The sequence below is a fragment of the Leptosomus discolor genome, chromosome 2 (assembly GCF_034619465.1).
Source record: "Leptosomus discolor isolate bLepDis1 chromosome 2, bLepDis1.hap2, whole genome shotgun sequence".
NCBI classification, from domain to species: Eukaryota; Metazoa; Chordata; class Aves; order Leptosomiformes; family Leptosomidae; genus Leptosomus; species Leptosomus discolor.
In genome coordinates this window covers 34,754,701-34,897,895 of record NC_141392.1, presented here as the reverse complement: position 1 = coordinate 34,897,895, position 143,195 = coordinate 34,754,701, and the positions used below count along the sequence as shown (strand labels likewise).

General features: G+C 44.2%; 3 protein-coding genes and 1 long non-coding RNA gene across 10 annotated transcripts in view; 2 read left to right on the top strand and 2 right to left on the bottom strand.

Annotated features, from left to right (window-relative positions):
* The first annotated feature begins 26,137 nt into the window (after nt 1-26,137).
* LGALSL (galectin like) lies at nt 26,138-30,190 on the top strand. The gene is made up of 5 exons (XM_086460865.1): nt 26,138-26,170; nt 26,337-26,408; nt 26,597-26,685; nt 27,171-27,348; nt 30,036-30,190. Exons 1-5 carry the CDS (start codon nt 26,138-26,140, stop codon nt 30,177-30,179), a joined length of 516 nt encoding a protein of 171 aa, XP_086316991.1. The 3' UTR covers nt 30,180-30,190.
* Nucleotides 30,191-30,300: 110 nt separating this feature from the next.
* On the bottom strand, nt 30,301-54,294 carry LOC147415953 (uncharacterized). 2 transcript variants are annotated; one of them, XR_015183373.1, is made up of 6 exons: nt 54,045-54,294; nt 53,286-53,457; nt 52,358-52,433; nt 43,631-43,788; nt 42,159-42,255; nt 30,301-30,338 (listed from the first exon to the last, which is right to left on the bottom strand). It is a non-coding gene; the product is annotated as an uncharacterized LOC147415953 (long non-coding RNA). The 2 variants fall into 2 exon arrangements; XR_015183372.1 differs by lacking the exon at nt 54,045-54,294 and having other exon boundaries at nt 53,286-53,790.
* A 243-nt stretch (nt 54,295-54,537) lies between these two features.
* Nucleotides 54,538-102,150, top strand: AFTPH (aftiphilin). Of its 6 annotated transcripts, none has more exons than XM_086482304.1 (10): nt 54,538-54,569; nt 66,288-68,073; nt 79,015-79,166; nt 79,695-79,821; nt 80,137-80,193; nt 82,563-82,685; nt 89,366-89,426; nt 91,070-91,153; nt 94,974-95,097; nt 100,928-102,150. In XM_086482304.1, the coding sequence occupies exons 2-10, from the start codon at nt 66,319-66,321 to the stop codon at nt 101,070-101,072; spliced, it is 2,628 nt and encodes an 875-aa protein (XP_086338430.1). In that variant the 5' UTR covers nt 54,538-54,569; nt 66,288-66,318; the 3' UTR covers nt 101,073-102,150. The 6 variants fall into 6 exon arrangements, 5 of the variants coding, with proteins under 5 accessions (XP_086338430.1, XP_086338426.1, XP_086338429.1 ...); XR_015184266.1 differs by lacking the exon at nt 54,538-54,569 and adding an exon at nt 99,718-99,818 and having other exon boundaries at nt 66,301-68,073; nt 100,928-100,963; XM_086482300.1 differs by lacking the exons at nt 54,538-54,569; nt 91,070-91,153 and having other exon boundaries at nt 66,301-68,073.
* Nucleotides 102,151-126,305: 24,155 nt separating this feature from the next.
* SERTAD2 (SERTA domain containing 2) overlaps nt 126,306-143,195 on the bottom strand; it is a 17,557-nt gene continuing 667 nt past the window's right edge. Inside the window, exon 2 of the mRNA XM_086461027.1 lies at nt 126,306-127,254. Coding sequence (XP_086317153.1) covers nt 126,306-127,250 — 945 coding nt within the window. The 5' untranslated portion in view covers nt 127,251-127,254. The remainder of the gene's footprint in view (nt 127,255-143,195) is intronic.

The following is a 143,195-nucleotide window of genomic DNA, read 5'->3' as shown; positions in this document are numbered from 1 at the left end:
CAAGGTTACGTTTTGACCCAAACAGGAAAGGGATGTTGCTTGTATAGTGATGAGTTCTCCTTCAGTGAGACAACTTCTACCACAACCGCAGGGAAAAAGAAGGTAAGTCAGACAGGTGGAGAGACCTCGAGAGAGCCTGTGGAGATGCCACGAGCACCTTGGCTTCCAGAGCTGTTATGATAGCTGGTGGTGCATAAGGAGGACACAGCTCAGCGTAGCTCTGTGCTCAGGCTGTGTAGGCATTAAGGAAACAGAGAGTTTGAATATAGCTGGCCTGGAGTCAGCAAGAGGGGTGAGAGAGAGAGAGCTCTTCCTCTGCTTTGCCACTCTTTATTCAGAATAGAACATTTTAAGGCTATCCTTCTCTGTCATCAGCCTTTTGGGAGAACAATGGCTAAATGCTGCCTTTGAGGAATCAGTGCCTGGCTTATCTCATCTCTGTGCCTCTTAGTACAGCCTCTTCTTCCAGGCACGTGGCTTGGCTTTGGGGAACAAGGAGTCGCCCAGCGCAGGTCTTGGTGGCTTCAGGTCTCAGCTGAGCCTGCATGGATGGTGAGGGGCAGGTCTGAACAAAAGCGATACAGGTTGGAAAGCAAGAAGCCTAAGTGGATGGAGTAGGGTGTGTATTGCTGGGGCTTCATCCTAGACCACCGACTTTCCTGACTGGGATAAAGGCAGAAGTCCCAGGTTAGCACAGCTGCAGTGGTGGAGAGGCAGAGAGCAGCTGGGTGGGCAATGCCACAGCAGGAGCTCTTTCCCACAAGCAAACTTTAGGATTATTACAAGGACAAAACTATGAGGAACAAACTGGTCTCACACATATAATGTGCAGGTTCCTGACACCAGTCCAGGTTCACTAAATGCCAGACCACGGTGTCCTGGTTTCGGCTGGAATAAAGTTAATTTTCTTCCTAGTAGCTGGCATAGTGCTGTGTTTTGGGTTTAGGATAAGAATAATGTTGATAACACAAGGATGTTTTAGTTGTTGCTAAGCAGTGTTTATACCACGTCAAAGACTTTTCAGCTTCTCGTACTGCCCTGCCAGTGGATGCTGGGGGTGCACAAGAAGCTGTGAGGGGACACAGCCAGGACAGCTGACCCAAACGAGACAAAGGGCTATCCTGTACCATATGACATATATAAACCGGGGGGAGCTGGTCGGGACACACAGTGGCTTGGGGATTGTCTGGGTATCAGTCAGCAGGTGGTGAGCAATTGTATTGTGCATCACTTGTTTTGTATATTCTATTATTATTATTATTGTTGTGGTGGTGTTGTTGTTGTTGTTATTACTTCCCCTTCCTTTTCTGTCCTATTAAACTGTCTTTATCTCAACCCATTAATTTCACTTTTTTTTTCTGATTCTTTACGCCATCCTACTGGAGCAGGAGGTGAGCGAGTGGCTGTGTGGTGCTTAATTGCTAGCTGTGGTTAAATGACAACACATAGGCAATATGTGTATCCCAGAGCCACTTCAGCTGGCCATGGGGCTGTCTGGGGACTCCTTGGGCCCCCCTCACCTTTGCCCCATTGGGACTTTTTGTCTTGTTTATCCCACTGTGGTTGCTATCTGATAGAGATGGCACCGGGATCCAGCAACCAGGGCACAAATGGGAGTCAGGAAAACTGGTTTCTGTTCCCATCTCTGCTACTGATTTGCTGTATATCCATGAGCAGTTAATTAAGCCTCAGCTTCCACCACTTTAGAACTGTGATAATTACATTTATCTCTCTTTGTGAAGAGCAAGAGCTTGGAGACATTTGGATAAAAGCCCTCAAAGAGCCAAGTGTTGTTATAGTTAGTTATAGCAATCTTGGTCCTCCCTGAATTTATGAAAGTTATCCTGTTCCAGTGGCTCTCTTTCATAGACAAGGCAGAAAAAACAGGAACATAATTACAGAGTGACTCCATATTCTGCTGCGGGCTCCATACATTGCATTTATTTGGCTAAACCCAGCTCACCCACAGCCTGCTAGTTACCTTGCGCAGGTCCCACAGGAGCCGTCAGTATTGCAATGATATGACCATCACTGCAAAGCAACTAGGTTTTTTGTCATGCTGTGCTGGTGATTAAAAAGCACTATAATAGCTTTTAACTTCTGAAATAACAGTGCAAAGCACTAAGCTATAGGGATTCTGGCATTGCATAAATGACCTTTTTCAGAACGAGGGAAAAAAATAAGATATTGCTCTTCAAAGTTGTTTAGCAGCTTGATTTCTCTTTTGGTGGCTAAATTTCAAGTGAAACTGCAAGCTCTACAAAGCAAATAGTTAAAGTATTACTGATGCTTACAGTGATGAGCCACTCCAAGTTTCATGAGAGACTTCATGTACAGGGCCAGTGGGAAAATCTTACCCCTTATGCTCTGTATGAGCTTGTTTCACAAACTGCAAGGCCCAGGCTTAATTTTCTACATAAGTAATAATCCTGAGGGCTTACAAAGTCTGAGGCAGAACTCACTGCTTTTGCTGCTAATAGATATTACAATGTGAGCAAGCTATAACCTCTATATCAACAACAATATTTAATAAATTAAACAACGCTGGGGAGCAATCCTGGGCCTGGGAGCAGATCTGTGCTGCTTAATTCCTTAGAAAAATGCCTGGTTTGACCCAGGCTACCCAGCAGTCTCTCAGATTGAGCCTGAACAACTGCAGGAGTTAGCACAGAGCACAGACCTTTCTTAAAGTGCAGTTTGTATGGGCCTGCTCTACTCTGGAAGCTTGGTGGTGTTTATGGTATGGATAAAACCCTATGGGAAGGGTCCCACCAACCTCAAAATCTTGGTCCGGCTTTTGGACACAAATAAAGGAGATACATAGCAGAAAGGGTTAATTGTACAGGTCAGATGTGCGGCTCCAGAACTTAAAAGCTCCACAAGAACAGGGAAGTGTCTGCGTTTGCAAATGTGTGTGAGTCTGTGTGGGTGTGAGTGTAAACATGCACATTGAGGGGGAAAAACCTTCCAAGAAAATCACAGAATATCCACCACCAGATTACAAGGAAGAGATGCCAAGATCTTTGAATTAATTATTCTCAGTGAATCATTCTTACAGTTAAAAGCCATACCAGCATTTCCAGAAAAACTTTCAGTTCAGTATATGTAAACAAATGTAAAGAAAACAAACAAACAGCCAAGAAAATGTGAAGATAAAAGGCTTGAGATAATAAGATTAAAGATTTTAATTGGAAACTGCGCTTCTACAGACTTTGACATTGGTAGCTGAGTTTCTGCAAAATACTCCAGCTCTGACCTGCTGGCCTCAGTCAGTGTAAGCCTATAGCCCAGAAACCGTCTTGTCACAATCCACCTCACTGTGCAGGCTTTGACTCAGCAAAGCGCAGAGGCACATGTTTAGGTGACACAAGTTTTATGTTTGTGAAGGTATTTAACTGCTTTAGGTCTGGGTTTAAATATGTAATTACAGGAAAGTATCTATATAAGTGCTTTGAACTCAGGCAGTGATCCCCAAACTATGCATCTCTCCCGCCAGACCCCACCAGCTCACTACTCTCTTGCTTTGTTCCTCACCAAGGATGCCAACATCTTGCCTTTCCCACCCCTGCTCCATACCAAGACCTCAGTCTCCTCCATGTGCATGTCCTACTTGCTCCTCACATGTAGTTCATTATTTTAAAGTCTTGAACTAATAAAGTTTCCAAAATAGATGAATAGTCTAAAGAATAGATGGGAAGAAAGAGGGCAGAGGTTTTATGGTGTATTTATTTTTCTTTACACCCTAGATTTACAGCTGATGAACTCATGGGTAGTCATCTATTGTCCTTATCCTGGTTGAGTGTGATTCTTCCCACTGAAAACAATCATGGTTTGCATGCACCATGCTATGTATCGCTGCACTATTGCTATTGTAATACTGCATCTGCAAGAAATTGTGAGAGCCAGCATAATAAGCAAAACACAGTCTTTTCCACTAAGTTTTCCCTAACAAGTGTTTATTCTTGGCCTCTCCAAATGTTGAAAAAGATTGAAGATTCTTTGAAAAGAGTTCATACCCTCTGATATGGCCAAAAAAGATGAGCGGAAAAGGAAAAGCTTGTGCAATAATAGAGATGGGCTAATGCATCGCAAAAAACCATTTCAGCCTGAGAAGCTGCTACTGCGATCGTTGGCTGCCAGCGGGGCAATGTGCCAAAATGCTTCTGAAATGCAACTGCGGTTGTAGATGAGCAATAAAAAAATGTCTCACATGCCAGTGCAAATCTCTGCTACTCCAACACAAAACAAAGAGGAAATGCAAATGAAAGCCTCATGTAGTTAGCTGGAAGACGAGCCCTCGTTCCCTTAGATGCATGCCACCTAACACAGTGTGAGACAGAAGGAGACAGAAGTACGCTGGTTGTCCAGTTTATAAATAGTGACAAATCCTGCATATGTAGTTCTTCTGAAACTGTTGCTTCAAAAATGAAAAATCTGGCCTGGTTACGTAAGGCTTCTGCTGTGTCAGACCAATTCTGCTTCAGACGAAGCAGGACATGACCGTGCCTCTGGCTGGAATGCCAGGGGTTTAATTATTGCCTCTGCCACCGACATCCCCGCCAACCTCATACAAGTCATGACGTCAGCTGGTGAAATCTGTTTTGAGACTGTAAAATTAAGCCAAGTACGTGCAGTTCCCCACCCCTTCTCCTGCCTGTGTGGGTGCTGCACCTCCCTGGGCAGAGCTGCTGTCCTGCATGGTGTATACGTACAGTGCTAAGCACAGAGGGAGAGGGACGGACTGAAATAAAATCCCCAGTGGTGAATATTAATTGACTGGGTCTTTCTCCCTTGCAGGCTTTCCACACTGCTTTAGCCATGAAGACCTCTTCTGTAACCGGAGCTAACGTCAGCCAGCAGTGATGCTACGTCTGAAGGGGAAAGGAATCACAAACCTTCCAAGGCAGAGCTTTTCTGGCATATTTTCTGCTTTGCCATGTGTTCACAGGGAAACATCCTCAGGGCAGGAGCCTTCTGTGTTGTGGGTTATATTCTGTCGCTACCTATCAGATAATAAAGCTGCTTTTAATTAAGACAGGCTGGGCAGGGACTAGTGCCATATACCTGCAGTGGGCACTGTGCCCGGGTGAGTGGGAGGTGAGACTGACAGTCTGGAGACCTACTGAGGATCTCAGGGGTCAAACACGGGATTTATCTAGCTGATACTGGATATTTACACTGTAAGCAGCAGATCTGTGCTCCTTTATAACCCAGCAGATAGAAACAGATTATTCTAGAGCAGTGTTCATCCCATCCTAAAATCCTTTATACAGAGAGTCTCCAGTATCAAGTTATTGGTGCTGGAGTTGGACAACTGAAGGAGGTGAGATGAATCTGACTCCAACTCACTTGGCCCCTCAGTTGCCCTTGCCAATGTGGTGATAGTGAGGATATATTTCAATTGGGTGGCCTGTCAATGAAAAATAGCACCAGGCTTATTTTATTTAGAGTTATATTCAATTACACTACTGGCTTTCCTGATGTATAAACAAAAAACCTGTTCTTGCTGGCATAGTTTATACTGATTCCCAGAACCATGCAAACACATGTATTTTCATGCTAGAATGACCACATGCACCTCTGCTATGCAAAGGCTCTAACATTGGAATGGCATAAAACTGTCATGAAAAAATAACTCTTTCCCCAAGTAAAGCTCTTCCACAAAATGCATTTCTAAAGGAGCTGTACCCTCGGCAAAGAGGATCAGACACACATCCCTGTCAGAACACATGGAAGAAACAAGCACCAATATCTCACTGGCACTCTTGTGCTGTAAAACCTGCCAGGTTAAGAAGTTCATTTACACATAAAAAAGCTGCCCAGCTATTTTCTGGCACAAATCAATGGGATAGAGTGGCTCTGATGGAATAAAAGCTTCGTACAGCACTGCCGTTATTGTATTGACCCGGAGTGTCCGCAGGGTCTGTCTATTTAACTAGTATACTACTTTCAAAACAGGATTTGGTGTCCCATCATGCTGTGTTTCTGCTTTTAGAAAGACACGATGGCTTGTCTGAATTGTTTTTCATAAGGATGCTGAAATCATTGCAGTTACTGAAACAAGGGGCAGGAAACATGGGCACCTCAGGACCAGCCACCCTAGCAGGACACTAACTCGCTAATCAGGTCACAGGTTCTGGGAAAATATGGCAACCTTGGCTTTGAAGGGCAAGTAGAAAGATCAACTCTTCTGCAGATGGTTTGGTCAGTAAATGTCCTTGCCCTCCAGCACTGCTCATTTAAAAGGCATAGTGCTTCTTTATGAACAGGAGTGGCTGGTGACCTTGATATTTAACTAACAATTAAATATGATCATTGCAACACAAGGCAAAAACATCACTTTTTGACACAGATGATTTTGGGAAGAGGGTTGTACAGGCAACCATTCGGGATATTCAGGTTGCCCTTGCAAAGCCCTCTTCAGTTGGGAAGACCATACCACCCTGGGAGTTGCCTGACAGAGCTGAAACTGCAGGAGGAAGCCACAGAGAAAAGGTGGGGAGATTAGGAAAAGGGAACAATGTGGGGAAGTTGGAAGGAGCTGGGAGAGACTTGGAGGAAGGAACAGCTGGAAAATATGCTTTATTTATTCAGTGAACAAACAAGGCAGTTCCTCCATCAATAACAATTACTCACCTTTAGTGCTCTGGCCCCAGACTGACAAAGGGTTTAGGTGTGGTGACAGCAACTCCCCATCTCCCTTTCCAGGTGCTTGGCTCCAGCAGTGAAATGCCCAAACCCCAGCTACTCACCTACACCTCCAATATGAGGTGCCATAATTGCTGGGTAATTGCAGTTAACACCTAAAATGGCCAACAAGAAAAGGTAAGGAAATGTGTCCCCTGCCTCCTTGAGGTGGATTTTGAATCCCACTGGTATGGGGGCACAAAAGAGGTTTGTCCCTTGCTTTACCTCTCACATTGCCACACCAAGTTTTGATGCATCAAACAAGGGGACCAGGACACTCACCAAAGGGAAGGTGGACATGGACAGCAAGGAATGTTAGGTTCATGAAACAGAAAAGATGGAGGGCCACAGCCACGTAGCCCAGTAATAAGGATATTCTTCGGGTAAGGTGTGAAGAAGAGGAATCTTCAGGTATCCCTTTCCCACCACCATTTCTGTATGTTGTCCAAATGACTCTTTTTGAACAGCCTGTAAAGCCTTGCTAGTCTGAGGCACATATTGGTTATAAGCTAAAAGCCTCGGTATTAAGAGAAGAATATTAGTGAAGCACCCGGGGATGTAAAATGTTCAATATCCAACCAGTAGAACACAAGTCATTGCTAATGGGGGATCCCATAATACACATGAGGATCCCACCTGCTGCAGCTCCCAGTGGAAGTGTCTCTCATAGTACACAGAGGGAAAAAAAATTCTGTTTAGCAAACTTACTTTCACTTGCAAACTCCATGTTGAGGTCCTGTAATTTATAGTCATTGGTGCTTTTGAAAGCACAGTTTCTCAGTGCTTGGAGAGAAAGCATGTGAGGAGACTCAGTTTCTACAGCACTGGCTTGGAGTTTTTGATTGGAAAATGGGCCTCAGTTTTCCTATCTGGAAAACTGAAGTACTACTAGCTCTTTGAGGTCTGCCCATAAACAATGTCTCTGGGACCTGTAACAACAAAAGTATGAAGAGGTGCTCTAATAACAGAGATGCTAAACAGTATCATGGGTTGCACGATACAATGCACTATAATATTTAAAAAAAAGAACAAAAGTCTGTTCAGTTGATGTATTACATCTGAGATTAGTAATCTAAGCAGCAAATGTATTCAGGTCTGCTGGCAGACATCACAGAAGAGACACACAAGGCAAAGAACCTGCAGGCTTTCTAGTAACATTAACCTGCATTTATATAGCATATTTCATTTGATGATCTAGAAGAGTTTATTATTAAAACTTTCACAACCCTTCTATGAGCTAAGAACAATGCTGTGCCTTTTTAATTGATTGGTAACATGGACATCATCAAGAAAAAAGAGTTGAAGGTCAAAGAAGGTGAATGTCAAAGCTAGACAACTTACGCCTACTACTTACCTTTTGTAACTCTCATCTGAAGAAGCAGAAAGCAGATGGGGATGCACTGTTAAACAGAAGGTGACACTGCAAGCTATTGCAAAGCGGTTATCACAAATAGTAACTACCAGTTAGCATGGCTTGGAAGAAAGGTGGACAGTCTGTTCCCTGAGCCAAGAGCTGACCTCCCGAGGACAGCACATCCAACAGCTCCCCGCACACATACAGGCGCGAGGGGTGAGCTCAGACAGACGTCTTCACGCATGCACTACTAGAGCATCGATGCGATGCTCTCCTACAGATAGAGCCAGGATCTTGGGTCCCGGCTCCCATTAATTTTGCTGCTTCCAACAATAGGAGTAGAGAGGGAGAATCCCCCAAATGGTGTCTGCCTTTCAGAGGCAAATCCCTTTATGAAAACCACTCTTAAGATCTTCAATTAATTCATGGCCACATCATGCCATGAAACTATAGACTCACAGAGCATTTGTCTTCTAGTCCTCAGAGGGAAAGATGCTCTCTCCTGAGCCATGAGAAGCATTCCTGAAATACCAGCGGTGTTCTTTAGAGCAATTATTTTCAGCTTTTGGCCAGCAGGCCTGTGGCATCCATGGCCTACCTTTAATTGGTGCATTAAAGCTAAGAAAACGAACCTTTTATCAGTTACCGTCAGGGAGGCTGAACAGCCCCCCAAAGTATTTTCAGAGTCCACAAATCAAGAAAGCTTGAAAGTCACTACTTCAAAATTTCACACCAAAATTCCCATTCAACCTCTCCCTGTCTGGATAACGAGATATGACAGGACCATGACCTAAGACGGTGTGGCTGCAGGCATAAAAAAGTCTTCTCACTCAAGTTATTTGTCAAATGAATAACCTGAATGAGTCTCATTTTGTAGTGAGTCTCTCAGGGCTCAAAGAAGATGCAGCTAGAGAATTGGAAGTCCAATTTTGTGTCTCCCCTTGGGAAGTTTTCCTGTAAGATAAAACAGTAGTTGCTACTGAATCAACATCGTGAACATCCTTGCTGTACTACCCTTTATTCACCTTCAGAACCCTGTTACAGAGAAGAAAGATTCAAAACCACAGATCTACAGTATTAAAATGTTGACTGGTTGCATAGTTCCATAGGATAAGGTACCCCCTGTATTGCAATGCCAAGACAGACATGTCTGTGTGCGCATGCATGGGTGTGTGCATGCAAGGAAGTGTTGTCCGTGACTCCACCGGCTCACAGTGATCACACCTGACAGAAAGGCTCAAAAATTCTTAAGCACCCCAAAGTTTTGGGGAAACAGACAACAAAGCTGATGAGCCAGACTCCACCAGTGCTCTTAGTGAGGGAAAGGCCACAGTGGCACCCCGTGATTGCACCATCAAAGGCCAAAATCAGACAACTCCCGGACTGCCCTTCAGACACAAAACCGGAGGAAACCAGGCTTCCCTGGTTCCACAGCTTGTGGCATGATTTGCTGCTCTCCCTGCAGTGTCACTGTGTCTTCACTGCACTTGGGACCTGGGCTGTCCTGATGAGGTGACAACGGGTTTGTTCTCTGCTCTCTGATCTCCACCTGCAGTACAGGCTGAGGAGACTCTTGGCCTGCTTTGCCACTGACCTGCTAAGCCACTTTCCCTCTCAGCACCTCCATTTCCTGGTCTTTGAAATGAGGATTATGACCTCTGTGAGAGACTTTGATGTCCATGATGAAGTGTGCTGTGGCACATATGCACGTTCTCTCTACTTTAAATGCTAGGTAATATATCATTGTGATTTTTCTTTTGTTTATTCACCCATATTATTTTAAATGGAAATCAATGAACCACCCTAGGGGAAAAAAAAAAAAAAAAAGAAAACACTTTGGATCAGCCTTCTCTTTTGAAGATAATTATGGGAGAGAAAGCAATTTTGAAACAATGGATGGCAAAATACAATGCTTAGAAACTATGGGGCAGAACGTATTTGTCCACCCCTCAGTTCACTGTTGCAATATTCCTGTTCTCTTCCATTTCCTAAGTTATGTACAAAACATGCTTCCAAAATAAATTATTTAACTCTGAACTGCTGCAATGCACAGCAGGATGCCTGTCAGAGCAAAGTGTCACTAATGGAGGATACCTCATATGATCCAGATGGGAAGAGAGTTCAGATTGCAACTGAGTCCCGAGTGACCCAGAGCACTTTCCTTCTCTTCTGAGGAGTGGTCTTACTCCCTGCCTGGGCAGATGTATCCACTGAACTGAGGTCTTCTGAGGGCACTGTTGGAGGATGAAGGGCAATTGTCAGTCTTATGCTGTACCTACAGATGTTTGGGACCCAGCCAGATTCTGACTCTGCTCCTAATGAAACAAAACCAGACCACTTGAGACCAACCAATGATGTCCAGCAAATCGATGGAGGCACTGCATTAGTCATATATGATTGCGTGCAGAATTTGCTCTGCATATAACATTAAATGCTGGGGCAGGCAATTAAAATGTGAAGATGTGATACCCGTGTCCAAGGTTTCATTTGCAGAAAGCACTGTAAAAAAGAGGAATATAAAGGTCTTTTAACTTACGGATGAAGAATATTTTCTAGTGGAGTTTCTCAAAACAGTAAGCAGCCCACCCCCTGTCCTGCAGACCATGCAAACCAACAGGAAGCCTCCTCTAGACCAAGCAGTGTCATAGGCTCTTTGGATCTCTCACATTTAGGGGACACTGTATGCTATAAATTTAACAATATCTTATGAGCTCATAAGGAAAACAAACAAATAAAAACAGCAGAGGATTTGTGCAGACTAGTCAAAGTACTAAATTCACTCATTTACCACTTAATTCGTTAGGTTTGAAACTCACCAGTTCTCTCATTCATAACTGGCAATCTGTAACTTATGAGTACTTACAACTTGTACACTTAAAAGGGTTCCCTGCCAGCGGCAGGAGTGCTCATCCTTCCTCCTGCGTCAGGGTGCAGGTGCCCCCTCCATCCCAGAGGGATGCCCAAAAGCCTCAGCAGTCCGGCTGCCTTTCGAGCTGCTGCAAAAGATTTTTGGGTGAGCTGAGGCATTGAGAGCCCCCAGCGTGGGAGTAAATCTCTACTGTCGCCATGAGATAGGGGGGGTCTCAGGAAACTCCCCGACAGTCAGTGTGCAAGGAGGATGGCCGCAGGAGACAGCAAGCTGCAGGGGACGGTGGCTGCACAAGGACCTTCAGCCCTTCCTGGCCGCCGTGCCCTGCCTACATCTTGCTCCCGCTCTGATCTTGTGGCGCTGCTCCTAGGACATACCCAAAACTCACCAGGACACAGTGCTCGAGCAGATGTTGGAGCAGGTGACCTCCACGGGTTGCCTCCTGCCCTCACCCCCCTGTGGGACTCTGTGCTTTGCTTTCACTCCTGAAGCACCTCAACTCAGCCTTGATGCCCACTAGAAAGCGGGCTGGCACAAGGGTCGGTCCCAAACTCCTCCCCGAGCATTTAGCACCAAACAACAGCTCCCCGCAACAGAGCAGCCTAGGGCAGACAGAGTCAGAAGAGAGAAAAGGTCATTTTATTATGGACAGGAGCAACTGTGGGGGCCCAGCAGTCACAGCGGTCCAAGCCCATGAAAATGAAGCAGCACCTGCAATGACACAGACCCAAAGCTCTGATCAGACCATCAAGGCAGGAAGAGGCAGGATTTTGCTGCTCTTTCTTTGGGGAACACCATTTACGAGGACTTGTTGGTGGCCCAGAAGAGAGAGCTGCTTCTGGCCTCGGATACGGGATGGCTCTGCTGCCTTAGCCCCGTGGCTAATGCCCTTAGAGACAGGCAGCAGAGCCCGGTACACACCTGGGCTTCCAGACTGCTGCACCTTCCTGCATCTTTTCATTGCTCCATCCCCCACAACTTTTCTCCCCTCCTCCTCTTTGCAGCGCGGCTTTCGCTCCCCTCTCCCTAGGCCTCTTGTCTCTTTCGCTTGCTGCTCTTTTCCTTCTCCTGGGGGGAAGCCTGCAAACCTTTCCATCCCACCGTGCCGTTAGAGGGAAAGCCACGCTCCACTCAAGTCAGCTCTGACTCAAACCCAAGCCAGCTCATTTTACCTTCTGTGCTCGGCAGGGCTCGCCACTTCTCCTGGGCGTCCCAGGGAGTCTGCCATGCTCTCGGGGGGACTCGGAGGCAGAGCTGCAGCTGCCTATAATAGAAAGGTGGGAGTTGGCAGATGGCAAGAGATGGCCTGCAGTGGGAAGCACCCAGTTGCCCAATTGCTGCCTTTTCTCTCCAGAGTATATCCCGTTGACTGGCTGGCATTAGCTCCGTCTCGCACGGTGCCCCCGCCCCCCCAAAAGAGACTGGATGAACCTCTGACAAAAGAGAACCTGAGTAAAACCCCTCACAAGTTGGCAGCCGCTTCCCTCTGGCGTTTTGGAGGGCTTTGGTGGGCGCTTTCTTTGATGAAGCACATGCCGAGTGCCTTTGGGGAAACTACGTTGCCAGTTGTCTTTGACTGTGGATCACCCCAGGGGTGGGCGGGGGGAGGGAGAACCCAAACACACCAGCTCTGCTGCCAGGCAGAGGCCCAGCAGCAGCTGCTCGGCCTCCTCAGACCCTGCCCTCCTCCACCAGACACACTGTCCCCGTGTTTGGGGACAGGACATACCTCTCCCTTTTCACACTCTGCTGCCAGAGCTCCCCCCGCTTCTTCGAGGACACCAAGCAGAGAGGGGCGGGTGTGCGGCAAGGCTTCTGCCGGGTGCTCAGGGTCTGCTGGGGCTGCAGGGACGCTTTGCTCTTCCAAAGGCGGATCTAGAGAGCAAAAGCACGTGCAGCAAAGCGACTTGTTGGAAGCAAACAGCAGCTCAAGCAAAACCCACCCAAAGCCCGACCCCACGGAGGGTTTTCAGCCCTCCAGCGCCCTGTCTGCAGCCTTCGTCTCCTCTTGCACGGCAAAGCGTTCATGCCCTGAGAGGCAGCAGCCAGGGCCAGGCCACGGGACGAGCGGGGCTGAGAGCACAACACTCGATGCCCAGCCCCGCCAGCAATGACACTGAGATTTGTGCTGTGCCAAGCCCCAGGCTGGGACAACCCTCCGTCCCTCCTCTGACCTTCGCATCTCTCTGCGGGGGCTGGCGGCTGCTCGGCTGGTGGGCTGCAAAGCTCCGCTCTCTCCTCCCCAAAGAGTTCCCTGCAGTTCTCCGTCAGAAACTCCACCAGCGCGTTCACCTGCACACACCAAAGCCTTGCTCTCAAGCCTGCTGCCTGAAAACGCACCGAGCCTCTGCGCACAAGGCTGTGGCTGTGGGGCTGCTCTTGCAGGCAGCACCCCAGCAGCATGGGCTCGAGGGAGGAGGCACACAGAGAGCTCTGCCCAGCTGAGCTCTGATGGGCTGGGAAGGCTGCCGCCGGCTGCTGGATGCAGCATACCTTCTGTGTGACCTCCAGCATGGCCTCCAGCGAGAGCAGCTCCTCACTGGGTGGGCTCAGCAGGGTGGGCTTGAGGGAGATGACCAGGTTGCTGCAGCTTATCCTGCTGATGGCTGAGTTGTGGCCAATGTGCTGGAGAAGGGCCAGCAGCCGCTTGAGGAGGAGGAGGTTGCCCGCGGGCAATTTCTCAGCCACCCTGAGGGAGGAACAGGAACACAGCCCTGATCAAGCAGACGTTGCCCACGGCCATTCCCCGGGCTTGCCCGAGGCAGGTGGGAGCCAGCGGCCATGGTGCGCATCTTCCCAGGGGCTCTCTCTCGGCCAGCACTCAGGGCTCCTGCTCAGCAGGCAGGCTGCTGCCCACACTTACGCTTTCAGCTCGGAGATCTTCTCCTCCCGGCCACTCTTCTGCATCGCTGCCATCCAGTCGTCGTAGAGCTGGCTCACGAGGAGCTTGGCAGGGATGCTTTGGAGGAAGGCCTGCAATGCCAAGGCCTCCAGCCCAGCCTGTGCATGCTGCAGGCCAGCCAGGAGCCCCGCCAGCTGCAGGTCAGAAGGCTCACCTTCAAGACGACGGCCAGCAGCACCGCAGGTTGCCTTCCCAGGTCGACATACTCGCTGTGCTCCAGGGCCGCCTGCAGCTCCCGAAGCTCTGTCCCGCTGGCAGCTTGGCGGAAGATCCCCTCAGTCGACAGTCCTTCCTGTTGCAGGACAGCCAGCAGCTCCTGCAGGAGAGGCAGGAGGATGGTTGCCTGGCTGAGGAGCTGCCTTCCAACAGCGCTGGCCAGAGCACTGCCCTAGCCCTGGCTCCTCGCTAGGGGTGAAGAGCCCAGTCCCGCGTCCCGGCAGCTCCTGGGGACAGCCACCGCCCCTCTGGAGCATGTGGAGGGAGGGCTGGGGACCCCCTGCCCAGGCTGCCTTACCTGGATGGTGTGGGGTAGCGTGCCATCCTCCCTGCAGAGGGCTGCCAGGGGCTGGCCAAAGAGCACCCTGCTGCAGCCAGAGCCCGCCTGCCCTGGGGCCAGGGCAACGGCCGGGCTGCCGCTGCAGAGCCAAGAGCCAGCACAGCCCCCTCCAGCTCCTCCGGCTGCTCCCTCCTGCTGCAAAGGAAAAGAGAGCAAGAGCCCATCAATGGAGACCGCCAGGCCAGTGCTCCCAGAGCCTGGCCTGCACTGCCTCGCAGCGCGGTGCTGAGTGGTGCAGCAGGACTGGCAGGGAGCCGGCAGCTGGAAGCACGGCTCCGGCTCAGCAGCTCCGGCACACTGGCTCCTGAGAGCTGGCGGGCCACTTGCCCAGCCTGGCCCAGCCCTCATCCTGCCCTTCTTTAAGCTGTGGGCAGCAGCACATGCTTCGTGTCCCCGCAGAACCATGTCTGGCGGCTGCTGACCAACGGGCGTCCTTGCTCCTCCAGGTGACATCCTCCCTGGGGCATGTAACCTGCACGGGGAAACTCAAGGGACAAGGGAGCACAGCTCAACCACTGGCACGAGGTTGCTTTCCTTTCCAAAACTCACCTGGCGACTGGCGAAGTTCCCCTCCGTCCTTAGGTGGGACTTGCAGAGGCCCTTGCTTGCCGTCATCCTGCAAGAAGCAGGCTGCGCTTAGAGAGCAGCCCCGCAGCAGAAAGGGCCACCACTGAGCTGCCACCTGGCACCAGCAGCCTGAACACGCCAGAGCTGGGACCCTCTGCCTTGCCGGGCTCTCTGCCCCACACGGCAGGTTTCCTGCCAGCCCTGTCAGCCAGGACGTGCTGGCGTTCCTTGTGGCTCCCCAACCCTCTCTGCTCCCCGAGTGGCACTGAGGGACCCTCTTTCTCTCTCGCACCAGCTCACCACACTGGCCGCACGGCCCTGGCACCCCGGCACAGCCAGAGGTGGCCCAAAGGCAGCCGTTCTCACCTTTGCCTGGCCCTCCATCAGCCTCTCCAGGCTCCTGGTGGTGAATGGCCTCCACTGGGCAAGAGAGGAGTGCAAGAAGGTGAGCGGCAATGCCTCTGCCGCGTGGCTGGGGGAGCAGTGCTTGGGGACAGAGCCCCGACCAGGGAGACACTCACGGCGTGGCGGCGGCTCAGCTCCTTCTCCAGGAGCTTGAGCAACGGCCGGCGGGTCACCCAGGCTCTCTTGGCTCCTTCTGGTGTCCTGTGCAGCAGGAAGGGACAGGGAGAGAGCTGACTCTTCTCTCTTGCTGGGCAGCTCTGCCCGAGAGCTGCCCAAAGCCGCGGGGGCACCTCTCACCAGCTGGGGAGCTGTGTTCCCCCATGCGGCTCTGCCTGCAGCCTCCCCCCGCCTTACCCCCGCAGTGTGGCCAGCCACAGCTCCTTCAGCGCCCAGGAGCTGCAGAAAGAGAGGAGGAACTGTGTCAGGCCCCTCTGACTGTCCTGCCAGAGGAGCTGCCCAAGCCTTGCCCTTCAGGGGACTAGAAGGTGAGCAGGGGACGCAGGACATGGAAATGCCCCCAGCCCTCCCTGCCACTGTGCTCTCTGCTCCCTGCCCAGGCTCTGCAGGGAGGGCACAAACCATTGAGACGGTGGCATGGGAGTGCTTGGGCCCCTCTCCTGCCCGGCCACGGCATGTGGCAGCACGACTCACCCAAAAGTGGCAATGCAGGAGCCGCTGGGCCAGGTGAAGAGGAGGGAGGTCCTCTCCTCCTCCTCTTCTTCCTGCCCCACTGCCTCCTTGCCGCCACTCAGCACCCACAGCTGGGCCAGGGCCAGGCGGAGCTCTAGGCGCAGGGTGGTGCTGCCACGTCTGCAGAGAGGAGAGGCAGGCGGTGAGCTGGAGGTGGCCTCCTTGGGGTCCTCATGGGCAGAGCCCTGTCCCCCACATGCCCTTGGGACGTACATTGGAGTGTGGAGCACCAAGGTGCTGGGGCCTGGGGCTGGTGCCAGGGTGTCCCTGCCCTGCTCCCAGGGCCAGGGATGGGGGAAAAGGCAGCTGGGCTCAGAGGGTCTTACTGCAACTTGGCGATGACCAGCTCCTCCAGGAGGAGGAGAAGGCGCCTCTTGCTCCTCTTGCGCCCCTGGGTCAGCCGCATGTCCGCAGTCAGCACCAACTCGGCCTCGGTGAGAGCCTCCCTGTAAGCAGAGAGCAGCGGGCATGAGAAAGGCCCCTGCTGCAGGGCCCGGCTGTGCCCACGTGTCCCTGAGGCCCAGGGAGAGCCCACCTGGAGCCACAGCAGCGGCTGGCCTGGCCCATCCCGCCAGGAACAGAAGGGCCCTGGCCATGCACCGAGGACGCGGCCCAGCCGGTGACAGCAAGGCCGGGAAGCGGGGCGGTGGTGCTGGTGCCGGGGCAGTGCTGCTTGGCCAGCCCCGGCCTCCTGCCTCCTGCCGCCTGCCCGACTCAGTGCCGCTGCCGGTGGTGGCTGTGGGCTCCGCTGACCAACGGGCAGAGCCCACCGGAAAGGGGGCGGGGCCTGGCCGCGGCGGGGGCGGGGCTTCTTTCCAGCGTGGCAGCCTGTGCCAGGCCCTGGGCAGCCCCGAGCAGGACAGAGCGGAGGGCAAGGACCACCTCACTCCGCATGCCGGCAGTGCCCCTTGCCTCGGCCTTCCCTGCTGCTTCTCGGCCTCCAGCCGGGCTCGGTGCCACTGCTCAGTGCCCGCTGGGCCCGGCCCCTCGGCCGCTGTGGCCCTGCGTGGGGACCCACTGCCTTGCTCGTCAGCCCGCAGGCTGGTCGCTCTCTTCTAGCCCTCAGGGCCGCCTCCCTTCCGCAGCGGCCGCACCAGCCCACCTGCGGCTCCCGCAGCACTCAAGGCTGCACGCCATCAGGGCCCAGCAAGCCCTGGCCCATCCCTGCTTTGCTGCGGTGCTCTCTGATCTCCTCCTCTGCCACCGCATCCTGCCACATCCTCCCGCACTCAGGGTCCCCCTCCTGTGCTCCATCCTTTCCCCCAGCTCTCCAGGGCCTGGGATGGCTGAAGGCTGCTCTTGCCATGACTATTGTGCCCCAGGTGGATCGGCAGAACCCAGACCAGCCTCAGGCGCTGCCATGGCCTACTGAAGGCCAGGAGGATTTGAAGAGGGAGAGAAATAATTCACTATGAATGTTACCATATGATTAATGTTTGTGGCCATGGGGAACTGCGCATCGCAACTGGTTTCACGGCCTTGTCTTGTGCTCCATCCTGCCTTTACAGCTCTGGTCTTCCCGTCTCTGTCAGCAGTTCAGTGGGGAAGCAGTGGCCGGGGTTTCCGTCCAGCAGCAATGTAGTGCTGACACCTGCTTAGCAAGGAAGTCCCTAAGCCACTGTGCCTTGGTCCTGGGCGTGTGTTGTTTTCCCTGGATTCCCCCTGTCCATGCCCAAGGCATTCGCAGTCGGTCCCACCCTATGTCTGTGTATTGGGTCTGGCTGAGACAGAGTTAATTTTCCCCATAGCGGCCCTCATTGTGCTGTGCTGTGTAGTGGTAGCTGGAAAGGTGCTGAGAACACACCAGGGTCAAGGGACCTGCACAGCAGATTCAGTTCTTGGGAAAAAAATGGCAGGATGGATGCCACTATGTGCCTATGGATGTGGTCAATAATACAGCAACTATGACTCCACCAGCTAACAAAAAGGAATCACAAGCTTTCCAAGGCCTTGTGGGATTCTGGAGAATGCATATTCCAGGTTACAGGCAGCTTGTGAGCCCTCTTTATCGAGTAACCCAAAAGAAGAACTATTTTGATTGGGGCCTTGAGCAACAACAAACCTTTGAGCATATCAAAGAGGAAATAGCTCCTCATCCGGACAGGACCAGCTGTGCAAAATGTACTCTACACTGCAGCTGGGGGGCATGGTCTCACCTGGGGCCTCTGGCAGAAAACATCAGGAGAAACCCGAGGTTGACCATTAGGGTTTTAGAGCCAGGGGTACTGAGGATCAGAAGCCCACTACACCCTGACTGAAGAAGAGATACTGACAGCATATGAGGGGGTTTGAGCCGCTTCAGAAGCTGTTGGTACAGAAGCATCTCTCCCCTTGGCACTGTGATTGCAACCAGTGCTACATGGAGTAAGTGGGTAGCATCGATCACCCAACAAGCTCAACTCGGGAAACCCAACCGCCCAGGAATCCTGGAAGAGATCATGGACTGGCCAGAAGGCAGAGATTTTTGAGAACTGCCTGAAGAGATGGCTCATGCCCAAGAGGCACCACCATATAATGAGTTACCAGAAGGTGAAAGGCGTTGTGCTTTGTTTACTGACGGATCCTGTTGTGTGGTAGGGAACGGTCAGAAGTAGAAAGCTGCTGTGTGGAATCCCACATGACAAAAGTCATTGAGGCCACTGAAGAAGGTGAGTCAAGTCAGTCTGCAGAAGTAAAAGCTATCCAACTAGCCCTAGAGATTGCTGAACGAGGCAAGTGGCCAGTGCTCTATCTCTATACTGCCTTCTGCATGGTGGCTAATGCCCTGTGGGGTTGGCTAGAGCAGTGGAAGAAGACCAATTGGCAGCGCAAGGATAAACCCATCTGGGCTGCTGCGTCGTGGTGCGACATTGCTGCCTGGGGTAGAAAACTTGACTCTAAAGGTATGTCATGCAGATGCTCAAAAGCCCAAAAGCTGTGCCACTGAAGAACATCGAAACAATGCACAGGTAGACAAGGCTGCCAAAATCGAAGTAGCTCAGGTAGACCTGGATTGGGAGCATAAGGGTGAGGTAATTGTAGCTCGATGGGCCCACAAAACATCCGACATCTAGGGAGAGATGCAACATACAGATGGGCTCATCATCAAGAGGTACTCCTGACCATGGAGCCCATTACACAGGTCACCCATGAATGTTAAACATGTGCTGCAATCTAGTGAGCCATGTGAGTAAAATCTCCCTGGAATAGAGGGCAGTGGCTCGGTTTTCTGTATGGTGAGGCCTAGCAAATTGACTATATCGGAGCACTGCCACGAACACGGCAAGGCAAGCACCACGTACTCACCATGGTAGAAGCGACCACTGGTTGGCTAGAAATGGACCCTGTAAACGATGCCACTGCCCAAAACCCCATCTTAGGCCTCGAAAGGCAAATTTTGTGGCAACATGGCACCCCAGAAAGAACTGAATCGGGCAATGGGACTCATTTCCAAAATAACCTCATAAACTCCTGGGCAAAGAAACACGGCATTGAGTGGGTGTATCACATCCCCTATCACCCACAAGCCTCTGGAAAGATTGAAAAATATAATGGACTGTTAAAGACTACGTTGAGGGTGTCAGGCAATGGGGCATGGAAGCACTGGGATACAAATTTAGCAGAAGCCACTTGGCTGGTTGACACCAGAGGACCTGCTAACCGTCCTGGTTCTGCCCAAACAAAACTCCCACATACTGTGGGAGGAGGTAAGGTCCCCATAGCACACAGGGGGAAGTGGCTGGGGAAGTCAGTGTGGATATCTCCTCCCACATGAAAAGGCAAACCAATCTGTGGGATGGTCTTTGCTCAATCAAGAACCTGGGTGTACTTGGTGGGTAATGCAGAGGGATGGGGAGACCCAGTGTGTGCCTCAAGGAGATTTAACCTTGGCAGAAAAATAATCTGTGGTGTGAGTTGTACGTCGTAGGAACCTATGTAGCAGGAACGACCTGAACCGAGGAAGAGGGTTTTGCAAGGAACCAGACGATTGCCACCATGACCCAGACCAAGATTGTTGGTGCTCAACAATTGAACATACTGCTTCTCCTTTCCTGAGCACCCATCTTGATAGATGGCACCCAAGTTATAGATCTGGAGGAGTGGAAGAAGAATATCTATCTGTTGAAGGACAGGGGGTACTAGCTAATGAGAACATATAAATCTCTGTGTTGGGTATAAAGATGGTTTAAGTATGTACTTCAAGTTGTAAGTGTTGGTAAGAAGGAATTTCAGTAATGATAATTAAAGACAATGGAATCATTACGTTTATTAAATTATGTGGGACCTGAGCATGATGCAAATGGTGTGGAATAAGGGGTGGAGATTGCATCAGGTCTGTCTGAGACAGAGTTAATTTTCCCCACAGGAGCCCTCATCGTGCTGTGCTGCATAGCGGTAGTAAGAAAGGTGCTGAGAACACACCAGTGTCTTGGCTACTGCTGAGCAGGGCTCACACAGCACCAAGGCTGTCTCTCCAACAGTTGTGTACCCCCCACTCACCAGTAGGTTGCAGGGTGGGCAAGATCTTGGGAGGGGACATAGTCAGGACAGCTGACCCAAAGTGACCAAAGGGGTATTCCACACCATATGACATCTGCTCAGCAATATAAGCTAGGGGAAAAGAGGAGGAACGGGGGGCATTTGTTTTTACGTTTATCTTCTGGAGCAACAGCTACGTGTACTAAAGCCCTGCTTCCTGGGAAGGGCTGGACAACATCACCTGCTGATAGGAAGTAGAGAATAAATCTTTTGTTTTCCTTTGCTTCTGTGCATAGCCTTTGCTTTTGCTTTATTAAACTGTCCTTATTGTGACCCACGAGCCCGTTGCATTTTCTCTCCCCTGTCCAGCTGAGGAGGGGGAGTGACAGAGCGGCTTTAGTGGGCACCTGGTGTCCAGCTAGGGTCAACCCACCACAGTCTGCAAGTCTTCCTGGGCCACTGCAATGAGGATTGCAAGTGCATCTTTTCTCTTTCCAAAATGTAAGGCCACCTGTTGTTAGGGGACAGCAAGAAAAAGGATAAACAGCAGTGACTAGTAATTCAAAATATACATAGAAAGACCTTTTGACATGCTGATACTTATGGGTAAAAGCCCTTTAGCAGTCGTCTTCAACATCTTCTGGTAGATGTGATGTAGGCATGATGCATCATGGCCACAAATCTCCATCCATGAGGTTGGACTGAAAATCACAAGATTTTTAAATATGTGATTTAGCAGTCCTTTTTATTTGCCACTCATTTCAGTTGTTCAGAAAGTAGTCAAATTCTCAAATTGCTAGAAACTGCCTCTTAAAAAAAAAAAAAAAAAAAAACCTGAACAAAATAAAAGACGGTATTTGTGAAATGACAAAGACCTCAAAACTGAAACTGAAAGACAAAAGAACCAACATCATGAGATTCATGATAAAATTGTTGAGATATGTTGATATATATACCAAAGAAGCACCAAATAAGGCACAGCAGGAAAGACCAGCTCTGATGCATTTGGACATCGATTCTCTGTAGAAAGGACTGAAGGAGCTGAAAGATCCTGAACGTGAACAGCCTTCAACCAGCAAGTAATGCCTTATCTGACGTGCCTTTATGTACATGCCCTTGGTTCCTGGTGCAGACTCCAGTAAACAATCTGCCAGATAAATACTTCTGATATGCACGTGCTCTGCACCAGATGTGCAGCAGTTCTGTGTGCGACCAAATGAGTCACTCACCAGGACCATCTCCTTGAACGTCAGTTTATGCAATTGACTTCTCCACTGAATTCACAGCCGGAGTTCGAACCTCTAAGAGCAAGACTCAGACCAGAATAATTTAGGGGGGCAACAAGAAGCAAGGAAGCCACATGAAATAAATGTCAAGAGGGGTGTGCTGCTCCTAGTCCTGGATTCCCACCTCAGTCCACAAAGGTGTGACAGCACTAGTCTGTGAAAGTGCACAGGCGTGCTCAACAGCTTCCACGCACTGTTCCTACCGATAACTGTCATTCGTCTTTCCCACGGGTGAGCGTGGGAGGGCAGGCTTATGAATATTTCCACAGGTACGTGGCACCCCACATTTTAGACTCGGTATGCAGGGCCAGGGGAATCCATCCTCGGGACACTTTGAGCCACATGGCAAGAGAGCAAGTACAACATCTCCCACTCTGCTCTCCAGCCCCTTGCAACATGTTGTCAGCACTGTGCTCTCCCAAGCCCTGCCTTGGGCACCTGCCCAGGGCAAATTTATGCAAGGTTTGGTTTGGTCTCCTAGACCTCTGCCTGAGGATTTGCAGTGGCAAAGCGACAAAGGTCAAGAAAACCCCACCCCACCCAAATTATTGTTTATCAGCACTGCAGTTTTACTGCCGTAATTCTGAAAAGGAGGAATTCCTCTGGATTATTATACACTTGGCTCCAACCACTGAATCAAACTTATTCCCAGACTTTCTCCTTTATTGTTTTACACAGCTTTTTCTGAGTCTTACAAAAAGCAGGACTTTGGTGCCTTGCCACCTAGAAACCAAAGGAAGCTTCCATGAAACCAGCAAACACCTCCCATCTTCTCACCCACGTCATTAAAAAAGCAAAACAAACCAGAGAGGTTGTACAAGTCAGCCTATAAACCCAGGCGCAAGGAGAGCAATGTCAGTGGTAATGGGGCAAGAAAGGCAGTGTAATTATACCACACCAAAATTGCAATCGTTCTGCATTCCTTTCCGGTGAAGGCCGGCTAAGAATTAGATACACCTTTTAAATCATCAAAGGGAGTGGCTGCAAGATACAAGGTGTTGGGATTAAGATGAAGTTCTGGGTTTGCCAGTTCTCAGCAATGGCTTTGGTGGCTGGGTTGGGCACATCATTAACTGTTCCCAAATGCTGTTCACACCATGCCACTTCTTTTTAGTCTTTGTTACAATTCTCAGTATTTTAAGAGTCCCAGGCTACCACTGAGCAAAGGGCTGTACGAACCCAGAAATGGAAGGCAACACCTACCCACAAGGATTTTTGTACAACCAGTCAAGTTCAGTATCTTACACCTCAGCGCTATTTCGGTGGAGCACGAATATTTATCATGTTGTTCCAGCTACTACCACGAGGTCTGTAGGCTCAGGCCCTCAGCATGAAACCTCAAGAGCTTCCCTGTCAAAAAGGCTGGTACAAATACTAAACAGTGCCCATTTTGTGCAGATGATTTAGCATGGACTGCATGGGTGAGGGAACAGATTTGGCTCAGACCTCTCCCTTTTTCAGAAGAACAAGTACAGGAGCTTAGATGGAAGCACTCACCCTGCAGCCCTTTGCAGAGGGGAACCTGCTGGGAAGCTGGGTCTCAAGGAGGCTCCTCTGTGGGTGGGAGGCATGGCGCAGCCCAGAAACGCAACCCTGCTCCACAGACCACTGGGTAGTGCAGAGGCAGGTAGTCCTCTTCTGCTGGAGAACACCTCCCTAAGAGAAACCACAGGAGCAGTGTCACACCGGCAGGACAGCGGCACACAGGCAAAGCTCCTGCTCTGGCTGCCTCACCTTCTTTGTGGTGCAAACAGGATTTTCAATGTCCTCCCGGGCCGTTATGGGGTAAGAGCAGAACACGGCACAGAAACAGAAAGGCACAGACCACCAGTGGCCTTAAAAAGACATGAATGCCCTCTCCCATCGTAACTGTATACTGCAGGTTGCTCCAGTCACAACAAACCAATGTTGGATTTGTGCTGGTTTTCGGAAAACAAGCCAAAAAAGACAAACACAAGGCAAAGCAGCTAACCAAATGGCCAAGTCTTGCTATTAAATTATTTTGAAATTAAAAAGTTCAATTAAAACCAGCTACAAAACAAAGACATAATGCTGACCTCTTTCCCCACAAGTCCATGCTTTGGCACAAACAACTGGCTGGCCTGATTTTATGCGCAATAAATTTAATCTTATCCAATAAAGTGGCTCCCTGTACAGCAGAGGAAAAGACGAGGTGTTCTGAAAAGAGCTCTCTGGGCATCGTGTAACACTGTACCACTAAATAAAAATAAAAAGCTTAGGGCAACTTCTGTTCTCTTTGGCCAACAGAAAAAAAAAAAATGCATAATGCAGCTGGCATCAGCATTAGTGAGGTGAGCAGCACATGCGAGCTGACAGAACCATCAAGCTAACTCCAGTTCCTTTCTGTGGTGAACTTGTGAATGCACTCCCCTCACCACTCGAAAGCCAACTGTTTCTAATGCGCGACAGTTACTGCACTGTTTATTAATTCAGTCTCCTGGCAGTATTTGAGGAAGGTGTTTTTCCATGTGGTGACGGCTGACATCCAATGTTTTGGCATGAAGAAAACAGTCCAGTGGCTTTCCCATGCTGAGACCTGGGCCACAGGGATGCCTGCTGCCTTTGCATCCAGCCGTGCCGGTACAACTGAAGAAGCCATGACTTCAGTACGTGACTTCCAGCAGAGTTGTATGCACAAACATGAGCTTCTATGAGCCATCTCCAGCTGGGCATCCAGAGACGAAAACATCCCCAAATTAGTGGGCACTACTGAAAAAGTAGCCAAGCGTCTAAACACTTGCACAATCTGTACTTACTCTCAGTAGCTCCTGATTTCTCAAATGGCATCACCTACTGATTGCAGGCGTTTCCCAATGGACACGCACTGTCACACTGAAACCCTAAATATTGCAGTGACTTAGCTTCTTCCATTTAGCACTTCTTAGCACTTTACTCAATGTTGAGCAATTGATCCTCACAGCGCCTCGGAGGAGGAAGGACAGCAACATTCACCAACCCAGCCCAACGCGCAGGCAAGAGGCACAAAAAGCCAAGCGACCCCTGCGAGATCCTGCAGAAAGCAGGGCAAGCCCAGTCACAGCGTCATATTGCTAAAGAAGTGTTCATGCCACCAAACCCCACTGGTGAGGAAGCGAGAAGAAAGCCTTCCTCGATTTCCACACCCCTCCCCAGGACCCTAAACTCATCAACAGGATCATTACAGCATGTTTGCCAGGACAAGTCACTCCTGCTGCGGTAAAGGAGAGGGATTCCTGGCATTGTATGGCAGCCATGAGCAGGGCTGGTGGCCTCGGTCAGAGCTTTGCCGGGCTCCCCACAGAGCAGAACACCTACAGACACCGCCGCGTTGCATAACTACGGACACTGCATGTAAACAGGAGCTCCCGCTCAGTAAGGAGCCATCTACAGCCGACCGACTTATGCAATTACCATGTCTCATTAGGAAGTTGGCGGGGAGGATTTCAAAGGAGCTGCTGCCTGACTTGGCCGAGAGGCTGCAATCCGACCAGTGGCAGGCTCAGCAGCGACAGGCCGTGCCACCCTCCGGGGGGAATGTGTCCCCCACCAAAGCAGCCGCCCCAGGACTCGACCCCCCGAGGGTCCACGCCGCGGGGCAGAGCATGCCCACATGGACGGGAATGGGGGCCGAAGGTTAATTTTGAGGGGGCTGAGCCGTCTCTCCACCTCTGGAGAAGGGAAGCTACCCAAGGTGACCGGCCTCTTCGCCGGGGTGTCCAAGCTCAGAAATAAAGATGCTGGCTGAAATAAAGGGCGTGGTGCTCCTGTGGCCCCTCTCCAAGCACTCATCACCTGCAGGCCCCAGGTGATGGGTCTCCAGGTCCCCCGCCAGGCCGGAGGCCGGCCGCTCTCTACCAGGGCCTACCGCGGGCCTACCGCGGGCCCACCACCGCCCCCCGCCCCCGCCCCCGCCCCCCCCCCCCCCCCTCAGCGAGGTCGCGGCCAGGCCCGCCGGGCCGGGGTCTCCCTGCTCAGGGCCGGAGTCCGCAGTCCTTCTAGCCGGTCCTCCTGCCGCGGGGCAGGCTACGGAGCGGAGGAAGCGGCAGCAGCCCCCGCCCTGCCCAGCTCCCCCCCCCAGGACAGGGGCTGGGCTCCCCGCCGGGCGAGGCAGAGCCAACCACCTCCCGTCGTCCTCCTCCTCCTCCTCCTCCTCCTCCTCCTCCTCCTCCTCCTCCTCCTCCTCCTCCTCCTCCTCCTCCTCCTCCTCGCCTTCCTACTTCTGCACTGGCTCCGCTCCGGCTCCGCCGCTGCCCCTCAGCCGCCGGTGCTGCCACACAGCCCCCACCTCCTCCCTCCCTCCCTCCCCCCCGCCCCCGTCGGTCCCCCTCCGCCCCGGCCCCAGCTCCGCCGCCGCTTCCACAAGATGGCGGGGACCGTGGCCGAGCGGGACGCGCTGGTAAGTGCCGCTTTGCCCCCTCCCTGGGGACCGGGATGGGGCAGGGGAGGGCGGGCAGGGCAGGCCCCCCACGGCGGGCACCTGCGGAGCGGAACGGGGTGGAGGGGAGCGCCGCCGGGAGCGGCTCCGCCTGCTCCTGCCTCAGCGCTCTCATTTTTACCTGCAGAAAATAGAGGACGGGCATTTAAACAACTCCCTGGGATCCCCGGTGCAAGCCGATGTGTACTTCCCTCGCCTGGTAAATTACCTTTATTTGGGTTTGGATTTTTTTTTTTTGGGGGGGGGTGGGGGGGGGTGTTTGGTGGGGGGGTTTTAACCCCTTTACCCCCCACCCCCACCCCACCCCCACCCCCCTTGCGGCTGCACAACGGCGGTCGCTGCTGATGCCGAGTTGACCCTCGCCACCCTCCCCCCTGTCCTTTCCAGATCGTCCCCTTCTGTGGGCACATCAAAGGAGGAATGAGGCCGGGAAAGAAGATCTTAGTTATGGGCATAGTGGACCTCAACCCCGAGAGGTAACACCCTGGCAGGGCTGCCCCGCTGAGCCCGGGGAGGGGGCGGGGGGGGGGGGGGGGGGGCGCGGGGAAGGCCACACACACAAACACACACACACATCCCTCCTTTCTGGAGAGGGATTATTTTTATCATTTTAAATATAGAGTGCTGATTTCTCCTTTGACCCATAGAGGGGGCATTTCTTTACAGGATCCTGTTTCCCAACATTTCACTTTGGAGTAAAGGAGCATATAAAGTATATATATATATATATATATATATACACACACATATATATGCACATGCACATATATATATATATGCTGTAACCATGTTCTTGTCACTGCTGAGCTGTCAGAGCATTCCCTGAATGAGCTGAGCTGTCAACCCCCCTTGTGCCGCTATACCGTCAATGGCTTTAATAAACTGAGAAATGAGACCAGTGGCGCTTGGGGCTTCTTTTCTTGTTTCTGGCTGAAGGAGAGCTGTTCTGTTTGTATTGCAGCTTTGGCATCAGTCTGACTTGCGGGGAGTCGGAAGATCCTCCTGCGGATGTAGCTATTGAACTGAAAGCTGTGTTTACAGACAGACAGTTTGTCAGAAACTCTTGTGTAGCTGGAGAATGGGGGGAAGAGCAATCGTCTATTCCTTACTTTCCATTTATACCGGACCAGCCTTTTAGGGTGAGTACCAGGATGGCAGCGGCACGCGCCGTACCTGATAAAGTGTGATATGATCAGAGCCGCAGCAGAACCCAGCTTGCCTCTCAGGAAATCACAGCGTAGCCCGCACTTCTCCGGTTGAGATAGCGGTTGTCGGATTGTTTGTATAGATCAGTTGTGTGGAGAACCCGCTGCTGCCTGTAACTGCAGGCAATTCAGATGGGGCTGTGAAAACCTCGCCAGGGCGCTATGACAAGTCAGAGGTTGTAACACCGTGTGATAAAGTGCACTTCCTGAGCTTAGTTTTATAGCTATAAATTAAAAAGTACCTCTATGTTATTAGTGTATTACAAGTTATTACTGGAGAATGTAAATACTCTGTGGGACTGCCGTATGTTTTGATGGGGTTTTTTTAATGGACATAGTGTTTTCGATTTAGTGCAGCTAATAAGGATCTTGTTCATCCTTTGTCTCCGGGCGTGTTATGCCAAGGTTGACCGTAGCCCTTCGTGTTAGCAGATTAAACAGCTAAGCAATAGTGGTATTGTTTTCTGAACCCTGGGATTAAATCTCCTGTCACATTTAAGTCTGTAGTCACTTGAGAATGGTGTACGTGGAAATGTTGTGGTGCAAAGGATGGACTGGATTGACCTAGAAGCAGATTCCCATCTGTAGTGTTTATGGTTACGTGAAGATGTCTTTGCAAATCAGGACTAACAAAGTATGCAGCTGCAGAGGGCTGCTTCTCTCTCAGCGGCTTCACAACGTTGAGGAAAAAAGCCTGCATGCCTTCTCCATGCGGCTGACCCAGAAAAACCCTCCTCCGCCTCCCCTCCCCTCTTACGAAACCTCGCTGGCCCCTCTGCTAAATGCCAATGCTCTGACCAGCTGCCAAACTCTCTTAATCCTTCTTGCCCCCAAGATAATCTCCCCCAACCCCAAAAGCTCACCGTCTCCCCAGATGCCTGGGCTTTGAGAGGGTGCTTATGACTGGGTTTGCTGCGAATTGGTTGCGCTCTATTTCTTCTACAAACTCTCCCATCAGAACTGGCAACACCCTTTGGTACGTGTGGGAAATGCACTTGAAAGGGCTTGGAGGCTTGGTCCTGCTCTGGCTGAGAGGGTTATGCTACCTGCTGCAGTGGGTGGTGGCTGGGCCCTCAGACAAGCCAAATTACCCAGAGCATGTTTTGTGGGTGTCTCACTAATGACAGTTGACATTAGAGGACAGCAATATTGCACATTTGGCATGAGATACTGTAGAAAGGGAGTTGTTCTTTTTTGTTTGTTTGTTTCCCCCTCCTTTATTCCCAAATGCACAAATAGAATTTAGGCTCCCAATTGACTTTGTACCTTTGATGGTCTCCCTCTCAGTGACTAAATTAGACTATTGAGTGTTCTTGCCAATTACTTGTGATCCAGTCCAGTTATCGTTCTGGCGTGGCCCAGGGTGATCTGAAAAACTGGGTTGTAAGCAGTGTTGAGGCTTACCATATCTTTTACATAATGAGGCCTAAGGCTGGATGCACCTGCCACAGTGGCACAGGAGCTACGTGGCAGCACGGGCGCTTCCCTGTTACGTGGTGCACTACCAGGTCCCCAGGAGCTTAAGCTCTCCTGGAGTGTCTGCTACCACTTCTCCCAGTGCAGTGTGCCCTAAGTCAGGCGGGCCTTGGCTCAGGCGATTTGTCACTGGCCCCGTTCCTGTTTTTTATACGCTGTAATAGCAGCGGAGTCAAGTGCCTAGAAGCAGCACTTCACTACCAGCCTCTTGAAATGACCCAGGATTTGCATGTGGTTTTTCCTGCAGATTTTCTTCTTAGCCTGTCTGGACCTGGAGGTCTCCAAGGGCCTGTAGGAGAAGCGCGTTCTGTGCCCTCATATCCCCGCTTCCTGCCAGGGCAGCTCCAGCAAAGCTTAACTACAGGGCACCCTCTCAAGCCACCCCTAACATCTGGAATCTCCCAACTTGTCCAGGCCTGTTCAGCTCCAGGCTTGGTTGCTTTTCCAGAGCATTTCTGCAGGGCTGGAGGAGGAGGGATGAGCTGTGTCCCTCCCTGATCCTGTCTGTGCCTTGTGTGAACTCTTCTAGCTGAATTCAAGCCCTCCTGCACCTCATTTCCCTCACTGCAGCCCCAGCATGGAGTCCAGTCCAACAGGGAGTCCTGGGCTGTCTGCAGCCACAATAGCGAAGGCTTTTTAGTTTTGCAGCAGCTCTGTGGGTATGTGTGGGAGGGGAGGGCAGACCGATCTCTCCTCTCATGTTCACTCCATTCCAGTAAATTAACGGAAGTGTGGAAAGCATTGCAGAGGGAACTGCCCCCTCATTCTGCAGCCCAAATAAAAATGCTGTAGCAAGGAATGCAAGATTTGGGTTGGAAATACAATTTCTTCCCCCTGTAATTAGCAGTTTGAGTCTGTTTCTGGCATTATCCCTCTGATGCCAGTGGGACTGGGTTCCACAGTCCTTCCCACCACTACAGTGTGAGATCAGATTAACGTCCCTGGGAAGTACAAGACCTGTCATAGTGTAACTGGTGTCATGGGAGCAAACTGGTCTCGGCCTTGGCTGTTATGTGGCACATACATAGCAAAATGTGTAGCTGCGCCAACGCTACTTAAAGGCTAATGGAGCACTCTTCGTATTCTGTGAAGAAACTTCCCGGTTACACTGTGAACAACTTGCTTCATTGTTTTATTTTTTACAGGTTGAGATACTTTGCGAGCATCCCCGTTTTAGAATATTTGTGGATGGGCATCAGCTCTTTGATTTTTACCACCGTATTGAAACACTGTCAGCAATTGACACGATAAAGATAAACGGAGATCTTCAGCTTACAAAACTTGGTTGAGCTTGTTAGGACTGCAGATTCCAAACCGGCTCAGGTGCCATCGTCCGTTTGGAGAAGTGACAGCCGGCTCTGGACACAGCTATGGTAGGGAGGCTGCCCCGTTCCTTTTCCGCATGCAGTTCTTCACTCCTGTGCCGATGAACCGGGCTGTTGTTTATACTAATGAAGAACATTGTTGGTTAATAGACATTGAACCGTTTTTCTTGGATCAAAATAGCCCACCTGTGTTGGATAATCAAATTGGAATGGATTCAGAAAGACTTGCAGTCTTGTTTCAAATCTCACAGAAAGGCAATTTCTGAAATGTAGCGCTAAAGCCGGTTCCTGAACAGCAGTGACAACAAAAATAAGGTTTTCTTTTGCAAATATTGTTTCTGCACTGAAGTGGAGTAGTGTAGCACGACATAGGGCCACGTGCTGACGTCCTTACCCAGGGCCTGAGCCTGGTTCCATGGAAATCGATGGCGAAACTCCCACTCACTTTAATGGGGTACAATCAAACTGTCTAGTCCTTAGTCAAGCACAATTCCCACTGATTTCTATGGGATTTTTGCACATTCCTGGGGGCCAGCTGTTGTGCTGGTGTAAATCAGCATCACCTCCACAGCTGGCAGTGGAATTTTGCTGATTGCTCCCAGCTGCTGATTTGGCCCAAGGACTGTGCAAAAACTGAATGAGGATGTGAGGACACAGTCTGTATATTTTAGTCAGGGTATTTGCATAGAATGTAGATCGTTATGAGTTTTTTGCACAATGTATTGTTAATACAATTTTTAAAGCTTATCTGTAGTTTATTTATTTATACTCATTGTATGTATTATTAGTAAAAATGGACAATCTTACTGATGGTTAAGAACAGCAAAGTGTCAACATTTTGAATGTACAAAATGTCTTAGGTTCTTTGGGTAAACTTTACATATCGTTCTTGAAAAATCATGTTTCCTATCAAAACATTTAGTTACATTTTAATGGAGCCCTCTAGGCCCTGGGAAAAGGTGGGCACGGTAGTTGGTGGGGGTAGGGGTACCAATTTGCATAGTCACGAGAAACTGTTTTTCAGGGCTTACTAACTTTGCTGCACAGGATAGGTTTGAGTTCAAGTCAATCCGTTTTAAAAACTTAGAACAGCAAATTCGTAGGTTTAACTGTGCTTTTATAACCTGAGAAAAAGTTAAATTTGGCAGTCTTTTAGTTCAGAAAGAGAACCAGCCTCTTTCCAGGAGAGATGGGAGATTTTTTTTCCACTCATTTGAGAACATACTCGGCCTTTGATATGACAATTAAAACTTGTCTAGACAGCCAAGTTATTAATGCTTGAAAATCAGCTACTGCACATGAATAATAACTTTTCAAGTAGCTTTTTAAATAGTAGGTATAGTTGTATAAACACAGTCAGTGCGCTACACTATAAATGAACACAGCCACTTTTCTTGACTTCTTTAGGACTAAATACACTTTTTTTCCTTGGCTGCTCACTATAGACTATAGCAGGTCTTTCTGAGTAGTTATAATCATGATATAAACATCTATTTAGGCAATTTTGAAAACATGTAATGTAGGGACTTTCTAAGACACAGAATACAAAAACATCCTTTGTAGCACAGTATTTGGAAAAAAAAAAAAAAGAGAGAGAAGAATCTCACACACAGAACTATGCTAAACCTGCAATAAAGCTGTGGTTTACAGCAACCAGAACAGGAATACCCAAAGTTAAGGGTAGAATGCCAGTTGCAAAGCCTCATTTGGCGCTAATTTGGCCTGCAGTTAAGAAGCCTTAGACTGCAAGCTGAAATTCCAACTGTGGCTCTAGTCCAAAGCCTGTTGAGGTCAATCAGAGTCCTCTGAGCATAGGAGCCTGATTCTTACTTCATGCAAGTGCAAATCTCTTTGCAAAGCTAGGGGAGCATTGCTGCTGCTGCAGACAAGTTAAGAATCAGGCTGCCATCTATAAAATACAAGTTAAAAATGGAATTTTTAGCCTTAACATCGACATTCCCTGACTTTTCCTCTTTTTTTTCAAATTAAGAGAGAACCTGTTAATTTTCCAGATGATCTTTTTATCTGGTGTGTGGCTTCTAAGTTGTACATCAGATTCTCTTTGTACTCCAAATCTTGATATGAAATGTTCCTGTCTTGCTCTGTTTTTACTCTTTTACATGATACATGATGACTATGTCATTTTCCATTGTATAAAGAATGCTGACAGTGTTTCGGTACAAAATATATTCTTAAAAATTATGATGATGATGATAATAAAAATCCAAGGGAAAGGTGCTTCTACATGAGGTGTTTGGATTTTTCTCCAGCTTGAAAATGCTCTATGGTTCCAAAGCAGATGCAGGCAGAAGATGGATTCTGTTTGGAGAGATACTTAGCACCCTCTCTGCCTAGTGCTTTCTCCAACTAGATGGGTAAAGTCAGGTTTGCTGATGCAGTGCCATTGCCTGAGGCTGTCCTCCTAGTCCAGTAGGCCAGAAGTAGGAGGCTAGAGAGAGTAAGCAGCACCATGAGCCTAGAGTAGCACAAAACCAAAAGGGATCTCCCTGACAGCACACCGATAGAGATGTGCTCTCCATGCCTTTACTGTAGCCCAGAAAAAGCAATATGGCTGACTTGAATTTTCAGCTGCTTGGGATTCCTGGTAGGTTTGCACAGCCCTCGGACTTTTGCTACCCTGCCCAGGCCTGGCCCAGCACAGCACAGTGCCTACGCCAGGGATGCTGAGATGAACTTGATGCACCGCTGTGTCAGTGGTGTCTCTGCCAGGAGCAGGGGCCCAGTAATACTGCCTTGCCTCTGTTCCCACCCGCTGCGCTGGGCACTCCCGTTTGTTCCCACTTCAGTGGTTTTCTGTCTCGGGAAAATGCTTTTTTGAACCTGATTCTGGTTTTGCCTTTGCATAACTCCACCAACCGCAGCGCCCACCACCTGATTCTGCCCTGTTGTGGTTTCCGAGCCAGGCTTCGAGGCAAGAAGGGCTGTGAACCCACTTCTGATGGATTGTGGTTTGGCTGAGAGCTCAGGAAAGGGCAGGAAGTCATGGTTGAGGCTTCCACGTCTATTTGTCTGTCTAACATCAGTTTGGAAGCCTTTTTATTTTCCTTTTGCTCTTGGGCAGTACCAGGCTATGGCAGGCAAAAGAAGGATGATGTCTATGTAACCAAGGGCTTTTCCACACGTGCTTGGCTTATGTTGGCTGACTATGTTCAGAAGCCACTGCTGAACACTTCCCTGTGCAGTGTAAGCCAGAGAAAGGCCTTAAATGTTTCTGTTCAGTTGGACTTTAAGCCAACTCCAAATGTTTAAGATGGGAGACAGTGCTGCATGATTTGTATCTGAATTTTTTAGTCTCTGCAATTTAGGGATTATTCAGCTCTTCATTTTGGATATAAGCCCTATTAGACCTGAAATAAGACTGTTTCCCAATTGGGCCAGGCTTTCAAAATGTTTTTCAGCAGGGACAAGTAGTCTGTGAGCTTCTTGGAAGCTACGGTTCTTCAGGACTAAGTGAGTGTGTGAACCAACTTTTGAAATCTTATGCTAGAATTTATTAGCTGGATATTTCCATAGTTTCCTTTGAATGAGGAAATTAATTTTGAAATGAAACAAGCCTTGAATGGCTAAAACTCATGTGGAGTGGAATCACTCATGTTAGCATAGCTTTATTTTTTCCAAAGAAAAACAACCAAAAAACCACGACCAAATTATTGAGTTATGTTTGGAATTGGCTGTGATAAAGCTGATTTTTGATTTTTTTTTTTTTTTTTTTAAAAAGAGGTTATTGCCTACTCAGAGAGACTTGAAATACTTCAGTATCATGTGAGGTAGTCTGTGTCTAAACACATTTCACATAAATGCTTTTTCACAGCCAAGTTGTTAAAAATGTTACCAAATACCTTCTTTTTGTGTCACAATTAGAAATGTTTGCCCCACCTTGAAAGAACATTTTGTACTAAATATTCATATGTTGTCTATGTGAACTTGCACTAACATAGATTATATTCTCCCTCCCCTCCTTGACTGGCTTGAGAAGAAATAGGCGTAATATTGCTAAACCGGTTGAATGTGACATCTGCTTGAGGCATAGCATCTTTCTCAAGGGCTGTTTTGAGTAAACAGCCTGAAAACCAAAGGGAGAGCCTGATTCACCGTTCTGCTGTGCCAGCTTCCCACCCCTGTCACTCTCCTGCTGTGAGGCTGAGACTGAAGCCCTGAGATTTTAATGTAAGGGAGCAGCACTGAGATTTTTATCTTCCAGGATTTAAAACTCTTCACTGTGGAGGAAGCAAGAACAGAGTGGCCACAGCACTCTCAAGCTTGGCAGCAGGGTTGGGGTAGCATGACGTGCTGCAGTCCTAACGGAGCATGAGTTCAGAGGGAGGTAGTGGGCATTTCAGAGCCAGCCAAGAGCGCAGGCCATGGAGCTGCACGAGTTTCCCAGGGATGGGCATTTGCCACATCATTAGCTGCCACCTTCTGCAACCCCATACCAGGACACCAGCAAAAATCCAGCATCGCTTACAAGTTTGGAAGGCATGAAGGGGTTTATGTTCCTACTCGCCTTCTTTAAAACAGGCTTCTGAATAAATAATAGGAAAATTTAGGAGCAGCCGTGCCACTAAGGTATTTTTTTCACCACAGACATTCAAGCAGCATAGCTGATGTGGGGTTCATCTTGCCTACCATCCCCGAGAAGTGCTCCCCACAGAAATCTACAGCACTGCTTTCTGCACCGAGGCTGGTCACAGTGACCTTTCCACACAGAAAACTGCAGAACCCCGCAATTCTGCAGGGCCAGTTAGTGACAGCTCTAAGCAACGTCCCAGCACACCTGGAATTCGTACTTCAGTATGAGGAACAAGTCAGGCTGAGGGCAGCCCTAAATGCTCACTGTGATAAGCACAGAAGTTAGAAAGAAAAACTACACAAGTCTAGGAACAGTTAAGTGACCTAGCGAGATTTTTGGTAATCGTGGATATTGCTCGGATTTTCTCACACGGACCAGAAAGCGTACAGGCAAAAGTCGCTTTGCAACAAATGGTGTGTGGGGTTAGGACCAAGGCCAACCCAAATGGGAAAAAAAAATGAGCTGCAGACTCTTTATCTGGCTTTGATACACCCTCCCAGCAATCACTGCTGTTATGAACATACACAATTACTACAACAAGGAGATTCAGCAGCATGTGCAAGATCAAAATAATAAACTCGTAGTTTGCCACAGGTCCTCCCTAGCTTCTGTTGCTAGACCTCTCCATCTGTCTGTCAACAAATAACTATACCCTGCTGCTTTTCAAAACCACGGCAAAAATCCATTTGACTTTCATGGAAAGTAGGTCCGTAAGAAAAGGGGTATTTCTAGCTCTCCCTCTCCAGTTATTTTCAGCTGGGGCATAGTCTAAAACTGAGTTTATTTTTAAGTATGAATAGAGGACTATTTCTGTCTGCATTACCCGTTTGATAGAGTCAATAGAAAGCACAGCCTCTCTCCGCTGCAGTAGCACTGGTTTCGCAGTCAGCCAATGAAACGTCTTATATTCATTACCTTCTGATTTTAAAACGTGAGGGTGTGCACGAAACAACCGGGCAATAATAGTAATATGTATCATTCACCACAGATCTATTTTTATGTGTTGTGCCAATTTCATAATAAACTTTTAATAACAATAAAACATTAAATCTTCACTAGGTTGTTCTGTTTTTTCTCTGCATTATTAATGCTCATTACACAGCCTCTCGACTTCTTTAACTTCTGGCTTCCTTTATCTTCTGTTTTTCAGATGTAGCTGACTCTTTCCCTCATAAACCTGTAGTGTGAAACTTTAGAATGAAACGTGCAGCTTTGGTAGCAGCTTGTGTAAAACTCCTTTACAGTTTAAATGCACTATACAGAACAATCAAATAACTTGGTTAGAGGAAAAAATAGCTTGCTTATTCATGCAAGACTCCTGCTGACATCACTGGGCAGTGTAAGCCTTAGGAGTTAACAGGCACGACTCAGACCTTACAGCCTCGGATGGCTGACCACTTTTGCATAGGGTACTACAGCCCATCAACAGTGTAACTCACACACGTGCTTCAGCGGTACTGGATTTACGGGTAAGGATTACACGGTGAGTAAAACCACCAGATCAGTTCCAGAGACCTGTTCTTATGAGATCCAGTGTTTCACTTGTTGGCATGATCCTAAGTAAAGTTCGTGTTGACCTGAGTAAGTGCAAGAGGAAACTTTAAGGTCTCAGCTTCTTTCAGTTAAAGCTATTGGAAAAATTCTGCATGACCCAAATGGGAAAGGATTATGCCCTACATCCACTTGTGGCTGTAAAAAACGTATGAGGTTTCTGAGGGAAACCTCAAAATCCAAACAGGACTGAAGCAGCAGATGAACAGGATTTGAATACAGTTAGTTCCGTTTTTTTGTCTTCTGATAAAATGACTATGAATCGGATGCTCACCACACAGTTCATCCTAACTCTAACCCATCAGCATGGATCTGTGGCCATGCCTGCTCAAAGCCAGCCTGAAATTGGCTCTTTGTTTACTATACACGACCCAAAAAAGGGGTACATTAAGACATCTAGAGATTCTGAGTTAAAACACAGCATTAGGTAACCAGAAATGGCTGTGAATGGTATAAAGACAGCATCTAATCCCCATCAGCCAGCAGAACAACAGCAGCCACCCAAGTGCCTGCAGGTATTTTCAAAAGTGGGAATATATACATCGAATTTCACCACTTGCATTGGCTACCTCCTATAAAGGCCCTGGAAAAGCTTCATTTGACCTGTAATACTGATTAAACTACAGGCATGAGTTTAGGGGGGAAGAAAGGGAAGGTCACCCACTCCATTGAAAGCACACCTGATGTGCCATGTGTACTTGTCTCCCATTCAGATCGGTACTACGGACGCCTCCCAGCTGGGCCTTATTTTGGTGGAGTGTTTCTGAGCTTGAAGTCAAGCCAATTCGTGTTGAGGGATTTACTTGCAGGAATACCACAAATATGACTCTTTGCTACCACTGCACTGGATCTTATTTTTAAATTATGACTTTCACCACTCTTCTAAGAACAGAGGCTGGCTCTGAAACATCACATCAGCTCCAGCCTTCTCCAAAAGTTACACATATCTCATCGTGTTCAGGTTTTGAGGCTTCAGTTTCCACACTGATGCCTTGCTAGACCAGGGCTGTGACACCGGGGGGGGCCGTCATTCTATGAAAGACCCTGAGAAGAAGGTGTCTTTCAGCAGTTCTCTTACCAGTAGGCGGAAGGAGACCTGCAAGTCTCCCTCAGCAGTCAGAAGCAACAGCGAAACAGAGCTACACTGACTCTTGGTTTGCAGAACAGGGCTTCCTTGCAATGCTGAAAGGTGGGAACAAAAGCCTGCCTAATTAGAAAAACTTCACTGAAGCTGAACAGTAAATCTCAGCAGCAGAGAAAAGAGGATTTCAGTACTAGGCAATCTGACACTAACAGCAAAGAGCCAGGCTCCCTTGGTGCCTGGAGGCCGTAGGCAGGTGTTGCTGTGATGGAGCACAGAGGCAGCACTCCGTTCCGTGGAGCAGCCTGTCACCAACAGCTGATGGAAATGCTGGAGGTTTCCAAGAGTGCTCAGTGGCTCTGCCTTCGCCTGGCTCGAAAAACCCTTGTGATGGGAGAAAAGCCAGTGCTGACAGTATTGTAATGTATGACAAGCTACAGTAGTGGCTCCAGCACTGCGTGCTCAAAGAGGCAAAGAAGATTCTTTCCTGGCTGCTCTCTAAGAAACTTTCTGTTCAACAGGAAAGGTCATCAAGAGATCCAGACCAGAACCGAGGACAGAATATGGCTCTAGGTAAAAGAAACATTCTTGGGAAAGAAACAGATTCACTACAATCTCCAGGGGGAAATGAAATCTTTTTATTTAAAAGTACAAAGGCTGCAGTGAGGACAGCAGGGTTCCTTTTATACCCCATTTTTAGAAGAAAGATACAACAAGCTACAGTGGCTACAAAACAGACACTGAGGGGCAAAGCTGGGAGCAGATTACTGTGGATTATTGCATGGGTGCAGAACACAGGTTCCACATCCATTCCCCTCCATTTCCACTGCCTTTTCTCAGGAGGGGCTGGTCCTCTGCATGAGAGAGAACCATTGCTGGAAACCCCACAGCCAGAGGAATTCTCTTGTGGCTTCAGACCTTTATGCATCCTCTACAGACATCGACCAAGGTGTACTTTATTTAGCACCACTCACTGAAGAACTTCAAAGCACTGACAAACTTTACAATTTGTGTTAATTCATGAATGCTCCTTGCCATTTCTAGTATTACTGCTGTTATTCTATGGGCAGGGAGAGGGAAGAACAGAGATGTAACTCAGCAATCGGTGCTGCAATTTGGAATATACTGATTTGCATGCACTTAATGCCTCATCACTGTGACTTCTGGCTACAACGTGGAAGCTCAGGCTCCCAAGCCCCCTCCTCTGCTCACCAGGCAGACATGTTATTTTGGGCCAGAATATACGACAGTAAGGTTGAGTAATGCTATACACTTGAGTAGCTCCTCTGGGATCAGAGGGGATATTCGTAATGCAAAATCCTTCCAAAACATTGGTTTTTAAAATACTAAAACCTGAATGACATTATGTCAATTTTTTTGCAGCCTCCACTGACTCACAGTGCTTTCAACTGCAACTTGAATAATGCAGAAAAGAAGCTGGAACATGAAAGATCAGGTTTATTAGCAGGGAGTTTGCTGCACCTTGAATTCAAAAGATGATGTGCACACATGTTTCCCTAGACAAAATACAGCAATCACAACCTGAGTGATGCAAACAGGTAGATCTCTCTCAATTTCGGTGACTGATAGCTACTGAGCCCCTGCTGGAGTATGAACTGGTTTAAGGTTCCCATAAGATACCTAACCACTTTGAGCTATTCAAAAGATGCTCTCAGGCAAAATAACAGGATTCTATTTAGCAAAGGGAAGCGCATGATTGTTTTAATGCATTGTATAGCTGAAGCTGTGATAATGCAGGCTAGAAGGTAATGGTTTTAAGCAAAAGGGAAATCAGTTGTAATTACAATTGTTGTTGTCTTTATGCATTACCAGCTGTATTGACTACCTTCATCCTGTGTGTCACTGGCAACTAGGGAACGTGATACATTACCTCATGCTAGTGCTGGAGAGCAGCAGAGATTGGTGTCGTTTTTAGAAACAGGATTCCCACAGTGTAACTGTAGCAATTGGATGATGGTACACATGCATATCAAAATGTCAACAGACTAATTTCTTGGCAGTGCCAGCAAACATTTCACTGTTCAGGGCAGGAGGAAAGGGCAGGAATGAACATCTCAGAAGTTCAACAACTGACAAGCACAGCATTTTTACCTCTAAGAGTGTCCCCTGAGAGCAGCGTGGCTCACACTGGCCAGCACAAAAGGGAAGCTGGTAAAATGCAGAATCTCACTTTCCAGGATGAAGAGATTATATATTTGCAGGGCAGAATGTCCATCCCTCTCCTGCCTTACTTGATCCCACAACACATGAAATTACATCTCTGTACCGGTAAAGATAGCTGATAGGCATCCACAGACACCCTTCAAGGGCTTAGTCCTGGGTCTCAGCCGCCAGCGGGCAGGGTTTGGGGTGCCTGTGTTGTACAACACAGCACAGTGCAGAGGTCTCTGGCTCACTAAAGCTCACCAAGATTGCAGAAGTGCAAGGCTTATCACTGGGCACAAAACTGTACAGACATGGGCACACAGTTGGTAGGCCCAAATTGACTGTAAGTAAAGTCAGTTGGGAGGCAACCAGGAGCTGCCCGTGCAGAGCAGATGTGCGGCAGCATCTGTTGGGAACTGGAATTTAGCTTTCTTTACACTTTCATCATGTTTATTATCACCTTTTTCAAAGTACACCGATCTTTTCAACCTAATGACCAAATAACAAACTGGAAACTTTTCTAAAACACGGCTTCAACCCACACTGCAAGAATTAACAGCCATCACGGTCAAAGTAAATTGCAGGTGGTGGTATATTGCCTAACATCCTGATGTAAATGTATGATAAAGGCCTACTCCAGGGGGTGTAGTGCAACATGAAATCCAAGTCTATAGACTTTGCGTAACAAGTTTTATCTTCATGACAGAAAGGCCTCTAATTATGCTGAAATGTGTGCTTTCAAGCTTTCCTACACCCGGCCTTCAGGACACCCTACCCCCCCAGTTAACTGCAGCCAATGACCCCCTCCATGTCATTCTCTCCCCACAAGAGATTTTAGACACTGAATCTGCACAGCCACAGCACCAGACCAAACGGACCTCCATCTCCTCAGCCCATTCCCACCTGCCTCTGGCCAGCCTCTAAACAATTTTTGTGGCTTCCTTTATGTTCAAGCCATCTTTTTCTACCTGCAGTGCTGGAAGGGAGTAGCCAGATCTGGCCTCTCAGAACATACCACCCCACAGAGAACATCTTGTTGTGGAGAGGGCATGGCAGGAAGAAACATCCTTCATAGCATTTAGGGTGATGTGAGCCAGATTTCAAATGGGAGGCCATAATTTTCACTGCCAGAGACTGCCACCCATCTCAGGCATGTAGTAGCTCCACTTGCCCTCTTTAAGCTGCTTAGTTTAGACCTCAAACAGATCCAAAGGGAAATTGTGGATACCTTCACAGGTGAACTTCCATATACAGCCATGAAGCCACAGGCTGTGATGGTTGGCATGCAGATACATATCAGCACGCCAAAACTTCCACAGCAACATGTAACTAGTATACACAAACACAATTACACATGCATTTATTGGGAGAAGGTGGTAGAGTGACTCAAACATGTGTCAACAGCTTCCCAGGGTGAGGATTTAAAAGAGCTATTTGCTGCAATAAAGACTGAAGCTTAATACACAACTTTCTGCAAAGACAGCTTTTTTTGCTTAGGCGAGATGAGTGGCTACATTAATGGGAAAACCGGAAGCCTTTTATTGGGTGAGTAGTAGCTGAAACTGCAGGGGTATTCATGCCATCTTCTGCAGCATCTAATTTCAGCTGTGGTAATTCAGTCTGGTCTCTGTGGGTTCCCTATATAGGCAGTGAAAAGAGAAATGGTTCTCCTGCAGATGATATAGCAGAGACAATTTCAATGCCCTGAATGGTCTTCCAGAGGCCTTAGCTCCAAAGTTTATAAAGGGACCTTGTGGACACTCGCTTTCTACCAAACACCTGAATGTAGATGCCTGATCTCCCTTTCACACACATACACACCCTGTGATTAAAGTTAAAAAAAAAAAAAAAAAAGAGCTGGAAACAGCAGGCCACAGATAGGTGACTCCAGATGTTTCCTTAAGCACCTGCTAATAGCAGGGAAAGTACCACCCTAAGAAATTAAGAGCAGCAAAGGCTTTCAGTGCTGAAGGCAGAGGGTTATGCATCACTCCCACAACAAAGAAGGCACTTGCCATTCTGCTTCCACGGGGGTTCACCTGTCCTGCCAGGCTTGGAAAGAGATCTGACTAAAAGCCCTGGAAGAAGCTGAGGCACCTGCACAACATCCCTCTTCAGCATCCCACAGGTGATGCAAGCATCTTTTACACGTAGGAGTAAGAAACACAATACACTCTATCAACTAGAAATGCTAAATGATGTGGAAAGGGCTCTATAAACATGTGACCTTCATTTATTTTTAATTATTTTTCATATTGCTGAGACCAGAGTCTCCTATTAGCCAGATCCAAAGTAATTATTGGTTATGGGAACTTTCAGTGGCTGTTAAGCAGGTCCTGCATTGCCAGAAACAGGTAGCAATAAGAAAACACTGTTTGCCACCCCTTCCACCAAAAGTAAAACCAGATAATGCAGAATAGTATTTCAAAAGAGCAGATTTATCATTTTGTGTGGACTGAACTGGGCAGTTTTTTTATTCCTGTCCTTTTTGAACTGTTCAACACCGGCACATAAAGGAAGACACAGAACAGCACTTTTTCAGAACCCAACTTACCAAATAGCTCCTGGCTGGTGGCGGGTTTCTTTGCAAACAGCACTGGGAATGTTCAGTGTTTCAGTACTCAGCCTTCATCCCTTGGTGGTCTCCTGTTCTTGAATGTAGAGGAAACAATGCTGGAAACAATGCTACAGATGTCGATGAGGTTACAGCAGCAAACAAATCTGACCTGAGCTGTTTGGGGTTGCCAGTTTTGTGCATAGCTCACATTTTATCACTCCAAATGGCCGAATGCCAGAGATGGGTGAATGACCACTGGCTACACAAAGTCTGAGTCAGTCTGACAGGTGTTTCAGAGTGCTTTACCAAAAGGTATAAATACCAGGTATAAAGTATTAAGCGACTACCTCTGGGGGAATGGGACAGAAACAGCACCAACACTACGATGTATGTGAGCGTGTTCACCCTCCCATAAGGCTGCAGCCTTTACAAAGGAAAGGGAATGCACAGAGCGCCTGAAAACAGAAAGGGAACAGGCCTGTGGCTCTGCACAGAGATAACAGCCCTCCAGCTGCTTTTTTAGCTGCAGTCAGAACATAGCCCATTTTGTGAATCTGCTAGCACGCAGGAAAAAAACATGGGCATGAAACCCCTTGCTCAGCAGATGCAGGACATGGGCTTTTCATTTCCTAAGACAATATTAGTTTTATATGCAGGCTTAGCTAAACTCAGGACTCCTGATGTATTCTTATTCACTTCAAATTCCTTGTCTACTTTGTCCAACCGAGAAAAGATTTGGGGCTAAAGACTCTGATGGACTGCAGAAACAGAGGGACACTGTTATGTTCATCTATTTTGTTAAACCTGAAGACTTTGGAAACACACGACTTTGCACTTACAGGCATTTTTTATTGCCAGTGTGGTTCAAGATGGCGAGGTTATTAGAGCTCAGAGATTCAGAGCCTGAATCCACTTCTATTTTATACTCTTCTTAGCAGGATAATCCATTTGAAAACACTCCAAGGAAATGAGGGGAAAACCCTCAGATTCCTAACTAGGTCAAGACTGCACTAAACCTTCCATGGGCAAAGATCTAGGTAAGGGTGATGCTACTCTGACAGAGTGACAGCACTAAGGATGTAATTTAAAGATAACAGAAGTCAAAGAAGGAGATGTCAAAGAAGGACTGGGACACAGTATTCTAGGTTTTAATTGCAGCTGGCTCCTCTGGAGTATCCACTGAAGGAATTTTACACAGGAGCAGCCCACTAGCTGTAAAAGAAAATGCACAAAAGCCTCAGAGAAAACAATCTTCATGCAGACAAACAATATTAATTGTCGAAAAAGGAGGCATCACTTTCTTTTCTTTCTGTCCTTTGCAAGAGAGGTGTAAATACATACTGGCAGTCACACACAGATTTAATCCTGACCTTCAAAATGTTTTTAATGCAAATGAGTCCAAAGCCTATACAGGTGTGCTACGTAGATATCACTGCAGCTTGCTGCATTTTACAAGTAGTGCAACTTACCACCTATAATCTCTTGGGAGACCCCTCTCTTCTAGCAACCACTGCCTTGGGAAAACAGTGATTCTGTTTTTTCATAGCTGAGCGACACCAGTGTGACGGGAAATGCAAACAGCAACTTCATGCACCAGAGAAGGTCCTGTGGTGGTGACGTTTGCTTCCTGAGAGGTGAAATGGTTGAATTCAGTATCAAGGTGTTACATCAGCCAAAAAGAATCACAGGAATAAAACCAATACTCAGAAGCTCACACAAATGCTGTTCCCCACACACCAGCGCTAGCTGCCACAACTGCAGAGATTATTTCCTGTTCTTCATGTCACTCGCTCATTCACCAACATATTTTCTATAACCAAGTTTTGACTTCCAAGGGAAATGGAGACTACTGCAGAGCCTTACCTAGGGCCAGCACTAGACTGGGGTCCAACACAGCTCTGACCTACTGCTACCTGGCCCTTCGTATCAGTCCCAGTACAGAAAAAGAAACAGTCACCTTTCAGCTCAGGGTGTAACAGTCCAATGCCACAGAAAGCCAGGCCTGACACTTCCCATGCATGAAGCTTTCCCACAGGCAAGAATGAGCCTCAAGAAGCTGTAGAGGTAAGTTTATAATGCAGTGATGATTTCTTCTACACAATCAAGAGAGAAAAACACACCACAGACGCTTACTGCACCGGGCCCTGGGGCATGCTTGTAGCTGTGTGATGCTACCAGAATACCCATTAACAAACAGAGCAATAACAAGGTAATAATTGTGAAGGGGGAAGAAACCTATCTGAGCCAGTCTTAAACTGAATTACCACAGTAGCTTGCATATAACAGAATCTGACTCAGGAGAAACGGGTCCAGTTCTGTAAAAGCAAACAAGCCCCAAGGCAAACCTGAGCACACAGTGACTCTTTGTCATGCTTTGTAGGGGGTTATCACCACGGGTTTTTTTTAGGTAGGACAGAGTTGTAGCTCTGTCTGCCTGTACCTCTGTCAGACTGAGAAAGGGGGACTCTCCAGAGAAGTGGCATATAAATTGTCAGCCAAAACCAGAGATGTGTAAGTAACATGGGCCTCTCTGAAGGTGCAGCCTGTAAGATAATTTAAACATGTCTTGATGGCGTAGAACTGCAGAGTGGAAAAATCTTCTCAGTGTAACCTGCTGTCAAACTGCATCTGAAGGCATTTATACAGGAAAAAAGATCAGAAGACTCATGGATCAGCAGCCATGAAGTGACTGTACCATCCATCCCTGACTGGCTGGCTACAAGCAAGAGAAGAATAGGTCAGTTTGCAACAGCTACCCCAGCAGGTTCAGCCTACATCTTCCTCATCCCTGAAGCAACTCTGCAAAGGGTCATCTGAGAGCAATCACGTTCCATCAGCACAATTCAGATAAAATGATCCCAGAAGGTAGGAGAGGATGTGCTGGGGGTGGGGTGGGGTGGGGGGTGTGCAGACGTGCTAAAATGTCTAGGTTATTTTTGAACGAAAGCTGGTTCACATGCCACTACCCCTTTGAATAAGAAGAACAAGCACCTGACTGGTGAAAGATCTCTGCACTGTTCCTGAAACTCCCTCCTGCTCCACGTGATGATATGCACAGGAGTCTTTGCTCCTCAAAAAATCCAGGCTATTGCCAACAGGTTTTATATAAAGAATTAGTTGCTGCTCAGAGAACTGTGAATGATCTCATAAGCTGCAAGATTTCCTAAATGAGACAGGCTGCTGAGGAGACAGAGGTCTGATTTTGGGAGCTAGCTGCATCACTAGCAAGGGTCACACATCTTGGCTCTTCGACAGAGAAGAATTTGTTGGAAACTCCACCCAGTACGGGATAAACAGTGAGTTACCCAGGATCTGCTCTCTACCCAGGGAATTTTTACTGAAAGAGACAAGCCCCTTTGCAGCAAAATATGGATAAATATGGATAAAATATGGATTGTGGCCAAATTTGGAAATAATTGTATCTGCCCTGTTCACATAACATTCCACAACTGGGCAACTGGCCCAATGCCATTTCCATGCAAACCGATGGTTAGTCGCCATCAGTCCCTCATTTAAATCCACTGAACTGCTGACTTACATCTGACAGAGCAGACAAAAAAAACCCCTGCAGCCTCCATTATAAACAATTCCATAAATGCAGGGAAATTGAGACAAAGTTGCTCCTTTGAAACATCTGGCAATCAGCTCATGTTGGGAAGATGGGTCTTGGTGCTTTTGGTGCTGTTTGGAGCTGTGTTTCCAACTCACAAGCACTGCGTACGTGTAAGAATGAGGGTCTGAGAATTCCTCAACATCTACATTTGATCTCAGATCTCTCTTTGGCCAGATGAGGGTACGAAGCCCAAGCTGGTGCTCTGAAAATAGCCCTCTCTCAGCTCTGGTGGGAATTGAGGCTCCTTGCAACAAGTGCTAGACTCTATAAATCGATGTTTATTGTGCTTATTAAACTTTTTTTTCAGTTCAGTGGTTAAAAACTGAAAACCGTGAGCCAAAGTCACTATTAATACACACCCCTTGAGTTCAATAAGGTTAGAGATGGGGTGGCTGCAGCTCACTGCTCCCTTAAAATGACAAAGGCTGCACTTAAGACATTAGGTTGGCGAGGAGAGATGCAGGGAACGGCGAGGGGAAGCGCCCCCTGGCAAGGGCTCCTGCAGAGCACACCAGTGACACTACGCAAGCCTGCCGGGATCATATTCACTTACTAGAACCAAGAAACTGGCTCAGAGACAGCACCCTTTTCCCAGCACTGAAACCCAGTTACCCATGACTTAGACAGAGGGTTCCTACTTAGAGCCTGGTGAATTTAAACAGATTGCTCAGGCACCTGGATTTACCTAATCTCATCTTTCCTAGCTCTCCTCATGGCAACAGAGCTGGTTCAGCTGCTCTCGAGATCTCCAACTGATCCTGGATATCGAAGGGGTGGAGGTTGGACTTCTCATTTCTTCATCTGCCCCACTGTCTTTGTGCTTGCCTTTGTCTTCCTGCCGTTTCCCTCCCTGACCAGTTCCCCACACTCCCTTCTGCCTGCTCCATCTGACATTCTGCCTATTCTTGGTACAAATGTCAGGGGTTCAGTCCTGCATCTTTCCGTTTGTGAGACAACAGCAGGGGACCACATGGAGACCAACTGACCCCTCTATCCAAGGGTCTCATCCTGACTGCTGGTGCAGCCAAGGCCATTGCATACAGGACACCAAGGCAATGGGGGCTAATTTTGTTAGCATTCAAAAAGCATTTTGGCTATTTGGAGCATGGTGTCTTCTCCCTAGATTCTGTCTTATTGTTTATCATTTATCTATGACAACAACCTCATCAGGTAGTTTATGACAAGATATAGTCAATCTTACATATTTGTTGTATAAGAGCTTTTCAGAAAGCAATCCCTTTTTTCTGAGATCTACCCTTGTTATGTGCCTACATCCCAGATGCTTTGCATCTCAATGAACACAGATCAAGAAAGCAAATCCATGGCAGAAAAAACCACAGGGAATAAAATTGACATATGTGGTACTGAGAACAGGCATCAGATATGAGTCTGAAAGACAATGAGACAGATTTTGACAAATATCTGCAAAAGGAATCACTTTCCTTGCATGGCAGTTGCTTTTGAGACAGAAGTTGTCATTAACCTGGAAAACTTCAGCCATTTCCCTTTTAAAACCTGGAACTGAATCCTACTTTCACTTACATTTAATGGACATTTTGCCATTTGCTGTAAAGAAAAAGGCCACGATCTTTAGGAAAAAAAAATCAAATTATTTTTATTGAGATGCACCACTGCCAGTCATACAGCACTGGTTCATGAGGAAAATTTGTCCAAATCATCTGAACCAGGCACATGAATTTCACTGGCTGTGTTGATGTGCAAATGCGAAATGAACTTGTGCAATTACAACAGGATATTGCAGGTCTTACATATACAAAAAAAAACCCCAGCTCTAGAGGTAATTTTCAATGTTCCTAAACCTCAAAAAAACCCCAAACAAACCTCTAAAATGCCTTAGAAATGAAAAAGCCTTAAAATAGATATTAACAGAGATTACAGGCATATATGTTATTACCCTGAACAGCTCAGTATGCAAGAGACTGCTGTAATAGTGCCCATCGCATACACAGAGTTAGGAGTTTGTACCTCCAGATTTCCTAGCAGCTGATTTACAAGGGTGTTTGGAGGCTCTTGACTCCTGTCATCACAGAAAGGACTTGATGCACAAGGAAAGATGGCAGCTGTGGAAATCAACTCACCTTTGTCCAATAAATACACTGGATCGTTAAAACAGAATAAGGGTCTTCAATAATTTTTAGCATCTTTCATCTTAAATGTACAAAACTCCCAAGCCACTCCTCTTAAAAGGCGAGGGACTGTCTTTAAAGGAATAATTTTCATTTCCTTTCTTATTGGCTTTTGCACTTAGAGCCTGTATTGAAAAAAACAACTAGTCACACTGGAAAGCTAGTGCTCTCAGTAGCAGAGCAAAGAAATCTTGCTTTCCTGCTAACAGTTGAGGTACTCACACAATACCATCTTCTAGGAGAAGGAAGTATTGTCAAACCTGGGAGGAAATAGCACGTGTTGCCTGTACATCATTTTGGCTGTCCATAGCTTGCTGAACTGCTACACTTGTCAGCTGTTTTTTCCTCTCAGCTTGCCTGAGTAACACAGTTAAACTAGGACTGAAGTCAGATTGTTTTCAGTCTGCACTCAAAGTTTGTTGTATCTCCTTCACACCTGAACACGCCATCGCTGCCAACAGCTTGCCAGTTTTTGCCAGCTACATTGGTTTGTCTCTTGCCTCTGCTGACAAGCCTTGCCATCGTTAAAAAGTACACACACTAAAATACACTTTGCCCAGGCTGCTGATTAGTTACGTATAAAAATATATTGAGGCCAGGTGTACGCATAGTGTTCCAACACTGAAGTTATGAACTTCTGCCACGTCGAGGATGTGGTCTAGACCATGGCAGGTAAAATGGGGCTGTTTTGACATTCATGAGCTGGTTAATTCACTGAGTAGCCCTCATATGGCAAGAATGTGAGCCTGCATGTTCATTAGATGCTCCAAATCAGCTGCAAACATGGTCAATACTCAGAAAGGAGTTCCTCAGAGGGAAAAAAAACCCCAAACAATAAAACCCCAAAAAACCCTGCCAACAAACACTGTTGAGTGTCAGCAACCCTAACCTTGCCCAAGAAAGCCTGAGCCAAAAATCAAAGAACCTACATGCTCTTCAGATGTAGGGGATTTCTAAGACCCACCTAAAATAACTGCCATTTCATCTGTTTTCTGTAACTACATAGGGTTCTTTGTAGTTAACACAGTTTAGGATTGTTTAAGGACAAGTCTGGGATTTTCAATGGCTTGTGAATCACAAGAGAATGGGCTGCTGATGTCATAATGCCTTCTTGCTTTCATAACTGTGACTTGAGTAAAGATAACTAGGGAGATTTGTAAAAAGTAATAACCAACTTGCACACCAAACAAGATTTGTATGTTCCTTCTAAAAACTATATTACAATGTCTTCTATTTTATGCCATTGCAACTAGCACAGACAGAGACAGTCCCTTCCTTGAAGAGCTGGGAAAAGCTAAGACACCTTTGTTGGATCTTCAAAACAAGAGAAACCAGTGCCTGGTCATTCTGCATGCCCAGAGGTCAATGCTAAAGGAAGTAGCAGTGATGTAGAAGACATGAGCATTTAAGATGTTTAGAAGAGTATCTCAGTGCGTCTGAAAAGATTTGAGAGATCCTACAGCCCTGGGAAGAAACAGAGATCAGCACATAAAGTTTGTCATAACGGCTAACACCTAGCACAGGGAGGCCAGGCCCAGCAAGTTCCTTTCACTGTCAGCAAGAGGCATGTGAAGACCACAAGGAGAAGGAATTAATTCAGACACTGTTAGAACTGCAGGGAATGGGGATCCTCAGGATCTCTGCTGTACAGCGAGCTTACAAACCCAGATGGGCTCTTCACAAGGGAGTCCCTGAGGCGGCTGGAGGATGCCTTGGGGCCAAGAGACACTCCTGGCTCCCTCAACTCTGACACAGAGGAGAGCTCTGCGGTGCCCTGTGGAAGAGCTGAGCAGTCTGCCCTGATTCTGGATGGAGCTCAGGGCACCAACCACTGCTCAAAGAAACAAGCATCAGCTGCTCATAGATCTGTTTTAACACCTTTTGATGCCAAAGGACAGATCGGCAGTGGAGTTTAGTAACAGTTCATTCTCTGCTCAGCTGCAGTTTTGTTTAACTCAGCTAACAGTAACTGCGGAAATTTTCTTTTACTAATTGTTGCCCATTTAGAAGCCAGCGGAAGGAAAGCACGTTTTATTCATTCAGCTAGCTTCAATAATGCCCACCTTATGAAACCACAGCCACAAACAATTTTCATGTAACGCTTTTGAGGTTGATTGGTGAATTCAGTCAGACAAGCTCTTTCTGCTTGATAAGGCAGCAGTGGGGGTTATTTCAGCTATAATGGTCTAAGATAAAAGCAGTTTTACTGAATTAAAAGCATTTCAGAGAAATGTGCCCATTCAGTTTCATGTCAGGATGGGAAAAAGTCAAAACATTCTGTGAAGATAAATTGCAATGGTTTGACTTCCTGTTTTCAATTTGCTTGATTATTTTTTTTTTTTTTAGATTTCATTTTCACAGAAAAATTTCGATTAGTTAGCATTGCACTGACAATAGCAAAAATGAAAACCTTTGGCATTAATGAAATGAAATGAACTTGTAGGTCCAAAGACCATTTTAAATTCATTCTACAGATAATTTCAAATCTTCAAATGTCTGATTCAATTGTGAATTAAAAGAAAGAAAAATCAAGCATGATAATTTCTCAGGAAACCAACTATCTAGTTTCTGATCAGCAGTGTTGCCAGACATAGAGAGGGAAGCTTTATCTAGTCTTTGATTAGACCAAGTTTCTTCCCCATATACTGAGCAGAGAAGCCAAAATAAAGCTTTCATTGCCAGAAGCCATGTTATACTTTACATATTTTTAAAATTAAAAAAAAAAGAAAAAAAGAACTGCACTATCCACTGCTAGTGATTCAATATCCTTCAGAAGGTATTCCGCATTATACTACACAATATATGCTACAGCTTATAGTATAACTAAAGGTTACATTCAAGAGCTACGTTGTAAACTCCAAAATGAGAAATAAAAAGCTGAATTGTTTCTCTTTGTTTTCTTGAGAATTACAAATGGCTAAGTTTTATGAAAGACATGGATGCAGACCATAACAAGTTCTCCTTCCTCAATTCCCAACCCAGGAGGAATGCATGAGCCTCCAAGACCATGAGGGTTTTTGGAGACAGCCTTTCTCAATTATCTTGACACACCATGACACCTTTTTCCATTTGAGACTTTTAGGAAGGCTGCGCCCTCTCCTGACAGTTTCAGACTCAGCAGCAGTGACAGATAAAGCCTGCTTTGCTGCAGCTAACAAGGCTGGACCTTGGAGTTAACCAAGGCCAGCCCCGCTTGACTTAAAACCTCTATTGTACTACACAGAAGGGCTTCACAATAAGATGGATATCTCAAAATTACAAGGTTTTTTCACCATGCTGGAAGAAAAGAAATTGCTTGGAAGTACAGGCTTTAAAAAAGAAAATCACCATGTTTGAAAACGGATAGAACACCACTCTAGAATAATCTCCAAATAACATGCAGTGTTTACAATCCATGCAATTCTGTAAAGGAAACTGTCATATGTTGAAAATAATAACCTTGAAATTAGTGTTGTAACCCATGGATTCCACTTCACAGAACTAAGACATAATATGGCTAATGCTATTATAAAGAGTCAGTCTGCCTTCATAAGCAAATGTAATCTCCTTCAACCAGCAAAGCTTACGCAGGAATGACTAAAGAAAGCCCACACTTCTTGTCAATCATTCGCACTAAGCCTAAGGGAAGATCACCTTCATTTTTTCATGTGGAACGCTTACCTCACGTCTGATCCTGCATTCAAGTTAAATTAATTTTTACGGACTCACAACTGCAGACTGATTAAAGCTTCTGGTCCTAGAAACGACTGAATATCACCAAGAAAGAGTAGGAAATTTCCCTCTGGTCAAACTGGCATGGACCATTTGGAGGGATTTTCTGCCTTTCTTTGCAACTTAGGATATGAGTCACCTCCTCAAATCATCTGGGAATTTTACTTAGCAAATTTCCTTCTATTCTAGGATCCAATTACTGACACTGTTGATCTTTCTCGCTCTCTTCCTGTGGTACGTGGTTGTGTTTGCAGCTTTGCTCTTTTCCACAGAAGGGCTTTACTTTTTCTTTTTTTTTTTTCTTTTTAGGGTACTAGGGCTCAGGTTGCTGTCTGGGGAGTTTATGGGCAGTCAGTTTATTTCAAATGCTCATTCAAATCATTGATACATATAAAGGAAGATAATTATTAAATTACCTGCTCTAATTACATTATTTACAATGCTGCCATAAGGATGATTAACACTCACGGCCAGTGATCCATCAACTAAACAAAGCTGGAATGGGAAATAATTCTTCTTGGACTAACACCACACACTGAGGTATGTTTTGGGCCCTTGGAACTTATTGGCTACTGACAGATACGGGAAGAAATGATCTAGTTTGTCCATTGCTTTCGCACAAAGTATTTTACTGCTTTTACAGATTCTTCTCTGCACTCAAAGTGTAAAACACGTTGTGTACATTGGGTGAAGGTCAAAGATCTTTGACTGCTGAATTGCCCTACCTTCCAGTTCCCTCACCGCTTCTCCTTCTGTCCTGCCAGGTCAGCACAAGTTTTACGCTGCATCTCTGACATGAAGCTGGAAAAAAGAAAACAGCCACCAGGCGGCGAAATGTAATACTCATACAGCCTCCTTAATAATCACTTATGATCATCTTCAGCTACTGGAACAGGATTCCTAACGTAACAGAAACAGTGTATTAACATTTTAATTTCCCCTTATATTGTTTATTAAATTAGCAGATTAATTATAATTACTCATAAATGCTTTTGAGGCATTTTTATTCCACAATAAACATTGCAAACATGAGAAGTTCTACGAATAGCCTTGTTTTAAGCCCTCCTCAGCCAAACTGCTATGTGTTCAAATGTAAGCTTAAGCCTCCATAGGAACAAAGCTTTAATATTACACTTTGATCACTATTTTATTATTGTAATTTGCCAACATGTTGTAACTGCTGTACAGTGTTCAGTTCACCACTGTCAGGACAAATGGCAGGCTTTGCACATTACTTAAAACCCTGTTACGCATTTTAAAAGACTTAACGTGCTGGTAGTCCTGACAATATTCACCAGTACAGTGTAAACAGGTATTAGAAAACAAAACAAACCAAAAATTTTAAAAACAGAAGCATGCATGTGTTGGTATTTCTCATGACTTCATTTAGTAGTTTTGCTGTAAACGTCCTTCCACCTATCAGGTCACACCGCTGTCTACTTATGCTTCTCAGGAAAAAGGAAAATAAGATAGATATATATATATATAAAACCCATTAAAATTATTTAAAAAAATAGAGTATTTCCCTGTAGGCCTTTTTGACAGTCTTTCTACTCCTTTTTACAGAATCTGCAAGCAAAATCGTAAAAGACAGTTCAACTAAAGCATGATTTGACTCATGGTGTTGCACTTAAAACTAGCGTATGTACACACCTTCCCTAGGAAGCGTAGGCACATATGAATCTCTTTTTCCAGAAACGAATGGGTACCAAGCTGCTCTTTGAAGGCGGTAACTCCGGCAGACCCTGATGCTGAGGAGCCGAGGCTCCAGCGCGATGCAGACAGGCCCTCGGGCGCTCCACCTGGACTAAGCGGTTTGCAGACACTGAAGTCGAAGAAACGTGGTCCCAACGAGACATAAAAGGTGGAAGGAATAGTGGTATGGCAGCCTGTTCCACACGTGGGTTTGGAAACAGGGCTGTGGGATCATGCATAAGGGGATCAGGCTACTCGCCTCCCTAAACTTCTAAGGGGCGAATCATTGCAATAAACAATTCCCTACGCAGAAATATTAGCCCAACCCTCAAGACTTGGAAATAAAACCCTCCCACAGTGCGGGCAGAACCACGATCGTGTTCGCGGCACAGAAGCTCCGCCGGGGTCCTGGCCCCGGTGCTAACGGTACCACAGCGCCACCCCCCACCCGCGAAGCACAGCCCTGCCGCCAGCTCTCCTCCCGTCACCTCCCCGCACCGCCGGCCACCTGCGAGAAGGGATTCGCCCCAGATTCCCCGTTTCTATTTTGGAAGAGTTCTTTTATAACACCGCCTGTTTGCGGCGCCCCTCGGCGGGAGAGGCCCTCATGGCCCCGGCCTCCCCTCCCTGACAGGATCCCTGGTACCAAGCGCAAGCAGGCCCAGCGCAGCCCACACGACACTCCTGGGGGGAAAGAAAAAAAAGTAATTAAAACACCTCATATTGCCTACACCAGGGCACGGAAAACACCGCAACCCGGCGCGATCCTCTTCCTCCCGAGCTCAACATGGCGGCCGCGGCGTCACCCAAGGCATCACCTCACCCCTCGTCCAAGATGGCCGCACCGCCGCGGTGGAGGTGGCTTGCCAGCACTCAAGATGGCGGCTGTAAGGTTAAACCACCGCCTACCTTAGTCGGTGAGAGGAGGGTAGGTGTTAGTAGCTCGTTCATTTATTTATTTACGTGCCCGCCCCACCGGCCGCTGCTGGAAGTGACGCGGCTCCGGGGGCGGCGGTGCGGTGCCTGCCGGGAGGCCAAGTAGGCGGTGGCGGGGCAGGAGGCGGTGGCCGCCGGGAGGGGGCCGGGCCGCAACGACGCGGTTCCTGTCGCCGTGACATGGGTTCCCCCTCGATGGCGGTTGCCGCGGGAGGCCTCAGATAACCGGCCGCGTCCCCTCTCCCCTTCCCTCCCCGCCCGCCGCCATGCCTGCCCGGGCCCCACGGCCCCCCGCGCAGCCCGCAGGTAAGAGACGGCGCCGCCGCTACCGCCGAGCGGGGGGCGGCTCGTTTCCTCCGGGCCTGTCTGGGGAAGGGCACCCACTGCCCCGCCGTGGCGGGCGGGGACCCCTCGGGGCTTCAGCCGGCGGCCTGCAGCGACTGGGGCCTGTCGGGGTATCGCTCTCTCCGTCCTTCCCCCGTCCATCCTCTGGGGAGGGCGGCGGGGCCGGGCCGCCCTGCCCGGCGGGAGGCGAGGGGGCGGGGAGGTGAAGCCCCGCAGCGTTCCCCCTTCGCTGAGGCGCCTCTCCCTCGGCTCATCCCACCGCGGCTGGAGTGAGGGGACGGGCCACGGTAGGGCCGGCCTCGGAGCCGGACGGCTTTGTCCTTCGACGGCGGGCCGCGGGCGGGGGTCGAGCGGCGTTGTGCTGCTACTCGGAGCCGGCGGTCTCCGGTAGCGGCTCCGGGCAGGGGCGGTGGCAGCCGGCCTAGGGCGAGTGCCCCGTGTGTTTGTGGGGGTCAGCGAGGCCGCAGCTGGGAGAGAGGGCTCAGTGGTGTGGTACGAGAAGTTAAGCTGTCCTGCGTGTTTGGTTTTTCCTGATAAGCTTTTATATTTTTATTTTTTTTTAAAGGGGTGTAAAGCCTGTCAGCTGCTACATGCATCTGTAGATGACACGCTGAAACAGAGTTACGATTTTTAAAATTTTTTTAGAAGTAATGCTATTCTAAAATGGGGAAAAATTGCTGAAATGCTTAATAGGTCCTGACTCTTCTGTTTACTATTGTAAGCGGCTACCTGATGAACCAAAATACTCTTTTTTTTTTTTTTCTTTTTTTTCTTTTTTTTTCTTGGAGAAGATAATTCCTTAAACCAAGGGTTAAACCTTGGGATTCCTTCAAAGCATCAGTAACTTGGCTTCTTGATGGTGACAGCCCCTTCCTTCCAGCTTCAGCATAGAAACTAAAAACTTCGGAAGTTTGAAGCTCCTTTTAAAGCTGTTGATAAATGAAGGGAGCGTGTAGAAGAAGCATCACTGACAAGAGCCGTAGTGCGTTGGTTGTATTAAGTTTTGTTTTGATGCGTTGTTTACGGCATAATATGCTTCATTAGAAGTGATTTTTTCAGCTGTTGAGTTCATGGTAAAGTGAGTTTGATGAATGCTAGTTTATAACTGGGCTGGTCCGTGGAGGTTGAGCAAAATTAAAAGTATTTCCTCCTTGTTTTATTCTCTGGACATATGAACTAGACTTGGAAAACCAATTAGCCTACTTTAAGCAGAAAAACGTTAGGTTGTGTTGTCGGAGCACACAGCAGTTTGCGTGCCTGCTCCTACAGCTAATGTGTAGGTAGCAGTTCCTCTTGCTGAGGTTGGAGTTGTACCTGCAGGAATGTAACATTAATTGGGAGAGCCGGGAGAAGAGGTGAAGTACCTGTGGCTGCTGAGGGGTTGTTTACTTGTTTTGGGTTTGTTGTTGGATTTTTTTAAAACATTCCTTTCTTATCAGTGGAAATAAATAGGATAAATTTGAGGACATGAGAATTTTAACTTAAAAATACGATTAACTGTATAGTAAAGGGACTTCAGAAAAGCTAACGCGGCTATGCTGTTTCCATTCCACATGGTGTTTGCATAAAGTAAACGTCTTATGACCTTCTAAGGTCATGTGAAAGTATGACCTCTTCTTTTTACTTCCTTTATTTGTTTATAAGTAGGCAGTTGAAGGATCTCGACCTCAATAGATCAGTTTATGTGGTCTGATTATTTTTTATTAATGTTTTATGTTTGTTTTATTTTTGCTCAGATCATGGTTTTGTTTAGCGAAGGGTTTAGTAGTCTATAAAATTCAGTTGTACGCAGTGAATCATATTTGGGCTACATGTTTCTGCTGATGAAGGCAGCATCTGATCTTCTGTTTATACTTAAAAATTGCTATAGTAACTTACTAAGTTAATGCAAGCATTTTAACACCATAATTACATAAAACAGTATTTTGAAACTTTCAGTACTTTGAAAAGACTTGTTTTTCACTGTGGAAATAATACAGCGGCTTAGATGGACTTCTGTCAGCTCTTTGCCATTTCCTCTTGAAATATTCATAGAGCTCTCCCTGCAGATATGTAGTAGTATCAGTCGGAAACCCAGCGGTTAAGAAGCCAATGCTGGATCTGGTTGCTTTCACTGTCCTCAGCAGCATAGTTTTCTTTCATATATTCATTATCTTTTTCAACGAAAGGTTCGTTCCTTTCTGCGCTATTGTAGTGTTTGAGAATTTAAACTATGTCTTTGTGAACGTTTCAGTGCGATAACATGCTAACGTTTTTGTGGGGATCCAAAATACTCATAATCTTTCTGGATCATCCTCTTGAGAGATGTGTCTTAGATCCTACTCATTGCTAGGTTTCAGAAATTTTGTCTGTTGGCTTTATTTTTCCTTTGTGCAGGAAACATGCTGTGTAAGCTGCTCCTATACACACACAAAAAAAAAAGGCCTTGAAATGTGCCCTGTTTGAAAACTGACAGTGTCATTTTCAGTAGACTTTCCTCCATGGCAATTAAAGTTTTGGACTGATACAGCAAGGAATGCTTCTGTGTTGGTACCAGTGTCAAAGTGATGTAATGAGTCTGCTTCTGTAAGGCAAATAATTTGGGGCTTTCAAATCCAGGAGTCCTGTTTTGGAAGGGCACATCTTGTCTTCACCTTAGGATGTTTGAAAGTAGGTATCGAGGAAGGAAATGTGAAACCTCAAGTTCGTATGTCTATTGAAAAGTGATGGAAAATAGATTTTTATTCTTTAGAGTATTAGCTGTCCGTCCTGTATTGTGTTTTTGATATGAGATAATGTCTATAGGTGGGATAAATGATGAATAATGTAAGCCTCTTCTTACTAAGCGTGTTTAACTTGCTTCAGTCAGGTGTGGGGTATTTTTGCCTTTTTCCCTCACCTACTTGTTTTCTGCATGTTGAAGAAAATATTTGTTCACTTAAAGACAAGCAGAAGTTTGCAGTGATGGAAGAAAGACCTATGGTTGTTCTCCCTATGCAACTGTATTTCGTCTGCCAAGCTGTGGGCAAACCTTTCGTATGAGAGTGTGCCTCTGGGCAGTTGTAATCTGCTCTTTACTGTAGCCTATGCGAGGTTTGAAGGCTTTATACATGATGGAAAACATACTGCTCTGTAAATAAATCTCTGAGAACATTTGACCTTAAGTAATCTAGTTCTAATACTGTCTAATCCAGCATCTTTTCATCTTAATTTAGAACAGGTTCACAGCTAACATGTTTCAGGGTAACTTCCAAAAATAAATTTTCTCACTGAGTTGAATGCTGTTTTAAAAGGAATTTAAGAAACGGTAAGAATGAGAACATCCCAGTTATGTGTTACTGATGACATCTGTCTTTACACATTGCGTGGATGTGTGCTGTACATTGGACACAAATATTGTGTTCCCACAGAGCCAGATTTTAAACCTGATTGACTTTCCCAGCCAGATGTGTTTGCTTATATGAATTAAAGACATGCTTGTTCATATAACATTTTCCCCACTGTTTAGGATTTAGGTACAGTGTCATCATCTGCAGCTGATAAAGCAAGTCAGTAGATTTTGAGTTGAAACATTAAATTTTTTTGCTTAGTAACTTTATAAAAATAACCTGGTCTTTTGGTTTTGGGGAAGTGATGCTGTTGTGGACTAACACAACATTTAGATTCGTATTTTTCAAATGTTCGTTTGATTTCACAGCTAAGCCAAAATGAAACTGGAAGAAGTGAAACAGCACAACTGCTGCAAGTATGTGCTTGATTGCTTTTTTTTGTACAATCCAACAAGTAAGATTTAAAGGAAGATATCTATATCCCCAGATCTGTTTAAATTTCTCATTTGTGCCACCTATACTCGGTCTTCCTGTATTGTCAGTGATGAGGAAAGGAGCACCATCAGAGGTTTGAATCTTGGATAGGCCGGATTGTCTGAGGATGCCTGGTGTTTGCTGCCCGCCTGTGGAGGGCAGGAGGACAGGAAGAATGAGCTGCTGCAGATAAGTGCCTGAATCCTGATGGCAGTCTCCTGAGTTTTGTTACTTCAATGTTCATTTTACATGCAACATTTTGTAATAGAAGGTGTCTAGCGATTCGGTGTTTGTTGAAACCACGGTAATGTGCAGTGGTATTGATTATTTCCGAATGTCGGATAATGAGAAATAAGGCTTAGATACATTTGCTTTATTTGAACTGCAGAACATTGTTTTCCTAAACTCACATATGTCCAAGCAAAAAAAGTGCTCTGAAACTCCTGCTTTGGGTAATGGACCTTCTGGCTGTACCAGCATTAGATTTAAAATTGAAAACATTGATTTCTCGGAGGCTTTGTGAAGTAAACGTTTTCTTGCTGTATTTTGTTTGCTGGTAACTTATTCCAAAAATAAAAATAAGCTTATTAAACCAATTTAAGAACATATTGACTTCAGCCTGGACAGTGACTGTCTCTCTAGAGTGGATTTGGGTGGTAGAAATGCTGTTTTAACAGACAGGCTCTCATTTGCAACAGCCCTTCTAGAAGATGCAGAAGGATTGTAAATCCATTTTCCGTTGTTCTTAAGCCAATGAAAAGGGAAAATTTTAACAGAAGAGGACGGCTTTTTCTACTGGAAGCCAACATTTTGCTGTAATGTGAATCTGGTCCTTACTGTGGTATTTTTGGTATCTGCTTGAAGAATTCCCTTGCAGTAGAAGAGTTAAATATTCCTTGAAAGATCAGATGCTGGAAGCTAATGACTTGAATCCATCTCCTTGCAATGACAAGGCTTTTACTGTAGGGCATTTCAGTAGCATTGTATTTTCTGTCACAGAGATCTTGATCATGCCATTTCTAATTATTTTGTTTTCTTTATGCTTTAGGTGATGGGTTGCTTGACTCAGCTTTGCTTTCAGAATAATCCACAGCTGAGAGGTTATCCATTGGTTTGCTAATGTTCGTCTTAAGTTAAAGGGAATGTTCTGCTCTACAAGGGGTTTATTTTTTTTTGAATTTACATGCCCCAAGTATTTCTTTAGAGATAGTCTTTGTTTGTGGCCTCCCAGTTTTTTAGATCTTATGCAAGAGCGAAACATGCTATTTCAAGTTTTGCCCTTAGAAGATACACAGAGAAGAAACTACTTATACCTGCTTTTGTGTATTGTAATTACATTGTTCTCTTTGCTGCCATGTCTTTGTTAGACTGTTACTCTTCTTCTACAAAAAGGTAATAAGGATGTGATCCATGTATGAGGAATGCAGATATTGTTCCCTGTTTACTGCAAGCAAATAATTGGATAACCTGGCTTGATAGTAAATGTTTTAGAAACCCAGTTGGTGACTTGAGATAAAAGAAGGATATGCATTTTGTCTTTCTGAATCCTTGTCCTATCAAAACTTTAGTCAATGACTACTCTTATCTTTTCCAGCATTACTGATTTCTCTTTTCTCTCTTTTGAGTGTTTTAAATTAACCTGGGTTACAGTCTTAAAATTTTTGTGACCTTAGGAAAAAAGATTTAAACTGAGAGCTGCAGTAACAGAATTGAATCTTACCAAATTAATTGTTATTTTTTTATCTTTAAAGTAAAATGTCAGTATGTACTTGTAAATGTATTGGTGAATTGCATTTATAGTATGACTTTAACAGTGGTCTTCTGTTTATGATATTGAAATTTATTTGTGAAATTCCTTCATAATGAATACCAAAGCATAAATATAAGGAAACATATGGAAGCAAGAAGTTAACTGGTGGTTTTGGCTTTTTTTTAAAAAAAAAAAAAATAGATGAAAGACTGCAGAAAATGGTATCTGAAAACATGGTTCTTTAACAGTTTGTTGGGTTTTTTTCTGGAAAACATTTTACAACTGCATGTCATGAGGAATTAATGGAAATCCATCATCGGTCTAATATTAAACTATTGTGATCTGAAAAACTTGCTGACACTTATCAACATGAATCTGTGGTTGTGGCTAAAATAATTGAGTGTAAACATAAACACTTAACCTCTCAGATTCTTCACTGCAAGGTGTAAGGTCTTATGCCAGAAACCTGAGTTGTCGCATATTGCAAATTAGGAGTAGCTGCTCTATTATGTGCAAGTACAAGCTGTTACAATTTCCTTCAAAGAAGAATCCTTACTGTGTAGTGTGCTGAAAAATTGGTGGTTTCCATTTGTTTAAAATGTACATGTTTCAGGAATGTTTAAATGAACAGAAAAGTGCAAAAGTGCATGTTGACTTCATAGCTGACTTTTAAATTTGGGAGCCAATTCCCACAAAAATATAGGGAAGATAAATAAGCTGCATATCGGTCATAGATTTGTTCACATTCTGCTTTGAGTTAAATCACAATTTGGGTTAATCACTTGAAATACCAGGTTTACAAAATTCTATGTCTAATGCCTTGACCAACAATATGTTTGAGTTGGGTATAAAGTACTGCAAAAGATGAACCCACAGCGGCAGCTTTTAGCCCTTGTTTGAGACAAAGCAGGGATTAACTAAATGAGTTAATGAACATAGTTGTTGTTCTGTCAGACCTGTGGGTTTTCACTATGTTAATGTTCCAGTGGACGACAACGAATTTGGTTCAATAGCTTATGGTTGGCTGGTGGAACACTTCTGGGAGTCGAGAAAAGGGATCATAATGAAATTCTTACTGGAGAAAACTACATTAAGGCTAAAAATTCCCATGCTGTTTTTATATTGCAAAGAGAATTGGGACTATGCCCTGTTTAAAAAAAAAAAAAATATATATATATATATCACTAATTAGTCAGTCAAGGGGAAGGGAAATACTAGTATGACTTTTTTTCCTTCTGTTACACTTTGAGTGTGGTATTCTTTTGAGTTCTGTAAACAGCAATTAAATATTATTAACGTAACAACCTTACACTCGTATATAATACAGATTCATGCATTTGTGGAGCTCTTTAACTTCAGCTTTCAAAATGGAGCTGGAAATTCATTGGAAATAGCTGACTCTTTTTTTTTTAAATACAGATATGTCCATACAATTGATTATGCAGTTAGTTCTTATGGGTTAAACTGATTAAACATGTAGTAGACTATCAAACCTATGATCAGATTATTAAACACACAGTTAATGTGCCTGGCAGATCCTGTTTTGGCAGCTGTTACTGAAACATACCTGGAGCAGAGTGTTGTGCTACTGGACTGCTGCTGTGTAAATGATTCCTGTGATGTTTTAAAAGTGCTTTGAAATGAAAAATTGAAGGAAGTTTCTTCTTCTCTATGGCAGAAGTTGCAGGAGAGAGAATTTTTAAATGATCAGAGATCTTCCTACATGTTTGATTGGGCTTTGGCAGTCTGCTTTAGCCCCCATGAAGCCTCTTCATGTTATCACTGCCGTGTCCTCATACCTACTATTCTTGTTCCTTGCTCCTCTCTTTTTCTGTTAACTGGAAAGAAAAGGAGTCTTGTAGGTAAATTGCCTTTAACGGTGATGCTTGCTGCTCTCGTGTTATTCAGTTTATTTTCTGAATGCTGCATCTTGGGAGTTGGGTTTCTTTTTTTTTTTTTAGATCATGCTTGCCTCTAAGGATATTCTCAATTCTATTATGATTTATTTTTAGCTGAGGTTAAGAAACTAATACAGTAAATGGTCAGCAAAAAAAAAATGGGTAGAGTTGTTGTGATGGGTAATATATGGATGTATGTCCAGTGCAGGTTAAGAATTAATTTTTGATGGCATTTCTTGCATGAGATCTTCTGATGTCAAGTGGTTCAGCAGTTACTAATACAGAGCTGAGTGTGGTATTTCAAATAACTCGAAGTGAAAACCAACTATACAAGCCTATAAATCTGAAAAGACTTTAAAATAAAACAAAAGACATGCTTTTGGTGAAACATACAGACAAATTTTCTGTTTAGTGGGAAAGTTCAGAAGTTTTTTTCTCTGATTCATTGTGTTAGGATGTGTCTGAGATACAGGAGAAAAAAAAACCCAAAACTTTTTGGTTAGGCTTCGTTGTTTAGTCTGAGTCATGATGACTGCAATTTTTTAATTTAGCTTGTGTAAGTAATATTGGCCTATATAATGCGTATATTAGGCTCATCAGCATCGTCCTGCATGTAATTCCTATCCATAAAGCTATGGTAATCTAGGTAGGCCACTGAGCTGGTGGTGCCTCTTAGCCAAGCAAGAGAGTTGCGGCTGATCAAAGTGCTTTCCAGGATTTTAGAAAACTTTAGCCTGTAGGAGTACAATGTGGATTTGTTATATTACTGAACCAGCAAAACTATACTTTGTTGTTGTCTGTGTACAGGGCTGCAAGTTTATATATTGGTGGTTGGAAACAAATTTGAGATTGCTTCTGTCTTCTGCTTTTTCCTCCCCTTCTCTTGACTTCTTATCAATAAAAAAAAGATTTCTGGGAGAGGGGAGACTGGTCTACCTAGATTTAATCTCCTTTTTACTTGAATATAATTGCTTGTACGACTTGATTATTCCAAAAGTGTTTCAAAAGAAGAAAAATCTGATATGTATCTGTATTATATATATATAGTATCTTGGTGTTAAACTTGGATCTTTATTACTCATACTGCATGGAAACCTTGAAGACTGCGTCTTGTGGACTTCAGAAGTCTTGGTTTCAAAGTCAAATATGTGAGCTTCCTAGCTTTAACTTGTATCAGCACACAAGCATTTGACTTTCTTAAGCATGTAATGCTTTATAGACCACCTGTTTGAGAGTAACTGGAATTTTTAGGGATTTTATTTGGGTTTCTGCTTCAGATTTCTATGGATTTAATTATATGGCTTTTTCTTTCCAATGTAAATCAACGTGCTCTTCTTTCTGTATGTCTTCAGAGATGTGTTTCAGAGGGCTTGTACATCTCTGCCTAATAAAGAATAAAACATCTAATTGTGTGTGATAAAATTGCTATTGAGGTTGCAGTGGTTTCAATCATAGTACTTGGTCCTGGTCAAGGAGCTGCTTATCCCACCCTCCAGTATTATTCCTGAGAAGCCAATCGGGGTGTTTTTTGTAGGACTCTTGTTTTCACCTTCCTTCTTTCCAGCCATTGTTTCTTTCATTTTTTCTGTTCAAGCTCCTTTTTCTTCTGGGATGATGAAGGTTTAAATCCAGTCAATGCTGTCCTTGAAATAGTGCTGGGGGGGGGTTTGTTTGTTTCATCTTGCCTTTACAGTCTCTTCAGCTTTTGTCACATGGGATAAGATGATAAATACTGTGTCAGCTAAATTTTCCAAACAGGTGTAACAACTCTTGTTAAATTTCAGGAGGTTTAATAATAAATTTATGCTGTTGTCTACTGAGATTCAACCGGACACTTGTGAACTCAGATTTAGTTACAAGGGATGATTTGTTATAAACAAATAAACCTGCTCCTTTTTTTTATTTAAAAAAAAGAAAGCTGAGAAATCCTTTCCCTTTTCTAGGAATTAGGGGAGGGGGGGAGCGAGTGCCATCAGGACTGATGCAGTTTTCGCTGTCCTTTCTCCTAAATGTCAGTGTGTTACTAAAGAGCTACTGATTCATGACCCTAGGAGTCATGAATTCCAGCCACACTGTCATTCACTGTTTAACCAACTCCTCTATAGCTTTAAATAGCACTGTCCCCAAGATAAGGTGCCTTGAGATGAGCACAGCTAATATATACCAGTATCTACCTAACTGGTCTTTTTCTACAAAAGAACAAAACCAGCGCTTCCATTTACTAACACATACCTTTGTATATAGCATATGGATCTTCCTCTGCAGTAAAACATTCAGAAAACAATTGTAGTCCGGATATACTGGGTGTTTAATCTTAGTGTCGATGGTTGACTGCAGTAGATCTTGGAAATTTGGATGTAAAGAAAGAATGGCTGCTCTGATAGTTACAAAGAAGAAATGCTATTATCATATTTAGTGGATTGAAAACCCAGAAAGCTGGAAATTAAACAGGTTGGAGTGATCTCTGTGTAAACGCAGTCAGACTCTACAGACATCTTGGAAAGGATCTTTACATTCCTGTATGACATTAAACAGCAATTGCTAGACCTTGATGTAAAAGGGAGAGTGCTCTTGAGAGATGAGGCCTCTGAGATTAGAGAGTGAAGCTCTTCTCAAATACCTTGTTAAGCAGCTGGTGCTGAGTAAGTCTTTGTGGGAGCTTGTTGACATCTTGTTCTTTATTCTAAACAAAATTCCTTTGCAGTTTCTTCAGTTTGCATGTGATGTTACAAATTACTTCGTGGTTTCATCTGATAAGCATGGTGTTCTTTTGTAACTGCAAAGTACCCTTTAAAAATTGTAGGTGAGTCAGTCGCCTTAAAGATGTCAGAATTTCCTGCAAATAGCAAGAGTGGTTTGGCTCAAGTGCTGTGGTATGTTGTGCTTGAGAAGAACTGCAAAGCTTCATTTGTTGTTGTTATACCCTTTGTGTGCTGCTCTTTAGGTGCATGTACAAAGTCATTTGCTAAAGACATTGGAGTTAAGGATCATATCTGTGTTTCAGAACTAGGATTGTAAAGTCTGTCCTTATTCTGGTGGTTAGAAATTCAAATATTTGCTAATAGGTATAGGTTGTTTCCATTCTTTTTCTCTAGATAATGCTTAGCATGTTGTTACAGTTTGTGACCAGTGCCATTTGAAATTGAAAAAGTTCTATCATAGCTCTTGCTTTAAGGGCTCTAAGGTATGAACCAGTGAAGTGATGTGTCCAATTGTGAATCTATAAATAGTAGCAGTTACTGCTTCATTAATTACACACAATATTGAAAACTATCAAGATCACTCTTTAGGAAAGAAAATTTTCCATCCACACCTTGCTTGTTACTGTAATGGTTTGCAATGTTAAGATGGAGCCCGTAATCTTTTTCTGTCTAGGCTGTGGGAATGCTTTCTTCTTCCCCGCCCCCCCCCCCCCCCATGATTTAGTGATTTGCGTTTAAATATTTTATGGATAAACTTGCTCCATTCTGCTTTTGAGGATAAACTTTGAAGAAGTTTGTTTTGCTCTGGGCTTTGCTGGTGCTCATAATGGCATGTCCCAACTGGCGGTTTGTAAGACAAAAGCAGGCTGGCAGCAGCAGCTGTGAAGGCAGTGCACGTTGGCTCACTGTTAATGAAATCCAAAGAATGGGGAGACCTAACAGAAACCCATGAAGTGGTAGGAAGAAACTTAAACAGTGGAGCAGCAGATCATAGCTAGCCATTATAACAGCAGTTCCTTCCTCACTCCTTCACAGTTCCAGAGCTTACGGAAATGTCTTTCGAAGTCTTTGGTGCTACTGGCGGTGCCTTACCTACATGGTTGTTGTGGCTTACTTTCTGTCATGCAGTCCGCTGAGTGCACAAATGAGCGTGGCAAAAGATGGACCAGGGTCATTGGCTGTTTTATGAATTGCTGGTGACGGGAGGTGGAGAACTGGTGGGTTAAAACTGAGTTTAGTTGTGTCAGCGTTGCACAACAGCTCAAGACAAATGTGTTTCGTTTTCTAGCATTTTGGCACTATCTGCTGAGAATATGATCATGTAGTGGTTTACAAGAGACTTGGACTGTCCCCAGTAGATTCTCTGTGACTTCTAAGACAAAAGAAGTGGTTAGAAATGGGTTTGGGGAATGTTCCTTTCTTGTATCTAATATGGACATTGACCTATACGCACACTTTTAAAATAGAAGGTGTAACAGTAAAAATAAAACATACGAGATGACAAAAGCTACTCGAATTCTAATATACTTCTTTTTTTCCTATTATAGAAATACATTAAATTTGAAGTGGAACTAAACAATGGAACCAGATATTATTCGAATGTACTCCTCATCCCCTCCGCCACTAGACAATGGAGCCGACGATGATGACGAGGATGAATTTGGAGAATTTGGAGGTTTTTCTGGTGTAAGCACTGCTGGTGTAGCTTTTGCTGATTTTGATACAGCGGACTATGGTCATCCAAAGGAAGAGTTTATACCCACAAATCATTTCATCCCACTTCATGATTATTCTGACAATGTAGCTAGCATTGCAACTTTCACATCTGTTAAAAATGTTAAAGATAAAGACTGTGTTGCAGAGCTTCCTACTCTTACTAAGGAACTTTCTGATATGTCAGCTACTAGTACCAGCAAAGAAAAATCTAAGTTTAGAACTTCGGGTGCTGCTTTAGAAGATGTAAACAAAAGAGGGGAGCAAAGAGATAATACTGGGAAATCAGAGAGTTTTTCTTCTCCTGTCATTAGAACTGGTATAGCAGTTGAAAACCAGGATGAGCAAATAAATGCTTGTAATGGTGAGAAACTTCCATGTCTAGAGATTCTAGCAAATGGATTTGCAGCATTGGACCCTGTAAATCCTCAGGGAACAGAAGATCTAGACCATATCAATGACTCAAAGGGACTGAAAACTGTTAGCGCCCACAGTACTGAGCAAAATTTGAACTCTATGCCTAGCTCAGGTGAAGACTTTGCAGATTTTGCTACATTCTCAAACAAAAAAACAATCCATTTAGAGGGAACAAGAGCGACAATATGCAGTGTTCTTAATGAAAGAGACTCTATGAGCATTCAGAACAACAGAATAAATAGAATAACTTGTATTGAAAAAGAGGTTTGCGTTTCAGAAATTATTTGTGAACAGGGTCCCTCAGCACTGGAAGATAATTTTGCAATTTCTAGTCCATTTCAAACAACTGGAAGTTCAATATACACTACTGAAAATGGAGAACACAGCGGGAGGAGAAGACATGTCATAGAGAATGGCAAAGATTTTACTAGGCCTGATGGCTCTTTGGGAACAGAGGGCATCCAGGTTGATACAATCCGAAGCTGTGATCTTGCAGGAAAAAAACTCAGTGATTTTGAAGATCTTAAGAATGGTGGAAGTAGTACTGAAGTTGTAGCTTGCAGTGACACACATGATGATTTTGGTGACTTTGGTTCAGTCAGCAGTGCACCTCCCACCTTCATTAATGCTCAAGAGTCGAGAAATAATCTAGATTTAGAAGGAACTTCTGACCAGCCGGCACATATTAGCAAACCTAACGATGAATTTGGTGAATTCAGGGACACAAGTACTGTTTCTCAGCAGCCAGCAAGGTTGGGTCAAGCTGAACTAAATCAAACTGCTGACACTTCAGAATGTGATACTACCAGTAAAACTTCTGGCTTAGACTTCCAGCATACTACTGAGGAAGAAAATGGTGATGATAGTGAATTTGGGGACTTTGATTCAGTGCCAAAACCTCAAGATGAGAGTGTTGCTTTTCAGGACTCTGACGACTTTGCGGACTTCAGTTCAGCAGGTTGTAACCAGGCTACAGACTGGAATGCTTTTGGAGATGAACAAAAAGACAGCTGTTCATGGGCTGCCTTTGGAGATGAGCAAGCAGGTGAATCTCATCACAGAAAAGAGACGTGGCAGTCACGTAGGACAGATGCATCCGCCAGGGTTGATGGTCCAGTATTACACAAGACTGACAGTTTTGCTTTAGCATCTTTCCAAGGAACTACCAGTAAGCAATCTCAAGAGCCAGCACCTTCAGTTCAGGTAAGTGCATTCTTGATTTTGCTCTGTCTTGTTCTGCTCTTGTGCATACAGCTCTTCCTGGTTCCTGCTTCTGCATACAACAAATGTTTGAATAGTCCTTGTTTGTCTTGTGGGAGAGATTTAATTTGGTGGGTGAGACAGGCTAGTATGAAATAGTATGCTATGTTTGCATCTTTTATCTCTTGCACTGTTACTTCCTGCAGAAAAATAAGTGGGGTATACTGGAACTTGCATGCATTTGTTCTGAGAACTATATGTGGTCCTTTACATAATCTGATCAAAGGAATAAGCCACCATAAACATTTCAGAGCCTGTGATAGTTCTTCTGCTTCATAGTTTACTGCCTTTTGGTGGGGAGGGGTGCTCTGCTGTTGCCTTCTCATAATAGTGGTGTAACTGGAAGCTGAGATTACTGGTTCCCAAAATTTTTCATCACCATTCTCTATCATGTGTTCAAAATCTGATTAAAAATGATGACTCAATTTGTAAATAACTGCACTCATTTGCTTAGAGCAGAGAGCATGATAAAATACGACTGTGGAGTTCTGTCCCTAGTATTCCACTTCCTGGGAAGTTAACCTTTTTAAAGTTATTTAAAAATAAGTCCTTGTTATACATTAATTGTGGGAAGCACCACGTTATAGCAACATCACAAATACAGGACTGATGATTTCTTAAAGCTGCTGCTATTTCTAGTTGGGAGTTTTGAGGGGGTGAAGTAGATAGGTTTATTTCTTACCCCCACCCCCTAGGTTTTCTGCCTTAGTTGCTGAGTATATTTTAATTCCTAATTAAGTCTTTTCACTAGCCATCTTTGAGACCTGTGCCTGTTCATACATAGATAAGTTTTTACTAAGTACTTTTACAAAATACAGAATGGCAATTTGAGTTTAAAATTCTCATCAATGCTTCTTTTTAATCACATCACCCCATGTGAGTAGTTTAGAGCATGCTCTGTCTTTTTGAACCATGCAGCAACACCAGCAATAAAGGGTGTTAGTGATAATATGTGTCTGAAATGTTTGGATCTTCTCTGGCAATAAAAGGTAAGTCCTTTCTTCCAGGACCTTGCATAGGCTTTGGCGACAGCCCTGCTGGTTTCCATTTCCTACCAGTGACAGGTGAAACGGCTTTTCAGAAGAAGGTTGTGCCAGCCAGAGTTTTGCAAGCATCAGCAAATAGTGTGAAGCTTTTGGGACTTAGCACGGATTTCTTGTCATGTTAAAAGGTGTGAGCCTCAGCTCCTGACACTTCCTTCTTGCTCTTTTGTGCAGTAACTAACGCCAAATTTTAAAGTGGCTTCACAAGCCAAAAAAAGGCTCGCAAGTGAACCTGTAAGCGGATTTTTGTGCCTCTGTGAAACTTTGCTTATCATCACCTGAATGTGGGGGTCCAAGTTGAAAGCACAAATCTATTGTTACGTGTTCTGTTGGTCATTCACCCATAAAATTGGAGAGTACCAAGGTCATTAGTGTAATTAATCTAAATTGTTCCTGTTGCCAGTTGAAAGGCTGTCTGAATCTGACAAAGAAATGAGGTGGGGAGATGATTCTAGTAAATCATCCATTTTTCTAGTTAATTGTGCTATTAAGGGATAGTCTGAAGGTTTCAAACAGTTATTTTTACTTACAATGTTGTGTAATTTTATGATGGAGTTTCAACAGAAAACACTTCTGAATGTAGATGTTTATAAAAGCAGAACCTTCAGAGGTTCTGTAATTTATGTCCCACCCTACCCCCTGCCCCAGTCTGCCTTAACAGAAGAAAAAAGCCAAGTTACAATAGAAGCTCTTCGGTGATCTGTCATGAAGTCATACAGTAGTTTGTTTAGATTGTAAAGCAAGTTTTAAGACTTCAATATTTTTCCATTCCTTCTCTTTATTCTGCAGCCAGTTGTGACTGGATATAAAGTGATGTTCTGTCTCCCCTGCCAGTGAGGAAGTACAACTCAGAATGTTTTACACAAATAAGCGGTAGAGGAAGTTGAGCTGGATGTGTTTTCTCTGTTGCAATAGTTTCCTTAGCCTTGCGATGACGCTTAGTTGCTATGGTTTTTTTATTTGGTCAGTTAGCTCTTAAAGCAATAGTTACATGTTTTCAAAACTTACTTTGTGTTCTGTAAATGCTTTTAAGTTTTGGAAGGGTCTGTTGAAACGGTTTTATATCTAAAAAGTTTTGGTTTAATCTTTAGTAATTAATTTTTTTTTAATCCATTGAGCCACAGTTTAGTAAGTTGCAATTAGAAACATTGAAATTAGTTGGGTTAACAAAAGCCACTGGATAGTCCTAGTACTTTGAGTTCAGAATCTTCGTAAAATTAAACTCAGATTTTGATCGGCTTTCTTAATTTCATTCAAGAGGATGTCACTGATGTCAAACCAACAAAATACAGCATTTTAAAGAATTTGCTGATCTTCTGTTTTGCATGTATTAAAGTTGAGTTCTGGAACTATTTGGTACAAAACACTTGGTACAAAATAAAGCTAGGGACAGGTAAGCAAACAAAGTTTTTTGTTACCGTGACCAAAGAAGGATAGAGAGGAGTAGATCACTTGCATCAGTGTATTGCTGGCAGATCTAAAAAGCACTTGCTGTAGCAACTTAAAGGGAGCAGGCTGTGCAAGAGAGAAATACTCTGTGTGTTAGACACTTGAGATAGATGTGAAAATTGAGACCTCAGCTTAGGCTAAAGGTGAACTGGGATCATTTACAAGATGGTGTATACACTTGATCTGTGATGTTGAGGATAGGAGAGTTACTGTAGTTGTGGTAGTGAAATAATTTTGAATGGTGTATAAACAGAATGACCCTAATGGAATTCTTTCACTTTTTGGTTTTCTGCTTTTGTATACTTAGCCAGCAGCATTACTGTTTAAATGTGGAAATGATGTATACAGCAATTTTTGTCCATCCAGAATGCAGCGCAAAAGGAAAGTTATTTACCAGTAGCTCAAATTCCCTTCCCTCTGTGTATTTTCCTTTTTGTTTCCTTAGTTTGTGTATTTCGGATGTGGAGGTGGCAGCAAAATTTTGTGCATTCTGAATGTGGTCTTAATTGTAAGATAGATGTCATACAAACTGTTTTAAAGATTGCGGATTTGGTATAATGTTTAATTAGGTTAGACTTTGCTTGAATTCAACTAATCAGTTTTTCTTACAAAATATAGAATATAAAAGAAGAAAGTAAGAGGAAAAAGGTCACAAGAATGACCTATAGCAATGTTGGTGGCAAAAAAATCGTTATGTCTTTTGTCCTTTGCCTTTGGAATAGGCTCTCTGAATCCTGCACACAATCTGCAATGGAGGATTTGTAACATGCTGACCTCTTCTATTCAGTAGTGGGGGGGGGGGGGGAGAAGAAAAAGGGCGTGGTATATGGTACTCAGTTACAAATACTGAAAGAATTTGTAACCCCTTAGAAAAGGTGCCAGTTTCAAAGGCTGATGGACACAGATACACAAACTATTATTTGAACCCATATTAATAACACTGTATACCTTAATCATTTAATGTCTGTCTTCAGCTGAAAAATATGTAATAGCTGGTTTCTGTATTAGCTGCAGGTTTGCCTTGGGTATAAATGTGCCTTTGTGTTCATTAAAAATGACTTAGGTTATAGTGGTGGGTGAACTGGTTGATCTAACAAGTTTTGAGTGAGCTTGCACTGTACCTATATGCACTAATCCCCTTTACGTGATCACATGGCACGCTACAAAGTTATGTTTATAAGGAATATAAGGCTTGTAGCACAGCTTTTTCCGCGATATAGTGTGGAACTTTAGTCAGCTGAGGAGGTTACTCTGCTGTATTGTGCATTAAGAATATATATAGGACTTAGGCAGCAAAGCACAAGAACAGTTATTACCTGTGGTGATCATGTGGGTGGGTAACATGGCTATGCCTAGCTGTGTTCAAGGAGTATAGGCATCTCTAGAGGAGGAGGAGATGAATAGTGGCTTGGTTGGAAGGCCAAAACTCTTACCTGATTTAGCTGAGAGTTAACGCATACTGGAGAGGGAGGAGGGGAAACCTGAGCAGTTCTCCAAATGGGTTTTAAGATCCTCTGCTTATTAGAGAGCCTGTGCTCACAGGCTGCCTCTTCAGATGAATCGGACAGTGTGGGTGATGCACAGTTACTGAGCCACAGGTGTGCATCAAGACAAAGAAAACCCTGGATCACTGTCACTTAGGGTACTTTATCTTGGGCAATGAATGAAGTTGTCCTCTTGGAAAAAAGTCATTATGACCATCAAGACTTTAGCCAAGTGATTACGACCATAAAGACTTCAGCCTCCCAGTTCAGTAAGATAAATTAAGATGGTGTTGGCTAAATGAAATTCAGACAACTGTGTAACAACTTGCAGTGTAAATATATCTGTCTGGAAAGGTTGGGGTTTTTTAAGTCCATAGCACAGTTCTTAGGCATGTGCAGCTGAGTAACAGTCAGAACCTGACCACTAAAAGTAGCCCATAATTGCTGTATTTCAGAACAGGCTGGCTAAGGGGATCTTATAAAAGAAAATAGTTTGGGACGGGGTTGTTTTAGCATTTCTGCTTATTTTTCATTTTGTACACATAAGTTTTATCTACTACCTCTTGGAGCCTGACTGAAAACTTAGTACAACACCATTAGCTAATAACGACTGACCAACTGAAATGGGAAGTAAGTTTTATGTTGTCTAGTTAAATAACTGTTAAACTTCACTTTGCCTGCGTGGAAAGAGCAAGCTTTGATACATTCTTCAACTGAGGGAAAATAAATGTGCAAGCCTTCCAGCAGGGAGAGGGACAGCTTCACATTTCTACACTTCCTGAACTTCCCTGCGGTTTATTACTCTTTTTGTATCGGGCAGTAAAAAGAGCGGAGAAATCTTGTTCTTCTTTCTCAAGCCACTAAATTTTCAGATTTGCTTTACAGCTGAGCTAAAGACCTTTAGTTACCACTTAAAAATGTTTTGGGATATTTAGGACTATCGTTGCCTTCTTTAATTCTTTAAATTATTGTAAAAAAAAAAAAATCTTACTCTTTGTTCGTGTTGATCAAGGTTTTTAGCTCTTGTGGTATCCTCTTCCTGGCTTGTAAATCTCAGTTTAGGACCAGTGTTTCCATTATAAATTACCTGGAGTAATAAAAATGAAACAGTTCAAATTTTTTACCTCTAAGAAATTTATGGCACCGTCTTAAATTTACCTGCTTTTCAAGGGGGGTGGAGAAAAGCCATCACATCTGAATAATGAGAAGTTAAACTAGTGTTCTTTGTAAGCTTTGCTACTTTTTTTTTTTACTCAGGAGTTTTTCTACCTGTAGCTCTTCTCTCACTGCTTTTTGAGGTTGTTCCCTTTGCTAAGCAGAGTCTGCACATCAGAGAAAGAAAGAAATTGTTGCTATGTGGAAGGGAAACTGATTCTTAGTTTATGCAGTCCATAAACCTTTCCAAAGAAAAAGCTGCCCGCATTTAACTAGGAACTTAGAGATTTGTTTGGTGGCTTATGTGCATTTAGTTAACTGTTCAGTTTTGTTTAATGCTAGAGTCCAAAAGATTTTTGAGACCCACTGAAGCAGGTTCATTTGTTTCCCATGGCGAGTTGCATCCATTGAAATCAGTTTTGCAGCTCCCCTGTGTTAATTGTATGGTCATGTAGTTTAGCTCTTAAAAAAAAAAAAAAAAATCCCCAAAACCTAAAACCAAGCAAACAAACAACCACAAAAAACCAAACCCACACCTAACCCCACCACACATATGATGAAGGTACAGGAGTATATGGCAACTTAGCTCCTCACAGGCAAATGTGTTGCTGGAAAATACGGTTTGGTTGTTAGAAAACCCAGCAAAGGGAGTTTCTTAGTTAATCTCTAGTTTATTTTGTTAAAATGGTCATAAACACCTGTGTTATGCTCTTTCCAGAGCAGTGGGTTCCTTATTTAAAATAAATAAATAAAATCTCTGGTTAATCAGTTTCTTGGTTTCTGGCTCCTGAGCTTTGTTCTGCTGTTTCTTGAGAGCCTTCGCTCAGCTTCTGAATTCTAACTAGAAGCCAGTCATGTCCATATGGACTTTATTCCTTTCCTAAATTATACATTTAGCATCTTTGATCCTTCATATCCTAATTTTTGTCTCCTTTCTTATGTTTTTCTATCAGCTAAGACTTGAATATCTAAATATTCTTAATAATTTAACTATGACACTGGTTTTATTCATTCTTAGGTCTTGCAGTTTTGTGTTTGATAGATGCAAACAGCCCAGAGCTTGAGTATTGCTTCCTCTGTAGCCTCTTTTCCTGGCAGCAGGAAAAGGAGGGCTGAAGGCATGCTCTACTTTCAACTCTTTCCCCCTTCTTAAAGCACCTCTGAAAGCTGCCAGAGCACAGATGCTGTGGGCTCTAAGTGAGAGTGGGGAAAATGAGGGATTGTGTTGAGAAATGAGGCTGCCCCCTCCCTGATGGAATGTGAGGAGCAAGGAGGGACAAAGTGCCACTCAGCTCTTCAGCTTCCAGCATGAGGAGAAGTTGACTGGAAGAGCTCTTGTCTGCTCTGCAGCTCATGGGTGATTGGGACCTTGGAGAGAAACAAGACGACTCGGGGGTTTTCCCTCCCCTTGTACACAGAGTTCCCTGGAACTTCACCCAGAGGAGCACTACAGCAGCGATATAGTGAAAACTGCAATTTGTATCAACTGTTTCTGTAGTGTGGCCCGAGTATGTTGCCTTTATGGTGTGTTTTAGGATCTCTTCTTTTCATAGCTCTGAAGGCAGCGACCTGTCACTGTTGAGGTCACCTGGGGAGGATTTAGTGTGCTGGGTTGCCAGTGTAGATTTGCTGTGTTGAAAGAGTTCATTGATTCTATAGTCTTGTGGTGGAGAAGAGGAGAAAAACAAATTCCATAAGCAAAGTACTTTGGCCTTTCAGCTCTGAGGACTGGATCTTGCCCCCTATTTAACTGCTGAGGAGATCAGTTTTAAACCTGCAGTTACCATTCTCGCTTGAAAGTCTGTTATGTCAGTGATACTTTGATTGTTTCAGGTGGTGATTACCACACATCTTAAGTGTTTACCAAAACCTTCTATGCAGTCACAGAAACTACAGGGCTTTGAGTTTGTCAGTGTTTGGAGGATCACCGTTAATTTTTAGAATGGCAGCTGTAGCCTTCGTTCAATTCTTCAGTGAGTGCCTTTAAGAGTTACTTAAATGGCAGTGGAAAACACTTCAGTATCAAATGCTTTTAGTGATGTGAAAAGTGGAGAAAAGTTCTTGTTTTCTGGCTGTTCCTTTTCAGGATTTTTCACCCTGAAAGACATGACACTACTGTGTATGACAGAAGTAATATTTTCTTACAGTCTTGTTTTAGACAAACAATAGATTGAGGTTTGTAGAGGATGGATTTATGCTAATTTCAAAATCTTGGTAATGCTCTTTATACCTGGGAGCTGTGACCACAGGATTTCATTACCAATTAGAAAAACAAGGCCAGCTGCTTCTATTAAGGACATTGCCCCTGCCCAGGAGATGTGTGTTTGTACGTTTATCCCTGTGTCCGTTTGCACACATAGAATTAATTACTCTGGTTTGCTATGGAAACCGCTCTTCTCTATCGTATATAAATAAGGGCTAAGCATTTCTGGAAATTTAGAAAAGATGAAAGAAAGTGTAAAGAATGCTATAATTAAACTGTTCCTGAAATTTTGGCAGAATTCTTAAGCTGAAATTTGAAATTGGGTGCTGACTGAGATGCTGCTTGGCTCTTACGAGACTTTCTGTTAGTTCTTTCATTACCGAAATGAGCATATTCTTAGTCACTATCATGTTCTCAAATGTTGATCCTTTTCAAGAAACAGGATACCTTGCTGTTTTTGTGATCCAATGCCTTTTGTCTGCCTCTTCCTTTTCACCATATTCCTGCTGTATTACAGAAATGAAGTAAGCATCTCCTGTTCATATAAGCTAAGGCCAAATGGTACATTGTAGGCAAAGTTAAGCTTTAAAACTTAAGTAGAACATGCTTTTGTATGCTGAAATACTAGCTGGAATCTGGAATACTGTTTAGTTTTACTTCCTAAAAATGTAAGTTAGCCTCCAAGTAAGGTGACAAGCATCATAACTTACTGTATGGCCAAAATGATTGGGCATTAAGAGATGGAAAGGAAAATTATATACTGTAGAACATGACTCATTATGGTCAGAATATACCAGTGAGGTAATGAAGGGGGGGAAGTGTGAGTCAGGTATGCTGTGTAATTCAGATCTTTTGATAGTGTAATAATTACGGCATTTTGTCATTGTGCTTTGCAAATAACCGAACCTGGTGCCTGTTGCTGTCAGATATTTCTTTCACAGGTAGCAAAACTGAAGAGCTGATGTTCTAAGCAAGTTCATTTTCCTGCTTTTTGGGGTTAGCAGCTGAAAAGGTCAAATAAACTAAACAGACTTGGTTCCTGCTTCCTGACTCATCATCCCGACTCTCAATACAGAATCAAGATATTCTGATAACGTGGTGTTGTCTCTCTTATGTTTCCTGTACTGTGTTGGCTGATGTACGTGGTCAGTGCTTTGCTTAATTGAGATGAGAGATGAGGCAGATTTTCAGATAAAAATTCAAATGAAAAATGTTGTAGATACCGATTATAATTATGAAACAGATACTCTGGTGCCTAAAGGTTTGTCCCAACTGTATCGGTTGGTCTAATTAAAATATGTAACTTCCACCTGCCAACCTTGCTTCTTAAATAATTTCAATTGTAATACAAAACCTCTGTCTGAGGTTTATATTTGTAAATTCAGCGTTGCTACTGGAATATGCTGCATCTCCACAGGAGGGCTCTGCTGGCATAGCTATACTAGCACACACTGTGGGATGCTCATGGGATTTTTTGCATACTCTGTTTCTTTTCTATTTCCCCAGTAGAAAAGCTGGATGCTGCCCTCTGGGCAGTGCAGCAGAGCATCAGAAAAGTGGCTGTTGAGCAGCTCCAAAGTAGAAAGACAGAAGTGCTCCTTTTGTGCCAGGCTTGCGCTTAATTCCCCTAGCAAGAAGACATTGAAGTGCTGCTGTTAAATACAAGTACATTGAAAAAAGGATTTAGTTTCATTTTTATGAGCGTACCTTGCAATTGATAATCTTTAATAGATGTGAAGAGATTGCTGGTTACCTGTTTTTAATGGGTTGAACTGGGGGAAAAAGTATATTCCGTGGCAGTGGTATATCTGATGCCTGAGACAGGTCATAGAGCTATAATAAAGTTGAAATTCTGTGGCTATATGGGAATAAAACAGAGAGAAGAGATAGAAATATAAGGGAAGAACTTAAACAGAAGAAAGCATACTAAGCTTCTAAAAAAGAAAAGATTAAAAAAGGGTGGGGATTTTTCCTTTCATTTTTTTTGGGGGGGGGGGGGGCAGAGGTTGTTTGAGGGGTTGGTTTTTTGTTTTTATTATTAAATCCAGCTGCCAAGGCCCAAGTGGCAAAAATAGGAGCATTTTCCTGTGAATGCTGTGGAATTAAACCTGGAAACCAGTAGTACTGATACATGCTCCTTATATTGCTGAGACCTTATCCTAGCCAACAGTGGTGATCGTGGCACTGGTAGAGAGAAAAGCAGGAAAGATTTGCTGTGTTATGAAACTTAAGAACCTTGGCTGCCTTCCTAAGATGCTGAAGTTTTCTTTTTACCAAGGGCCTCTGAAGTGGTGGTGACATCAAGACACACTTGCAACTACAGTGACAAGCAGGAAATCCTGCCTAGTTTCTCAAAACCATGGGCTACGGATTCATAGCCCTCCCACAAAACTTCTGAATATTTATGTTTACATACTCTTAGTGGGAATTTATAATGTAAGGCAGCAGAAAGGAGGTCAGACAAGAGTAACCTGGATAAAGTTGTGGTTATGCAAACTATGCTGCTATCTAGCTGGCTCCTTGTTCAGCTAAAATAAAACTTAGTGGGTTGTTGTTTTGTTGTTGTTTAAGTTATTTGGCTAGGATATAGAGGCATTCCCAAGGTTGACTTTAACCTTCTCAGGATTGCAGCATTCTGCATCAGCTGTCTGAATCATGAATGGGAGGAAAGGGAAGCTGCTTGGAGGAAAGTAATTCTTCTATTAAACAACCTCTAATGTGTAAAAACACACAAATAGGTTTTGAGGCAAGAAATTAAGGCATTCAGTAATTCTTTTTCTTTGTTGGTTTTTTGGACTGGAGAAGTATCAAACAAATCTTACAAATATTTTTTGACAAACAATAGGTTTAAATGTCTTAGTCTTGGCTCTTCTGCATGATATCTACTGTCACATGAACTGTAGCAAATGAAGCTGAGGATTATAGTTTTCTGACATCTGAGTCATTGATACTAACAGTTTTTTAGAAAGTGTGTGGTCTTTGGACTATAAATAGTTTTTCCTTACTACTTTTGAAGTTGTCACACCATGAGCATGTAGCACATCAGGCTAAGTTTTGTGAGACCTCTAACTGCATATATCTTAGAAGAAGTGAAGGTGTCTTCTGATTCAATGTTATGTCTGAAGTTTTGATTGAAGTGCATCGTTAAGTGAAACTATATTGATCAGTACCAAGCTTGCTGAAAAGTGTGTTTGGTAAAACCATTAACGTGTGTAGATCCGGAGACTAACACGTCTTAAGTAAATATAGCATAATACTTGTTGTACCGATTTTCTGCTAATTTGTAATAAAGAGTGACTCTGGTAAGAACTGTTCTGGACTCTTCTGTAAGAACTCACTCTGCAGAGGGCAAGATCCTTACTGTTTCTCAGTAGCTAGAGCTGTATTTGGTGCTTAAAGTCTTGTGATCCTCTGACAGTTACATATTTTGTGATAAATGAAACTTTGTATTAGCTGCATATAGTTTTCCACCTTAACTTATTTTTATAATTTTGGACTCCTTTAAAGCAGTTAACAAAACTTGACTTTGTATATTTTCTCTTTGATATAGACAACATTGCTAAGTCGTCTGGAACGAATATTTGAAGTCTGTTTTCCTTCCATGCCTGTTTTTGAAATTGAAGAAGAAATAAGTTCTTTGAATCATTTGTTGGAAGCAGGTGAAAAGCAGATGACAACTGAGGAGGCCTTAGCAAATACTGGGTAAGAAGACACAATGCAACAAATTTTAAATGAAGTAGAAATGTATCTTTTTTGGGAACTTAAAACATACAGCAGTAATTGAAAATGAGTTGTTTGCTTCAAGTGTTTTGAAAACCTCTGGAGTAAAAATTAATTATCTAGCAGAATGCTTGTTTTCAGTGACTACATATGCCAGGAGTGTTTCACTTAGCATATCAACTCAGTCAGCGGCATATCTTCTTCTTTTAAGTGATGTCTCTGAGTTAATCGGGATATGTCTTATTAGTTATACTTGATATAAATTGCTATATTTATTCATGTGATGAAGTCTAGGCCTTGTCCTGTCTGCTGTGAGCATCGTTCCCCAATAATAAGTCTGAACTATAATTGTTCTGAGAACAGTGTGCAGTTTTAGTTTTCCTGGGTATTGTGCTTGGGCGTAAGTTTAATTGGAATATGTAAGTCACTTGCATTAAAAGCAAGAATAAATATTCAAGGCTGCTGAGCTGTTATTCCTGTTGATAACTTGATTTATGATGGGTTGTATAGGGAACTGATGGACGTGTGGACAGAGCTGCAGGATATCCATGATGCATATGGACTGAGATACCAGTGGGGTGGCTCCCACAGCAACAAAAAACTTTTGTGCTCCTTGGGAATCGACACAAGAAATATTGTGAGTCTGTCGGTAGAGCTTGCTTTCTAAGTAACAGAGCTGCTGTAAAGGTAGTATAGGGTGGAAAGCTTTTTGTGTAAATACTTGTCTCATAATTGCATAGCTGCGCTGAACACAGCTTTTCATGACAGACCATCTGACAACTTAACTTTTTATAAGCCTTGTTAATATTAAAAGTTGCATTAGATTTTAACTGTTGTGTTATATTTAGCATAGTATTTATTCTCTGATGTTAATATTATACAACATTGAAAAAAATAGTACTATCACTGACACAAACTTTTAAGTAATTTTTTGTTGTTGTTGTTTTATCAGCTTTTCACAGGCAACAAGAAACAGCCTGTTATAGTACCCATGTATGCAGCAGGACTGGTAAGCTTTTCTTGGTGTTCTTTTTTTGTTACCATTCCAACAATGTTATATAATGAAATACATTCGATTACATTAAGCACCAAGTGTGCTGAAAGATATTTTTGTAAGTACGGTTATGGCTTAGGCATCAGCAGAAGTGCTAGAAAAGAATCATAAAATACACTACTTTCATTATGTGTGCAAGCAGATACTTTAGTTTAAATGAAAAAAGTATTGATTTCTTATTTCGTAAAGCAAGCTATTTATTTAATAAGGTGGACTAGCTAGTTTAAGCTCAGTTTGGGGCATTTTCTGAAGAAAAAATTGATTGAAGTAGCATATTAATGTGTATGCAGCAATTAAAAGTTCTTGTTGAATTTTAACCATTAAATACGAGGTATAGATGTAAAAATGTCAACTAAAACTTGACACAAGAAACTAGATCATTAAGTAGCTGTCAAAAATGACAAAGGAACATCGAAATTAATCAAAACATCAATTCTCAGTAGCACTTGTGGGAAGCCCTGGCACTAAGTCCAGGTGCTTCAAAGGAAGGTTAAGACCTACTAGATAGTTACGATATTACATGAAATATGTGTAGGAAGTTCTCTCGAGCATTCCTGTTGATGCAACTGTTTCTCTGACAGGCTGTTTAACTACTTGATTGCATCTCAGTATCAAGACAGATGCTTAGGAATGCTTTGCAGTGTTATTGGCATATTAATAAAGGACCCACATATGTGTGTGTGTGTGTATATATATATATGGCTATTTATGTGTCAAAAAAGCATTGCGTAGCCAGTATTGTTGTGTTGCCCCAAGTGCTAGATAAAAATAGCAAGCATAATTTAGACTTCTGCAGACTGCAGGAAAGTCAAGTAACCTAGTGCAGTAAGATCAACTGTTTTCACTTTGACTGGTATTCTGTAATTCCTGTTTGGCATTTCAAACTCTTTGCAATGTCTGTAGTAGTAAAAACATTCAGAAGATAAGACTTTCCATTTTTGCTAGTCTGAGAAGAATAAATATGTTCTTTTTTCTGGAAACTTATGTGCATATATACACATACAAACGCACATACACTTTTATATGGTAATTCACAAATTGATTATAAAAGGATTATAGTTTTCTTTGGTATCTATTAAGTCAATTTAGTCTGTAGGGTAATTTTGTAGAGTGACTTCTACAGTCAGTTTCTAGAGCAGTTGTTTTCTGATGTATCAAGGTCAGCTCCTGCACTACTTTGGATGTGAGCATGGTATTCTGATACAGAGATAAAACATCTTACAGCAATTGCTGTTTTCCTCCTGTAAAATACTTGTCAGCAAGACTGTGTTTGTACTCAACATGTGCAGTTATTTTTTGCAACAGATTGTTGTTGTTGATTAATTATCGCCTAAATTTTTTATAGACTTGTGCACACAATAAGCTGGATAGAGGTGATGGTAGGAGTAAAGTGACTTGCTGCTTTCTATTGCCACACTGCTTCATGTGTTTCTCCACTGTCCAAAATAATTTATTTAGCTGGTGGTTAAGTTCTAAGCTCCCCTAACATGGTGCAGAAACATCTGTGGGACAGTTGATCTTAGTGGCAGACTTCCTGAAATTTTTTCAAAATACGCTAGTTGCAAATCATATGGTTTTATTTGGGGATTTCTTTTCTCATACCTCATTGTTCTGAGGTGGTTTGCATGTCTCAGTGCAAACTTTGCTATTTCTATAGATCTCTTTCTCACCCTCAGTTTTATTCAGGAACACCCGAGATTTCAAGCATTTTTCATAGTACTGTCTATTTTTGAACTGTTTGTTTAAAATTAAAAATGTCGGTTTAATTATTTTCTTGCTTTTTAGTGCATTTATTTCCATGCCAGTGATTATTGTTCTTGGTATTGTTCTGCAAACTGATAATTTGACTTGTTTCTCCTGAATTACTTAATTGCTGAAGTGGAATGAGTGCACTTGTACCTTTGTGATGGGCCATTTGATATTTCTGGAATAGCCTTCACTCAATTGGGAGGAGAAGACATCACCTTATCAAGTAACTGTTTCCTCCAGCTTAAATTACATTATTGACAGTTGAAAGCAAACTCCAGCTAAGCCCCTGGGTTTCTGTTGCTGGCTCTAAAATGTTTCTCAGGCCTAAGGAACCAGGATGATTCTCTCCCCTGCCCCATCTCCTTCTGCCCCCCTCACTGAAAGTGTCCCAGAAATAGATGATTACCCCCAAGCCCCTAGCTGAGGGTAGTACTGCCTAGTAGTGTGTGTTCTATTTTTTTGCAGCTCTTGGAATATATATGTATGTTTGTGTGCACATGTGAATTTTTTTTTAGTATTTTTTTTTAAATTAGTAGTAGTTGTGGTTTTTTAAATGTATTTCTTTATTTATTTAGGGTATGTTAGAGCCTACCAAGGAACCTTTGAAACCAATATCTGCAGCAGAAAAAATAGCTTCAATAGGACAGACACCTCCTGTATCACCAGAGATGAACGCATGTACATCTGATCAGTTCCAGGTAAAAAAAAAAAAAAAAGAAGAGAGAAGTGGGAGGAGAAGAGAGGAAAAGTAAGAATGAGAGAAGCTATGGGATGCCTTGCATCTTCTTTCATATTTAAAGTATCTAGATGGTATGTTCAAAGACGCCTCTGTGTAAAGGGCAGGTGTTCCTTGTGTCAGGTTGAAGTCCTACTCTTGGATCTGCTTTTCATGTGTCACTGGAGGGGTGTCCCTACAATAAGTCTATAGCAGTTGGTGGCCAGTATTTAAGAGTCCTGATGATACCTACTGTTATACAGCAATTTGCTTTAAAAGGCAGGAGACAGATACTTTCACAAATTTTAGATGTGACTTTAGACTTGTCCTTGCTCTAGCTAAGGTTCTTCATCTTTGCTTTTTCTGGAGCTTATTGTAGGAGATCATTCTACCTGTTGGTTAGCACTTGTTTTTCTGAATTATTGTATTTACATGTTTACTGTTCACATTCTTTTCCTCTTTCCCCTTCCTGTCTTTTTCAGAGTAATGTGGAAAGCAGCCCAGCTACCTGGAAAAAGATTCTAGGTGCAATCATTACTAGCATAAGTGCCTGACTTTTTGATTGTATGAGTTCTGTTGGCCCTCTATGCCAGATTTTATTGGATGATTATATGTTGAACAGGAAGTTGCTTTGCTGGCTTCTCTGTCTTTTGATACAAAATAAGTTCAGAAGAGTTTAGGGATGAGCTTTTGAATTTCATGAATTCTGTTTGGTGGTTGTTGTTTTGATATTATGGTCTTAGAAAACCACTAAAATGCCATGCATGTTGCGATGCATGTGGTTGTCAACAAGCTAACAGGATATGCAGAGATGTTTCATTTTCAGTGTCACCACAGTGGTGATATTCAGAGAGTCAGCTGTGTCCCTCCGTAGTGCAGGTCTTGTTTAATCTGTCCAGCATCTTTAGTTACCTGCTATGCTTGTGACTTCTGTTCGAAGGCATCCCAAAATGAATTATCCTTGTGCTACACCTAACCTTAACAGCAGGTGCTTCTGAGTGTAGTGATGTCCTTGTACTCTTTGCACTGCCCTAGTGCAGAGCTTTGTCACATGCTTGTACCAGAGGAGATTTTTTTTTTCGTTGTGGAATAGCAGTATGTCAGTGGGCTCAGAACTGAGGCTGTTTTATATAGTAATATACATCTTTAGTAATGCTTTCTGTGCTGCTTCTCACAACTACGATAGTGGAGCCGAGCAGCTAAACTGGGTATTAGAAAAGGTAACAGCAGTGATTATTGCAACCACTCTGAGCTGAAGAAATCACTTGTGTGATTTCTATACATGAACAAAGTAGGAAAATTTCACTGGCTTTCTGCAGCGTTCAAAGTTCCCTTTTTTACAGAGGGGAAACCATAAATTAAGCCACACACTAAACAGTGTAGAGAGCTGAAGAGCCTGAAGTAGCAGCATCTCTGACATGTGCCATTTTCTCAGAAGTTGCTTGACAGTTGTAGTGCTGAGTGCTGAAAATAAGAACCTCTACTTATCAAAGTCTCTCTTTTTTCTTAACTATGAAATTGGACTTTTGGGTACTCCTGCGGCAGAATTTCCCATTACTTGTCATAGTTTGATAATCTTGTCCCATAGCTTGTTCCGACAAGGCCATCTCAGTTCAATAGTTGTGGTCCGTGAATATGTACAAGAAGCTTCTATGCTGGCTGTCTGCACTGCTGGGCTTAGGTTATTTATTTTTTTTCCCAAAAGACAAACACTAAAATGAGCTTTTGGGGAAGAGACAAGTTAGAGCTCTAACCATTAAGAATGCTAAAAGGCCACAGTTAAGTGACATTCAGAAAGTTTCAGGGCATGAACGATCAATTCTCCACCTCAGAGACCTTGTTTCTTTCTTGGCCTCATCTTCTGTTAATGTTTGATGGCTTCTGTTTGCTTTTGGACAAATCCAGCTTCACTTTACGTTGTGCATACTGTCTCTTGGGAATATTCCAGATTGTAGTGGTATTAAGACGATGTGCCCAACCTTTGGTAAACATTTCATTAGGAACTGTGCTATAAACATTGGTAAATATGCAATGGAAGTATAGACGATTTTAGTGGACCCTGAAACTTCTTATTCTAAACACAGGTAACTTAGGTGCAACAGTTTAATTATCTTTAAGCTTACCCGATTAATGTGTAATTATTTAGCTAAAACTTCTAAATTCTTCAGTTTTCAGATAGTGATGATGATGGGTTATTCTTATATTCCAAAACTTGAGAATATTTGCTTTCTTATTGGAAGGAGATGCTCTGGTTAATACATTTCTATGCTTTGCTTAAGGAAAAGAGAAGAATTCTCCTTTGTTCAAAGCCTGACATTTATAATGCTTGTCTGTGCGTGTACTTGTATGACTTACTGCTGAGGAAATAAGACTTTTGAAGAAAGACCATGATGATGCAAAAGTAAGAGTGGAAAGAACATTTGTAGAAACACAGAAATGTCTCCTAAGTTTTTTGACTGTAGACAAACAGAGGAAAGCATACAGGGATTTAAAATGGAGAGCATCAGAAATCAAAACAATGAGGGGGGGAAAAAGGCAGCAAATGAGCTGCAATAATTTTTCCTAGTTATTATATAAACTCTGTATGTTTTGGCCTCATTCCCTGCAGAGGATCTCATTGGGTTGGTCAGGCTGTGGAAATACAGTGGACACATTTCCATCTGAGCCATTTCAGCTGTAAGGATAAGGTTTTTGAAACTACGATTTCTCCTCTCAAGCAAGTTAAGTGACTGACTGCTCTGTCACGTTAGTTTGTTGTATGAAGATAACTTCTTTTAGACTTGTTCTGTTTTATATTTGAAGGTAGCATCTAAATTCTTCTTTGATCTCTTGTTTATCTTGACAACCAGGGGTTTATTTCTCTGTTTCTCTGTGCTCATAACTGTAAGGCAGTAAACAGACTATGAAATAATCCCCTGATTACTGTTGCCTTTAAGCATGGTATCTCAAAGACTTTGCAGGTCTGAAGTAAAAGGTGCTATCCAAGGCACATCAGGTGTTAGAAAGAGTGGCTACTCAAACAGACAACCTTTGATTGTGAAACCTTAGGCAGGTACCCTTCTCCTCTCTTTTTTTTCTTCTTTCTTACAGCATCTGCTATAGTGGGCTTCTACACTACAGCCAAATCTTCAGGCAGTGCAACTAAAATATATTCAAGTGCTTGTTAAGAATGTTGCTGTCTGTTCCTAATGTTGACTGCTTTCTCTGGATTTGATACTGTTCTCTGGTTAAAATTTGTTTAAAATTTATTTACCTGCTTCTCCTTTTGGCTTTCTTGCAAAAAGAATGTTTCTGTTCTTTCTCTGTTGCTTCAAAGCATCCTCTTCTCTCTATCTGGGACAATGTTTCTTTGGTAGAGTCTAGTGGTAGCTTTATCCCAGCATGTAGGATAACTTTGAGATTTCTTACCTGCCTAGTTTTGCTTAGTAAGTTTTATATTGGAATAGAAATCTACAGTGATCCAGACCTTTCTAGAAGAAAATTACCAGTAATTATTTTCTGTGAGTGCCCACAGAACACCTGCATGCATCTAAGCCACTGAATTAGGGATCAGGTTATGACAGAAATATGTATCTTACACTAGCTGGCTATTAGGGTCTGAACATTAATTAAACCCCATGGGGTGACAATCTTAAAAAACACTTTTAATTACATAAGGGACCATCAGGACTTCTAACAATGACAGATGCAAACTACCCTATTATTGGCCACCAGCCAAAGGCTCCATCATGGAACTGCTCTCCAGTTACACATGTGAGAAAGATCCAAGAATATACATTGCTTTGTTGACAGAGTAAGAGGGAAAGATTTGCAGGTAAGAGATAATGCAGAACTTGCTATTCTATCAGATGTGACAGTTGCTTAAGGATGGTGTCAGAGAAGAATAATTTTCAGAACTGTTGTAATTTTGCCAATGAATACACACAATTAAATGTATTAATTCTTTGTAAACCTTTTTCTGAAATGGTTGATGCTCAGTTGTGGAATCTATCTGAATATTGGTATTATGTTCGTATTGCAAGCCCTTCTGTTTTTTTTTTCCCCCTAGCTTTAAGACAGCAAAATACTTCCTTTTTTTTTTTCCTTTATTTAGTTTTCCTTGGGTAATTATTGGCACAGACACAAACATTTACATTTTACTCTTTTGGATTATAAAAGGTCTTACATAATACTGTTCTAAAATTACTGTGTGAAAACATCTCTCACTTTGATAAAAGTGAAATACGATGCAGTAAAACCAGCAGGCATTTTGGTTTCCTCTTTCTCACTTCTTTAACATTCAGAGTACTACTTTGACAGCTGAATATACTTTTTCATTTCTGTACCGTGTCCTGTAATCTAAGATGGAGGGAGGAATGAGAGCAATTTGCCACAATTCTCAATATTCTTCTACACTGGGCACTTTTCCTTAAAGCATGTTATTAAAAGAATAGCTGTAAATGCAGTAGTCTGGCAACATTGCAGTCTCCAAAAGACAAACCATTATATTCCTGTTTGCAGGGCATGTTCTCTTTGTCTGAGATTTCAGTGCTGTGTTCAGGTGTCCCTGTATACTTTTCTTAGGGCCGAGGTCACTAGAAACAGGAAACTTTTCCTTTCTGTTAAATTGCTTTTGCCTTTGCCCTCTCCTTTCACTTTGCTGTTGTACAGACCAGGGCTTGACCAGCATCTTGTATAGATGAGGTCTGCTTTACTTGCCACACCCCTCTTTTGCAAGTGGTTGAAGTCAGCAGAGTGGTCTCATCCCACAGAGCGGACTAATATACTTGGTATACTCTTAATGATTTGAAGTCAGATATTTTTCCCCTCCATTTTAGGAAGAATTCGTCACATCCTTTGTCCTCTCCTTGGCAAATCTGAGAATGAAGTCATCATTAAAGGGAAAAGCTTAGCCAGCCATTGGTACCACCTCTTCCATGCAATTCTGTCACACTCATCAGTCCTGACTCAGTCTTTTGACACAAAATGTAGTGGGTGTTTTCCTCAGTAAGTGAGAGTTGGTAGGAAGCTACTTCGTTTCAATTTTAGCTCATTTTCCTCAGGGCAGAAAGCTACTAAATTCTTATACTTGCCTCCCTGCTTTTTTGTTTTCTTTTTTTTTATAACTCCCTTTTAATGTTAATATATTTTGTGTGACAAACTTTAAACGAGCTACTGATGATAGTGATCATTACTTCATCAGGTGCAGCTTCCACACTGCTGACATTATGTTTCCATGCAAAATATTTCCATGCCAATAATTTCATTACCAAAGCAAAGTGAAAAGTGTAGCTTCAGTTCCTTAAGCTCCATGGGGTGAATACTGTTCTAGTTGTGCTCAGTACTGGAAATATTTCCAGTCATTAGGTAGGAAAGATTTTTCTAGGCAAGGCTTTTACTATAATACAGGAATCTCCAGCTCCCTTCATTTTTCTTTCTGTAAAACATCTATCACCGAGGAAAAGCCTCTTGCAGTTAGCTTAATTGTACAAAGCTAGTGGAGATTGCTACAGTCTTGGTTCATCAATCTGCATATTTTTTTCAGTGTCAGTTGAAAGTTTTAAAAATAAAAAAAATTAAAAAATTAAAAAAAAAAAAAATAAATCTTAACTTTCCTCAAAAGCAAAGAGAAGATGTGTCTCAGCCACTGCAAGCTTGGCAACTAGTGGTGCATTTTGAATAATACTGCAGAGAACTTCCATTGCTTTTCTTCCAGAAGTGTGATTGTTCTGTTAGAATTTGAGGGCACATCCTTTCCCAGTACTTCTCGACAGTTGACTTCACTGGGGAGAAAGCAGAGAAGTAATGCACGGAAGTAGAAAGATCGACATATTTCAGGCATTTCTGATGCTGTCCATCAGTTGATGTCCTGAGAATACAGGAGGACAGCACATGCAAGTTACACTGCATCTGAACACACTTCTGGTGTAAAGCATGGTCCCTGCTGCTTCCTTGATTTACCCATGTGCATGCAAAAGACTTAACAAGAGGAAATGAAAAGGCAAGAATGGGCTCCCAGGAGGAGTCAACGTTTCCATCCTCCTCTTGTTCAAGCGTTTTTACCTGTGGCTTATTTATATATTGGAATGAGTTAATCGTTAAAGGATAAGAAGTCACAGGATTTTTTTTTAAAGAGGGTAAAGTGGGGAGGGTGGTGTTAGTTTGTCCCCGTAGGGATTATGTCCCTTAAAAGCAAGACAAACCAAAAGAATCACGGGCTGTTTGATAAATAACTGATTTTGTATTTAATCAGGACAAAGCACAGATGTACAGACAGCTTTCAGTAATAACCCTATTCTAAATTTGCCCTGTAATTGTGTATACATAACTTTTTATGCAAAATGCCTCATCTTCCTTGAAAGTAATAGTAGTGTAACTTTCAACTATGCCTTAAGGGGTTTTTTTTATACAATTCATCTGTTTTAGTTAATTTGCAAATCCTGTTTGAGTTAGAAGTTACCTAATCTGTACTGCTTGGAATTTAATGAGACTTCCTGTGGTAGACTAAACCTGCTTTGAATCTTTAGTGCCTGTTATGAAAACATGCGCGTCCCAAAAGTTGGGGGTTGCTCATTTAGTTGTCTTTTTAGTTTTTAGACGCTAAAGAATCTGTTGTTTGAACTGCTTTGCATTGTTGTAACCTGAACTGACTATAAAATCTGATTTCTGACTTTTCAACTCTAGGAATCTCTACCACCTGTCCAGTTTGACTGGAGTAGCAGTGGCCTTACTAACCCTTTAGATGGTACGTCTCTCCGTAGAGCCTCTAGCACCAGAGCTAGAGATAAGAAAGCTACAAAGTTCAGACAAACATCTATCTGCTGATTATTTTTTTAAATATGCACACACACACATATATATAATAATATTTATTTCTTACTCCTAACTTTGGAAATTCAGGCTTTCTTTCTGATTAACTGTGCCCCTACAGGAAGTATTATGTAGTCTGAAAAATACTAAATATTATTTTAGATTCCTGCCATATGCTAGTGACACAGTGGAAATACTACACTTCATTATGTATAATTGCAGATTATAATGAAGCTCCAAACAAACGAGCATTTTAGATCGATGAGTTTTACTTCTTAAAAGTATTTTTCACCAATGAACTATCTCTTTAGATATCCTTTGAATGACAAACTTACATATAGTGGCTACTTCAAAGCACAATATTTTAACTGCAAACTGTTTGCAAAAGATACACTTCTTGAGCTGAAAGTTTTCAGATTTAGAGATCATTTTATATTTCAAAAATGTGACTTCATCTGTTACCACTTTTGCTTGCACTCAAGAGCTAATTATAGCTAATATATAAAATTAAAGAGGTAGCTACAAACTTATTTGTATCTGTAAATGTATATAGTTATCACATAAAAGACCCTTCACCTGTGTCTATTTTAATAGCGAAGTGAGTTGTGCCACCACCTCCCGTCTCAGAAATGTAAGTGCATGCAGAGGAAGTAAACAAGTTTTGGAAACTTGTTTAATTGACAGACTAGAAACCTGCAAAGAAGCTGATGCCTTTATGAGGAGCCTGCTAACAGCAATTAATTCATGATGCATAAGTTGTTCAAAAGCAGGTTAAAACAAACTGCATCGCTTACTGCACTGGTGTTGCCTCACGGTGTTGTTTCAGAACATGCGGGATGTAAGAGTTTGGATAGCAATACCATGGTGCTGAAGGAAAGCCTGGATGGACCTTTTTGCTGTTGTCTGGTGTCCTATTACTTCAGTCAATCATCATGCTTTCTTTTTAACAAACAAATTCTTTAAAATGTATCTTGGTTTGATTTCTGGTTTAGTGCTAAAGGGGAACAGTATAACTCACCAGTGAGGAACTGGATATAAGAGTGGCGTTTGTTACCCTGTGTTCACACTGATTAAGATAATGGTAATTCATAGCTTAAAGCTGCTAAATATAACTTTAAAGGGTTTTTTTGGGTTCTTTGCTATTTGGGGATCTGCTGAGTCTTCCTGATGAAAGAATGGCTTTCAATTTCAGTGAGGGGAGAAAAAGCCCACTATATTCTAGCTATCAATTGACCTATATATTGTTTCCCTTTAACTGATCACATCTTTCTCTCTGGGTCGTGCTGGTTCTCTTTTCATTTTTAGATTGAAATAAATATTTTGATTTTAAAGTTACTAGTGTCGATTTCCTTGCTGCATTGTACATGAGGAAATGTGCACTGAATTAAGTTGTTAACATTTTAGAAGGTACAAACTAATACTGTAAGCATTGTTTTCATGTCAATTTTTAAATTGCCTACTGAGTACTAATTATAACTTGCATGTTCAAGTGTGTGTCTTACCCCTTTTTACACATAAACCCCTCCCTTGGCTTACCTTCTATATGGCTGCCTACCAACACGGTCACTGAATTTCAAGCTAGTGGAGGTTCCACTCTTCTGAACCTTGATTTCTTTGGGCCCGTGGATGACAGTAGCTCTAGCAGCACCACCACAATCCCAGGTCAGCAGAGTGTTAAAACCACGACTGTAATATTATAACGACTGACTAAAAGCATGAGCACATCACTTGACTTTCCTATAAACAAGGAGAATTTTTACATTGTGTTTCTCTAAAATGTCTTTCTACTGCGTTTTTCCTTTAATCTGTGTTCTGTTTTCTGATGTTTTGTATTGAGTGTGAAGTATTTAAAAGGTACTGTTAGCTCTGTATTTGTGACATGCTGAAGGAATGAATGGCTCTTGTGCTCTTGCAAATAAGATGTTAAAACACTTGTTTCAAATGAGAAATTAAGAAAAATTAAAAAATGCTGTAGATGTGATGATTCCCAAAAAATAAGGCTTGCTCTCTCTTCAGGATGAGTGCCTCCAAATTACAGGATTATGAAGTTATTTCAAAGTTATGTGTGAGTATGAAGTTATGGGGCTTAACATATCACAACCCCACTGGGGTTTGCTGCTACCAGGAGGTTGTAAATTTTTTCTTTTTTGTGAACTACTAATATTAATGATAAACTGAAAAAAGTGTTTTAACAACGTTCATAATAGAGAACAAGGATAGTTGCATGTTTGCGGGACATTAGAAGTTCTTGAACATTAATTATGAAACCAAAGAACTATAACTTACTCCCTTAAACAGGAGATGAAAACGCTGCTCTCTCCATTGAATAATCTATGAAAGTAATTGAATTAATTTAACGCATGGTTTTGACATGCTCTGAGTGAGCTTGTGAAAACCTACACTTCAAATAAATTTCTGCAGGAATTTAAGTGAATATTTTGGGAATTTATCCCAGTTCGTAGGTTAAGTAGATAAGGCCAATACTCCTTCAATACAGTGCCTGAAGCCATGATAATCACTTTCTTTATGGGAAGGGGTTTTTTCCTCATAGTGATTTTAATTCCAAAAAGTCAATTTTTAAGATGTTTGGGCTTTTCCCACATTTCAAATAAGGGCTTATAATTATTATTGTATTTCTTGTTTTTAAAACCCTGCTTTTTTAGTTTTGAAATCTGATCATTGAAGGCAATTTTCTGGCATCACATTCCAAATGCCTTTTTATTCCACCCTTGAGAAATGTCATTATCAGATGAAAGATGGCAGGTTTGTCGTGGAAGTGATAGGCAACAAATTCAAGATGCTGGAGTCTTACAGTTTCTTTTGTAAGTGTGTGCAAGTCTATCAACATAAGTCATCGGTAGCCAGTCCATATACTGCTCGTGCAGTCTGGTACTGGTGTGTCCTGATGGTGTACACACTTAAAGTAATTACTGGAGGGATATTCAGTTAGCCTTTTATTGCCTTTTTTTTTATGTTGTTGTTTTATCAAGTTATGGGTATTATCACCTTCCCCGGTATGCCCTATAGTGCCTGTTTTTGTTGGTTTGGTTTTGGCTTTTCTTTTCTCCTGACTTGTTTCTGGGAAAGTCATTTGTTCCTTGGCTTGCAGCTCGTGTATTTGTGTGTGTGTTTAGGAGCTTTGTGTGGGGTTTGGTTGGCTAACTTTCCTTCAATATCTCATTAAGGTTTTGCAGTGCTTTCCTTAAATCTTCTCTAATCATTTGAATAAAATGTAGAATATGCAACTCTTAAAAATAAATCAAGACAAATTGTTAGATCTTTTGGCTCAAAGAAGAAACTTTTATCAGTAGAAGTTTGTTCTTTCTCTGAAGACCTTACTATAAATCTACGCTGTATTCTTCTCAGTCTGATTTCATCAGTAGCCAAAATAGCTTTTGTATAAAAATTTGCATTCTACATCATGAGCAGGGAGTTAACTCATTTCTACTATGTTCCCACAGATTTAGTGTATTGTATTATTTCACATGTTAATAGTTTAACATAAATGTAGCTGAGTAAGGGGTGCCTAAAGAACAGTAAATTGAGCAGTGATGTCGCACTACAGTGAAAATTAATTCAGGACCATAAATGTGAATATCTAAATGATGTAACCTATAAGGCTGCATTTAACATTTGTTGCAGAGTTGCATGTCAAAGGACTCCTCGTTTTAATTCGTTTTACAATTTGTACCTTAATGGGATTTCGCAGGCTTCTGCAAGTCACAGTGTATTTCTTCAATTCTTTCTCTCCCTGGTTGAAAGTGGCGATGTTACGGAATAGCTGGGCTTTTGCATACTTCCAAGTTCTGTAAACATCTGACAATACTTAAAGTCTTGGTATACTGGTCTCAGGACAGTACATATTTTGAAGTTTTGCATGAAGCTGGACGAAATAAACTTTGAAAATCCAGACTTAAAAAAATGTACCTTGAAAGGACCGCTGATTACTTTCTAATCAACTTACATTAAATGAAGCAAATCTTCTCCCTGCCCCCACTGCCTGCAGCTTAACCAGATGATTTTCTTAATTTTACTTTTTGGTCAGCTTAGTTTCCTAGTAATGAAAGAGCACTTAACTTGTGCACAAATGACGAATGGTCAGAACGCTGCTTGGGGAAAGTTCATGCAAAGCAGGCATGAGGATTATTAACCTCACCTGTTTGTGCACATAGTACTGCAAATACTGGGTGGAAAAGGCAGGACAATAGGCACAGGCTTCTAAAAGTCTTTTACAGGCAAGTAAAATCATCAGCACGTCAGTTTATAAATGCTGGTTTTGTATTAGGTAGCTACGTGGAATCATCGTGTCCAAGTATTTGCAACATTTGTTCTGCAGTAGTGTGAAATGCTTCTGTGTTGTCCAAACCAGCTGGTTCTAGTGTTACACTTGTTTAGAATGCAGTTGTCTATAAACCACGATGCTTCTGTACAAAAATTCTACCCTGTTTTTGAAAAATATTTGTAATTGTGGATGGCACATATGCACACTTCACTTAAACCCGTGATGCATAAAATAGCAAAACTGTAACTAGAGGAATATCACAATTTAAAATGCTTCTGAGCAACAAAATGTGTTCTAACAGTCTTTCCTCTTGATTTATTTTGATAATTCTAATTCCTAGAGACGTTTTTAAAGAGAACATACTTAATATCTGGAAATTCTAGAGCTACTTCCTACTGAGGTGTGATGCTTGATATTAAACAGGTAAAATTTCACCCATACATATGTATTTTTTGGATGCAGTTTTCCGTTGTTTGCATTGTTTTCAGAATTACCTCTGCTGATAAAATTTTAAATCTATTCACAATGTATGTGATGTCAAAATTCAGCATCTGACTTATGGGAAATCAAGGCTGAAACATCCAGATACGTGATGCTTTATAAATACATGAAAAGGGAGCAGAGACTAGAAGTTTTGGTAGTGTTATACATATTAGTATGTAACTTTTTTAAATGCCATTCCACTTTTATATCATAAAAGATGCTTTTCCTCACTTAATTCTTAACACAACCTCTTGTGAAAAGCAAGATACTGAATGCACGCTAATGCATGCCAGTGTTGTGTGTAATCTCTCCTTTAAAAGTTGGTCCCTGTTAACAGGCAGCGTTCTTTTAATACAAACAGTTGAGCTGAAGTAATTGAAACAATGCATTTTAACACAGCTGACGTTTTACAGGTGTTTCACTCTAAAAGGTAAATCAAATTTGGTTTGTTCACTCTTAGACTGAGACCTTGTATGCCAGACTTGATCCAATGTGGGTATGTCTGATAGTACAACTATATAAAAACTACTGGAAAAGGGTGGAGAGAGAGGATGGTGTTTCAGAAACGCAGACGTGTTCTGTCATGTTCTTTTCATGTATCTTGAAATTATAAATGATTCAGATGTTTACAGAAAACAGTTTCTAGCAAGTTGGTCTGTGGCTAGTTTTGGCTGTACTTGCCTCCAACCATCACTGATTATCATTTTATACTGTAAGGTGTGGATCCTGAGTTGTATGAATTGACAACCTCAAAACTGGAAACTTCCAATGCAAGCAACAGAGTGACTGATGCGTTTGCAAGACTCATGTCCACAGTGGAGAAGGCAAGCACATCCACAAGGTAAAATACTCTGTTGTGGGATTTTTTTCTTCTTTTTCTAAGGGTGGCATGAAATGTGAGGAGCAAACGTGTGCTATTTTAGGTCAGAAGTTCTTGAATGATTAAAAGGCTTACATTTAATATTTCAATTTAAATGTGAAATTCATAGTGTGGTAGTTCATATATCAAATTATCATATAACTCTAAAATAAGATGGGAAATAGTTCATGAGCTGAAAGAAAAAGATCACCAGGATGTAAGTTGAAAAGCTGGAGCCAAAGACTGAACTGGAGGAAGCAACTTTATGAAGAACAGAGCTGATTGATTAGAATGGAAAGGTAAAGTGAACCATGTGGTTCAGTGGCCTAGGACTTTGACAGAAGACTCTCCTCAGTCCTCTGTGATTTATAGATACCCAGTGTTCCACGAGTGAAATGATAAAACTAATAATTATTACAGTATTTGTCCTTTCCCATATATTTCTAGCACCTGTCAAAACTTCAGTGATCAACCATCAGATTCATTTTGCTGTTACAAGTTAAGGAACAAACATGTACTTGGTTTAGGATGTCCTTTCTGCTCCTGTGAAGTTCTGTACTTTTTTTTTTATATGTTGAACCTATATAAAGGCTTTATAGGCATTTAGATGTCAGATGTCTTCCTTGAAGTCTGGCCTGTTGAATGGGTACAGAACAGTTTCTCCATTTACAACCTTGTATTCTTTGGGTTTATCTTTTGAATATGTATTTAGCAGTAGGATCCTGGACTGTCTTAACATGTGATTAATGTGTGTGCCCATTAAAAGAATTGCGGAGTGATTCTCACCAAGTAAAATGTTTCTATTGTTGAGGAAGTCCATGCCTCAACATGCAACAAATACTAGTTGCTTTGCAACTAATAGATAACTAACATATCCTCACTCTCAAGTGAGCTTTAGGGTTTATTCAGCACTCTAAAACTAGATGCATTTCCATGCAGCATAACACTTCGAGAGGAGGCACCGTTGAAGAGTTGTGGCAAATGTAGTGATCTGTAATGGTGGGTGACACCTGGCTTTCTTAAAATGATGAAAGCTATGATTTTCAAGAGCAATTTTAAGCATGTTCTTTCATTGAGAAAACTATCTTGCTCATTTTCCTGCAGTTAAAATGTTCAAAGTGAACACTGAACAAAGACGACCCAACAAGCCATGAAATTTCAAGGGAGAACCAGTAGAGGGAACTCCACACTTCAATGCTGATTTTTGTTTGTCAGCTTTTGGCTTGCCTATTTTTCTGTCCATGGAGTGCATATACTCTTTCTGACGATAAACTAGTGAGAAGATTTGACTTTCACTAATTAGAAAACAGTTACAGTTGAAATATTTTTGTAATATATTCTAAGTCTAATTTAAAAGAAACCACAAATTCTGAGCAGGACATACAAATTCCAAATGTGTATCTATGAATTATTTTATCTCCACTCATAGATTCATACCTGCTTGCTTGCTTTGAGATGTCTTAGCTTAGTTTTTCTTTACAAAGGAAGAGGGAAGTCTGCTTTGCTTAAATGAATGTTGACTTTCATTTTTTTGGTATTGTTTTTTCCGTTTTTTTTCTCTTTTGAGGTGTTTGGGGTTTTTCCACTGCTTCTACGGCGCACTTGAAAGCTCTTGTGCTGTTAAAGGTCTTTACCCAGGTGTAAAAGTTCTTCCCCCATCCTGGAGAGCGTTCCTTACTGATAGGAAGAAGTTCTAGATCTGTGCTGTAGCAATATGTCAGGCTGTACAGAGAGACTGAGGACACACACATGGATTAGCTGGTTCATAGCAGCTGGTTTCAGTGTTCACTACATCTTGTATGTCTTTGTGAACTCTGAATTTTAAAAATTTCAAGGGCTTTTTCTTTTTTGATTTCCTGCTCTCGAAAAGAAAAGCAGTCTGGTTTTCTGTTTTTCAAGCTAGAAACCTTCAGAGAAATAAGAAGGGCTTATCTCAGCAGTATGCCAAATATGTTGCAGTATGTCAGCTTTTTGTAATAATTTTTTTTTTTAAATTTCTTAGTGAACTGGAGACTTTAAAGTAGGAGTGGTTTGGTACAGCCAGCTCAACAAGGATGACATTCATGCACGAACCTGGAAATATGGATGATGAGCCATTCATGACAACTGCTCAGGGGAAGATGTGGCCAGTGGCTTAACATCACTTTCATGGCAACTTCTGTTGTGCTAAGGCTATCCCATGTCTGTAACTTGTCTGAATTCAGGATCTCTAAGGGTAAAGTTTAGAGTGAAAATGCCACTGTTCAGCTGTAGCAAGCCATGTAGAGAGTCATCTTGGTCTGAAACAGCCCCATCTCTTGCTTGCAAACCCATCTCTTGAAGCTGGAAAGTCAGTTTCTCAGAAGGAAAGTATTGGGAGAGGAAGGGAAACCCCCTCAGCTTGAGCCTGAAACCTTGCTGGCAGCAGTGAGTGTTGAAGGTCATAGATCCAGTACAGCATCCCACAGAGACTGCAGCCTTGCCCGGTTCCATAGAATTGGCAGAGATCAAAAGTTTATCTGCTGCCTTTTTGAAGGAAAGCAGAGCACTGATAACTTTCCAAGACATGGCTGAAACCCTCATTTAAACTGGAAATACTCCTTGGGGGCAGTGTTGGATGGAGCAGGGTAACTCTTAATTACAGAGTGATTTTTAAAGTGCATTTGTCTAACCAACTCGTTGCTATTAGAGCCTGGCCTTGCTCGTTCTATCTATAAAAACTTTTGCAAACATGAGAGATGACTGAAGTTCCAAAAGACTCGAACACTGCAGGAAGGGGTTGGAATGCAAAACAGAATCATCAGGTGCGAGTGACACATCGGCAAAGCATTCCCTATTTCTTGCTAAAGTTTCTTCCGACAACTTTTCTGCCTGTCAGCCTGGCTAATTTCTTGCAACTTAGTGTTAACGTGCCTTTGAAAAGGAAACTTCATGCCAACAGGTGGAGGGACTGGCAGAATTGCTTTGGTAAGGGTATCGCTTCTGCCCTCTGTCTCGGGAGGAAACGTAACCTAGTGTAAGAGAAGAGATGGATGGGGACAAAGTGTTCTGTAGAGGGTAGTTTTAAAACCTGAGTGAGGCAGAGACCTTGTTTTGAGCCAGGGCTGGGTGTTTTCGTGGTTTATTAATCAAAAGTTCTGGTTCCAAAGCAGGCAGAAGTAGTACAGCTGCTGCTGACAATCCGCTCACTTGGGTGTCCATTCTGTAGGCCATGGTATCTAGAAATTAAGAATGCATGAGGAGGAGAAGCTCTGCCATGCCCCCCCACAGACCAGGGTTTAGCAAAAGAAGCTCTTGACAATGAGAACATGTTTAGCAAAAGCGGTGACTGAAATTAATGCACCTGACCTGGTTATTTATTATTGCCTCTATCAAAAGGCACCACAGTTATTGGGGCAGTTTGCTAAGTTTTAAGGTAAAAACAGTTTGCAGCAATGATGCTGCTCTGTCTTTTAAATTTAGAGAGTCAGTGATTCTTTAGGGTTGCCCTGGTGATATTTGCTACCAAAGGTGTGGACTGTTACCCAGAAAGGGTACTTGCAGTGTACAGTTTTGTTGTCTTCCAGAGGAACCTGCCCCTCTCCATTGAGGAATGAAGACTTGAGGCGATCTCATCCCTCTCTGCACTGAAAGGATTTAAAAAAAGGTTTTGAGCGTTGTCATCAAGTGATTATATCTATAGCTGGTAACTTAGTTAGGTAACGTTTGCTGTGTTAGTGTATTAGCTTGTCCTCCTTTGTAGATACTTTTTACAGAGCACATTAAGTAGATAAATTATTGCAAAGGGCCTCCAGCCAGGAGGGGAACATTCAGTAATGGGGTGAGATTCAGAACTGTCTGTGCTCACTGGTCTGCATGTTCTGCAGTGATGTTGCAGAGACCACCTAGTACAGCAAGAGCAATAGCATCGTCCTGTGATAAAGGTCCTGCGTCTGACCACCAAATAAAATGCAGCGCTGCCTCTGGGACCCAGCAGTGCCATTTCTTAGCATGCCACAGTTGAGCAGAGGAGGAAGAGGCTTATAAATAGCAAGGAGTGTGTGAGCTCCATCTCTGTGCCTGATTAACAATTACAGGAACTCCTTTTAATGCAGATCTCTGAGTCAGCCCTCTTCCTTTCGCTTCCTCTGTCAAACACTCCTTTGTTAGCTATAAGTCCTCGATCACCAGGAGTTTGTACCTTTAAGAGGCTTGTGGTAAGTGATTACTAATAGTGGCACCAGATACTGATAATACAGTGGTGAGTGAGAGTCGCATTTCAACAGCTCAGAGATAGTCCTTCCGAGTGCAAACAGAGCTGACTGAAGTTGTTAGAGAAGGAGGCACACATTGGCTCTCTGCTTCTCTTCCTTCTGTAAATCCAGCACACAGCTTTGTTTATCCTCCAGGATTTGGTAATCTGCCTAGTCAGTGGCTCATGAAATTCCACTGCAGCACAGGAAAGAAAATATTGCTATTCTAGTGAAGGAAAGTCAGATTTAGTGTCTAGGCTGCCTCATCTAGAGATCTTTCATCAAGTAGAGATTTCAAGTAGCAAACAAATGTGGTAGTTCAGTGTCAACACGATGATCAGGGATGTCAAGGATGAGTTTGACTCCAGCTCTTTTTTTCTTCTCCTCCTAGCTAAGAAATCCTGAGACTGCTGCTGAAGCAAACGCCTAGCCCCTTGCTTTCCCCTGATCTCTGATCAGCTCAGGAAACAATCCTGACAAGAGAAAATATAGGTACATGCTGCTTTGTGATCGGAGTGGTCATTGCCCTCTCGCGGGCTCGATTTAGAGTTTATAGACAAGATACAGGAAGGAAATCTGTGACTTGTTCTAGGGAAAGGCAGTTTATTCGATTCAAGCCTTTTGACTCAGCTTTTTGCCCCAAAGATGAGGGAGCTTATTTGGCTAGAATTTCTGATGTCGTTACAGGGTGTATCAGGTGCCTTTTTGGAACTGGAATAATGTTTGATGGAAAACTGAGTATTTCTAGTAATAGGCAGCATTCTTCAAAGATAAGCCAGATGTCTGTAAAGTATGGACGTTTGGGCAGGGGAGGGGGGTCTTCTGTGACAGTCTGAGCCAGGTGTCATTTTACGTAGGAAATGTTTTTTGCATAGTAGTGAGAACTAACAACGTGGGATTCAGACCTCTTTATTCATTTGTGCTCTGTAATTCTTGTGAATAATGCAAAAGACAAAGTAAATGCCAATCATTCCCAGCCTGCTGTATGTATCATTATGGCTACACATACTGCTGCACTTCAAAGCAAGTAGCTACAAGTTGTGAGCCATCTTTTGCCCGGGGGAAAAAAGGGTTTGTGGATCACAATGTAGAGCGGTGTACAATCTGAGAATGATCGTGTTGGAAACACAGCATAAGTACCTTTTTTATTTAAAAAGTGTTAAGAAGTAAGTTAGGAGCTTCTTAATGTCCTTTCAAGATTTTTTCCACTTTATTTTGAAAGCTTGTACTGGATTTAGCTAGTTTAGAACTAGTGCTCCTGTTGTCTTATCCCTAGAGTATGGGCACAGTTGTCTCTTCACACTGGAACCTGGCAAAAAAAAAAAAAAAAAAGAAAAATATATAAAAATTAGCATCTGAATAGGAAATTTTCTTTTTCCTTATTGCAACAATACATAGGAACATTTTGCTGACTTTCTACGTTAACGTTTTGTGGGTAGGCAGGTAGGTATAATAACATTAGACTACCTTCAAGTAGCTTACAGAAGTGCCTGTCAGTGGGAGACAAACTGACAGAACATTGCTTCAATCAGTGATTCTTTCAGTGATCCGAGGGATATCAGGTACTGGATTAATGCACTTTGTTCTTTTCTTCTCAACAGGAAGCCTAAAAAGGAAGAACATCTTAGTGAAGAGGCTGCCAAGGTGATTTCTAGCCTTCCTGACTTAACTTTCATGCATGCCAAGGTGTTGATGTTCCCAGCCACATTAACACCTTCAACAAGCTGCCAAGAAAAGGTAGACTAAAGTGATGTGAATTGGACGTTTTCTATTGATTTTTTTTTTTCTCCTTCCCTCTGTGGGTAGTAAAAAGCAATCTTGCTTTAATTACAAAAAAATCAAGTTCAGATGATTTGTTGGTAAGCAGCACTAGAAAGGTATACATAGTAATGTATATTTATTTACATACTGGAGTCCTAAATTTATATTAGAGAAAAATGTAAATAATTGGGGGTAAATCTTTTTGAAGATCTATTCTTTTTGTTGTGCTGGGGCGTATACATTTATGTCTTTGTGAAATACACTGGTGGTGTCCTTCTTACAAAACTTTAAAAAGTTAAAAAAAAAAAAAAATCTTAGAAACACATGATGAAAACTTCAATCTTCACAATCTGTGAAGTCCCCCTGAAAGGTTTTCAGTTTGCATTGAGCATATTTTTCTTTCCTGCATATATTAAAATACTTATTGCTGGAAAAAACCCAAAAGGTTACATTGTCCTTTCATGGGTTTTCAGTTGTTGTTGTTTCTTTGAAACCCAATAATTTCTTTTGTGTTTTAACAAGCTTAAGATGCGTTTTTTCCTCCTCTTCTTCCCCATTCCCTCCCTTTGATTGGTTGGCTGATCAATTTTTATGTTCTTAAACTTCAATAGTGTGGCTCTGTCACTATATAGCCTTTTGAAAGGTATGGTGTCAGTAACTTCTTATTCCAGTTATGGATCACTGTCTAAACACTTGATTTTTTGGGTCATTAGAAGGTTGTCTGCTTTTAATCAGTTTGATTTGGAAAAGAAGGACCAAAACTATATGAATGTCTTACAATGAAATTTACCTGTTTAAAAATTTTTATGTTCTGTTGTACCACTATTCCTGTTTGATTTTGCACAGTGTAAAATGACATAATCATAGATTGCTATGGTTTTAGGCTGTATATACAGTAAAAAACTATGGGTTGTAAATGTCTGGGGAAATTCCTATGGAAAAAAGAGCGCTATGTAGAAGAACCTCTAAAAAAGGTCAATGTGCATGCCCAAGGTCTTTTGAGATTTAAGTGTGTAAATTTCCTTTTAGCTTACACAAAATAAAATAATTTAAAAGATACATACATATGTAGTCTGCTGTCTTTTTATACAGAGTGTATACATTCTTCACATTTCTGTCAATGGTAAAATTGATGCACTTCATTAACAGCAGAATCTTCTAATTTGTGTTGCGCGGTCCCACAAAACGCACTCGTCAGGGTCCCGCAGAAGGAGAAAGCAGACTCTTCTTTAATTGCCCTGTCTCTTTGAACACGTTGTGATGTACTTTCTTATTTCTGTCTCCAACTTGCCTTCTGGCTTGTAGGGCGATGTGGCTCAAGACATGTCGGTATTTTGGGTTAGAGACTTCAAATCAGCAATCCTCAGCTGTAAGAAACACAAATTATGGTGAGGTGAGAAAGGACAACTGCTTTTGCTTATTTCTTAGCTAGAAATGAAAATGTAAACATAGCATTCGCATTCGCTTAAGTTTCCTAACGTGTTAGTTTACACTGTGGCTTTCAGCAACATCTCTTCAGAGGGTATGAGTGGACTGTCTGCAGGTGAGGCACGCTTTAGGTGCTGATATTTCTCGATGGTGCTTATCACGGACATAGACTCTCCCATGTCTAACCTTTACTGTGTGCACAGCTCTTGAGTGCTCAGTAGTCACCACCAGTTCGTCACTTAACATGTTGTTCGGAGAAATCTTGAATGCATTTTGTTACCTCTTTGAGTTCTCTATTGTCTGACAGCACTTGGGTCAGAAAAGTTAAAGTTTGAGTTTGTTGTTGTTAGCTGGTAAGCTGAAATGTTGTCTTTGCAAAAGGAAGCTTTTTTTCCTTCTTGAAATGTTCTCGAAAGATGAGCGCTGAAGTTCCATATTTGTGAACGCGGGAGTTTCAGTGAGTGGTGGCTATTTGGAATTGAGAGAGCAGATCACTGATAAAGCAAGCAGTTGTAAAAAAGTTAATTTGTAAAGGCTAAATTGGCTCCTTTGCCCTTTAATTGGTACTGCTGCATACAATGCTGTGGTACCAAACTGCACCCTCTTACAGCTGAAGAGGTTTATGCAAAAGCCATCTGCTTTACCATGTAGCCCCAAAACCACTTCCCTTTGCTTCTACTGCAGATTTTCGTTATGGTACTGACTTCGTGCCTGTTACATGTCAAAACTAGCTTTGCCGATCTCACAGGTTTAGCATAGTATTCTTTAGCATGTGCATATTATATCATTCAGTTCTGGTGTTGGGCTGCTCTAGGTCCTTTTAAATCAGTCGTTTTGTTTTCATAACTGTGGTGTGTCCCTTGGAGCCAGAGTGGTGGTATAGCTGCAGCAGAGAGCTATAGCTATTGTTTCAAGGAGAATATGTTTAGGAGCTGACTCATGATCCTTGTCTGGCAGCAAGTGGACTGAAGTATTAAGGAGAGGTGGGGGTGGAAGTGCCAGCTGCAAGTTGATCTTTAGTCTCCTCACAATTGCCTCTAGAGGCAGCTGCCCATTTGTCTTCCAGTCTCCCAAGTGCAGTACTGGTGGCCTGCTGTAGATGGGGGAGGGGGAAGAAATGGCAGGGGGGGAAAAGAGATTTCTATTGTGACTGATGTACCAATCTGAAACTGCGTGTAACCTGGTACTACCTGGAGTGTGTTTATGGGGTTTTTATGTTCTTTCTTTCCACCCCCCACCCCCCTAAAAAAAAATTGCATCCCACAGACCTTCATGCTGCTGAAAGACAGAAATCTTCCATCTAAATGCAGCCTTTTGAGGTGGATGCTGCTTGCCTTAAAACACAGCATTGCTTTTCGTCTCCTGGCTTAAGCCCCCTTCTTTCATACTGGTTATGGGATGGACAGTCAGGCTCCTCTGCCTCTCTCCTCCTGTCTTGTACAGGCAGCTTTGCTCTTGTGCAGGAAGTTTTGTCTAGCAGATCCGGCTGAATTGGGGTTGTCCTTCCATGCTGTTCCCGTTGGCACGGCATGCCTTATCTGGTTTAATCTTGCCAGTAGGTTTATGGGCAGGATGGTAATTAATACTTTCTGCGCATATGTGTTGCTGTGCACTGTCATCAGACATGTCAATGTGTATCACGTTCACTCAAGAACTGGTGACATTTAATAATGAGGCTCTTATGTGCCCATCCAACAGAAGCAGCAGAGGACGCTCAGTTCAGATGCAATTGCCTGAGTTGGAACACAGCCATGAAGCAAAGTCCAGAACTCGCACTGTGAAGTGAGCTGCAGGCCCCTGAATGCCTGCTAAGAAGAGCTGGGCTCCACTGGTATTATCCGAAAGGCTGCACTCTGATGCTCGGTGGTTCAGCACTGACTTATCAGGAGCATTACCACCTGCTGCGGGTTTTAGCAGTGCAGTAGTTCCCACAGCACTTGAAACGATGAGACTTTCTCAGAATATCATTAGCTTGACAGATTCATTTTGAGATGCCAAAAATAAAGCTTACAAATAAGGTGTGTAGAAGCCCTCAAATGCAATTAGTGTGTACTGAAGTTAACCCTTCATCATGTGGGATTGTTGTACAGAATTTTACCTGGTAATGAAATCGGCACATGGGATGTTTTGTTGGCCTGCAGGACTGCTGCACTTGGGCTGAATGTCTGATAGTCTTTATAGGACACGACGCAGACTTAGCTCAGTGCATGTAAGATGGCTCAGACTTGGCCCAACTGCTTACATCTGGGGGCAACTATTTTGTGCCAGTTCTGTACCTCTGCATAATTATCTTAAATTTCAGAGCCGTCTGAAAATACAGGATAGTTGCAAGATAACACTTGAATATAACTTATTAGATGCCATATACTTTTATAATTGCATAGCACCTGCTAGGAGCATCTGCTACAAAAGCAGAGAAGGTTTTCATAATCTGACCTGTGTGCTGAAGAACACAGCCACTAAAGGCACTGAGCAGCCTGGTCTGCTCTCTTAGGTGAACTCGGAACATGAAAGGAGGTGGGGTGAAACAACACATTCAAATTCAGAGGGCTGAAAACAGGGTGAGGAGGAGCTGGAAGAAAATGTAAAGCGAGAGCTCAGGAGAAGCTCTGAGTAGGGGAAATAAGAAGGTGAAGCAGGACTCGGAGTGTAGGCAGCTGGGATAGCTATAGGAAGAGCAGGTGGTGGAGAAAATGGGATACAAGCATGAGGTGCAGGGGCATTTGGAGAGGAGAGAAAGCCTGGGATGGATTACAGGCATGCACACTGTGCCCACTGGCTGCTTATCTCCAGAATCTGGAGCTGAGCCTCAGAACCCCCAGTCTTTGTGTTACTATGCTGCAGAGAAAATGTGTCAAACCCGTCGGTTGAATGTAAGTTGCATGCATCGCAACAGCCCGCTATTGCTATCAATTGTCTTCGGTAGAGAGCTGGACTGCAGACAAGGGGTTTAAATGCAGCTGCCAGTGCCTGTTTTAGCATTGATAAAAGTCCAGATGTTAGAAGACCTTTTTTAACATTTTTTTTTTTAAAGAAGGAGGTACATTATAAATGCAGACTGCAGGTATGAAATTAAATCCTCAAAAGCTAAGCTCTGCTGCTGTGGTTTGGAACTGCAGCTTCAGTCCTGTCATGCATCTGCGATGTGACAGTCGTTACTTACATATCATCCTGTCTTCACCCGATCCTTGCGCAGATTTATCCTCTGAATCGGCATTAGTGCAGTGAAACTCTTCTCTGCAGGCCCCTGCTTCATATAGCTAAAGAGAAAGGATGGCCTTGTGTGGAAACTATGGAGAGGGCACAGTGGAGTGCGATGCTGTCCTGGCTTGAAGCAGCTGGTCGTGCCAGCTTTTTTTGCATGAGGTTACCTGTGCATTTTTGTCACTTGGTGCCCAGCATGAGTTGCCTGATCGGGATGTGCAGAAATGCTGATTTCTCCAGGATATAGCTTAAGCAATTGGGAGCTTTGCTTGTTTGATATACAGTCAGGGCTCTGCCACACCAGGGGTCTGGTGCGTATTCTAAGCACCCAAAATTGCTGGAGCTCTTGTTTTCATCTTGTCAGCCTGTTCTTAAACCTTCAACATACGTTGTTTATCCCTGCGTTACAGCAGGGTTGCAAAGATAAACTCTGTTTGAAATACCGTGCTCTTCCTTGTGCTTGGTCAGCGATACCTGAGAAGGACTCAGCTGATACAGGTATCACACACATCCCAAAGGCATACGGGAATGCTCACTGTCTTACGTCTGGATTCACTGTACGTTCCTAGTTGAGGGGCTCTGAATCTTACTCTGCAGATCCATTGATTTTGTCAGGACTGTACACACCCAATGTTACAGCATATATCTGCAGAGGTTCCTAACGCTATACTCAATGTAGGAATTGGATTTTGTGCCGTAAATAAGGCTTGGGACTACTGGTAGAATGCGAAGGGACAAAAGTTACTTCTCATTGAACTAAAAGACACTGTGGAAAACAAAATAATGAGACTAACTGAAGTCTAATTCAAAGGAGACTCAATTTTAGGTGATATAGGTATTTTTTTAATATTTGCCTAAGCAGACTTAATGATCCTTCTGGCACAGTTTTCCACGTGTTTAATGATCTTTTTGGCATAGTTTTGTATATTTAGAATATGTACCTACGTGTGCATGTGTGCAATAAACTGAACTGAGGCATCAAAATGAAGCTGACTGTCTTGGGCTATATGCCCTAAGGTGCTCTGCTGGGCTTCCACCTGTGTCCTCACTGTTTGTGTGACCGAGGTGGCATTTTGCTGTTGACCTGCTACATCTGTGTTTGCTGTTGTGACTGATCCTTACTCGTTAGAGGTGGATCATCAAGGGCTTGTTAGTACGTATGCATGCACACACAGTCCCATGCTGCAAGCGTCTGCATGGTTGACAGCAGGTCTAGCGAGCAAATCCCCTCAGAATACAAGCAGGTTTCCTGCTGGGATTGTTGTTGTTGTGTGAGCCTCACCTCCCGTATTTAAAGCAATGAAGTTATTAAATGGGGAGGGAGGGGAAGCAGAGGGGCAGTTTCAGCTCAGCAGCCTTGTCTGTGCCTTTGTCTCTGCTCTTCCAATGAAATGTCTCAATTGTTTTTAAATCTTTAAGCGATAAAACACTTGGTGTTTGTTTCCCTCAGACAGCAAAGAACTGCAGTGAGAGCAGCTTACTGAAGCCAGGTGTGGTTTTCAAGACAGCCTTAATCTTATAAATGGCAGGAAGCGTTGTTTTGCCTGAGCTGGTCTTCAGAAGGCATTACACAAGGGGAGAAAAGCAAGTTCTTTGGATCAGGCCTTAATCTGTTGACTGGCCTCCAGCTGCTCAGGAGGATGCTTCGTAGGAAGAAAAGAGTTGTCCAGCATACCTCAGGTAGCTGTGGCCTCATGCCATACTACCAAGAGCACCCCAAACCTTGCTGCGGTACAAACCCTAAAGACCACAGTGGTGTTCAGCTCCGTCCTAATGAGCCACACTGTGTCAGAGCTGGCCTGGCCCTGCAGAGGAGTAAGCCTTTTGGGTTTGTATGTTGTGTTTTGGGGAGAACAAGCCCTCCTATCCCACCCCAACCGCTTTTGGTGGCATTGTTATTGCACCTTGAGCCTCCTCGGGGGATTTATCTGTAACGGAGTCCAACTCGAGTAGTAAAAGAAACAGACAATTTGTCTTTTCCAGTGCTAGTCCTGGTGGTGTTTCTAATTGTTAGCTGCAGCCTGTTCCTATAAATATCCAAAAGAACATGCTAGTTGGGGTCTATGCTGTTGCTGCTGCCATACAGCTTCATCCCAGCATGCTTTTCCAAAGTCAGCGGACAGCTATATGGTCAGAGGAGCTGGTTGACATACGGTGGGATGTGCAGAAGACGTGTGGTCATGGTAGAACTGGCTTTGTCTGGTTTCTAGTGTCCCCTCAGGCTGTCACTCAGGTCTGCAGAGCTGTGGTATTGACTGAACTGTAATTTTTGCTGTGGTTTGAGTTAGTTTTTTCAGGTCTTTTTCTGTTGGGGAAGAGAAGGGTGGAAGGAGACTGCCTGGAAAGAACAAGTGAATGCTGGCAGCTGTGTGCAGACACTCCGTGAGTAGTTGGACGGCTGATTTTCTTACTCCTTTATGATCAACAGTCCAAGGAGTTTACAGAAGACGAGGCAACAAGTTTTGCTGGATCCTTTACTAAGGCCCTTCAGCTCCTGACAGTAGCCTTGGAGAAGAGTGTGGGAGCAGCTTCCACAGGAGTTCAGAGCAGGAAGTTTCTAACAGGCTCTTTCAAAAATGCAAAGCCTGGCTCAGGGTCTGTAAGGCCTTTTCTGATCACATTTTGGCTTTTAAACTACAGGGAGTGTAGTACAAATACAAAAGCTTGGCTGTTTGGAAGCAAATTGAAAGCAGACATGAAGTGTCCCACACGCATGCACACACCTCTGAACCCTCCTTTTCCTCTTCCTTCCCAGCCACAAATATCATCACATGTTTTGTCCCAGTCTCAGCAACTTGGGCCTGAAACCTCTTTGCACATGAATTCTACTACGAAAAAGGGGGTTTTTTTTTCCATGCCTGTGTTATTTTTACTGAGTGCAGGGACTGTGTTTTCATTAGGAGCACTAAAGACTTTTGTCACCGAGTCAATGCTGAAGCGAGTTAAGAATCAACATGCAGCTGGCAATGGGTGTTTTGCAGCCGTTAGGACTATTGCAGGTTACTCCACTGTCTCTTTGACTGAGCTGACTCCCTCTGACAATGACAAAATGAGCAGTTGGCTGCTTTGTGCTCTTAAGGTTACGATTTTCCATCCGTTTCCACTTTTGAAGGGGTGTCTTCTCCCTTTCTTGCTGTCCTTGGCCACCTAGATGAAGCCTGTTGTGGCAACTTTCCTCCTCCCTTTGGCCAGGGAGGAGGAAGCAGGGTGGAAAGGGAGGATCAAACAGCTGTCCTTTAGGTTTCAAATCAATGCAGCTCCTTAGCAGGCTGGCAGTGTGAGCTCAGTCATTAGGAAAGCTGCTCTTTCATTCAGGAGGTAGCCTGAGCCAATTCTCCCCCAGTCCAGGACCAAAGAGGTAGGGAGTTTGGTCCTTTCCAGCTTGTAGGACCATTGCAGCTGGCACAGCTTCTGTTCCCAGTGTTTCATTCATGCAGTGTGCTGGAGGACCATTTTGGCACTTTGGAGGGTAGCCTTTCTCAGACAACTAGTGAAATATGGTGCTATGTGTGCTTGAATTCCCTCCTCTTTGCGAAAGCCACCTTCCCCTGAGATTGGGAGTGGATGTAGGAAGAAGGTCTGGGTTTCCCAGTTGAGCCCTGCTCAGATTAAACCTGAGTTGAGCAGGTTTTAAGAAAATGAGATGGATGTGGTCAGCCCCTCAGGTGCTATTAGCACTGTAGTTCCCCTTGACTTGCATGCGCAGTGCAGTATAGCAGCCAAGGGTCCTGCATGTAGGGGCAGGGATGGTGAATGCTTGAGTGATTTCTGCAGGACTCGCAGCCCTTATCTCAGTCCTGGTGAGAAGGATGGCCTTTGCCTTCCAAAACGTATGCAGCTCCCCTTGCAGTTTTTCCTGTAAACTGCATGCGGCTCATGGCTCTGCTAAGCTGGTGTGTTGCGTGTTGGGTTGTATTGTGTCGTTTACACGTGCTGGAAAATATACTGAACCTCCACTGAACCCCCCAGGAAAAAATAGTAAGACCAGAGATGGACCAATGCTCACTTAGACTAGACCCTAACTAGCACCAGTGAGGTGTAGCGCTGCTGCCCAGGCCAGCCTAATGGCCCCCCCACAGCATTAGGGGAGATAGATCAGGACTTGCTGTCAACCTGTTTCCAACTGTTCCAATCTCTGAATTTTGATCTCAGGGACGTGAGCGGGGAGGATCGCAGCTGAAATCTTGTTAGGAAATAATAGGCCTTGTGTGCAGAAATCTGCCTTGCTGACATCGTGGTTTTACTCCACCACTTCTCATCAGCAGGGCTGAAAATTCATTCTTGTTTTGCAGGTGTGAACATGATGTCGCTGCCCTAGTTTACGAGTGGTGGCGTAAAGAGCCGTGGTATGCAGCAGCAAGGGGGATTTTAGCATGTTTACAGGAGGAATTGTACAGATTTCCCAGTGTTGCTGTTAGAGGAGTTCATTTTTTGAGGGGAAACAGAAAGGACTGTCTACAGCTAGGGGATCGGAAAGATAAATAGGCCCCTACTAAGGCTGCAGGATCCCATTTAGCCGCAGAAAGGTTGGTTGGTGGAAAAAGCACTTCTTTCTCAGGTGCTCTGTTGTTTTCTCCATTAATTTGGTTGTCTAATACCCTTCTGCCATCTGGCTCACTGCTAAGTAGTCCCTAAATCACTAACGGTCCTCCAGTCTGAGAGCTTGCAGGGTGATGACATCATCACTGCTGGCAACAGATGAAAAATGAAGTAATGCAATAGTATACCATGCTGCCTCAAATTAAGTATTTCCACCTTCAAAACAATAGCCCTACTCTCCAAATTTTAAAGAAGCCTTTCAAGATGCTGTTGTGCTGCAGGCAGGGACGTATTTGTGGGGTGTTTGAGCAGCGTGAGGTGTGCAAGGAACTCCAAGCCGTACCTTAGCACGTACATCCCCAGCAGGAAGGGGAAACTGCACAGCCATGGGATTGCATCTCATTATATACGAGGACGTGATTTTTCTGGCCTTGCAAGCCTCCTGGTCCTCTATGTTTGGGAAAGTTGTGCTGCTGGAAGAAGGATATCGGTAGCACTGTTAGCTCCGGGTAGGCTTTCCCTGAATTTGCAGGGCTGTAAGTGAAGGTGAGCTTTGCAGACACTGAGATTAGCAGGGTGGTTCTGATTGCAAGGAACTCCTGGCAGCAGCTGTCCAGAAGTTTTTAAATAACAAAGAAAAAAAAAGGACAAAAAATAGAAAAGGGGTGGGGGGGAAAACCTGTTTTTTTCCTCTGTAAGGGCTCAATTGGTTCTGCAGTGACAGCGGTGTGACAGGTAGAATACAGCAAAGATGCGCTAAGGGTTTCTCTCTGCCTGCTTCCCTGCAGCGAGCCTAGCACTGACTTCCTTGGAGCAGAAGCATTAAGGTAAAGCTAAAGCGTTGGGAGGTGGGGGAAGATTTTGATTTATGTACTAGTAGGATCTGTTCAGTCTTTGGTCTGCCTTGTTCTCTTATTTTCTGTCTGCGTTGCTTATTTTTGTCTCCCTGGGTACTTCTCCCAAGACTTTTTAGCTCATTTGTGTTTAATCTTCCCGATTTGTCTACAGCCTTGGTTGCTCTAATCTCTGCAGGTCACTGTGCAGTTTGCGTGTTTGTTACTCTTTGGCTGTTTGCTGTGATCAGCACATTTGATCGTGGTTGAATTTACATCAAAGAAACACCTGACAAAGAAACAGGCCTGATAATAGGCTCTAGTTTCTTCTCGGCAACCCAAACAGGTAGAGGCGGACAAGGGAGCGCTGGCAGGATCACAAGGGAGTTCATGCTCTACTTTCAAGGCGCCCTGCTTTTCTCTCCTGCCTGACGGAGCACTGCAGACCCCGCTGCTGCTGTAGGTTCCCCAAAAATAAGAGCTGCTACTGGAAAACAAGACAGAGGTAGGCCTTGCTCTTCTCCTGCAAAACCAACCCACACATAGGAAACTGTTGACTAGAGAGGGGGAGGAAAAGGCTCTCCTGCAGTTGCTGTTGTAGCTGCAGAAGTGCAGCTGGTAAATTACAGGTCTGTCCCTGCAAGGAGAGTTGGCTCAAATGCCAGGGTTAACGCTGCCGTCTGTGTGATTGTTTCCTGCTTCTTCGGAGTTGATTAAAGAACCGGCTGATAAAATCAAGACTGTCTTCTCCAGCAAAACAATTCAACTTAAGTGTCTAAATAGAGATTTTTGCATTTGCTCTTGTTTGTATAACTTATGCTGCCCAGACCATTTTCCCTGTCTAGGGTTTGCTGTTAGCTGATTTTATATGACGATTGTATGTAGTTATGTATGGTTATACACACACACACACGCAATTATAGATACATAGAGATAGTTATGTAACATTTGGTGCAGTTGGAATTATTCTGTGAGGTACTGGATGCTACTAAGGTTGGTACCAGGGTCCAGGATGGAGGCATCTCATGAGTGCACGGCTCAGGGTTTTGCAGCACATGGGAGATGCTCATCTCTGGCGTTGCAATGGCATTTGAGGTGCTTACAGGACCTCAGCCCTCTGTCCTCTGCTGAAAGGAAAAACAGTAGCACCGTGTCACGTCTCCTGCAGGTTTTACCTGGCTGTGTTCAGCAGCTGGTACTCTCAAGGCCTGCAGTTCTCCAAGAGGTAAGTGTGTCTCTAGGCTCTGATTGATCCCGGGAGGGAGCATGTGCTCGCCCTGGGCTGGAGACCTCTGATGAGGGGCAAGCACAGCTTCTAAAAGGCTGTGAGGGGAGATTTGGAGCAGGGGGATGTCTTTGTCCCTCCGGCGTAGCAGCAGCAGCTTTAGGACAGGAGGTGTGAAACCAGGAGTAAGCGCAAGCCTATCTGTCTGAAGGGGCCGGAGTGTGTGTGCTGGGAGCTCCCCACAGCTCGTCTCTCCTCCTGGGACATGGCAGAGGTCCTGGTGTGCAGGAACCGCAGCTCTCTGTACTCTTCTGTGCAGAACCGAGCTTTGTTACTCTTTCATTTAACTTGGGCTAGCAAGCCACTGTGTGAAACCTGGGTGTTTTGTGGGGTGCTCTGAACTGGAGGGGGGAAGGGGTGAGATCCTGTCACCTTTGGCAGAAGGACAGAAGTGGTAGCTGGAGCTATCTGGTGCTGGAGCTCCCTGCGCTGCCACTCTGAGTGCGCAGGGTTAAAAGCAACATCCTCTTTGGAGGGATTTCCAGCTCCTTCCATTCGGAGCAGGGTTGGAGATGGCTGGTTTCTCCCCAGTGTGAGTGCTGTTTCCCAGGAGAGCTGAGGATGGACAAGCAGGACAGCCCTTCGCACCTCACCTGCTGGAACCACTGTTGCCTGATGAACCGGAGGTGCACTGCTGCCCAGCTGCTCACCTCTAGCCCTGCTGGGTAGCCAGCCATTTGGGGATTAAAGGTGCTGCTTAAAAAAAAAATAATAATAATAAATCAAACCCGCCTGCAGTGTTGTGTAGGGACTCCAGTATTCAAATGAACTCATGATAAATGGAAGTATTGGCTCATTAAATACTGCTTTGGCGTCTGCCCTTGGGAAGGCTACGGTTTCATAGTGTAGTTGTGCTTTGAGATGATCCAAGTTCTGCTTTGGTGTTTTTTTTTTTTTTTTGGGTTGGTTGGGTTTTTTTTCTTCTTCCAAGGATTTCTCTGGGTTCAAAGCCGTTTTCAGTTGTGAGATGTTAAAACAATTTCCAGCAAACTGTTGCTGGCCATCCTTGTGTGTTTATGAAATAGGCAAACCACTTTTATTTTGTTTTCTACTGTTTTAAAACCAGACTTGGGTGTGACATTTGGAATATCTGCTATTTGCTTTCTGCTGTTTCTGCTGAGAAGTGTGGTGGGATGTCTGGAAGCTGTGAATTATGAAGGCAGGCTGTGCTAAAGCCTGGATTAATTTAAAAATACAGCAGTTAGAAAAACACATCACCTCGCTCCTACTTCTTCCCTGGCATGTGAAGCAATTGTATTCTGAATGAAAATGTGGATAAGTCTGGATAAATCCCATCTATTCCTCTGAGCCCATGTGTAGGGCACTGTTCCTGACCCAGCTGGCCAGCCTGTGCCCCCCAAGGCATCAGAGCCATCGACTAGCCATTAAACTCTAGTATTAAACTCCCAGCAAAAGGCAAAACAGGAGGGGGGGATGAGGCCATAAAGTTTTTGCTTTCTGGAAGTGCATATGGATGGATGGATGCCTTTTCCTTCCTGTGTATCCCAAGGGTTTGACTCCTGGCTGCCCCGGGTCTTACGTTCGCCTGTTGCGTAGGTTGATGCAGCTAGAGAGCACAAATAAGCAGAGGCTTCAAATGAAACAAATTGGGAAATGAAATGAGAATCTCACTGTGCCGTGGCGTTAAATCCTTGAATTGCGTTAATCTGAGTGGAAAGTCGGAGACCTGCATCTTGAGATTAAAAATAACACCGCCTTTATGAGAGCAGCGAGAATGCCCCCTAATTGTTGGTTTACAGGCGAAAAGCAGAAACACGCTGAAAAATTGGCTCACAATAGCAGTGGCTGTATCATAATCTCCTGGTTCCCTTCTTGCCTTGCTAATAAGAAATAAGACTAATTTAATTTTTACAGCGTCCCAAATCTGTGGCTATACGATTCGGAGACTTAATAAGATTCTCTTGCTGAGCCAAGAAAAGCTTAGTGGTTTTTAGCTTACTTTCTTCTAGGTTTTAGTTTCAGGACATTTGTGCAGTGGCTGGGACCTTTATTTATTATTTTTTTTTAAAGCCTATATTTCATGAGGATTACTAATGTCTCTGTTTAAGTTGTTATAGGTGTAAATGGGTTGTGCTGGAGCTGGGTAAAATCTTGAGCAAAAAAAAAAGCAAATTTTGGCAAAATGAAAATATGTTATGAGTTTTTTTGATTTGTCAAACTTTATTTTTCTTCTTTTTTCTTTTCTTGTTAGAAACAAATCATCCCTATTTTGTTCCAGCATTTTCCAAATGAAAGGCTTTGGGGTTTTTCTCTTTGAAGCAACTTTTCATTTTGAACGATCTTGGGAGCGAACTTTTGTAAAGAGCTGAAGAGTCAAAGTGAAACATTTGTTTCAGTCGACCCCAAATGATTTTTTTTTTTCTTTTAAACTTTTTTTTTCCCCTTTCTTTTAAACTTTTTTTTCAGGATTGCCAGCGAACCGAAAAATCAGTTATTCACCCAGCTTTATATACCATATACTGATAGAAACTTCAGAGCACCCCAGTGACTGTTTATGTAGTGCAGCTGCCACTAAGCCCTCCATTTATATGTTGGTAAATTATTATGCTTCTCAGGGCTGCGTGAGGTAGTAAACCAGCAGTAAGCACATGGTTGTGCCTCCTTGTTAACTCAAGGGAGAAAAATGTTTTACAAAATATGTTTCTCACTTTATTCTCGTTGCGTGGCAGGTGTTAACTTTGGCCGACGTACAGTTGCAGGACCTGTTTCATGCAGAAGGTGCACGTTAATGTCTTTGGAGGCTTGGCTGCATTAGGGGAAGGCATTGCGTTGGGAGCTGTTTTAAAGCAGCAGGGGTGAGCTCAGCTTTGAGGATAGCTGTGCTTCAAAAAGATGAGTGCAATAATGAAGGAAACGTAAAGCCCCTAATTTCAAGTTCCTGCTGTTAATCTTAAATCTTAAGCTTAAATCTCCATGCCTCTCAGCTGAAAGCCTTTAGCGTTTCGAACAGCACAAGGAAACAGGCTCGGTGGGTTGAGTGCTCCTGAGGTTGCAGTTTTCCCTTCATGCCGCTGTCCCACCAAGAACTTACCAGTCAGAGTGCGTTCCCGTGCCCAGCCGCCACGCACAAAGCCAGCTTTGCCTGAGTATGGGTGCTAGGTGGGCTGGAGCCACCGCGCCCGCTCTGAACCTGGCGAGCAGGGCCAGGAAGGCACTGGCTAGGCTAGGATTAACTGGAGAGGGCTGTTCTTGATTTTTAAATTTGTTTGGTTTTTTGTTTGTTATCCTCACCTTTGGAGAGCACTGACCCTGGCTCAGGTCAAGGCATGAAATGAAGTCAGAGCCAAGCGGATTCGCTATCCCCAGGAGCAGCCCGTGGACTGTGGAAAGGTCAGTTTTTCTCCCATCCCTTCTGAGGACACATCAGTTCAGCAAATCCCGCACCCTTGGAGCCCTTCTTCCCCAGTCTCTTGCTCTTCATCCCCTGCACCTCCACTCCCCACCGGGACCTGGTTTTTAGGCTCCTGTTTGATCTCTGGGTGCCAGCTCCTGCCTGGAGGGACCAGCTGCGTGGCAGCCGTGCCGGGAGGAAGGTCGCAGCAGGAGCACGGGGCATGGGAGGGAAGGCAGGAATAAGAGTTTCTGGCAGGAGGGAGCAAGCTGGGACTCGCTGCCTTTCTGAGCTCATCCTCAGGGCCACATTGGAGAGCCGTCCCTCCTGCCCAGCATGTTCCTCTCCTCCCTTTCTCCCCCACTCCTTTGCCTGGGATTACAGAGTCCTGGGGTGTCTTTGCTTTCGGGTGTGGGACTTCAAACTGGTTAAACCAATTCATAGCAGGTGATTCACTGGACACATTTTGGCCCTCGCTTTGCTCCTGCAGCGTCTTGTCAGCAGCTTGCAGTTCTTACAGGCAGGCTAGCTGTCATTCTGTATCGCTGCCGTCCCGGGAGCCCCCACCATGCACCAGGCGCTGCCCCGTCACGCAGCAGGGATGTACAAATCGTAATCATTCTGGGTGATTCTGGGTGTCCTGGTGATCCCTGACCTGTTAACTCAAGGCTCTTCAATAACCCCATTTGAGTGGCAGAAGTGATTAGTGTTGTTGTTGTCGTTGTAATTAGGGATATTCCATTAGATTGGACAAATCTAAAACTGATCCAGAATTCAGTTTATAGTAATAAGCAGTGAGACTGGTGAGGCCACGCAGTATTCGGGGAGTAATCTGTAGCACTGGAGGGATGGCGGTGGTGTTTGAACTCTGCTTAGAGCTGCTTCTGCTCTATTTGAGGCTGTTGCCAGGTGGTGGTGGTGGTGGGGTCACCTAAACAGGGGTGGCCTTGCTGCCAGCATTGCTTCTGCCAGAGCTGTCACCTGCATCGGAGACATCAAAAAGAGCAAGCTGCAAGCTCAGCTCTTCGCTGGCTCCCCTGCCCTGTCACTTCCCTGAATTCTTTTCCTTTCCAAGGTGGGAGCAAGCTGACTCCCAGGCAGCAAAATCAATTTTTCCTTCCCCGGCTAAAGCAGCTGTGAGTCGGTGTGCTCGTGAGGCTTGTCAGCAGGAGGAACCGGTCTGAGGAACTGTGACTGTGCCGTCATTGGAGCACAGCCAGCTCGGGTCCATGCTAATGGTGTACCCTGGGCTTTGCTTTCTCCTTGTTTGATAGTGTTGGAGGGCAGGAGACAGAGCAGCTGCTGCTTGTGGAGGCCAGTAGAACCTACAGGTAACTCCCAAAGGCTTTTGAGATCCTGGAGTTGGACTGTTCCTGTCCTGACCCCCAAGCCCCTCTTTGGGTGAAAGCTCCATAGCTGGAATCAAGTTTGGCTGCTGGAGCTGGATTATCTCTGGGCTGCACTGGCCAGCCCCCGTGTGTTTTTTTGGGTATCGCTGCTACTTCCATTTGTACATGTTTCTTCCTGAGGAGTGTGATCTGGGTCCAGACCCTGCTGTTGCTTGCATCCAATGGAAGCTGAGGCCTGGCGTCTCGGCTCACCAGACCATCCTCAAACCCTGGTGTAGCCTAAAGCTGTGTCCTTGCAGCCATATTCACAGAGGTCCATGCCTGTAGCCTGGCAGGGAGCAAGATGTTCTGGTGCACCCACACCAGGTGGGCTCCTGTTTTAAAAATGGAGTTACAGGACAAGTGCTCTCCAAATCGAGAAAAGGTGCTCCCCAGCCCCAAAATGAGAGTATTACCTTCTCTGCTTTATTTAGGGGCAGCCGTCAGTGGCTGAAGTGACCCTCAGTCCCATTCAGAACAGCAGCAGCAGCTTCTTTGTTTGCTGAAGGCGAGAGGTGCGAAAGCAGAGGGCCGTGCTTAAAAAGGGCTGGCTTGAAACCGATAGCCACTCATGTCCATGTTGCGAGCCAGCTGCCTGGCCTCGCTTGAAAATGCTGCTGTCTGCTACAGTGGTCAGGATTCAGAGCTCCCCCCCCCCATCCACAGCCCCAAGTTCATGGACCCTAATGCTAAAGTTCCCCTTTGGATTTTTCCCAGTGGAGCCTCCTGTGCTTCCCCCTGCCCCCCTTAATTTAAGGTTACATTAGGCAGATCTGTTTCACCAAGCTTTCCCACCAAACAGGGCAGGCAGGGGAAGAGATGCAGATCACTTCGTGTGCCAATGATGAAGGATTTAAGAGGAAACCTTTGACTGAAGTAAGGTGTCATCTTGGCTGCAACAACAGGCCTGAGGCAGGAAAAGGCGGTGGTAGGTGACATTAGTGACATTAGAGCTAAGGGGAGGGGGTTTCGTCCCTCCGTGCCTCCCACCCCAGCGCAGACCCCCACAGCAGGCAGCAGGAGCTGGCTGGCCGCATTAGCTTTGCCGAGGGATTGCGAGCAATACAGTAAACTCCGTTTGGAGCAGTCCGAACAATCCCTTCCCTGTGCGAGCTGTAAGGCAGTGTGCAGGGAAAGCAAGATCGATGTTGCCCTGAGTATTGTCTTGTAGCAAACTTCCAGTGTTTTGTGGCTTGTTTCCCTGCCCCCCGCCCCCCCCCCCCCCCCCCCCGTAATAACTGCAGAGCTCGGCACAAGGACAAAATCCATGTCATCCCCGCTTGCACCAGGAAGGGAGACATAAAGGCAGCGAGTCATGAAGGCTGTAGGCCCAACTCTGTAAGGGAGAGAAAGCGAGGGGAGGAACAGGGGGAGAGGGAGGAAGCTCAGTGAATAGAGGGGAGAAGGAGAGGAAACATGAGAGGAAATATTCCAGGGAGAGTACCATGAGGTGGGTAAGGCAGGGCCAGAAGAATGGAAGGAAATCCTTGCAGAAATGTGTGGTGTGAAAGCTGTTCCTTCTGTGCACCGTGATGTGCCTTCCCCTGGCAGATGCTCTAAATCTGGAGATTTTGGGGGAGGAATCAGCTAGCTTTTGGGGACTTGTCAGTTGGAAAAGGGAGAGGGAAGGAGGACTAGAAAGACACCTCCCTGCCCATGGCTCCCAGGGCACCTGGCATACCTGGAGCATCAACTGATGATGAGTTTTGGAAGTAGGTAGGTGTGCCCAGCCCACTGCCACACACAGGGCTCCTGTGGCCACAGCACCCGAGGTCTTACAGCTCCTTCCCCCTCCCTGGCTGTCTCATTATTTGGAGGAGAAGGAGGGGTGGGAGGAAAAACCCATGATCTTGCTGGCCTGCTGCCAGTTGCTAAGGCAGTTTCTTCAAAAGGGAGAGGAGCTGGGGAAGGAGGGAGCTGCCTGGAGAGGAGGCAGATGATGCACGCAGGGACCAGGCAGAGAGAGGAGCCTGCAACCACCAACAATGGAGGCAAGTGGGACCATGGGCTCAGTGGGGAGCAGAGGTGAAGGAGCCCAGAGGAAAGGGGTGAAGTGGAAAGGGACAGTGGGGGGACCAGAGAGAAAACAGCTCCTTGCATAACTCCACTGTGGAGCCAACATCCCTGCAGACCTATCTCAGCTGATGGGTTAGCTGTGGTTCAAAGCAGCTCTGCGAAGCATTGCCTGTGGCTGGAGGTTTGGAGGTTTTATTCCCCCAATGGCTTTTCCCTTCTGTGATTTCTCTGGTGAGTACAAGATGCGTGTGATCCAGGGAAGCCTGTGCAGGCAGGGCCGGGAGCAGGGCTCGCTCCTGTTGCCAGCACTGGGAGGAGCACGCATCCCTCGGGGCCTGGGTGGGACATGCAGGTTAGAAGGAAGGGAGTGTTATCCCTCCTGGGCCGAGGGCACCAGGGGAGACAAGGGTGCCTTTTGCTGTCTGCTCCTTGCCTCGGTGCTGCGTTTTGAGTGTGTTGCTGCCCACGTGGCATATACTTGAGCAAGGTTTGTCAAAGCTGGTGACTGTCTGGCGGCAACAACCCAATCTTCTATTTGGGCCTAGAGAGGAGCTTAGTGGCTGTTGTCGGCTGTGGAGTTGCTGCACTGGCTTATGGTGACACCAGGCAGCAGAAGAGCTGAATGTAGACCTGGGCCATTGCTGCCAGCAAGGAGCCACTGCTCAGTGCTGCGGCGGCTCCTCTGCCTGGAAACCTCACTTTGGGGGGGCACATTGGTAGATGCACCTCAGAGAGGGAGGGACTGGCCTTCAGTCCTGAGGGCACCCTGGACTCCTGTCACCCCAAGAAACAAGGTAAGTGCCTTAGTCCTTTGATACAGTGTCGGTATGAGATACCTCAGAACTGAACTTCATCCACTGCAGGTCAGTGTCTGTGCTGAACCACAAACCTGTTTTCTGCTGCCCCCCGTGTAGGTAAGCTCAGGGCTGGGGCTGGTTCTGGAGAAATGCCTGGCAGCTGCCCACTGGTCGGGGCAGACACTAGAGGGAGATGCAGCTCCCCTCCTTCCCGCATGGGTACCCCGTTTTAAAAGCCCAGAGCAATGCTTTGTCCTTGCTGAGCTGGAAAGCGGAAAGGTCTGGAGTGGGTGGCTCACTTAAGGAAGGGGTAAGTAGGGCTCTGCGTGTAGCCTTGACATTTTGAGCTGGAAGCATCTCTTACTAACGAGTCACAAGTGAGAAAATGAGCACTTAAATAGTAGGTGGCAACAAAACCAGAGCAGCTTTGGGAGCACAACAGCGGCATCTCCACATGTCCAGCGTCAGGTCGCTGCACTGACAACTGGAAATGTTTGTACAGGAGTGGGCAGTGCATTGGTGCAGGGCGATCACTGTTGCGGCCCGGACAGGAGCGGAGCTGCTGGGGAAAGCGTTCACACTGTAGTCTTGGGTATGTTTTGCCTCTTCGAGTGCGGCGCTTGCTGAGCAGCCAGAAATTCAATCCCTGGGCTGGCTTTAATTCTTCAGCACTTCTCTTTTCTTTGTATTTCTCGAACCCCGTGTCCCCGCAGCCATTTGTCCCCGAGCGGCAGCTGGTGTGCAGGGCCCTGTGCTGCGCCAGTAACATGAGCCAGTTCACTGCAGCTGAGATGCTGCTACGTGTGGCATGTCGGGACGGGGAAAACTTGCTGCTTTTCTATCTGGTTTTTGGTTCGCTGTAAATCCAAAATGGAGCAGTCATGTTTCTGTGTGTGTAGGAGGCTGGGCGAAGCGTGTGCTGGAAGGAGGGGGTGGGGGGTGGGAAGGGGCGGGGGGGGGGGGGGGAGTGACTCATTCGCTGCACCACAGCCGGGGCCAGCCCAAACGGCACTCCTGGTTTATTGCCACAAAAGGCTTGAGCCAAAGTCAGGGGCCAGATGTCCCTGCTGTCTGGTCCTGAAAGCAAACACCGGTCACCTGAGGGGGGTGGGGGGGTGTGAAGAGGGCACTGATAAATGAAGCAGCGGATTAAGGTATCAGATGTTTCCTGCTGGGATTTAATGTCCTAAAGGACAGTGTATTATATGTATTAAAACTGGACGGATTCTGCTCTTGGCTAGCCTAGCTGCATGCACTGCACGGCCCAGCTCAGAGCCACAGCTCAGGAGCCGAGCATCCCTTGGCACTCGTAGTCCAAGAATGGCCACAGAAAGACACGGCCACTGAGGGCACCTCTCTGTGTTGAGGACAAAAGCCTCACGCCAGGAACGCGTCTCACACAAGGTGACGTTTCTCTTGTTCTGTAAAGGCAGAGCAGAGCGAGACCTGGCTGTCCCTCCCTTGTCCCCTGTCACTGCCCACAGGCACTGCGTGGTGGGTGAGACCCTCACGTGCTGCTGACCCGGGGGTCTGTGTCCCCCTCCCCCCAACCGCCCTCTTTTGTGGAGGGAAAGAATGAAGCCAGAATTTATTTTAATGGTTTATTGTATAATATAAAACTACAAAAGTAAGACTGCTCATTTCCATGTACATCTGTCCAATTGTTTTTTTTTGATTACAGCCCATACCTACATGTGAATACAGTCATCTGGTTTCAGATGTATACGTCTGTAATATTGCATAGAAAAGGCACAGCTCTAAGGTCTGTGGGAGGGGAAAGGGAAATACAGCCTTTTTTCTTTTTTTTAAATATTTTTCTTTTTTTTTTTTTTTTGACAATAACAAGCCCTGTTCAAACAACCATGCACTGAACATGTCACACTATTTACACCTTTTCCAGAATCTCGGCCTTTATAGGCGCTAGTATGGATTATGCTCAGAACTAGAAAGGAGTCGAGGCTGGGATTTTTATCTGCAATTTGTGTTTTCAAAGAGGTTCCAGAACTTATTAGGCTTATTTTCAGAAAAAGAAGAAAAAAAAAGTGCTTAAGAACTAATTTCTTTTAAAATGTTCAGTTGAATAGAAGCACTGAAAGCAACTTGCACAGAAGCAGGATCCTGAAACCTGATGGGGCGAGGCAAGGGGGGAGCAAAACCGAACCAAAAGAAACACTGTAACAGGAACAAGAAGTTCACAATAGGCTAGAGTGAATTAAACCATTTGTCAGACAGGCCTCATCATGATTTACTCAATTTAATGGTGATAAAAGTGTGAACTTCGGATTCAAAACATTGGTTTTAAACAACCCAAGCTATTACCACACAGCATTGAGGAAAAACCGAATTACCTTTCACAAGGTCCAAAGTTAGTCTTACAGTGATTGCTTCAGAGAGTGGCTTTACTGTCTTGCTGCACTAGCTGGCTGCAAGGAAGGTGCCAGATTGATGCATTTATATAGGATGCTGCTCGATGACGATGTTCTCTCAAAGAGGGAAGTTCCCCTTCCCTTGCATAGAGGGCTGTGCGGTCCTGTCGGGCTCTGGAGGGGACCTGTGGTGCCCCCGGCCTGGCTGGTTGAACACACAGAGCGACACGGGTGGCTTGAGCTCGAGCAGGCAGACCCTCTGCATGACTTCACACCCAGCCTTACCTTCTGGCAATGAGGTGGCGTTGGCTCTGTTGTAACTCCTGGGGCTGGAGGTAACATCCTGCGACCTTCTTCAGCCCCTCCAGCCCCAGGGGACTTCAGGTGGACTTCCCGTGTGTGTTTAAAAAAAAAAAAAAAAAAAAAAAATCACCTTTTTCAAACATTTACCAGGCCAGCAGTGACAGAGATGGTTGCATTTGCTTCTGCTTCCTAATGCAGATTCCAGCAGAGGGCCAAGGGAGGCCCGTCTTGAGATGCTGGCAGGGTAGGAGCCTGACTAGGACTAATTTTGAACATAAAACTGTTCCTCATCCATATGTTTTTTTTTGCGTATTTCAAACAACCAGACCCATATTAGAAAAAGAGTAGGGGGGCAGGGGGGGGAAAAGTCACGTGAACCATGCATATCCTGACTGGAACTCAATTCATGTTCTCTGAATCTGGCTCCCATACCCTTTTTCATACAGATTTACATTCCTACAAGAGAATACATTCCTACCATACATTCTGTACATGTTACAATCCAGATGTTGTTAGCTTCACAATAAAATAAATATATTTACAGAAGGAAAAAAAAAAGAATAAATAATTTATGAAAAATGAAACAACAAAAAAAAATCACTTCAAATCCAAAGCTCTTATTCTGCTCCCATCTTGTCACTTCATTGCACATTAATGTCAATCTCCATCCCTGGTGTGTTGGTCTCATAGAAATTCCTACACGTGGCTGCTGTTAGGACCGTGGCAAAGGCTATGCCAGAGACAGCAAGTGACCGCGCGGGCAGAAAGCTACAGCTGAGCCCTTCCCTCCGCAGCCTGCGCCGTGCCGTGCCGGAGCAGCACCAGCTTTGCCAACCCTTTCCCTAGTCCCCTAAATAAGCCGAGTATGTTTGTGTCCTGTGGGAATCCCCTAGGGCTCTGCCACAGGACACGCGCTTAGGCACCAAGGATGTCATCTTCTGAGCGGTTAGAGGGGATTTTGAGCTCTCTGTGGGTACAAAAACCTTCAACTAACCCCACTTCACAGCACAGCTCTCCAAAAATGGCATGAGGTGAACGTTCGCCTGGCACATGGTATTTGTTTAAATGCAGCAGTAATCTCCCCCCCCCCCAAAAAAAAAAACCCAGGCAGCTCTAGCATACAGTGCACCCATGTTTAACCGTGGCAATGCGGGTGACTGTGTGACCCTGTCTGATGTCACCGCCTGCCTACAGCTTTGTGCAGACAGACAAACCCTTGCACGGCTAACGTCTTCCCAGTTACTCCAGTTACAAGAGGTGCAGAAGCCGACACAGGCTGTTTCTTTCCCTCCAAGGGCCGAGGAGGGCAGCTGAGCAAGGTCTGGTTGCTGCCGGGTGTGAGATGGAGCCGTCCCCCCTCCTTCCCCACCCCCTCGCTTCCAATGGTCCCTAAAGCTACGCTTGGTCAATGGTTTTCTGTTTGAAGCAATTAACTTGTTTGGTTTGGTTTTTTGTTGTTGTTTTGGGTTTTTTTTTTTTTGTTTTTTTTTTTTAAGTCCATGTAAGGAAACAACTGCAAATCCATCCACAGCCCGTTGCTTCACTGAGTTTGGCTTGGAAAAAAGAAGAAAGTCAACTCACCCCCTCAGCCACTTCCCCCCCTTCCTCCCCCAACCACCCCTCGTCTCACCCTGGCAGATGAATTAGGAGCCAGAAGCGCATTTCGTAATTTTACACAACGCATTTCATTTCAATTAGGAGTTCCTTCATTGCAAAACGTATTTGCTTTTATACTGTGTCTGTGTGCATATCTATGTTACATCTATCTATATACTAATAAATATATATGGCCTGGTTTAAAGTGCCAATTTATAAAAAGCTGCCTCCTTCAAAGGCAGACAAGACCCAATTTCATCCATGACAAGAAGGGAGCAGAACTGACTGAATATTGCCAAATGACATAAAACATAATTTAAAATTTCTTAAATAAATATAAAAGTTATTCCTAAAGAAGCCATAGGCATGTCAACAATATAGGTTGTAACCGGTGCTCAACAGCTAAAGTACCATTGAAAAACTAAAATGCCATAGCAACTTCAGCAATAGGCATGATACATTGCAAACGTGTTGGTTGGGTGTTGGTTTGTTGTTGTTTTTTTTTTTTAAATTAAATGTACACCACAATGAACTTAAAAAACCCCGCCGTTGGTGCAGTAATGAGAAGACATCTCAGGTGTTACGGGGAACGGGACCATGCATAGAAAGCTGTGTCTGTATATTCGTTGTAAAACAGGTCTATAAAGTGTAAAGCAGGTAACGCAGTTGATAGAAGAAACCAACCCTAGACGAGATGCCAAGTGATGTAACACGACTGGCTCCAGTTTTGACAGCAATGGATACTAAAGCAAGTCCATCCAGTGCAGGTAAGAGATGAGCTTCACTGCAGTAATACTGAAGTTGCCTTTTTCAGCACTTAGCACAGTGAGGTGGGGAGAGGGAAGGAGAAATGCTCCAAGAAAGGGCGAGTGGACGCTGCCCACGCCAGTCTTCTGCCCGCTCCACCTGTCGGTCGGGAAGATTGCCGCCAGAGGTTGGCTCTCGGTGGGCAATGGGCACGTTCCCCCTCAAAACCGTTCCCCGGAGCTTTGGGTGAGGAAGTGCTGATCTGCCGCCATGCGTTAAGGCCCTCCACGTCACGCGGGCTGGACGCCCCGGCCAGGGGATGCAGGCGGGCTTGGGGACACCAGCCCGGTGCCGGGGAGGCTGCAGCCGCAGTGGCGCTCGGGACCTCCTCGGGTGAAGTTCCACAACTGTTTCCTGCCAACTGCTTCACATACGTGTTGGAAAAGGACATGGCTCTATAAGTTTCAGGAATCACAGTAGTGCGCAGTGGGTACAGCAGGGAGCAAACACTTGTGAAACTCCTACGGAAGCAGCTCCCAGCCCTTTCTTAAAGCACTTTTGTTTGCATTCAGGGAAACCAACTGCAGGCTTATTTGATCCAATTTTCTCTTTGCACCATACACATATAAAACATTACAACTCTGTATAAAAGTACAAGTGGTTCTTGTACATCTGAATTATGCAGGAACTATGTGAGCAAATCCTATCAAAATAGCTATTTTTTTGTGTGTATAAACAGCATTTGTTTTTAGAAAAAACAATATCATAAACTGCAGAATCTGTACAAAAATATAAAATAAATTTGGGCAGCAGTTTCTAAACAGCCATGTAAATGCAACACTTAAAAGAGGAGCAGGTTAATGCCTCCAAAAGGCTGAATTGCTAAGTCAACCTATACAGGGCTAAAATGGTATTGAGATTATCTAAATAATAAATTTTTTTTACCTCTTGCAATAAAACTTATAGAAAAAATAGACAAATATGCACATGCAATTTACAGCTTTCCCCAACATAATCCTTGTGCTTAGCTTTTACAATTTTTTTCTTCTTTTTTTTTTTTTCTTTTTTTGTAATAACATAACATTGTCTACAATACATATTCTTTCCTATACCAGGATATTCGGTCTTCCTTGAGGAACCACTTTAAAAAAAAATACATTAGAAGTGGTCATACATGGATGAAGGCACTCCAACTCTGCTTGAAGCAAAAACTAGTGTGATCCTTTTCTTTTCAAAAAAGGCAAGCAAGGACGCATGCACAGTGCTGTGAATCGGGGGTGGGAGGGACTATGGAAATACTACCAAGTGTATATACTGGTACTTAAAATTAAAAAAAAAAAAAAAAGTTGCTATATTTCTATATTTTAAGACCCAACAAGCACCTCCATGATGTGATCCAGTTCTGTAAGGTCCATTTTGAAAGGCTGATTTGGAGTTACTGGTTGACTGCTGTACGGAGCGAGAGTTTTGAGGAGCTCATCTGCTGAGACAGGAGCCATTTTTGAGGCAGCCCCCGTGGCAGACGTGCAGGGGTCAAAATCATACATGGACGTATCAATGTCAGCGAACAGAATGTCATCCAGGGTCAAGTCTGTGAGGAAACCTGTGGAAGTTGTGATCTCAAAGTTGCCGGGTAGCGAGTCCATGAGTTTCGATTCGGCTGTTCTGCTCTCTGGGAAGCCCTCGGGCTTTTGAACACTGGACTCGCTGGGGTGGTCTTTAGAGTCTTCGGCTGCTGTTTCGGCTGCTACTGCCTCTGCGGAGGTAGGTGCTGGACAAAGCTCCTCGATTTCGTCCAAGGCTGAGGAGAAGCTGTCCTTTACTGGGTGGAGAGCAGGAGGTGGTGGTTTTGTCGGACCATCGTGCTGGACAGTTGGGGAAGTGCAAAAAGTGTCATCCTCGAGCAAAGAGGCTGGGGTGAGGCAAGACTCCAGGGGCGTAGTGCTTACGAAGTCAGTGGGGAGAAGGGGCTGGGAGGCGAGATGGCTGAATGCCGGCTGGGCCTCGCGGAAGTTGTCGCTGAGAGGGTCGGCGGGCTGTGAAGCGGTCACGAACACGGGCCTCAAGCTGCCTTCTTGTTTGAGTTCTTCCTGGATTCGCCTCAACATGTTGTTAATTAAAACTGTCTTTTGCAAGCTTGGCTCAGTTAATGGCCTGTGGTTATAAAGTTTCATAAGGGAAATGTTGAAGATAGTCTGACGCTGTAAGGTGTAAGACACCTTAGAGGGACCGTCAGTAGGAGACACCACTTTGCCTTCCAACCCATCTTCATGCTCGTCAAACTTCCGCTTTCCTCCTTTCCCCAACATATATCTGAAAGGAAAGAGAAGAGACCAATGAAGCCAGCAAAGCATGAAGCCTGTTCTTCCCTCCCAAATCACTACCCCAGTCCACCTGCTCCCTTGCACACAGTGTGGACAGATTGGCTGCTCTGTCCCCCTCCTCACCTACGCCTAACAGTCACAAGTGGAAATCTGTCTGCCTAAATAACTCACTCTTGACCCACAGCAGCGTGGCGAGGAAGCAGAAGCCACCTTAATGCAGTGCTCTGGTCTGTGGCTACGCTGGTAAGTTCAAGCAGGAATTCAAACAGCATCTATAAAACTGAAGCCCTTGCACGCTTGGCAGCAAATTTCGCTCTTGCACACGTTAACCCTACGGTCCCCAAGTATCAGTACATAGGTGCACAAGCTACAGATGCCATATTGAACGCTCCTTTAAATTTCCTGACTGATGCAGTACTATGCCTGGGAATACAAACGTAATACACTGACGTTCTTACAATGAATCTCCCTTTTTATTCAAAAGTGTGTTCAGGGCAGGGGGAAGTGGAGCACAGCCCAAGCAATTGTATACTGAGAGGAACCTTCCCGGTGATGTCAGGAGATGCAACCCTTCAGCACACCAGGGTATACGCATATGTGACCTCATGGGTTTATCTGTTTGATCACCTAAGGACTAAACTACTAAAGCAGGAAATGCAGTTATTACACTCAGAATTAGATAAATTACAGATGAAGACAATGATCCATCAGGTCTTTTAGTCTAATCCCCAGGTATTTGAAATCCTTTCCTCAGCTTCTGCCTGGCTGAGGCGATGCCAGTAGCCTTCGCTTCCTCTGGTAAGACTTTCAGGAGCTTGCTAGCCACAGACAGAAAAGCTTTTGCACCAAAGACGCATTACTCCAGATGCACCATTTGTCTTTGCTTCTTCCCCATCAAAGCGTGCTCAGGACTACATCCATGTCAGGTTTCATTTGAGAACAAAAGAATGCTGCAGGGCTTTCTAAAGAACAGAAATCAGCATAAATGCATGTGCTTTTCTCCTGGTCAGATGGCAGATTTTTAAGAGGGAAACAAAGGGAATTTTACCAAACTTGCCCCGCATCATAAATTATCTCTGAGCTCAGAGTAAATAGGGCAGTTCAATACCTGGTGCCATCTCTTCCAGGGTGTTTCAGAGCACCTGGAAATGCTCCTCCACACAGCACAGTCCCAGCTTCATTCTGTCACCATTATTTTTGAGACATGAAGATCCCCTCACATGCAAAGGAAAGAAGGAATTGCTGTGCTGTGATAGAGGCACAACCTAACGTTACTTGTCTGAACGGGGAGGGCTTCAGCGTCAGCAACCCTCTGCCCCACGCCACCACCCGTCTTCAGTGAGTAGCCAGGGTTTGGTTTCTTGAAATATCCATGATGACTTGAGTTAAAACCAGCACGGTCACTGTGGCAGGTGCTTCTTTCAGTGCTTGTGAGATGGCAGCTTCCCTCTGACTCTCTCCTCGACTACCTGCACAGAACCCAGTTTACCAGACAAGGTGTTTTATCACACCTAAATCTAAACTAGAAGGACCAGAGGCTGTCACTACTCTTCCCTTGCCTGTCCCATGGACTACATCAAACCAGCCGAGGAACAGTCCTGTAGAGAAGGGGGTAGAATCGCAGGCGTTGTGGAGCAGCAACCTGCACCCGGCCTGCTTCCACATCTTAGGGCAAACGCTTGGCTTTCCTCTCTCTCATTTCCCCAGGCAGAATGGTGAGGTGCTGGAGCGCCAACCCGGTCGCCCCTTTAATAGGATCGGAGACAGCCCCCTGTTCATCCCTGCATCCCTCCCTCCATTTAACAGAACGCTGATAAAATGGCATGAAGATTTCTGCCTCGTTTTTAAAAAGAAAAAATAAGTGGAAGATGCTTTCCAGCCCCAGCTACCCAGAAAGAAGCTGCAATAGGCATATAGATTTTTAACCGCAAACCTGACTTCTCTCGTATGAGCTTTATTATGCAGCTATTGCCTCGCTATTGTCTAGGAGACAAAACTCACCTTCCTTATTTGAACACAATTCCCTGTTCCCCCAACAGGATCCGTGCCTGCGAAATGACTGCACGAGGCAGGTCTAACACCAATTTGATTGTCATACTCTGGTTCTGCAGACAGACAACGTAGCTAAGGACTTGCAAGCATCCCCAGGAATGGCTGACAAACATTTAAAAGCAAAGAGCCCTTGCAAAGTTGGAGAGGGGGGAAAAGAAGTCAGGGTTTCAATGCAAAAAGACAAGAGCTTCAGAAGTATTTGCTGGACATTAAATCCAAACTCAGACTGGGTGAAGTGAGCCTCTTCTGGTTAAAAATAAGTCCCAAATCCAGATCATTTTCTAGCATATTATGCAATTAAAAAAAGAAAGGCAGGAGGGGAGCAAGCTGAGCAGAGCTGAGGAAGGGGTAGGCTGCCATCCAAGCTCCTTGGCCAGCTACCAGCGATCCCCGCGCCTGGAATCTCGGGTGAACAAAACCTCTGAAATTTAGCACTACTGCCGAAGTCTGGTTTTTCTCTGCTCCCTAGTGTCACTTCCATGGACTACTCCCAAGCTGTGCACGTGGGTTTGGGGTGTGGCGGGGGGGGGCTTTGCTGTTCAAATGTTCATGACGGACACATTTCCTTCCACTTCAGACACAGCGAACAAGAAAGGGAGGACCCAGCTAGCAGGAATTGAAGCCCCGGTCCAAGCCCAGCACATTTTCAGAGCAGCAATGGGTCAGGAGGAGAGCTAGCAGCTTTCTGTCCCTTCCTACTATCTCCTCCCCCTGAGAAAACACAGACTCTGTCCTAAAGACATACCAATGCTCCTTCCACAATGCTCTATTTAAAGGAGAAATTTTTAAATGGCTTGGGGACTACGAGAGTTTTCAAGTTTGTCAGGCTCTGCCAGGAATGTATAAAAATATTCACTGTACAAAGCAAACTTTTTTCCCTGTGATAAAGAAAACAGACCATTCAGGTGGCCATGCTCCGTTCCCCGTGCTCAAATATTAATTATTATTGTCAGAGGACGTTGGCAAGCATTTTGAATGAACTCAACTGAGCCCTTTTGCATCCAAGATTGAGGTGCTGGTAGCTAAGACATTTTTTAAGCTGATCAGTAAGAGCTATGGCATCATCATTAGTAAACACAACGACAACCTCACTACGTCACTTTCCAGGAAGCTTAGAAATGATTCAAGGTTTCCTGTATGTATGACTTTCAAGTCTTCATATCTCACTCGATCTTCATGAAGCTTGGTTCAGAGCTCGTCCTTTTAAAAAATAAAATAGACTAGGCAACTCCCAATTTCACCTACGAGCTTTGCAGCCCAGCTTTCAGTTTCCTTTTCCCTAGTAATGCTCTCTGAAGTGGGTTTAACCATTCAAGTAGCAAAGCACGATGCCAGCCTAAGCAAGAGGGTTTTATTCCCCCCCACAGAGCGGGCTCAAATCAGCACCGCTAGACTCTCAGCTTTGTAAAGTTTTATTTTATTCCCTTCTCCTCTGGTGTGCAAATGGGAATTGCAAAAACATTTTCCTCCAGTCTCCATAAATCACTTTATTCATTCTAAGCAAAGTGAGGAAGTGGGATCTTTTTAGACCAGTTGATAAGAGTTGGTAAAAACGGACACGCTTTCAGGCTTCCAAGCCCTTCGCTGGATCTTCATAAAGGAATTTTATAGTTTCTGACCACCAGAGCTTAAGACAAGACTGCCTGTTTGGTCTTTACACTTCAAACCATCTCCTCCCTCCTTCAACCAACAGTTTCATACCTACATGAAAGAGATCAACTTTGTACATCTTAAGCTACTGAAAAACATTAAAAAAAAAAAAAAGGCAAGTTGTACAATGCCAACATTTGTTCTGGTTCAGTTCTGTTCATCTCAAAAACTTTGCTCCTGGCCTTTCCAGCTGAAGCTCCCAGTGGGAAAATGAAAACATCAAGCTTACCGATCGGGTTGGCCAAAGATCAGTACAAAATGAGATAGACCCACCCCCTCCCAAGTGTCAGAAGACCAAGTTGGCCTACCAAGTCATGTGGCAGTAATAGGGACAGCCAGACAACCAGCAACCCACCAAAACACAAGACTGGGCAAGCAGCGACAAAGGATCACGTCCATGAAGGGTCTTCTCGTGCAACCATTTTGGCTACGCAGCAATCCCAGCCCGATGTATTTCTGCTGCATTTCCATCCATCTGCCAGTAAACGTCATTTTGGGGCCAAGCGCTAAGAGTTGAGATGGGACATTGCTTCTTGTCGTTGTTTTAACGGAGGGTGTTGCAGGGTTTTGCTGTGCAAGTTAAGTTTTCAATGTTACTTAGGTATGTGGAAGCAGAAAGCTGAAGAAAGGCAACGGAAAAACTGCGTTTATCTAGGGATTGGGGTGGGGGGAGTTACTTGGAGATCTTCCCCAATATTATCCACCAGTTGGCTCCAGCTCTGGAAGACCCAGACCCAAAAGCTGAACCATTGTTGTTGAGAAAGATTCAACTTGCTTTTTTGCCCATTTAGGGCAACTGCACACGCCTCCGAGCCAGAGAAACCCTAGCATTGTTTGAGAGTTAGCTTTTCTTAATTGAAAAACAAAAGTAATATATATTTTTTTCATTTGCATGTCATTTAGCTTCCTTTTATTGGCTCTGCATCCTCTTCAGGCAGAGCTGGAAAAAAATGCAGTTGGGGCTCAGTAGAAGAGATAATCAGCCTGGAGCGGGTGGCTCTCTGGAGTCAACCATCATCGATTAAACACAGAAAAGCTTCTGCAATGCTTGACTATGTCTCTGAGCCCACTTAGTGACGAACCCTTCACTCTCCAGAGGACAGAGGTACGCACACATCGTGAGAGAAGTATTGTATTTAATCGATCATACTCAGGATGTTATGCCTTGTCACTGCTGGACTACGTCTGAAGTCTTTAATAATTGGGAGTTTGGCATAGGGAAGTACTAGATATGTAAAAACAGAAGGGAAAAATGATTTGGTTATCTCACCAATAATAAAAATACCCTTTAATGTTAATTCTCAAAGGCTTTTAACAGTTTAGTTTAAAATATCTCTCAAGACCGAGGGCTTTTCTTGGAAATCAATTCCACAACCCACTAGTCCCTCCCCACTCATCAAGGCAGACAGGAAGGAAAAAAAGAAAGAGGAACTGAACACCAAGAAGGAGAGCGGAAAAGGATTTTTAAGAAGTCACATTTTCACTCGCATATTTACACCACCCTATCAGTCAGTCTAGAGGACAAACAGCTCAATATGGCAAGGTTCGCTTTTAGAACAAATGCCATGTTGCTCAAAAAAGGTAAAAGCATCAAACACCACAGTCTACAGCCAACCGTTCCTCCCTACACGGCCGAATGCTGAAAGACAGCCGTGAACAGCAGGTGCTCATGCAAAAAGGGGACTTTAAAGCAGGACTGGTTGCTTTCTGAAATCTTGGGTAATTAAAACCATAGGAAAAGAAAAAAGGAAAAAAAAAAAAAAGAGAAAGAAAAAGGCAACTTGAAGGAATTAAAATAAAATACTACTTCACACACACAAGTGTGTAGGGGGAAAAAAAAACCAAAACACAAAAGCCCTCCCCATAAAAGCCCCCCAAACTGCAAAGAGTATTGAATTTGCACATTTCATTCCCAAAACAAAATTTCCCAAACCTCAGGTGTAAACAAACCTCACCTGGGTTTCTGAGCCTCTATCCAGTAAATTACGCAAGTGCTTTCTGTGTCACTTCTGGCACATAAAATATTATTTTCCTCTCCTCCATCCCTCACTCCTCATCCTTGAGGGTTGCATTGGCTGTATCCTGGCCCAACGGTAGTCAATGAGTGTTTTGTTACTGACTTCAGCAGGATCAGGATTTGGCATAGATAGCTGCAGGACCAAAATAAAAAGGCCTTTTGTGCCAACTGGGTTCAACTGGCAAGACGAGGGCTAGATCCTCTGAGCTAGCAGAGGCAGGCTGGGCTGCTGCGAGGCATTTCAGTGCTGCCAGATCCAGCCTGAGGGACCACCTGAACTTGTAACCAGTCCCCATGACTTCAAAGCATCTGTCCCCTAGAGCTAGGAAGCCAAGCAAGTAAATCTCTTTCTCCCCATCCCTGTTTCCACATCCCCAAGGCCATGGCAGAGAAAGGGAGAGCAGCCACATCTTGGGATGACCCCCTCGGGGCAGGACCATGGGCTGACCCACCACAGAATGATTCTCCTTGGCCTGCAGGATCCTGGCAAAGCAGAGCAAACCTGCACCAGCAGCTGGGATCCAGCCTGCCCTCCGAGAGCACAGGCATCCTCCTCCCATTCAAAGCTGGAAAGGAAGAGAAACAGTGGAGGAGAACACCAGTATAGATCTGGCACCTCCTCTCAGCCTCACTAAAAACAGGGAAGAAAGCTGAACAGCCCAGGTGACGAGGTTTAACTCCAGGACTGGAGTGAATAAGCCACGCGGACTTTCAGAGGCAACAGCCAGAGCGTGATGAAAGTCACCCCTCCTTGAAGATTTCATCTGTTGACACCGGGGTCTTTAAATCCTGGCAGAGCAGCATCCCCAGGAGCTAGTACAGCATGTACCACGCAGTAACGCACGGCTACGTTCAATATGCTGCAGCTGGCTCACAATTTGTACACTGACGGGTGCTGTGGGTTTTGGTTTTGTTTTGTTTTGTTTTTTTTTCCCTTTCTTTTTTTGCAAGCCTGCTTCTCAGGATCTGATGCAGATTTTACTTGTTCAAGTGTAATGCGTCCATGTTGCCTGGCTAGAGAGGACTCCTGACAACTGCTGCCTGGTAAGAATTGGGTCTCATATCACACGCGAGTTAGAAAACAAAACCCTCAGCCCTAGACAAGACGTACAGGGAATGGAGCTGCGCTGAGGTTTCTGTACTCTCCAGACCCAGTGCTCAGACATTCCCTATTTACAAGGTTTGCTTTCCCCAACACTTGCATTAATTCTAGCTGCCTTTTTTTTTTTTTTTTTTTTTTAAACTGAGTGAGGTTTAATAAGCACTTACAAAACTCTCCTTTAGAGCAGTATCAAAAAATTGGCCTCCTGGGTAGCTCTGTGCTTCCAGAGAGTACAGGGAATTGTTTTTATGTTTGCAAGCCTTCACTGCAAGGCTGTCAGTGCCAGCAGTAACTGTAAGTGGCAGCTATTTCTCACATATATTTTATAGGGACCTAACTTTTCCCATCTCCTGTGGTGGACGGGTGAACCCTGGCTCTTCTAGAAGCAGCAGAGGGGCAAGCAAAGCTGCTCAGCACCCCAGTCCTGCATTTACCAAGAAAGGCAGCTTCCCTCTCCCTACCAAAAAGCAGCTTTAGCCCCTCCGAGAGTGAAGACTGGGGGAGAGCAGTTAGCAAGCTGAGTGACTGGGGTCTTCTCTAGACTCAAGTTAAAACTGAAATAAGACGGGAAAGAATAGTGGGTGACTTTCAGAGGCTAATTCCCTAAGCAGGAATTAGTTAATGACCGTGCAAGGAAACCTCCTGACAAACAGGGGACAAGACATCAGGGGAAGCACCTGAAGTCATGCAGCTCTCATGAGGGTTGACTTTGGTACTTGGAGCCTGGAGTCCCCAGGTCGCCGAAGGAGTGCCCATGTTAATCAGAAAGTAAGGTGAAGCCTTCCCTAGCAGATCAGCAATGCAATTATAAAGCCAGTCAATAGTGTAACGCCAGCCAACGTGTTCCAGCGATATTTTGAAACTGTAATCTGATCCTACTGTTTCCATCCTCGTGCCTTGCCTGCTCTCCCTTGTTGCATACTGTACTATTTGAGGCCCAGAGGGCAAAGCAAGCTCTTGCTGTTTGTTAATGATCAGAAACTGCATTTCGAGCGAGAGCTCTACGTGCACCGCCCACACTACTTTCTTGATAGTTTCTTAAACTTGCAGCCTGTCGAAGCCCTGCTAGAAGGCTCTCTGAAAAAAACACAAAAGTGAGCAAAACAACCAAAAACATGACTACAAAACTCCACTTCTGCCTTCAGTTTCCAGCTCCTTTTTACCATGCTAAAAAAAGGCAAAGCCGCAGTCTAAGGCAATCTCCGACTCTGTAGTGTGTTAAGTCTTGCAGGAAACATATGCTTCTATTAAATTGGAAACAGTTTCTAATGCTGTCAGCTTGCTAAACGTAACATGTTCCCTTGGAAGAAGTGGAGCAGTTTTAATGATTTTGACTAACTGCACACACCAAACAGAGTATGTCTGATAAAGCTGGAATGGGCTCCAATAAATATAGCTTAGAATAAATTACTGCCTCATTAAGTAATTGTTTGGAAAAAGGACAGCAGGCTTTCTAGATTATAACCGTGTTATTAAGGGTGTTTATAATATTAGGAATTCTATCAGGGTAGCAGAACTTAATGCAAGTTTAAATCAGACGAGCACTTGTTAGCTCATTAAACCATTAAAGACTACCCTGGCAGAATTAGAAGGTGAACAAGACTGCACAGGTTCTGTGCATGGAAAGCCAGCTAGGCGTATTTCAAGCCAGCTGCAAGGCTGAAGTCAAGAGGAAAAGCTCTGAGCAACTCTGACAACTTCTTTTCAGTATGAAGCAAAAGGGGGGATATAGCCTTGTAACACACCAGGGCTAGAAAACACTTATTCAAAGCAGGTTTTATTCATGTACAGGAAGGCAGTTGTCTTTACTGGAAAAAAAAGAACAGGTTCAGATTGCCCAGCAGAGGTAATTTCTATTTCAAATGTCTCACACAGCCAAAATGTCAGTTCTCACATGTTCTGCTTCAGACAGGACTTCCCATCAGCATTCTCACAACAGCACCCAGCAGATGCAAATAAGACCCCAGCCTGTCCTTTTTTGGTCTTGTCCTTAACTGGAAGTTTTACAAAACAAGCTTTCTACGATTGCTAATGCCATCCGAGCTCTCCGCAGGCCTGGTGCCGACGCAGCCCTGCTAACCACCAACCCCAGCAGCACCTGCTTTCAGCCAGACCGGGCTGGAGGATTCCTTCCTTCCCACTACTGGGAGTTGTTTTGTTAGGGTTAGTCACTAGGGGGAAGAGACCTTCAGGAAGATGGCAAAGCTGCCCTCTCCTCCGGTCACCTCTGTGCCAAATCCTCTTTCCATTCTTCCCCAGGATGGCCGCACACGCCATCTACTACTCACGACAGTACCCGTGCCACCACATAGGAGCCTCCTCGCTGGGGATCAGCTTGGCTGAGACTCTGTGCTTCAAAGAGCCACTCAAAAGAGCTGGGCCGAGGTTATTCTGAAATTTGGGTCTCCACGTTGCAGCATTAAGGAAGCAGCCAGGCCTGCCAAGCATGAATCGAGTTATACTGTGCTGTGTATGCACGGGCTGAGAAACTCTGCTGCCAACAGCAAAAGCTCAAGGACTAGGAGCCGCATTACACACCTGGGCATCAGTAGTAGGAAATCAGAGCTTCAGTAAACAAAACCAGGCACAGCACTAGGCCAGATCCTCTGACTTTACTACATGATTAGCTGATTATTCAGCAGACTCTGCTTGTTGTCATCTGAAAAATATGCGAGGGCTTCTACGCACAAGCCTCACCAGGATCAGCCAAGAAGCTCCCCCCTGCTCCACAGGAGGGTTTCTTTTCACAAGTCTGGCGCTCTGGGCCTCCTTGCACGGGAGCAGGAGATGCTGGTCCCACAAGCAGGACCACGGCACAATGAAATCTCCCCGCCAGTGGGCAAGGAGCCACGTGGAGCCGGTGCACGCAGCTCCACGCTGGGAGAACCAGAGCCATAATCTCTTCAAGCGGTGGAGCAGCAGCAATTAAGACGGCTGTGTACCGCTTCAGGGCCCAATTCAGCCAAGAGCTGACTGCCTTCCATTTCTTCCCGCTGCAGAGCCGGCAGGCATCAGCACAGTGAAAGCGCTGGCTAAAAAGAGGCACCTTACTTGTAAATTAAATTCAGAACAATCCGAAAGAACTAGCGCAGCCACCCAAAAGTGACACAGCCTAGCAAACACACACTCCCTTTTCACTGCTAAAATTACATGCCTGTAATGACAAGATGCTACTGGTCAGGCTCTAAGGGGGAATGATGAAATAGCAAGACCGGCTACACATCCCTCCTCCTCTGCAACGTCGCTCTGAACAATAGATTACAGCAACATTGTGTTCTACTGTACAAAACATCTCTATCGACGCATGCATGTCACGGTCTAGCTGATATTTTTAGCGTACATAGGGACTGAGTATTGTAGACCCATCTTCCCTGGATGCGTATAATTCCTACAAAGGTTAATGAGAATTGTGCGTGCATCCAAGAGAGACAAGACCCCTTTGTGTATAGTAAGAGAGAGTTTCTCGCGTATGTATAATTACTTGGATTGAATCCTTGCTTTCAAGCGTATCGCAGCATCTTTTCCCCAAAGACACCTTGTTTTTCCCCCTTGTCGCAGACCCTTAATAAACACATGGGGAAAAAAATACCCATGCTACTGTAGAAAGAACTAAATGGTTTGCCAAAAAGTAGGTTATTGCTCTGAAAACAGTGTTGAATAAATTATCACAGTCAAATTGAAAAGCAGAGAATGGCAGGGGGGAAGGAGAGGAAAAAAAAAAACCCTCTGAAGAAAAGTATACGGCAAAATGCAACATATATCCCAGCAATGACAAGTCATTTTAGTTTCTGGCCTGCAGATTTTATTTGCTAACCAGTTTCTCACTGCCGAGAGCTAAAAGAAGAGAAAAGAAAGGTGTTTCCCTGGCACTTTTAAAAGCAGCTATACGACGCATGAATTGTTTTCAACATTTTTGCTTAAACAAAATGAACGCAGCCCTGCAAACAAGTATATTTCGTGAAAAAGCACCCGCTCACCCCCAAGTTTCTCTTAAAGAGGTGGAAAAGCCGTTGGACATTTCTCCACCACCAGTGAAAACAAAACAAACCAAAAAGGTAGTTGGAGTTTGACATGAAAGTTGCTAAGGTGGTGTTAAGTGATGTTAGACAAGATGATAACTGTTGGCCTTTCAGCTCAGCTACTAAAGCTCTCACATTTGTGGAAATACAGCATGTGTTTTCACGCCCTACAAAGGAGCCTTCTGAAAACTGATAAACGGAACCTTGGCCAGCCTTGAACTATTCTCAACCTGTAACAGCTATCAGTCACTGACCAACCAGATCCCATTTTTTGTGGCACTTGCTTGATTTCACAGTAAAACCTCCTACACCAAAGCCATATCCTTTAAAACAGCCACCACGGGATCCACATAACTTTTATGTGTAGTAATCTAGACATTCTTGAATAAATCATTTAAACTGATAAGGGGACACCCTTTTAACAGCATATTTTAGTAACATGTGTATTAAACGTGTATGTTGAAGCAGGCTTAGTACAGGTCAATTAACACAGAACAAACAAACTTAACCACAAACTAAGTCTTTGGAAATTGGGAGTGGAAAACGCAGTAGAGGAAGAGATCAGGAAACTGAAACTCAATGTCCTAACTTCATTTCATATTCAGTCAGGCATGACCCATTCACCTCACCCAAGATAGTATTACACGGATTTTCCCCACAATTAAAAAACCACCCTTGTCAGAGCACACATACATCATGTATGTTCCACTGCCAGCAAGGGGGAAGCACAGCAGCAACAGGAAGCTTTACACTGTATGTTACACACACAGAAAATATTCTCTCTCTCCTGTTCATTCGCAAGTTATTTGTGGAATAATTTAGTTAGGGGAGAAAAGGGAAAGGGTTGTTTAGAAAAAAAAAAATAAAAAATTTTGCCAAACAGATGGAGTAGGAGGGTAAGCAAGACCATGAGCTAGAGCATAGGAGGATAACCTAGGCAGGTTATTGTACCCCTGGGACAGTCAGCATGAAAGTACCCTGGTCAAAATCCCTGTGACCGCAGCACACACTAATAAAGTGTAAGTCACTCCTCCTACACAGGGACAGGCGAAGCCACAAGAACTGACCAGCAACAAATCATGCTATGCCAAAAAAAGCTTAAATAGGGTGGCTTCTCTCACATGCACAGGCATACACGTGCACGGAGCGATAAGAAAGCAAAATGTTACCACTGTTTAAAAAAACACTGTGGTTGGCGCATAAACACCAGTCTCCTATCTTGATGAAATGTATATTTTTAAAATATGCAAATGATATACATGCACGTGTACGTGTATCTATGAAATGCTTCTTTCAAGGGTGAAAGAATGCCTGTAGAAACACATGAAAAGTAAAGAGTTTGTGGAAGTACTGGAAGATGATGATGTATGTCTGAATTAGGTTTTAAAACTTCATTTTGCAGCTACCTGAAGTTAAGACAAAGCTGCCTTTAGGCATCTCAAACTAGTCAGACCTGCTGTAGCAGTTGCACAGTCTGCTTCAAATATGCCCTCCACGCTCCTTTCAACCTCCACCCCAACATATATCCGCATAGTTTACCTCCAACCATGGGTGGTTCTTTCTATAGCGCAGTTCACTCAACCTTAATACCTGCCTGGCATGACAGGAGTTTTTTTTTAAAGACTAATGTTACCGGCTACTATAAGAAACTGTAAGAAAACAGCCAATAATCGTTACATTTCCATTAAAGGTACGTGTGGCTCAAACAGCACACAGGTTTCCCAGGAGGATGGAAAATCTGGGACCAAGAAAACAGTTGTATCTGTTAAAGATCATCCTAGCAGGTTTCAGGGCGAGTTTAGATCTTTCCACCAACTCAGGGTTCCTTTGAAAAGGGCTTCTTTCTTCTGCTACTTCCATATACTGCCCAGTTTTAAAAATAACATTAAAAGAAAACAACCCACATTTGCACTTTTCTTTTTGTATTCTACAATATTAAGAAATCAATTTTTATTCTAACTTCACTGGAAACAGAAGCCGTCAGGCGAAATCCAATACTTCTTACTGGTGTGAAAGCAAAGTAAACAGGCTTTGGCTCCTAATAATTACACAGACTGAGACTCATGTCATTCAATGCTCCTTAAAGCTCAATTCCAGAGCAATATTAATGAGAAATTCCTCTTTAAGCCCATTGCTCCTCCAAACACTGATCATGTTATATAGGCTGGGAACTTCAGACCTACAGTTTTACATACCAAGCAGAGCAGAGCGCCAAACTTGGCCCCTTATTTGGAAAAATAATGGTTTGAACTCACCTAACACAGGACTCTCAGCATGGTTTTAATATCACTGCAGCAGCCTGAATCCACAGTTACTCTGGTGTGGTAGCGGCTGCTGTCTCACTTGAGCTGGCTGAGCCTCCACCCTCAAAGAAGGGACACGTGAAAACCAAAAACTCACTCTCTGGTGACTTGACAGCTTCTTTAGTCCTTTCAAGCCATCACGCTTCTTGTCACAACTTAAAGCCATTTCTGAAGACTGATGAGGCTGTACCGCCAGCTGCCCAATGCCCCTGGAGACTGCCCCATCTCTCCCTTGGAAATGTCCCTCCAACCACCTCTTCCCCATCCAGGAATTCCCCTTTGTGCTGGAGGAATCTCCCAGCTGCAGGTCTAGTGCATCTTCACAGCTCCTACTGGCCACTTTGCAATGACACCGAGCATCTGACACATTGATCGGGAGCCATCAGCGAAGCAAAGGTCGCCATGCAGTTTCTATTTCGTGCAATGACACACCGTTTAATACCCGTATAGCCATGAGATGCTATACCAGTGCTGTGCAGCCACAGGACACACAGGCCTATTTCTTCCACTAAACCTCTGCTGTCCTCCAGCCACACGTTTGCTTGGGACTGTTTTGCTCAACTTCTGCACACCCAATAGCAAAGTTAGCACTGCATTTATGGGCTTTCTTTCCCTCACTTGTGTTGAAGAGTCAGCACTGTTATCTTATTTTTTGCTATAGTGTTTGCATTGGTAATGCTGAACAAACCTGAAGCCTCCACTACAGCAAACACAGAAGTCGGCTTTGTTTATAAAAATTAAAGAACTAACTCATGTTGAGGGTCTCTCTCCCTTTACAGAAAGCAGGCACTTCTTCGTGACAACACAGCTTCTCTGACTGAGAGCAATTTAGAAATAAGACAAGTGGCAGAACACATGCAATTCTATCCCCCTGAAGAAAACAAGCGCTGTTCTCAGACTGGCAAATTCCATTCTCTACAAACTATTAATTAGCAAAAGATTCATCTACACTAAAGAACTGTGCTTACTGCCAACCTGCTCACATTTGAGCCGGACCTTGCTCTCTTCTTTGGAACACTCCTGATCTTTGGACTCAGTAACTGAAAGCTGCGGTTTCTGGCACTGGTGTGTGTGTGTGTGTGTGCATGTTAAGGAACCACTGCAACTGGAGCTGTCTCTTCATGAGTTGGTTACACATATAAAGCTGAGTTAAAGGAAGGTGTCTCTCTTGCTATTCAGCCCTTACAGAAAGCAGATCACCAGAAGACTACTTACACTTTCAAAGTACTGCATTCTCCCCGCTTGACAGATTACACTTTAAGATGTTACATAAAAGCAAAAATAGTCACAAGTATTTTGGATCACCTGTCTAGCGTTAGCACTGCCGGAGATGAACTGTGCCAGGAGTGTTTCGCATCAGTGTAAAAAAAAGTCAGAGTTCCTAAAAAAAATTTTTTTTCCCTATGAATTATTTATTGGAAAAATAAAAGCAGCTTGTGTAAATGATAGCAAAATCCTTCAAACTAGATATTACATAAGATCTGTTGTACTTCATAGAAGCTAAAAAAGAAATTTAGGATATGAAATCTGAGGTTTTCCTGGATATTAGGACACTATCTCAAACTCCTTGATGCTTCTCAGGCAGATAATTCGAGTGCTTAGATTATTTATACTATTACTTCCACCAAAATACTAAGAAACTGTCATTATTTCTCTTTCCCATTAAGAAGAGCAGGTGTACAAAGGAATACAATTACAGTTCTTAATAAATCAGCACCTACAGACGTATTTAAAGCTCTTTAAGACTGCTTCATCTACAGACAAAACCTGAAGTACCTACGGCTAGCAAGTTTCTTTCTGTTTGTTTTTAATCAGCTTCAGAGAAAATGAAATCAGCTTGACACGAAAATCAAAGCGGTGTTTTAATATGCACAAAGTCTAGCTTCATTTGTTAGCAGTCCAATCCAGTTCCTGCAGAAAAGGAGTGGGTGGTTTTTGCTACCAACTTAAATGGAAGTAGGATCAGTCACGAAAGGAGGAAGATCTACAGCTGTTACGTTAGATGCTGCGATATTTGCCTGGACAATGGAAGTACTCCCTAGGACACGCTCTCCGATACCTGTCTGGTAGCACAAATCCTCCTATCTCTACCACCACCACTAGCTCATTATGTTAAATCAGATTCCAAAGATACATCTTATTATGTAAAAATGTATGCATTTTAACTTCAAGCAGAAAGGGCTACTTTCAATTTACCCTGCTTAATCAGCTACTTAATTTCTACAGCAATGTAAGTACAAGCAGCAGCAACTTTTAAGAAAACGCAATTCATTTCTACAGTTTGTTTTACCATGTGAAAGCTTCCTGTGCTCTCAGATGGAAACTGAGGTGCCTCTGTCAATTTTGTACCCTGTGAGAAGCCCATTAAACACAGGCACCTTCACTTATGCAGGTGAATCCCTAAAAACAAAGAAAAAATCAGAATAAAGAGGTAGGAAGTGTCATTTCAACTCAGGCAAACAGAAACTGTTTACTCCATTTGAGACACACAAGCATAAAACTGATGTTAGGGGGCGGCCAAGCCCTCCACCACCATTGTTTGAGCAATAGCATATTCCATGGTGGCCAAATCCAGCACCCACTGACGGCAGCGAGAGCCACCCTACTGGCTTCACTGGGCAACAGCTGAAAAAGCCTGGACTTTCCTGATCCCGAGAGCTTTGGACTTGTCTGAACACAGACTGCCACACGCAACAGCTCTGGCGTGCTGTGCTGAAGTTTGGGTAAAGAGGCTCACAGCCCCCCCCGCCCCCAGATGGGCAGATTTGCTTTATTTTACACCAGCAG

Coding starts and splice junctions, on each gene's coding strand:
- LGALSL (XM_086460865.1), top strand. CDS start 26,138: ATGGCGGGGACCGTGGCCGAGCGGGACGCGCTG. Junction 26,409..26,596: donor ATGTGTACTTCCCTCGCCTG/GTAAATTACCTT, acceptor TGTCCTTTCCAG/ATCGTCCCCTTCTGTGGGCA. Junction 26,686..27,170: donor GTGGACCTCAACCCCGAGAG/GTAACACCCTGG, acceptor TTTGTATTGCAG/CTTTGGCATCAGTCTGACTT.
- AFTPH (XM_086482304.1), top strand. CDS start 66,319: ATGGAACCAGATATTATTCGAATGTACTCCTCATCCCCTCCGCCACTA. Junction 82,686..89,365: donor GTACATCTGATCAGTTCCAG/GTAAAAAAAAAA, acceptor TTTCAACTCTAG/GAATCTCTACCACCTGTCCA. Junction 95,098..100,927: donor AAGGCAAGCACATCCACAAG/GTAAAATACTCT, acceptor TCTTCTCAACAG/GAAGCCTAAAAAGGAAGAAC.